The following is a 144,179-nucleotide window of genomic DNA, read 5'->3' as shown; positions in this document are numbered from 1 at the left end:
CATTCCAACCATCCTCATTCTATCGCTATTTTCATCTTTATTTAATTCCTCCTTTATCTCTTCCCCATACTCAATTTAATACTTCACCCTATACCATATGCTTGTTCTAAATAATTTTAATTCCAAATTCCAACACTAATATATTTTTCCAAATTTACTTAAAAATCTACATATAATTCAAACCTTTTTCCCACTTGGAAAACACTTAATTATATTTTATTTTAGCTTTATCCTTATTTTCACCTTAAAAAATTTTACATCATTGACACTGCGTTGGGACTACCTTGTCCATACTGTAAGAGAATGTGCCAATTTTATTCTTTGTTTTTTGGCTTAATTTTCACCTCTCTTCCACTGTTAAGGACAAGTATAGAAATGCTGTTCCTGATACATGATCAGGTGTAGTCCTCTAATGAAATACCTGACCATGTATCAATATTTACTTCAGCTGACATCAGATTTTGCATTTTTGCTATCCCTGTTTTTGACCTATAACTAAATTTGCCCACCCATATCTGATGACAGCTCTACCACCTTTTATTTTTTATTTTATTTGTTTAATCATTTTACTTTAGTTCCCACACCTCTAATTGGCTTTGCAATTCAGCCCATAATTGTCTTAATTCATCATAACTTTTAAGATATTAACATTCTTTCGCATTTTACAAACCTTCAATACTTCTTTTTTCTACTATCTTTACCCTTCTAGTTCTTGGAACTTTGTGTAATTTTCACCTCCATTTATGCAAACTTTATCAGACTTATCTATTCTTACATACTTATAATATATATAATTTATTTATAAGAATTATTTATGAGTAATGTAACAGTATATACTATTAATAATTAATGGTTTATTGAACAGGGACACTGCCAAAAGTTAGGCAGAATGAAGCAAATGACCATAATAGATACATATGTTTGTAGGTAGCGAGGAATAGGTAAAGGCCTATAAGAATTGAAATTGTAACTACAGAGAATGAGGAAGGGACAGAAGTTAGGAGTAAATTAAAAGTACTAAATGCTGTGTATCCCATGACTTCAATACCTTTTTCGAGTGCCAGCCACTGAAATCAGAGGAATGGACAGCAAGAAGTAAGGCCTCTGTTTCTGACATGAAATATACGCAGCATGTGGTAGATTTTGAAAAGTCAGTATACGAGATGAGGGTTAAAGTTTAAATTATAATTATAAGGCATACGTATATTTCATGGCTGACTCGACAGAGGCAGAATGCAAAGAGAAAAGTTAAAATGAATGAAGTTAACTTACCGAGGCCGTGCTGGTATATGACTGAGAGGAGAGAGAGAGAGAGAGAGAGAGAGAGAGAGAGAGAGTGTATTGCAGTGCAGAATAACGAAAATGTTTCAAATAAATATTTTTTACACTTATTTCAAACATTTACACTAGCAACCCCTTTGTAAGAAACAGGAAAAGGTTAAGTTAAGGAAACAATAAAATTTAAGATTAATAAAATCTAGCTATCACACGTGTTATAGATTTGGAACTAAGTTAGAGAAAATTAATGTATGTGTGTGTGTGTGTGTGTGTGTGTGTGTGTGTGTGTGTGTGTGTGTGTGTGTGTGTGTGTGTGTGTGTGTGTGTGTGTAAAAGAAGCACTGCAGGATCACCTAGACAAAACTTCAGTTATAGCACAGACACAGAATGGTTTTGTTAAGGGGAAGTCTTGTCTGACCAATTTGATTGGATACTATGATGGGGTCACAAAGGAACTCGATGCAGAGAATACCTTTAATATCATATATTTGGATCTTAGAAAGGCTTTTGATACTGTTGCACATGGAAGACTGCTACACAAATCGGAGCAGTGTGGCATTGGAGGCAAATTGCTGCTATGGATAAAGGGATGGTTGAGTGGGAGAAGACAGAGAGTGGTAATCAATGGACACTGCTCTTCGTGGACTAATGTTATTAGTCGAGTCCCTCAGGGTTCAGTGTTGAGTCCATTGTTGTTTACTGTATTTATAAATTATAGTGATGATGGTATATCAGGCTTAATGTCCAAGTTTGCAGACGATACAAAGGTTGACAGGGTTATTAAGGACACTAATCACAGTACGCTGCTGCAACAGGATCTAGAAAAGTTGAGCAGATGGGCTGAGAGGAGGCAAATGAAGTTTAAAATAGACAAATGTGAAGTACTACATATAGGAAGCAGTAACCCCAGAATAACGTATCAACTCTATGTTACTATACTGACAGTGGTAGAGAATGAAAAGAATGTGGGTAATTGTGCAGGTATATATGAAGTTTTCTGAGCGTGCAGACGGTCTGCAAGAGTAGCTCATGGTGTCTTGTCAATGATATACAAGAATTTTTCTAGCAGGGATAAGGAGGTGATTATCCCCTTGTATAAGGTAATGGTCAGGCCAAACCTTGAGTACTGTATACAGGTCTTCAGGCCTCATTTTATGAAGGATGTAGAGCTGTTGGAACGAGTACAGAGAATGGCAACAAGATGAGTGAATGGAACGAAGGGTTGCTCTTACAAAGAAAGGCTTAAGTTTTGCAGATTACAGTGTCTGGAGACTAGGCACCTGCGAGGTGATCTGACTGAGGTGTATAAAGCCTTGAATGGTTTGGGCATGCTCAATGTTGATGGGATTCTTCCTCTTGCTCAGAATGATCACCTGAGAGGGCATAAATTCAAATTGAGGAAAGACAATTGTAGGATAGATGTGCAGAAGTTTGCCTTTAGCCAGCGGGTAGTTTATAGATGGAACAGACTTTCAACTTTTGTTGTGGAAGTTGATAGCCTAAATAAATTTAAGGCTCAGCTGGACAGGTATTTGGAATGAACGGAGGGGTGAAATGGGAGCGTTTTTTTATTTTTTTGGCTGATGTTGCATAAGCTTGCTTTCTTGCATCGTATGCCTCTACTAATGCTAATAAATAAATAAATAAATAAATAAATATATATCATATAATTAATAATAATAACAGAACATCTAAAAAATTATGGAAAAAAAAATAATAAATTATAATAATAATATATAATAATAGATTGTGGATCTGCACAATCCCAGCAACCAAAATGAAATATAATCAAATAGATTAGATAAGTGTATGGGTAGGAGTGCTGACCTGACAGGTGTAGCTACAATGGAAAAAATTAAGTGCCTGAAAAATAAAAGCAGATTACCGAAAAAATTATATAAATAAAATTAAATGAAAATATATAAATGGTACTTAATGCTGTAGGTCCTAAGATTTTAACTACGTCATCAAGGGCCAGCAGCCAAAACCAAAGGAACACAGCCACCCGGAGATAGAGGAGGATGAGTTTCAGTACGGTATATATAATGTATTTAGGAAGGACAGGGAAGACAGAAGGGGGCAGTGGGGTCATGCTTCTTATCAAAAGTAGCTTGAGTGCGATGAAAGCTTTCCCAGATACAGACGTTTCACATGCTAGTATAGAATCCTTATGGTGTGAAATAGTTGGAAACAAAGGTATAATGAGAGTGGGAGTAATCTACAGACTAGGTGATTGTGAAGATTATAAGAGCCTCTAAATGCAAATGGAATGGGCAAGTAAGCATGAATGTCTTATTATGGGTGATTTCAATATGCCTATAATTGATTGGAGTAAATAGGAAGGAAACTCCACATGGGGACAAAATTTTTAAATCAATTAGATAATTGTTATTTGTATCAACATGTCAGGGGAAAGTACTAGGGAAAAGAATACTCTAGACTTCATCATCAACCCATGAACCAGACGACATAATAGGGCCAAAAGTACAGGAACCAGAAGCAGGAAGTGATCACAGAGTTCTATGCTGGATGATGAAGAGAGAGAGGTAGCAGTAGTTAAAGACAAAGGAATGGGTTATAATTTCAGCAAAGGAAATTACGATGCCTGCCTTAAGGTGCTAAATGGTCTCTATTAAATGGGCAGATATCTTACAGCAAGCGAATACAATTGAATTATGGTATACCTTTAAAACATTAATCACAGAAGTCTTGAATGTATATATACCATTAAAAATATACCCCACGAGGAGGATTCCAAGTTGGATGAATAATGAAGTTGTCAAATTACTTGAGCAGAAAAAGACTGCAAATTACTTGAGCAGAAAAGTTAGAGCAAGAAAAAGTACTGAAGCCTATAACAGCTACAAATTGATCTGTAATAATGCCACTGAAGAGGTTAGGCTGGCAAAACTAGATTATGAGAAATCGCTGGCAAAGAGGGAGGATAAGGAATTCTTCACATATATAAATGCAAAGAAGAGAAGGACAAACCAGATCAGACCATTATGTAATGGATGTGGGATAGTATTAGATAATGTAATGAACATGGGATAGTATTAGATACTCCAGCTGAAGTTGCAGATGAACTCAATAGTTATTTTGCATTGATATTTACAGAAGAAAAATCCTTCACGTCAATGAGAAATTCTGGGAATGAAGTTGAAAAAAATGTAATTAATGATGTTGAAATTTCACACGTTTATTTAATGAAAAACTTTTGAGACTACAGGTCAGTAAGGCTCGTGGGGTTGATAGCATTTACCCTATAATCTTAAGGGGAGGGGGCAAATGAGTGCATTGAACCATTGAGGCTAATTATGAGAGTTTTTGATTTTCATAAATGACATAGATGAAGGGATAGGTGGTGCGATGCCTAAATTTGCAGCTGTAAAGATTGTAGAGTAGTTAATGATTGCCATTAAGCAGAGCTTCTTCAAAATGACCTATATAGACTTCAGAGATGGTCATCACTGGACTCGGGAGTGATTCCGTTGGATTGGAAAAGTGCCAATGTATTTCCAATACATAAGGGCAGTTCTAAGAGTGAAGTGGAAAATTACCGGCTGGACAGTCTAACTTCAGTAGTAGGGAAAAATCATGAGACTATGATCAAGGATAAAATTCGGGATCACTTAGATAGAAATGGAATACTGAAGGATACTCAGCATTGTTTTGTAAATGGAAAATCATATTTAACTAATCTGGTTAGCTATTTTGACAGGGTCACTCAAGAGCTGGACTTAGGGAATAACTTCGACATTGTTTATTTGGATTTCAGCAAAGCATTTGACTGAGTTCCACATTTTTTTTCAATTTTCTTCTTATTATTTTGTTTATTATTTTATTTTATGTATTTTTTTTGTTATTTTATTTTTTTTTTTTTTTTTGGCTGGTGCAGCATAAGCCATAGGCTTCTTGCATCATGTGGCCATTACTAATACAGCAATAAGCAAGGCAAAAATGTAATACAGCAATATGATGAATACATGGCAGACAGAAAAAGCGAGCAAACATATAACATCATAGCTGACCCAACAGAGACCAAAAAGAAAAAAGAAATAATAAACAAAACCAAAAAAATACTATAATACTAAAATAAATAAGTAAAATGCAAAATTAAGCTAAAATTAAAACCAACAGATTCCAGTTAAAGAAAAAATTAATAGCAACAGGCTCTACCTGAATTTTAAGAAAGAAAGTGAGCGATTTTTTGCATTTTACTTATTTATTTTAGTATTATAGTATTTTTTGTATTTGGACTTTATTTCTTTTTCTTTTTGGTCTGTCAGGTTGACTATGATGTAAACGTTTGTTCACTTTTTCCATCTGCCACGTTTACATCATAATAGAAACACAGGCCTTGCTTACTGCTGTGTTTCCCTTGGTTTTGGCTGCTGGCCCTTGATGAAGTAGCTAAAATCTTAGGACCTACAGCATTAAGTACCATTTATATACATGTATTTTCATTTAATTTTATTTATATAATTTTTTAGGTAATCTGCTTTTATTTTTCAGACACTTAATTTTTTTTCCGTTGTAGCCACACCTATCAGGTCAGCACTCCTACCCATACGCTAATCTAATCTATTTACCTATATATATATATATATTATTTTTTTTTTATGCAAACCCCAAACACGAGAGGTACAGTCTTGTCTAGATGATCATGCAATGCTTCTCTAACCAGTGACTCCATTATTTTTCCCGGAATAGACGTTAAACTAATAAGTCTATAACTACTTGTGTCACCCTTTGATCCCCCCTTTGTGAACTGGAGATACATTTGCACATCGAGTCCATGGGACCTCCCTTGAGTCCAAGGATGCTCTCATAATCAGCTCCCTGTTAGAGTTATTTAATTGCTTATCAAAGTAGTGTATGTATTTCTGCCTAGACAGAAATACATACACTGTAACAACTCTACATGGCCAGTCATGTGTGTTGTGTAGGTTTGTGTTTGGTGTTGTTTTATGACTAACCACGTAGCAGCCAGACAGCAGAAATTTGCCTGAAAACTTGCTGGCAAAAGGATGCAGATTATCTGCATCAATCATTGATACTCTGCACTGGGCTGACCTCTGGGATCATGAGGTTCCAGAGAGGTTCCATTTAAAAAAAAAAAAAAAAAAAAATGCCGTAGAACCCAGATAAGAAATTCCCTCATAAGAAGTTTTCTCCTATACTAGGTTTGGTTTCTTCATTCCAAATTTCACCTCTACATATTGTAATGTATTATTTTCCTGCGTAAGAAGTTTCCCTGGTAAAAAGTACGTGATAAAGAATACACTGTATTATTATAATAACATTTTCCCATTTAATAGGTTTTTAAATATAGAAATTCTTTATTTTCATATAAAAAAATAAATAAAAATTTGGTAATCGAACAAGTTAGTGAATAGCATCGTTTTAATTTGTAGTAAACCACCAAAGTAGGTGAAATGGCATTTTTTATATCTCATAGTGTGACTGCCTTCACAAGTTGACCTCAATACTGCACTACCTCCAATAAGCAACACTTTGCCATTGGCGAAGACTAATGTTACTTATTCTCAGCAGAGAATGCACTTCACTAGTGCATTCTCTTCTGAGAATAAGTAACAAGAGAATGCACTGGTGAAGTGTTGCCTATTTGAGAATCCATGTTTGAAGGTAGTTCAATCAGGGCAACTTGTTGTGAAGACATTCACAATATGAGATATAAAAAAAGCTACGCCATTTCACCTACTTCAGAAATTTACTATGAACTAAAGTTATATTATGCACCAACTTGTTTGATTTTTAGTGAATTTTCCATAGAAAATTTACTAATCGAACTTTAGTGCTGAAATTCAGAGGCTTAATGGAAGACAGAGGATAATGGAAGTGATATATTGCAATTGTTTTCATCAATATCCATAATTGGATATGTCGACCATGTGTTAAGTTCTGATAGTTGTGAACAGTTTTGAATTACTTAGTGGATTGTTGCTCTGCCTTACTGTAATTTAAACACTTAAGGTATGTTGAAACACCAAAGGCAATGAGTTTAATAAATAGAATGTTAAGCAATTAGAAATCCTCAGATTAAAATTGTTTCCCTTAGGCAGAGTAAAATATTTATTAATTCTGAAATAGTACTTATGTAAATATGTGTATCTTTTCATTTTTATCTGTGTAGTCAATATTTCATACCCTTAGGTCATTTTCCCTTCTAAGATGTTCTAAACCTCCACTCCTTTTGGAAAACTTCTTATCCAGGTTCTACTGCATATAAATAAATAATAAATAAGTAAAAAAAAAAAAAAAAAATAGGAAAATGGGTTAATGAAGAGAGGAATTAGGATTAGATTAAATTACAGTTGTGACAGAGAAGACAACATGTGGGAGGGAATGCAGGATTGGGGTTTGTCTTACTATCTTCACAATGCTGTGTGACAGTTTCTGCTTAACAGAGGCTAGTAGAACGGAGGGTGAGAACTGCAGCACTATAATACTGGATGAAAGGATTAAGCATAAAGCATACACAAGAGTGTTCATGCTTTATGCCATAGTTATCTGGGGCTCCGCGAGGAAATTTTAGATTGTTTGTTATTGTTTGTTATTTGGATTTTAGGAGCATTAGCAACTAAGGCCATATTGCTCCGGGGATATGTGGTGGTCATTCCCTGACCTTTCCGCAGCCTCCGTATTTGGTGTTCGCGGGCTCGAACCCCGGTCTAATCAAGAAGCGTGTGCTATGTGCTGCTGCTCCTGCCCATCGAATCCCGGTCTAATCAAGAAGCGTGTGCTACGTACTGCTGCTCCTGCCCACCTGGCTACGGAGGCACCCAGGAAATTTTAGAATGTTAATATTTTTTCTAAAACTATAAAATTGAATCAGATTACACTGTTCATAAAAGTAAAAAGTAAATTTGGCCTTTTCTGAGTGACCTTAGACTGTCAATGTGTGTGTGTGTGTGTCATATGAAAAGAGCACGCACGTGCTTGGTGCATGTGACCTTGAACCAAAACACCTCATTTTTAGTGTATTTTTTTTTTTTTTTCATTTTTTATCAAGTCTCTGGAATGTTTTTCTTTCTGATGTGGGGCTCTGCATTTCTAAAAAGTTTGGGAACCCCTGCTTTATGCCACAGACAGAAGAGAGGAAGTCTATACATATGGAGTGGGGAAAGTGAATACATTTGACACGCCAATAGTTATTTTTTTTATTATAATAGCATGCAGGTCGACATTTAGAAGCAATGGCAATGGCAATTCTGGTGATGCCATTCCATTCTTTTTTGAGAATTACTTATATCGTACTGCATTATTATAGACCTGTGAGATTTTCTTGAATATGTCAGAGCAGATTCTTAATGAGATTTTTCTAATGATTCTGTAGGCTAGTGCTTTCCAAACTTTTTTTGCAATGACACACTATATACAGTGGCAGACAAAAAAACTGCATCACTTGTGAATTTTGCAAATAATGTGTTTTGCGCTGCATTGTGGGTTGCAGAAGTGTTCAAAATGCATTTGTTAGATGGAATATATCTCTGCGAATGAAATCCAATAAAAAGATTCCACCTGATATACCTAATTGCCATAAATATCTTTCCAAAGGGTAAAATGCGTAATTAATAGAAATATGAGAAATCATACAAATGGCAATCGTGACAACCAAACATACATTTTATTGCATTTACATGTACCAACTGAAATGAAAAGTTAACGTAATAGTATTATGTATTGTAAATCAGCAAAATAAGTCCTCAATATGTTGTTCCTCCTCGAGCTGCAATTACAGCCTTACAATGATCTGGCATAGAGTTAATCTGGATATACGGTTGACCAATTTTGTGGTACCACACCCTTAAAATGCTCTCCTGCAGCTGAATTTTACTTGTTGGCTTCTTCTGAACAATTTTAGACGACTTAATGTACCAGCAATTTTCAATAGGGTTCAAATCTGCACTGTGGCTTTTTCTGCATCAGCCACAAAAATGAATAAAATAAAACAAAAAAAAGCAGAATATTTATACTATTCCCACTCCCACATGGTAACCATCAATTCCACGTTGAACTTAGCCAGACTGACTGTCTCTGCCACAATGCTACAGATGAGTGGGGACATCTTGTTATCTCACATAAACATGCTGATTTATTAACTACTGTTAAATCAAATACATAAACAAGCAAAGAAATATACTATTCCTGATTATCACTGTGTACATTATTACTATTTCATGTTTCTATCCTAAAAAAAAAAAAAAAGCTTCTGATGAAGCATACTTGCTGAATATACTACAGTTAAAAGATTATAGATAAATAGCTAATAATACTTTTTAGAAAGAAAAAATAAAACTAACTTGTTTATAATATCTAGCACATCCTGTGGAGACTGCTCATCTTTGGTAATATCAATATTATTCTTAAACCACTTCAGCTTTTCCACTATGGGGGAGGGGGAGAACAATAATCATTATAAAAATATATTTTTTAACTGAAAATGAGCATTTTAAATGTACATGGTTTTACAATTAAGTTCCAGGACACAGTCATCTTAAAAACCAGATATTAGAATGGGGGAAAAAAAAAAAAAAAAAAATTTTAAAAATATTAAAGGCAATCACAGAGAAGCTTTATACTTGTGAGATTGTTCATAATATCCTCTACACATATATACATAATTAATCATTATCCTTTCAGAGTGATTTCTATTTTCGGAAAGAGAAATTTACGAAATTCTACTTAGTGAATTTCTAATTCTTGTTGCTGATTATCCTTGATAATCAGCAAGGATATGCACATTCTTTATCTTGTTGCTGATTATCAAAGATAATCAGCAACAAGATAAAGAATGTGCAACAAAAATTGGGTTTTTATTATTATTTTTTTTTTTATCTGAGGCTTTACTCAATGAATTATTTTTAACCAAAGTGATGTTGTTCACTTTCTTTGATAGATCTAATGCTATGAAAGACAGCAACCAGTGTCCTACTTAGTATAATAAGTGAATTTATTTATTATACTAAATAGGACACTGAATAAGGGTTTCAAAATTTTGAAAACCAAATTGTGTCCTTGAGAGCATGTTGATTGCATTCCATATTTTCTCTTTGTTTATGAATCACATAAGAAACTGACTTGTATGTAACCTGTTATGATCACATCAAGCAAGGAGAGATCTTGAATGCATTCTGTGCACGCTTCAAGCCTAAGCACACTTTTGTTCATCTGTCAACAGTGCCGAATGAGAATAGTATATATATCCTGTTTGCTCAGATCTTCTGCTAGAATTACTCTGTTAATGTGAAGTCGTTCTAACATCATTCACAGTCATTTTATGATCAGGCACAATCAATGTTCAGCTGTGCATGTGTGTGTGTGTACGCACACGCACGCACGCACGCACAGCTGAACCCTCCCCCACATAATAGCATCCCTCAAATTACACAATTAACAAGTGCCTACATATCGCCACATAAGGAGAAAATGTATCTCAAAATCATTTTCCCCATAACAAAATGTAATAAAGCCAAGTTATATTTTTGATCAGACTGTTTTCACTGATACACTCCATATTAATAGTTTATATGCATTTTTAATTAGAATGTGATTGTAATTATATATAAAATTATTTAATACAGGTTATGTACACACTGTACATATGAAATACAGTACTAGATGATGGTGCAAAAATAATGGCTCTACTTTCAACAAGACTGGATAGAACACAGAGAATTGTCAGAGTGCTTAAAATTCATGAACAAGCAAGGATGAAATAAGTTAAGACCAAATAAACAAAGATAATACAATGATATGAAAACTATACTGATTCCTGAACATGGAAAGATGCAGGCTATCCTGTGAATGTAGAGTCAATCATGTGACAATCGCATGCAGCCTATCTTGTGGTGGTCAGTTTTTTTTTTTTTGTTTTTAAATACCTATGCAGTTTCAAATTGTTTTATATAAATACACATGATACAGTTTGAATGATTTAAAAATTCCTTAAAGTGTTAATGGCAGACCATTTGCAGATTTGCATTACCTCATTCAAAAAATGCTACTAAGAATACATGTGTATATGGTAAATGTGCACCTCAAACTCGTGTAGCTCAAGGAATACCTACATAAAAATAAGTGTGCATAAATTTGAAACAAGAAGCAAGTTCAATAAAAATTAAGTGACCAAAAAATGTACAGGCAACCTACTTCCCAGTTACAATATCAATGGTCTGAATCACCCTGTCAATCAAAGTCTAATTGTCATATTACAGTCTATTACATCTACCTATCAAATATTTATCATCTGTTAACAGTCACCTGAATGGCTATCTTCACAAATCTGAATATGAATATTCCCATTCACCTACTTAGTCAGTTATAATGCCCACCAGCAGTTACTCTGCAAATTGCATAATGTTGTTATAGGCAGTAGGAACCACATTTGCTTTGCAATATAATTCCAAAATCCTCTTGCTAATTTTGACCAACATCCTAGAGAAGATACCATGCTTAGAACTTTATGGAATTGTTTTAATTATACTGCTAGATGTCAGCAATTCCCTTAGGCCAATTCAAAAATTCAAAAGCTCTGTGTCTTAATGAAACAATGAGTGCTTTAAACAAAATATACAAAAAAAAAAAAAAATAAAATAAAAAAATAAATAAAAAGCAAAACAAACTTCTCTCAATAACTAGTATGTTCTAATATGTGTAATAAATATAAAAGCAAAAAGGCATAATACTATAAGAGCTTAAAATTATACTATTAAATATAGGTGTAGATACACCACAGATAGCTCTTAAACAAAAACTACAATCCTAGTGTAAATCGTAGTGCAATTATTTCAACTGTCTCATATTATAATACACCATAGATATCTATGGTGTATAATGAGATGTCTTAATGAAACAATGAGTGCTTTAAACAAAATATACAAAAAAAAAATAAAATAAATAAATAAAAAGCAAAACAAACTTCTCTCAATAACTAGTATGTTCTAATATGTGTAATAAATATAAAAGCTAGTTAGTTAGTTAGTTATTTTGGTTTTTAGGAGCATTAGCAACTAAGGCCATATTGCTCCGGGATATGCGGTGGTCATTCCCTGACCTTTCCGCACCCTCCATATTTGGTGGTGACGGGAAATATAAAAGCAAAAAGGCATAATACTATAAGAGCTTAAAATTATACTATTAAATATAGGTGTAGATACACCACAGATAGCTCTTAAACAAAAACTACAATCCTAGTGTAAATCGTAGTGCAATTATTTCAACTGTCTCATATTATACACCATAGATATCTATGGTGTATAATGAGATACTACGGCGCATAATATGAGATACAATTGAAATGTCTTTACGCTATGATTGTAATTTTCATTTAAGAGCTATCTATGGTGTATCTACACCTATATTTAATAGTTCTAATATGCGTATATGAATTTAAATTATATAACATAAATTATTCATTTTTAATAAATATTTAAGTTCTGAGTAAAAAGTATAAAAAATATCTTAGGAACCCTTTAACTAGTAAGTAATCTGCCTATGCCACATCATTTTAGAAATTCTTTATAATTCAAGCTATACACAGCCAGCTTTTCATATCCCAAAACATGCACTTTGAATCAATTTATTACAAAGAGCACTTTTTCCACTTTTGCCTTCTGCCATATTCTCGTAATCCTTACTCAAATTTGCTTCTTCAAAACTTCTTATCTCTTCAATTGTAAGTAACGTTATAATGTTATAAGTAACGTTTTTAATAAATCTTATTTATTAAAATAAGATTTGACAATTCTAACAATATAGTTAGAGGCCTGTACGGTACGGATTCACTATGGCTCGCGGTGAAGTCATTACCTTAAATGTTCCTGTTGGTCACTACGTGGTCATGTGTCTGCAGGTCACACCTGTCAAAAGGTACTGGTTACTGGTGGGATAGCCACACTTTACATAGCACAGAGCAAAACAGAAGACAGAATAAATAAATGGCAAGTTTAATACTGAATTGTGAAAAACATATTAAATACATACAGTACAAATAGCTTTCGGTTCTTATGGTAACCTTCATCAGTCAAACTGACAGTTTAGGAATGTAGAACATAAGGGCGTGTAGTGCCAGTCATGTATAGTGAACGGCATGATATAATAGTTAACTGTTTGATGTTGAAGCCTGTGATTGTGACATATGCGAACGTTGCCAACATTTGTCACTCATAAAAATGAGTGCTTCAATAATAGACACAACATCCCCTGCTTCTGTTGACTGACGTATTAGAGCATGTGATGTGCAACAACTCCAACCATGCATGGTGCCGGTAATGGCGGGACTGTTCAACAACCACGACATCGCGGTGCGGGTTAATGTCGTGTTGGGTTGACCAGAAGTGTTCAGCAATGACCGAGTGTTCTATGTCCGCTAAGCAGATGGCTCTTTCGTGTTCTGAAAGACATTTGCCGAGCCATCCCATAGTTTCTCCGATGTAGCAGCTAGTGCAATCACAGCAAGAAATGCAGTAGACTAGTCCACTTTGTAGTAAGGTGGGAACAGGTGTTTTCACTCTAGAGATGAGAGAATGCAATTTCCTGCCCAGGAGCTATGCGCACTTTATCCCATGTGATTTCAGATCCTAGAAACCTGCTGTGATAGGTTTAGGTAGCATGGGATAAAGGCACTCGCGGTGGAGTCATTACCTTAAATGTTCCTGTTGGTCACTACGTGGTCATGTGTCTGCAGGTCACACCTGTCAAAAGGTACTGGGTACTGGTGGGATAGCCACACTTTGCAAGATCTGCCTTGACCTCAGTGATCTCTGTGCGCCTCTCATCCACAGAACTAGAGTGGGTCCAGGTATGGGTTAACAAGGTCTGTGCAGTGCCAAGAAGATGGCTGCGTATATATGCTGATGGATAATTGGTAAATTGGCCAGCACACGTTGGTTTGCGGTATACAGTTGTCTTCAAGCACGTGCCCTCATGTCAGACAAGGCTGTCTAAGTATGGTAGGGTATTGTCTGACTCTAGTTCGATGGTGAATTTTATGGAAGGCTACAGAGGACTGAGGTGGTCTAAGAGCCGGTTGCCCGAATCTCAGGGGATAACTACAAACACATCATCCACATAGAGACACCAGAAGGCAATGGGATCTGGTACATTCATAAATACACGACCCTCCATTTCTTCCATCAGGATGTTTGCCATGACTGAACTAACTGGGGAACCCATGGCTGTGTCGTGCACCTGTTGGTAAATGGAGTCGTTGAACATAATTGTGCCACCAGTTAAGCACAGTCTGAGGTGGTGAAGATATCATCTGGTGTTAGTTTGGTCCTGCTGCCAAGGGTCTGGTCACTATCCAAGAGTTTCTTGGCACATGTGATGGCAAGTTCGACTTGATTGGAGGTGAAAAGGGACATTACATAAATGATGCCATGATTTGATCTTCTGAGATGGATAGGGTTTGGATCCGTTCTATAAATTCACCACTGTTGGAAACGGTGTTGGCAGTCTTACCTACTAGGGTAGAAAGAAGCCCCGAGACAAACTTCGCCAACTCATAACTCCATGAGCCACAACAGGAGACAATGAGTCTTAATGGTATACCTTCTTTGTGGACTTTCGGTAGCCCGTAGAATTGTAGAATCTGGCAGCTGGAGGCACGGAGGAGACTACATGTGGATTCTGTTATTTTTTCCTGCTTAAACCAATTGTTGAAGAGGATGTTTACTTTCGACTCCCATCGTACCAAGGCTTTGATGGGAGGAACAGTTAAGGGCTGGTAGACAGAAGTGTCCTGTAGGAGCAACAGGGCTTTCGTCTCATAATCTGTGCGATTCAATACAACTGTTCGACACCCTTTGTCTGCCGGAAGAATGACTATGAATGAATCTTGTTTCAATGCTTTAAGGACAGAGATTTGTTTGTGGTTGAGACTGGAAGAAGCAGGGTGAGCATGATGTAAAACTGCTGCAATTTTCAGGCGAATTGTGTTCGGCACTTCTTCAGGGAAACATGTTAAAGATGCTTCTACACCTAAAACAATATCAGTGTTGTTGTTGGGCTTCATGGAAGAACAGCAAATTTCATACCCAGATTCAACAGATCTACCTGTTCTGTAGATATTGCTTGTCGCTGAAATTCAATACAAATTGCGTGCAATTTGCAGTAGTGGTACTACGTCGATGACGAGAGTCAAGGGACTCACAGAATAAAATTGCGAACTTACGTTTTTGGCATGCACAGTAGCATTCAGATTTTCTGACAGAAAGAATCTGACCGAGAGACGACTCGGCAAATGTCTTTCAGAACACGAAAGAGCCATCCGCTTAGCGGACATAGAACACTCGGCCACTGCCAAGTAATTCTGGTCAACCCGACACGACATTTATCTGCACCACGATGTTGTCGTTGTCGATCGATCCCACTATTACCGGTGCTGTGCCTGGTTGGAGTCGTTACACATCACGTGCTCTAATACTTCAGTGCTCTAATATTTCAGTCAACAGAATAGTGGATGTCTTGTCCACCCTATTATTGAAGCAATCATTCTCGTGAGTGACAGACGTTGGCAACATTTGAATACATCACAACCACAGGCTTCAACATCAAATGGTTAACTATTACATCAGGCAGTTCGCTATATACGACTGGCGCTACACGCCCTTATTTACGTTCCTAAATTGTCAGTTTGACTGATGAAGGTTACCATAATAACCAAAAGCTATTTGTACTGCATGTATTTAATATATGTGTTTTACAATTTAATATTAAACTTGTCATTTATTTGTCTTCTGTTTCACTCTGTGCTACGTAATAACTCACCATAATGAATCCAGAGTGCACAAGCCTCTAACTATCAAACTATTCTTGGCCATCAAATATACGACGTAGTCGTGAAACTGCAAAAGAACTTAATTTTTATTAGCCGTGGTAGACATCTCAGATTTGCCCACAGATGCAAGTCAAACAACGTCCGAAAGGTTTTCTTTACAAACTTCCATTTCCTAACAAATGTATGCGACGTGCCTGTCAGAACATCAGCTACAAGATCCTCAAATATTTGGATCCGCTGCCTTCATCGAGATTTACAAAAATGGTTCAACCAATAAAGCAGCCCTGATGCTTGGAACCAAAAAGTCAGGAACCAAACTTAGAAGTTTGGTTCCTGACTTTATTTACTCAAATATAATCCATACCTTGTGTTCCCAAGCTGTCAGAGAATCTGAACACTACTGTACACGCAAAACTTCGAATAAGTAACGCTTCACCGTTTCAGGGCTATTTGGCCCTTCTTTGATGGGTGGGTAGGTACCCAAGTGATGTAATAATGGCAAAACAGAAGCGTTACTTATTCGAAGTAGTACAATGTCATGGCAACTCGTCATGAAGTTATTCACAATATGAGATGTAACTTAAACGATGCCGTTATTGCAAATTTGCCAATTTATATTTAGCTGTGTATAAATGATGCAATTGCACTAAAATACACATAGTCTAATCTCTTTTGCAGCTTGAGGCTCTAAGCCCTAATGCATTAGAATCTTAACTTATATCATACACCATCAGGCATCTCTCATATTGTGAAGATATACTTCACATCATTACATCACTTGGGTACCTACCATCATTACATCACTTGGGTACCTGCCCACCCACCGAAGAAGGGCCAAATAGCCCCGAAACGGTGCCGGCTGGGTGCTGGTATCCACTGAGAATAAGTAACAATGGTCTTTTCCTTCGGGTGAAGCGTTATTACTTATTCGAAGTAGTGCAATTTCATGGCAACTCGTCGTGAACGTATTCACAATATGAGATGTAACTCAAACAATGCTGCTATTGCAAATTTCCTAATTTATATTTAGCTGTGTATAAATGATGCAATTGCACTAAAATACACACAGACCCATTGTCTCCTGTTGTGGCTCACCAAATTGAGTTGACGTAGTTTGTCTAGGGGACTCCTTTCTCTCCTAGTAAGTAAGACCACCAACACCATTTTCAACAGTGCTGAATTTATATAGAACGGATCCGAACCCTATCCATCTCAGAAGATCAAATCATGGCATCATCTGATGTAGTGTCCCTTTTCACCTCCGTCCCGATCGAACTTGCAATCTCATGTGCCAAGAAACTTTTGGATAGTAACCAGACCCTTGGCAGCAGGACCAAATTAACACCAGATGATATCTCCACCGCCCTCAGACTGTGCTTAACTGGTGCTGCAATTATGTTCAACTACTCCATTTACCAACAGGTGCACAACACAGCCATGGGTTCCCCAGTTAGTTCAGTCATGGCAAACATCCCGATGGAAGAAATGGAGGGTCGTGTATTTACGAATGTACCAGATCCCATTGCCTTTTGGTGTCGCTATGTGGATGAGAGGTGCACCGAGATCACCAAGGTCAAGGCCGATCTTGCGAGGTGTGGCTATCCCACCAGGAACATTCAAGGTAATGACTCCACCGCGAGCATCTTTATCCCATATTACCCAAACCTATTTCTAGGGTCCTGAAATCACGTGGGATAAAGTGCTTACAGCTCCCAGGCAGGAAATTGCGATTCGTCATCTCTAGAGTGAAAACACCGGTTCCCACCGTACTAAAAAGTGGACTAGTCTACTGCATTTCTTGCCGTGACTGCACTAGCTGCTACATCAGAGAAATTAGGAGACGGCTGGGCAAAAGTCTTTCAGAACACTCGGCCATTGCTGAGCACTTCTGGTCAACCCGACACGACATTGAACCACACCGCGATGTCGTGGTTGTTGATCGGTCCAGGCACAGTGCCGCCATTACTGGCACCACGCCTTGTTGAAGTCATTGTACATCACTTGCTCTAATACTTCAGTCAACAGAAGCAGTGGATGTTGTGTCCACCCTATTATTGAAGCAACCATTCTCATGAGTGATAAACACTGGCAACGTTCGCATATATCACAACCAGAGGCTTCAACATCAAAAAGTTAACTATTACATCACGCAGTTCACTATACATGACAGGCACTATACGCCCTTATGTTCTGTGTTCCTAAACTGTCAGTTTGACTGATGAAGGTTACCATAATAACCGAAAGCTATTTGTACTGTATGTATTTAATATATGTTTTTTACAATTTAATATTAAACTTGCCATTTATTTATTCTGTCTTTCGTTTTGCTCTGTGCTATGTAATAACTCACCATAATTCTAACAATGTCTTCCAAAGTCTTGAAAACCTTAGCCTACTTCAAACTAGAAGATTCTGAAAATGTTCATAAAACCCCTTTTTTAGTATGTTGTGGAAAGCACACTAGAAAGGGGGTGGGGTTTCCTAGGAAAACTCCTAGAAAATTCTGAAAATGTTCAAAAAATCTATACGTGTAAATAGAATTCTTATATAATCCATTAAGTTTTTTCTGATGTTGAAAGAACTAAAAGGATCCGTATAATATGATAGTGATGGCAATAATTTTCCCCTTCAAAATTTGCATATCCTTGTGACCTATATATAAACTCTCTCATATTCCCCATCAAGTGATTATTATCTACAAGTTATCTACAAGACAATCTTCTTTTATTTATCCTAAGATGTCTAAGTACTCAACTGGTAAACTCTGCCAAATGTTATATTCCAAATTGCTGGTTGCACATTTATTTAATACAATTTTCAAAAAATTAATGGTAAAAATTTAACAACAGGATATATTTCTACTGAAACTTATTATTTCATAATTATAGATTTAACTTACGTTTAGCATGCTGTTTCATATTTAATTCATCTTTTCTCCTAAAAAAATATACATTCTTTAATAAATGTATTATTGCATATGATATAAAAATGATGTTACAGTTATTAATTCATACATTAACAATGATGTATAGCAATAACATCAGTTTATTAGCCTCTGTACTTACAATTTATAAGTACAGAAGCCAATTCCATAGGTAAGCATTTTTTTCAAATGCATAAATTATTTAACATTGAAATATTAATTAAACAATAAATAAAAATGTCCAAAATAATAAAATATTAAACATCAATACAATAATTAAATGTTACAAATAATAAAGTTCAGTATCTTAAAGTAGTGGAGAATGTACAAGTATATAGACATGAACACATCTAATTAAAATGAAGCCAAACTGAAGAATTAGTCAATTTCAAGCAAAATGAGAAATTACCAAAGAGAAAAGATCTGATGTAAGGAAGGAAAGAGATTAAGCAGTTAAACTGCTAAAGATCATCTGCAGGAGTGAGATTCTTTAGTGACTATCTCAGAGGTTAAGGTATATATAAATAATATTTGCACACTAAGTTTATGAAGATTACAAACTTCAATTAGAAACTGTTTCATACAGTGCCATTGTCAATCAGCCTGTCAAGCATAATGAAACATATAGCAATCACTATAATTAAGATAAACTTGAACAGAACCACCTAACTTTGGCTTTTAGGTTCATATTATGAAATTCAGTAAGTACACTTGTTTTAGGTTGGTAGGTAATTAAAAAAAAAAAGAATAATAAATAAATAATAACATAGTTCAGGACCACTGGCCATGACTAGGTATCACATAAAGAGCTACAATATGGTACAAGAATGTATCCTTTCCACTGTGCTAATCTCCATTCACAATGGAGATTAGCAAACTGTGCCACTTTTGGCACAGTTTTTAAGTAAGGAAGTGTGTGTCTTAGAGGGGAATGGGCATTCTGCGTGTAATCAGACAGTCTAAAATGCTGATGGATCCAACATCTTTCTATTTCAGAAGATAAAGAAGTCCAGTTGGCAGCCTCCCTAAAATCCACTCACACACATCTTCTCGATGGTTGGTAAGCCCTGTTAAGTCACTTAGGTGGCAACGAACGTGTAGAGTGGGTCTCTTCAAGATGCCTGGTCAGCATGAAGAGGAAAATACCAAATCATCCAGCACATGACAGCATGACGAAACAAATGGCACTCAGTCCCTACTGGCTTTCACTCCCCCTTTTAAGCCAGTGAGAGGATCGCAGTGGAAGCACAGGGTGCCAAGAATCTCTGGGTACAAGGAGGCTGCATGCACGGAAACTGAACTTGGCCTGTTACAACGCAAGATCGTTCATTGGTGAAGATAGGATATTAGAGCTGGAAAAGGAATTAGAAAACGTGAATTGGAATATCATCGGTTTTGCTGAAACATGAAGAAATTAATTAAGTTTATCAAGCGGAAATCTGCTGTACACCAATGGAAACAGTGAAAGGAGCAAAAGTGGAGTTGGTTTTCTTTTCTTTTTTTTTTTTTATGGAAACCCCAAACACGAAAGGTATCAAAACCTATAGTACTTAGTACCATGCATAGGTTGAAGGAGAAGTATGGGGGGAGGGGGTGCCGGAAACTTTGCTCTAGAGACTAAACATGGGTTTCACCACTTCAAGCCTCCAATAAGCAAAGGAGTGGTATTTCACCGGTTGATGAAAGTCATCTACCACCTTTTGGAATTCAAAAGTACATCAACCAAGGATGTCAAGACTACTACTCAGAATTTATAAGTGGTACAAGATTTATTTTAATGATTTATGCACCAACATCGAGCCATGACGATGAAGAGGTTGAAGAAATGTACACTGAAGTTGAGTCTTCTAGATGAGCAGAAAACCCACTACACTATCATTATGGGGGACTTCAATGCTAAGGTTGGAAAGAGACAAAACAGCACAGAAAGGGGAACTATAGGAAATTTTGGAATTGGTGAAAGAAATGAAAGAGGTGAAAGACTTGTGGAATTTGCAGAATCTAGAGGAATGTCAGTAATGAACATTTTTTTCAAGAAAAGAGTGAAGAGAAAGTGAACATGGAATAGCCCAAATGAATTAACCAATGAAATCGACTTCATCCTCACTAACAGAAGATATATTGTGAATGATATTATTGTCCCGAACAAGGTAAATGTTGGAAGTGATCACAGAATAGTAAGATGCACACTTGATATAGATGTAAGAAAAGAAAGGAAAAAATTGATTCGAGTAAATAATACGGTAAATTGATTCGAGTAAATAATAATAAATAATAGAAAAAGAGAAAAAGCAGTATGTATGGAACTTAAGAACAAGTCTGAGCTTGTGCAGAATGTTCAGGACCAAGATATCGATGAGGAATACTACAAATTTCTGAAAGTGATAAAACCCAAGAAATCTAAAAAGAAATTCAAAGAAGAAAAAATTAGTCAAGAAACAGTTGTCATGATGAACTGAAGACAACAAATGAAGAGCGAGATAAACACTGACAAGGATAAAATTGAGTATACTGAATTATGCAAAGCCATTAGAAAGAGACTCAGAGAGGACATAAGATTTAACACAAGAAAAGTAGAACAAGTATTAAGGGAAAACAAAGGACTTAAATCAGCAGCCATGAGCAAGAACACAGAAAGACAAATGATACTGAAACCGAAGAATGTGATGATGTACTTATAAATAGCAGAGAAGGCATAATTCAAATAGCAATACTATAGAGAATTATACAAGGAGCAAGGGAATTATGCCAGGAGTGGGGAAGATGGATCACAAATTAGTAACACATTTTTTTTTACGACATACCAGATATCCTTCCTGATGAGGTAGAGAACATGGATTGAAGAAAATGAAGAATTGGAAAGCCCCAGGGAAAATTGAAATTATTGTAGAGTTGTTAAAATTTGGAGGAAGAGAAATGACACAGAAATTGGCAAGACTCTTCAAAAATGCATTAGAAAAGGTGTGATGCTTAAGGAGTGGAATAATGCAACCATAAATTTGCTGCATAAGAAAGGAGATAAATCAGAAATTGGAAATTATAGACCAATTAGCTTGTTATCTCACATCTATAAGTTGTTCACAAGGGTGATTACTAACAGATTATAAAGAATACTTGATGAGAATCAACTGAAAGAGCAAGCTGGCTTTAGGATAGGATTCTCAACGATGGATCACCTTGACGTAATATTACAGCTAATGGAGAAAGCAAGTGAATATAAAACACCATTATGCCTGGCATTTGTAGATTATAAAAAGGCATTTGACTCCATACAGCATAAGGCAACTGGAAAGACAAGGCATAGATACCACATATATTATGACTTTGAAGAAAATATAGAACGCTACGTCCTTTATTAGACTTGACAAAGACAGTAGCAAATTTAAAATTGGGAAAGGAGTCTAGCAAGGAGACAATATCTCCAAAGTTGTTTACTGCTGCCCTTGAGGAAGATTACTGGTTGCAGAAAGGAGTCAATGTGAACGGAGAGTACCTAAACCATTTACGATTTGCAGATGACATTGGGGTCATGTCATAAGCCACGATCCCAAAGAATTAGAGGAAAATCTTAATCAGTTATGCAGAGTTAGTAAGGATTTCGGACTAAAGATGAATATGGCTAAAACAAAAGTAACGATGAATGATTATGCCACAGAAAAGGTTATAATGACTGAAACAGCAGTAATTGAAAAGGTGGAGTCATATACTTATATGGGACAAGTCATTAGCTGTAATAATGATAAATGGCTGGAAGTCAAGAGAAAAATAAATTTTGGATGGATAGCATTCAGTAAATATAGTCACTACTGAGGAACAATATCCCAATTTGTTTGAAATGTAAAATTTCTTTCCATTTGGGTGCCTTTCTCATGGTGGGGAGTAAACCAATGTATACTCCCCACCATGCCGTATGGAAGTGAAACTTGGGTACTTACCAAAAGAATGGAAGAGAAGCTGAGAACTACACAGCAAAAAATGGAATGAATTATATTAGGAATCAGACTATCAGTTAAGAAGAGAAACACATGGATTAGGCAGCACCCAAAGTAAAGGACATTCTTATCAAAATTAAAGAACTAAAATGGTCTTGGGCAGAACACATAGCTTGAAGACATGATGACAGATGGACTAAGAAAACAACAGAATGGTGCCTAAGGGGTGCTAGAAAAAAATCTGGAAGACAACGATGGAGATGGATAGATGAAATTCGTGAGTTTGTGGATAGTAAATGGATGGCCATTGCACAAAACAGAGGGAACTGGAAAGTTGCTGGAGAGGCCTTCATCCTGCAGTGGATTGAAAATGGCTGATGATGTTGAAAAAAATTATTTGAAGGTCGCTGTTTGAAATTATGGTTGTCATTTGCAAGAGATAAAGTTAACATTCGAAACATATATTAGTTTTATTGAAAAAGATAATATTTCAGCTACAGAAGTATCTATGAATATTGAAAATCTTATTCAGGAAATAAGATTTCCTTGCTTATTCGGCATTTCCTTGCTTATTCAGCAAGGAAATAAAAATTTTATAATAACAGATGTTAGGAATAAACTAAAAATGTTAATAGATGGAGGTGAAATTAGTGAGATCAAGTTTCTTGGTGTAGTTAAGAACTTATATGAAACCAAGCTTAGAATATGTAAACAAGTGGAAATGCAGCTTGGGAAATACTGAAAAATTTAAATGGGTATTACTGAGAAAGGCACCCGAATGGAAAGAAATATGGACAGTTTCAATGAGGAGCTTATTACACGAACAGGAGCAGGAAAAAACTCTGCATATTTGATTAGTGGGCACTAATAAAAACTATAGTTGTCAGGCACTTGGACTCGTGGAATAAAGAAAACATTTCTGTAAATGATAGCTGGGTTCAAATATTTTCAGAAATGAGTAAACATGTCTAGCGTTCCAGGATTTTAGTAATGTTGCGGAATTTGTTCTTTGCCTGCCTGGAAATACAGTTTCCACGGAGAGGATATTTTCCATAATGAACAGCATGCGGTTGAAGGAGAAATCCAGATTAAATGTTGAAACCTTGAAAGCCATGTTAAATATAAAGCAAAATTGTAATATGGAGTGTGATAAGTTTTATGACAAGGTCTTAAAAAGACCAAAATTTGTCATGCAAAATACATTTATCTAAAAAATATTCTTGGTATGAACTCGATGATGTGCAGTCCCCCTCCACATTGACCTAATAACATTTTGTTAAATATTTTTTTTTCTACTCTTTCTGAACATTTCTTCTCTTTGTCCTGCTTTGGCCTCAAGGAATTATGGTCAGCCTAATTTATAAGATAAATTTGTTACTAAAGAAAAATGCAATACAACTTACCTCTCTAATTTAGCATAATGGCACTGTTTCCTGGTTAATTGAGCAGCTTTACGACTATTTGGGTGTAGTGTAATTTTCTTATGCTTTTGGGTGGCAACTTTTGGCTATCAAGATATTAACCAAACAGTACTAATTTAATCCCATATTCAATTTTCATCAATATTACATTTAATTATACAGAAATATAGTAAAAACAATCTAAATGTTGCTTCCAAAAAAATTAATATACATGATTTAACGTACTGCAAAACACACTTTTAAAAAGATACTAATGATTCTCAAGTGAAAATCAGATTAAAACCTTATATCATGTTGCAAGGAAGTCAATCATAATTTAGCTGATTAAATGTATATGAAATGTAGATGGTACTTCATTGAAAAAAAAAAAAAAAAAATCTGGCTAACAAATATGAATTCTGTGAAATCGACAATATAGAAATTACTACAGAGGGCAGAAAACCTTTTGGGCCTGAAGGAAAGTAAGGTCTCTAGGAAAATAGCATATATCGAGCTATTTTGAAGAATAGCGACAAATAAATTCCAGCCACTAAGGTTAATGCCGTGGGCTTCTCTGGACTCTAAGATGATACTCTTGGGTTAGAGAAGTAACAATATATTGCCAATCTATACAAGTAGTTCTAAGAATGAGGCAGATAACTATAAACTGGTTGGTGACAGAGAAAAACCAATGAGATGATTTTTCATAGGTGATTTTTAATAAAATGGAACATACTGAGATCTTAAGGAACATCCTTAGATAAATTAAATAATGGCTATATGACAGGAGAACATGAAACAAAAAAGGTCATCATGAATGGTTACTCTTCAAACTGTGATAGGGTTAAGAGTGGGGTCCCTTGGAAATTGGCAATGGGACTACTGTTTCTGAATTTTCTCTCTCCCTGATATTACATGGCAACAGAAGGGCGACTGTGGCACAACTCACCAGTAATCGAAAGGAAGACTGGTGACGGGAGTAATGTGTCACAACACACAGTACATCAAAGCCTGCTGAAAATGGGGCTGTGTAGCCACAGGCCACTCCAAGTGCCCATGCTAACCACGGTTCATCGGCGACAGCGCCTACAATGGGCACGTGAGCATCGAAACTGGACCTTGAATGATTGGAAGAAAGTTGCCTGGTCTGATGAATCACATTTCCTGTTGCACCATGTGGACAGCCGGGTACGTGCGCGTCATTTACCTGGGGAAGTGATGGCACCTGGTTGGTTGCACCATGGAATGAAACCAAGCCGGTAGCAGTGGTGTCTGCTGAGACACCCTGGGTCCAGTCATCCATGTGCTGGGCACTCTGACTTCTACCACCTACCTAAACATCATTGCTGACCAGGTACACCGTTTCACGCCCCAGGGGCTCACATCTGGTGAGTATGGGCTTGGCACACCGAGGGTCCTGAGTTGGATATCATCATTCTTCTCTTTCTTGGTGATTCCTTTCTACTTCTCTCTCTCTCTCACAGGGTAACTCAGGAATTTTTTTTTGGCTGGTGCAGCATAAGCCTCAGGCTTCCTTGCACAATATGGCTAATAATAATAATAATAATAATAATAATAATAATAATATGGCAACGGTATTTCCCCTCTGGCAGTGCCATCTTTCAGCAGGATAATGCACCATGCCACACCACCCGGATTGTTCAAGACTGGTTCGCAGAACATGAGGACTGCTTCCAGGTATTGCCTTTGCCTCCAAATTCTCCAGACTTCAATCCCATCGAGCATCTGTGGTTTGTGTTGGAACAGTAACTCTGATCTGCGGCGTCTCAACCACGGATCTTAGAGGAGCTAAAGGATCTGCTGGTTACGTGTTGGTACCAGATACCACAAGACATTTAGAAATCTTATAGCATCCATTCCTTGCCGGGTATGAGCTGTTTTGGCTGGATGTGGAGGACCAACATCATATTAGGTAGGTGGTCATAATGTTTCGACTCATCGGTTTATAATAAACAGCCTGCTGTTTATTAGATATTTTTGAATTAATGGAATTTCTGAAGTAAATTTAGAAAATACTCTGACCATTGCTAAAACAAATATCAATCCAGATATTAATTCACTGATAAAAATAAACCATATAAAATCTCATTAAATATTATAAAAATAAAATATTGCAATTTTTGTTACTGGAATTGTATTTGTATTTTGTTACTATAATTGTGTTTTTGTAATTTTATCTTTAATTTGTGTTTCGATTTTCTTATTAATAAAATTAATTATATGTATGCATAGGTATAAATATTACAATAAATAACATAAAACTTTTTGTGACAATTTTTTCATTATACACAATTTTAAGAATCCTAAATATCGCGGAGAGCTAAAAGAAATTTGGCCTGCATGTACCTAACAGACATTTTATTTGGCCTGGCATATTTAAAGGTTGCCCACCCTTGTTATAGAGCATCAGCCAATAAAAACCTCTACTGACCTCATCCATCCATCCTCTCCAAGAATGTCTAGTTCTTCCTTGAATTTATTAAAACTAACCACTTCCACAACAGCGTGTTCCACCAATCAAATACCTGCTGGCTGAAGACAAGCTTCCACACATCTATTCTCAATTTGAATATATGTCCCCTCTGTTTGTAGTCTCAGTAAAGGAACAATGCCATCAACACAGCTTACTCAATCAATTCAAGGCCACAAAACCTCAATCAGATCTCCTCGCAGGTGCATAGTCACTAGATGCTGCAATTTGCAGAACTGAAGCCTTTCTTGGTAAGGGCACCCTTTCATTCCCTTCTCTGCACTAGCACATCCCTTTCTACAGTGAGGCCTCCAGACCTGTAAACAGCACTCAAGATGCAGTTTAACAATGGCCTTATCCCTGCTAGCAAAGTTCCTATATATCATGGACAAAAACCCATAACCTGACCTGGTAGCCTGTCTGCACACAGCTCAGAGAACTTCATATCTAACTGCCTGATTACTCCCAGCTCTTTTTCAATCTCCACCATGCTGAGTGTAGTACTACACAGTTGGTAGATTACTCGGGGATTATTGCTACCCATAATATGCAGTACCTTCCATTTGTCAATGTTAAACTTCAGGTGCCATTTCCCAGAGCATTGGCCTAATTTTTCTAGATCTTGTTGCAGTAGCTTATCTTGATTACAGTCATTATCACCCCACCAACCTTTATATCATCTGTAAACTTAGATGATAAGCCTGATATACCTTCATCAATATCATTAATAAATATAGAAAAACAATGGACCCAGCTCAGAATCACGGGGAACTCCTTTAATAACATTAGTCCACAAAGAGCAGTGTCTGTTGATAATCATTCTATGTCTTCTCCCACTCAACGAGAATTGATTCTATGCACAGGGAGTGCATAGAATCAATTCTGTTCCATTTTCATTTTTGTGTGGAATAGAAATTTACATAGCAGTAACTTGTCCCTAATGCCACATTGCTCCAGTTTGTACAGCAGTCTTTTTTTATGTGCAACAGTACCAATAGTCTTTGAAATTAAAGTATAAAACATCAAAATTATTTTTTGCATGCACTTTCTTTGTTACTGCATCATAGTATCCAATCAGACTGGTCAGACAAGTCTGCCCCTTAATAAATCCATGCTGTGATTACAATATAACTGCATACCTGTCTAGATGGTCTGCATTACTTCTGTAATCAGTGACTCCATTATTTTCTCTGGGACAGACATTAAGCTAACAGGTGTGTAATTACTCGTCACCATTTGATTCCCCTTTGTGAATTGTGGATGCATTTTCAAGTCTCCAGTCTACAGGGAACTCCCTGAATCCAAGGATGCTCTCATAATTATGGTTAAAGGTTTGCTTGCCTCCTTTGCTGGCCCCCTTAATACAGCTGGATAGATCCCACCACTCCAGTTGCCTTTTTTATGTTTAGCTTTAACAATTTCTCTTCTACTTTCTTTCAGTTATCACAAAATCATTTAGCATACCATTACAGTTTGATAAACTTCTGGCATCCCCTTCCCTAAAGAATTCTTCATGTGAATGAAGATACAAAATACCTATTCAGTTTGTAAGCAACCTGAACACAGTCACCAACAGTTAAACCAATTGACATCAAGGGGTCCAATGTGATTCAAACCCCCTTCCTTCTACTATGGAAGCCGACAATAGGTGTACGGCTTCCATACAATGGGTGTATAGAAGCCGACAATAGATATAAGCAGGTCTGTAACCAAGTCACAAAGTAGGTTAGACAAGAAAAGGCAGATTATGAGAAATCTTGGGGAAAGGATGCAAAGAAAAACAGCAAAGAGTTCTTTACCTATGTAAACTCTAGAAAGAAGAGGATGAATCAGATGGGTCCACCAGATATCGATGGTTCAACTATTGATGATCCTGCTCAGGTGGCTAACAAACTAAATGAGTATTCTGCATCTACATTCACACATGAGAAGTTATTCAGGAAGGGGAATGCCAGAGGTGAACTAAACTCTGGCAGTAAGCCAGATGATTTTGTAATAACTGGAAAGTGGAGGAGAAATTGTTGAAGATAAACATAAGAAAGGCACCTGGGGTGGATGGGATCTATCCAGTTATATTAAAGGAGGCAGCAAAGGAAGTAAGCAAGCCATAATCATGAGAGCTTCCTTGGACTCAGGGGAGGTACCCATGGACTGGAGATGTACAAACGTGACCCCAATTCACAAAGGAGGATCAAAGGGCAACACAAGTAATTATAGACCTGTTAGTTTAACTTCTGTTCCAGGGAAATTAATGGAGGCACTGGTTAAAGAAGCATTGCAGGATCATCTAGACAAGACTTCAGTTATAGCTCGGACACAGCATGGGTTTGTTAAGGGGAAGTCTTGTCTGACAAATTTGAATGGATACTATGATGTGGTCACAAAGCAACTGGATCCAGGGAATAACTTTGATATCATATATTTGGATCTTAGAAAGGCTTTTGATACTGTTGCACAAATTGGAGCAGCGTGGCATTAGAGACAGACTGCTGCTATGGATAAAGGGATGGTTGAGTGGGAGGGGAGAGAGGGGGGGGAGAGAGAGAGAGAGAGAGAGAGAGAGAGAGAGAGAGAGAGAGAGAGAGAGAGAGAGAGAGAGAGATAATCAATGGGCACTGCTCTTCGTGGACTAATGTTATTAGTGGAGTCCCTCAGGGTTCAATGTTGAGTTCATTGTTGTTTTCTGTATTTATAAATGATACTGATGATGGTATATCAGGTTTAATGTCCAAGTTTGAAGACAATGCGAAGGTTGGCAGAGTTGTTAATGACAGTATGCTGCTGCAACAGGATCTAGAAAAGTTGAGTAGATGGGCTGAGAGTTGGCAAATGAAGTTTAACATTGACAAATGTAAAGTACTACATATGGGAAGCAGTAACCCCAGAGTAACGTATCAACTCTGTGGTACTACACTGAAAGTGGTAGAGAATGAAAAGAACCTGGGGATAATTGTGCAGGCAGATATGAAGTTTTCTGAGCAGTGCAGACGGTCTGCAAGAGTAGCTCATACTGTTTTGTTAATGATATACAGGAATTTTTCTAGCAGGGATAAGGAGGTGATTATCCCCTTGTATAAGGCAATGGTCAGTACTGTATACAGGTCTGGAGGCCTAATTTAAAAAGGATGTAGAGCTGTTGGAACGAGTACAGAGAAGGAGAAAAAGATTAGTTAATGGAACAAAGGGTTGCTCTTATGACAAAAGGCTTTAGTTTTGCAGATAAGTGTTTGGAGACTAGGCAACTTTTCTTTTTTTTCTTTTTGTAGTTGTTGCCTCATCAGCTTCTATGGCCATAGTGCACCTCCTAAAGTTTTTGCATTTACTCTGATCCAAGCCCATGGCGAGATTGGAACCCGCGATGTTTGGGTTGCCAGGCAGACACTTTACCCACCCAGCTAGCCCGGTTGGCACTAGGCACCTGCGAGATGATATGATTGAGGTGTACAAAGCCTTGAATGGTTTGTGCATGCTCAATGCTCAATGCTGATGGATTCTTCCTCTTGCTCAGAATAATCACCTGAGATCATAAATTCAAATTGAGGAAAGACAGTTGTAGGATAGATGTGCAGAAGTTTGCCTTTAGCCAGCATGTAGTTCATTGGTGGAACAGACTTCCATCTTTTGTTCTGGAAGTTGATAGCCTAAATAAATTTAAGGCTGAGCTGGACAGGTATTTGGAACGAATGGAGGGGTGAAATCGGAGTTTTTTTTGTTTGTTTTTTTTTGGCTAATGCTGTATAAGCTTGCTTGCTTTCTTATATCGTGTGCCTCTACTAATGCTAGATGCAAAATGTAATTTTGATATCATATACTTGGATTTCGGGAAAGCTTTTGACACTGTTGCACAAGGAAAATTACTGTACAAATTGGAGCAGTATGGTATTAAGGGTAGTTGCTACAATGAATAAAAGGGTGGTTGAGTGGGAGAAGACAGAGTGGTAATCAATAGACATTGCTCTTCGTGGACTAATGTTATTAGTGGAGTCCCACAGGGTTCGGTGTTGGGCCCACTGTTGTTTTGTATATTTATCAATGATATTGATGAAGGTATATTAGGCTTAGTGTCTACGTTTGCAGATGATAAAAAGGTTGGCAATAACAGTGTGCTACTGCAACAGGATCTAGAAAATTCGGACAGATGGGCTGAAAAGTGGCAACTGAAGTTTAACATTGACAAATGCAACATACTGCATATGGGAAGAAGTAACCCCAGAGGGATGTACCAACTGTGTGGTACTACACTTAGGGTGGTAGAAAATGAAAAAGATCCGAGAGTAATTGTGCAGTCAGATATGAAGTTCTCTGAGCAATGCAGACAGGCTGCCAGAGCAGGTCATGGGGGTATTGTCAATGATATACAGGAATTTTGCTAGCAGGGAAAAGGAGGCAATTATCCTTTTGTATAAGGCTTGAGTACTGCGTATAGGTCTCGAGGTCTCATTTTAAGAAGGATGTAGAGTTGCTTGAGTTTGTACAGAGAAGGGCAACGAGATTATTGAGGGGAGCAAACGGGCCCTCTTACCAGCAAAGGCTTAAGTTCTGCAAATTGCAGCAGCTAGAGACTAGATACCTACAAACTGATCTGACTGAAGTGTATAAGGTTGTTCCCAACTTTAAATAGTTTGAGAATGCCCAGTTCTGATGGGATTTTCCACTTACTCAGATTATGAACATGAGGGGACATAAATTCAAACTGAGGAAAGACAATTATAGAATAAATGTGCGGAAATTTGCATTTAGCCAGCGGGTGGTTAATTGCTGGAACAAACTTCGATCCGTTTTTGTTGTGGAAGTTGATAGCTTAAATAAATTCAAGGAGGAACTAGACAAACGTTTAGATGGAATGGATATGTGAAATTTTTTTTTTTTTGGCTGATGCTACATAAGCTCATATGCTTGCTTTCTTGCATCATATGCCTCTATTACTACTACAAACTTCCATCTGTCATAGTGTAGATTGAAAACTTAAAAAAGTTCAAGGCAGAACTAGACAAACATTGAGTGAATGGATGGGAGAAATGGGAAGGGTTTTTTTTTTTTTTTTTGGCTGATGCTAAATAAGCTTGCTTTCTTGCATCATATGCCTCTACCAATGCTAATACTAGATAGCATAGGAGTTGGCAGTTAACTGATTTCTCCTTACTTTTTATAAATGGTAGAAGTAAGTGCGTTGGGACATTAACTGGATAGGAGGGATTTGTCACTCTTTTTAGGAAGTGAGAATACTTTCAAGTAGAAGGGAAAATATCTTTGTAATAAGATAGCAAAAAAGGTTACACAGAAAAGGAGTAAGTTCAGGAGCACAGGTTTTGAGAACAAGTGGAGAAATTCCACCGGGACCTGCAGCTTTCTTATCAACAAGAGAGTTCACAATCCTTCACACATCCTTTTGATGGAAGGACACAGGAGGCACTGAATGCAGTAATCTGGAAATGGAAGATGATTTACCATGACCATCAATACACGAGTTGGAACTAAAGTAAGATGCTATCAGGTCAGCTTTATTTTTAGCTGAAGTGGCAATAGAAGCATCTAGTTTTGACAAAGGCTGGAAAATGTTGCAGCCAACAGCTTTGGCAAGAGACCAGAATACTAGAGTACCATTTGGACAAGAAGCAAGTTTTCTACTCTTAGCCTGTTCAAAATCTAGTTTGGACTGATTAATAACAGTGTTACAATTGTTGTGAACATGGTACAGGCAGAAAATGAACCTGGAGGTTTGTATATAAGCCAAATGGAATATGCAACATTCTTTTCTTGAACAGCCTGAGCACATTTACTGGAAAACTCGGGTTTGGATAAAATACAAGATTTTAAGATGGAGTGTGGATTAAAGGATTTCATCCTTACAAGAATAATTTCACTGACACATGCAGAGCAAATGTTGACATCAGAATATTTGAAATAGTAATCCGCACAAGGGAAAAAAAAAAAAAAAAAATCTAGCAGATAATGCCATTTTGCATTCTTAAAATGCCAAACAACACAAGGTTACAAATGGCCACAAGAGAAAGGCTCCATTGCAGAAGAGATCATCAAGTTGTGAGGTGCCTAGAGGGCCACTCACCTCGTCCATGTACTTCATTGGAAGCCAGTTGTGAACATTAAATTCACAAAGGAAAATTATAGTGAGTGAGTGAGTGAGTGAGTGAGTGAGTGAGTGAGTGAGTGTGTGAGTGAGTGTGTGAGTGTGTGAGTGAGTGTGTGAGTGTGTGTGAGTGTGTGAGTGTGTGTGTGTGTGTGTGTGTGTGTGTGTGTGTGCGCGCGCCGTCGCGCGCTACTATCAGCTTCAACTTCTCGAAAATCTGCTACCAATTCCTTAAATGCCGATCTTCAGGTAATTCTCCAGTGGGGCAAAGACAACTTAGTTGATTTCAACCCTTCTAAAACTCACAAAAAGGATTCTTCTGCTCCTATGCTTATCTTTAGTGACACTCTGATTTCTAGGCAAAATGATATATCTCTTTTGGGGATTACTCTGACTTCTAATCTCTCTTGGCACAAGCACATTACAAATATTGCTTCCTCTGCATCTAAAGAACTTGGTTTTCTCTTTTTCTGAATGGAACAAAGGGTTGCTCTTACGAAGAAAGGCTTAAGTTTTGCAAATTACAGTGTCTGGAGACTAGGCACCGGCGAGGTGATCTGATAGAGGTGTATAAAGCCTTGAATGGTTTGAGCATGCTCAATGCTGATGGGATGCTTCCCCTTGCTCAGAATAATTACCTGAGAGGGCATAAATTCAAATTGAGGAAAGACAGATGTAGGATAGATGTGTGGAAATTTGCCTTTAGCCAGCGGGTAGTTGGTTGGTTGGTGGAAAAGACTTCCATCCCTTGTTGTGGAAGTTGATAGCCTAAATAAATTTAAGGCTCGGCTGGACAGGTATTTTGAACGAACGGAGGGGTGAAATGGAAGTTTTTTTTTTTTTTTTTTTTGGCTGATGCTGCATAAGCTTGCTTTCTTGCATCATATGCCTTTACTAATGCTAATGCTATCTCCAATATAAGGGCATTGTGAAAAAGGCATGTTTTATGCTCAGGATTATGTTGTGTAAGTGCTCTAGGCAAATATAGGTATTTCAAGGTTTTATATGGTTGTGATTATTGATAATTGATATTGGTATCTGATTGATAATTGATTAGAGGAGAAATATTCTGTAAGGGTGAAAGGATGATTTCAGAGAGTGCATAATCTGAGATTGTTAGAGGGAGGGTGTTGTGTGAGTACAAAAAAAGAAAAATAAATAGATCTGAAGAAAATTTTAGATTAGATGAGAAATGCATGATAAAAATGTATAAAGGAGAAGGATGTTGTATTGATCTTGTAGTTAATTTTAATTAAAAGTACAGTTGTACAGATTTAAAAAGGAAGGTGGAGATACCAATTTTTTTTCTTTAAATGAGGTAATATCGTGTAAATAAACCTTTGTTATGTTTAGAAATTTAGAAAAGTGCTTCATTATTCTAAGAGTAATATACACTGCCCTCAAAGAAAAAACTTGCACTAAGTCCAAACCTGTACAAGGAGAATAAATATATCCTCAGTGCCTAGAATCTTCTGTGACAAAAAGTATAAATAAAGCAGTCAGGTAGATTGTGAACTTTGGAAGGGTGAGGAACCAGTTGCTCTTGTATCACAAAAAAAATTTATACACAACTACCTAAATTGGTTTCCAAAGTATGGGGTACAGCATTATGTAAGTATATAGCTGTATAAATAAATAGTGAAGAAAACCCCGGTTCCCAGCAAATAATTCAGACAATTGAAATGGGTAGTGGCTGAATCAATTGATAACTGGGATTCTGTCTGGAAAAGCAAATCGGGTTTGGGAACTGTAAGTGGAAACAGACATCATTGATTATTAAAACTGAGACCATGTATATTTGTGAAATGAATGAGAATGTGTCTGAGAGGTTTAGATCTTTTCACTGATAAGTTTGTTCTATTATTTTGGCAAATCATGATGTTTCATCATGATTTGCCAAAATAATAGAATAATAGAAAGTAATAAGAAAAGGTTAGGAGGATATTAGCATTAGCATTAGTAGAGGCATTTGATGCAAGAAAGCAAGCTTATGCAGCATCAGCCATAAAAAAAAAATAATAAAATAATAATAAATAAATAAATAAAAAATAACCACTTCCACTTCACCACTCTGTTCGTTCGAAATACCTGTCCAGCTGAGCCTTAAACTTATTTAGGCTATCAACTTCCACGACAAGGGATGGAAGTCTATTCCACCAACCAACCACCCACCCGCTGGCTAAAGGCAAATTTCCTCACGTCTATCCTACATCTGTCTTTCCTCAATTTGAATTTATGCCCTCTCAGGTGATTATTCTGAGCAAGAGGAAGAATCCCATCAGCATTGAGCATGCTCAAACCATTCAAGGCTTTATGCACCTCTATCAGATCACCTCGCTGGTGCCTAGTCCCCAGACACTGTAATTTGCAAAACTTAAGCCTTTCTTCGTAAGAGCACCCCTTTGTTCCATTCATTAATCTTGTTGCCCTTCTCTGTACTCGTTCCAGCATCTCTACATCCTTCTTGAAATGAGGCCTCCAGATCTGTATACAGTACTCCAGGTGTGGCCTGACCATTGCCTTATACAAGGGAATAATCACCTCCTTATCCCTGCTAGAAAAATTCCTATATATCATCGACAATACACCATGAGCTACTCTTGCAGCCCATCTGCACTGCTCAGAAAACTTCATATCTGCCTGCACAACCACCCCCAGGTCCCTTTCATTCTCTACCACTGTCAGTGTAGTACCACAGAGTTGATACGTTGCTCTGGGGTTGCTGTTTCCCATATGTAGTTCTTTACATTTGTCAATGTTAAACTTCATTTGCCACCTCTCAGCCCATCTGCTCAACCTTTCCAGATCCTGTTGCAGTAGCATAGTGTCAGTAGTGTCCTTGACAACCCTGCCAACCTTCGTATCGTCTGCAAACTTGGACATTAAGCTTAATATACCATCATCAATATCATTTATAAATACAGAAAACAATAATGGACCCAATACTGAACCCTGAGCGACTCCACTAATAACATTAGTCCACGATGAGCAGTGTCCATTGATTACCACTCTCTGTCTTCTCCCCCCTCAACCACCCCTTTATCCATAGCAGCAATTTGCCTCCAATGCCACACTGCTCCAATTTGTGCAGCAGTCTTCCATGTGCAACAGTATCAAAAGCCTTTCTAAGATCCAAGTATATAATATCAAAGTTATTCCCTGCATCCAGTTCTTTTGTGACTGCATCATAGTATCCAATCAAATTGGTCAGGCAAGACTTCCCCTTAACAAAACCATGCTGTGTCTGAGCTATAACTGAAGTCTTGTCTAGATGATCCTGCAGTGCTTCTTTAACCAGTGCCTCCATTAATTTTCCAGGAACAGAAGTTAAACTAACAGGTCTATAATTACTTGTGTCGCCCTTTGATCCTCCTTTGTGAATTGGGGTCACATTTGCACATCTCCAGTCCATGGGTACTTCCCCTGAGTATACTACATGAAGTTTTTGGATATGGCGTAAACATGGCAAGAATATACTCAGCTCCTTGAAATAATGTTGCCTGAAAAATGCCCCTGCATACACACTACTTGGACTCCTTCCAGTCATTATCTCGCAGAGTAAAGGCAGTGGAATTATACACCAGCTGATCTGGAAGTCTCCTAGAGAGTTACCAATAACTTTGATCTGGTGGACTATTTAGCAGCTGGCCTGCGAAAACTGTTTTAGAGCTGTACCCTTGAAATGCAAGGAAGATTGGATCTTGCCATGATATCCATCACAACATCATCAATCATACTGCATGATGGAAGATACGGGGGGGGGGGGGGGTTGCCAGAGCCAAGGACCAATTTCCACATACTTATACTATATGGCTATCACTATTTCAGTGAAGTCCAGTCATTCTGCAACAATCAATCAAATCCTCTCCTTGCACCTTCACATGGGACTGTTTAGTAAAACTGAGTATACTGTGTGCATGGTGTGAAACACTGCACCTAGTGTACTGGATTGAACCAATGTGAACCTCAAATCTTCTTATCAATGTAAGAAGGGTTTATGTGTGCTATCGACATCACACAAGGGAACCCTGCTTCTCTGTCAGGCAATATTAGATTGTATCTGACTCATCATCTGATGCAATACTTCTACTTTGCTTAGTGAAAACAAAGTGACATAATCCATGTTTTGTCCCATTTTTGGGAAAAAAACTCAGGCAACAGCATGTAGTATGAAGGTTGCTTCATGTAGTAAAAGAGCAAGAAATCAACTTGCATACACCAAAATTAAAAAAACAATGAAACCAAAAGAAAAAGGTCATTGGTGGGCAATTTCTCTTCCTACGAAACATACCCATACATATAGCACAAAACTGCAGCACAGTACTGGCAGAAATTTTCAGTGACAAGGTAAAGATGGAAGTGGCTACATCCAGAAACCAGTTCTCAGGGGTTGCAAAATTATATTATCAACAGAATCTTTCTGAATAGTAAAGACAAATCTTAAATTAATATGATATTACTGGGTTCTTCTCAGGTAGTGGGAAGGAGCAGCATTTTTCTTGTTTGCATCTGGGTGCTAAGTAATCTTTATAAAGCCCTGGCTGACTATTCTACATTTTGCCATCACTGAAAACAGCAATTATAATACAGAATTGTTCAATTTCTTGAATTTAATGCTCTACTTTTTCTATTTTTTTTTTTTGTCAAAGTGCATTATAATTTAACAGCTGTCTCTACAAATCACACTTCATTACACAAACTGCATTAAAATACTTCATGTAATTGTTATTTAAAACAAATACAAAAGTACTAAAATTATAGATCCAAAAAAAAATTATAATAATAACAAATAAATAAAATTCTGTAAATTAAACACATACCATCTTGTTACATATACAACTTTCTTCTTAAAATAAATTCCTTGGTTGCTTTAGCTGTCACTTTGCTTGGTAGCTGTAAGGCTCTGGTAGTATCTACGAGGTAATTAGCAAAAATTACTGGAAACTGAAATCAAAAGTAATAAAAATAACTTATTACATGGTTTACGAAAATAATCAACTATCGGTTCACAAACTTAGGCACAGGCAGTATTTTGTGAACTGCCCTATTACAGGTCTTTCAGCCTAAAATATTAAGGGGGGGGGGAGCTGCAGATTCAAAAAATAATAATTTTTGATTACTCTCCAAATCTAGTTCACAAAATACTGCCTGTGCCCAAGAATATCAGTAACACGGAGTAGTAATATATGATGCAACACTGATCGATCAGTTAACTCCGTGAATGTTACATATACTGTACATGTTTTTTCTTAAAATAATGTCCTTGCTTGCTTTAGCTGTGACTTTGCTTAGTACCTGCAAGGCTCTCGTGGTATCTACGAAGTAATTATTACAAATTTGTAGAAACGAAGTCAAAATAACTGGACAAGTGCATAATCTATACTCACCACCACACACAAGTAACACTTTAGTCAAGTCCCCACCACAGAATGAACCATGAAAACAAATTAGGGGACAAAAAAAGTATATCAACAGATTTATAAAATAAGTAAGTGGGTGTTTTGTCTGTTTGTTTTTTTAATTTATTTTATAAGAATTTTTAATAAATCGGTTTTTCAAAATTTGTTTTTAATATGCTGCTTTCCTTATAAAATAAATATAATACAAAGATAAACTGGGACGAGAGTTTAAATCATCGAATGGTAACGTATCTTCTCTATGATTAAAATTTTGTTGAAATGGAGGAGTATCGTCATATGAACCGTGTGGAAAATACCTGAATATGAATCCTGTCTATGATAGAGAACTTTTTGTAGGTCTTTTTATGAACATAGCTGAGTTAGTCGATCCCAGGAGAGGGAATCACGGTTTTTTTCTCAGAGAAACTCCGGTTTTTCGTCCAGCAAACAGAAAGTCGATCAAGCGCAATTTACAGACAATAAACCCCAGGGGCTCACATCTGGTGAGTATCGGCTGGGCACACCCAGGATCCTCAGCTGGATATCATCATTCTTCTCTTTCTTGGTGATTCCTTTCAACTTTTCTCTCTCTCTCTCTCTCTCTCTCTTTCGGGGTTATTCAGAATTTTTTTTTTTTTTTTTTTTTTTTGGCTAGTGCAGTATAAGTCTCAGGCTTCCTTGCCCCATATGGCTAATAATAATAATAATAATAATAATAATATCTACTGCGCAAGAGAGCCTTATTATTATTATTATTATTATTATTATTATTATTAATAACTACCAAATACGGAGGATGCGGTAGGTCAGGGAATGACCACCACATATCCCCAGCCCGGATAAAGGGTGAGGGTTGGCGTCAGGAAGGGCATCCGGCAGTAAAACTTTTATGGCAAAACAGTAAAAACGCTGACCTCATATATATAATGGGAAAAAGGCGAGGACAAAAAAAATATATATTATTATTAGCTATATTGTGCAAAAAAGCCTGAGGCTTATTCTGCAACAGCCAAAAAAGAAAAAAAAAAATTCCCTAGTTACCCTGAGAGAGAGAGAGAGAGAGTGAGAGGAATAAGAGTCAGAAGTAGAAGGAAATCACCAAGAAAAAGAAGAATGATGATATCCAGCTCAGGACCCTGGATGTGGCAAGTCCATACTCACCAGATGTGAGCCCATTGGGTTAATGCACCTAAAACCCCACAGCAACAACAATAGCAATCTGAGTTGGAGTCCCGTCAATGATGAGAGGAACTTTTATGGGCCTTTTTCACAACGTGGCAGAGTTAGTTCGTCTCGGGAGAAAGAGTCGCATTTCTCCCCGACACTGTGGTTTTTTTGTCCATAATACAGCAAATCCACCATAGAAAACATACAATTTACAGACTTACTGTACACTGAGTAATCATTGAATTATATCCACCTACTTAATACTTCACAGGTCCTCCTTTTGCCCTCAATACAGTAGCTACACTACATGGTATTGATTCTCTAGGGGTTCTCTTACGAAGAAAGGCTTAAGTTTTGCAAATTACAGTGTCTGGAAACTAGGCACCAGCGGGGTGATCTGATAGAGGTGTACAAAGCCTTGAATGGTTTGAGCATGCTCAATGCTGATGGGATTCTTCCTCTAGCTCAGAAAAATCACCTGAGAGGGCATAAATTCAAATTGAGGAAAGACAGATGTAGGATAGATGTGCGGAAATTTGCCTTTAGCCAGCGGGTGGTTGGTGGGTGGAACAGACTTCCATCCCTTGTCGTGGAAGTTGATAGCCTAAATAAGTTTAAGGCTCAGCTGGACAGGTATTTCGAACGAACAGAGGGGTGAAGTGGAAGTGGTTATTTTTATTTATTTATGTTACTTTTTTTTTTTTTTTGGCTGATGCTGCATAAGCTTGCTTTCTTGCATCAAATGCCTCTACTAATGCTAATGCTAATGCTAATTCAACAAGATGTCGGAAGCTTGCGGGAGGTATAGCAAACCAAGATGTGTGTAATGCGATCCGATCAGCAATGCAGGTATGGAGGTGATTGGTGTATCCAGACGCCTGCTATACCTTTCCATAGTGCCCCACAAGGGCCCTATGTGATCGATATTCTGGAAATCAGAACTGTGTTCCTCAAACCATTCCTGCACAACAAGTGTCCGATGGCTCGGCGCATTGTCATCATGGAAGTCACCATCGCCATTCGGGTAAAAAAAGTGTAACATAACAGGGTGTACACAGTCAGCAAGCAGTTGACGATAGCAGAGACCACTGATACGTTCTTCCACATACACTAGGGGTCCAAGTCCCTGCCAGTGAAAAATGCCCCACACCATACAACCGCCTCCACCCGCCTGCACTTTTGATACCATGCATGATAGATCAAGTGTCATATTGTTGACGCCAAATCCATACACGACCATCCACTGTATGGAGCAAATAACGCGACACATCCGACCAACACACCATCTTCCAGTCTTCTAACGTCCAACTTGCATGAACTTTGCACCAGGTAAGTCTTTTACGGCGATGAACCCTTGGTTAGGAGAGGATGCCGTAGGAGTCGACTGCTGGTATAGCCCATACGAGTGACGTGCAACGCATGGTCATGCCAGATATTGTTCCGGGTTGGACCATGTTGTATTAGATAATCAACTCTTCAACAGTGCTGCGCCTCTACTAGTCGTCGCACCCGGCGCTCACCTCTAACATCAACCATTCGCTGACATTTGCAGTTTTGCCTTCGGGTCGTTGTTTGACCACTTTGACGCCAGTCCTGGTACACTCCAACTATGGCGGCTCTCGAACACCCTACCAGTTAAGCCGTTTGGGAAATCGAGGCATCAGCGCGTCGAGCCCACAATCTGCCCTTTATCAAAGTCCGATAAATCCTTTCTTTTACCCATCACACTCGGAATTTTACTACCTATTGAACTATTGACACTATATCTATGCTATGTAGGTCGACGAATGCCACACTCCGTACCTCACGTGGTCAATGGGTCGCATTCAGTTGGCATTAGTAAAGACACATGATGCAAGAAAGCAAGCTTATATAGCATCAGCCAAAAAATTTTCTAATTCCACCTATCCGCTGCCTCCAAATGTTTGTCTAGTTCCGCCTTGAATCTATTTAAGCCATCAACTTCTTCAACGACAGATGGAAGTTTTTTCCAGCAATCAACTACAGACTGGCTAAAGGCAAACTTCTGCACATCTATCCTACAACTGTCTTTCTTCAGTTTAAAATTATGCCCTCTCAGGCGATCATTTTGAGCAAGAGGAAGAATAGGGTGGTTGGTTGGTGGAACAGACTTCCATCCCTTGTGGTGGAGGTTGATAGCCTAAATAAGTTTAAGGCTCAGCTGGACAGGTATTTTGAACGAACAGAGGGGTGAAGTGGTAGTGGGTTTTTTTTTTTTTTTTTTTTTGGCTGATGCTGCATAGGCTTGCTTTCTTGCATCGGATGCCTCTACTAATGCTAATGCTAATACCATCAGCATTGAGCATGCACAAACCATTCACGGCTTTATACACCTCAATCAGACCACCTCGCAGGTGCCTAGTCTCCAAACACTGTAAATTTCAAAACTTAAGCCTTTCTTCGTAAGAGCAACCCTTTGTTCCATTCACTAATCTTGTTGCCCTTCTCTGTACTCGTTCCAACAGCTCTACATCCTTCTTAAAATGAGGCCTCCAGACCTGTATACAGTACTCAAGGGTGTGGTCTGACCATAGCAATATATACAAGGGAGACAATCACCTCCTTATCCCTGCTAGAAAAATTACTGTATATCATTGAAAAGACACCATGAGCTATTCTTGCAGCCCGTCTGCATTGCTCAGAGAACTTCATATCTGCCTGCACAATATCCCCCAGGTCCTTTCCTTTTCATTCTCTACCACTGTCAGTGTAGTACCACACAGTTGATACGTTACTCTGGAGTTACTGCTTCCCATATGCAGTACTTTACATTTGTCAATGTTCAACTTCAGTTGCAACCTCTCAGCCCATCTGCTCAACTTTTCTAGATCCTGTTGTAGCAGTGTACTGTTATTAGTGTCATTAGCAACCCAGCCAACCTTCCTACCGTCTGTAAACTTGGACATTAAGCCTGATATACAATCATCATTAATAAAGATCATTATTAAATAAATATCATAAATAAATACAGAAAACAACAATGGACAGAACCCCAAACCCTGCGGGACTACACTAATAACACTGGTCCACAAAGAGACCATTGATTACCCCTCTCTGTCTTCTTCCACTTAACCATCCATTTATCCATTGCAGCAATTTGCCTCCAATGCCACACTGCTCCAATTTGTACAACAGTCTTGCATGTGCAACGTATCAAAACCGTTTCTAAGATCCAAATATATGATATCAAAGTTATTCCCTGCATCCAGTTCCTTTGTGACCACATCATAGAATCCAATCAAATTGGACAGACAAGACTTCTCCTTAACGAAACAATGCTCTGTCCGAGCTATAACTGAAATCTTGTCTAGATGATTCTGCAGTGCTTCTTTACCAGTGCCTACATTAATTTCCCTGGAACAGAAGAAAAACTAACAGGTCTGTAATTACTTGTGTCGCCCTTTGGCCCTCCTTTGTGAATTAGGGTTACATTTGCACAACTCTAATTCATGGGTACCTTCCCTGAGTAAAAGTTAAGTAAGCTACACATTTTTCACAGTTTCAGAAACATTTATCTTAAATTGGTGACATTAATTCCATATGTAAATTTTCACATTGTACATAAAATTCCAATAAAAAGCAGTCATCACGGAAATGTCACACTCCTCGAAATACGCCTAAATAATATTTTTCCATTTATTACTAGTATACATTTACTGTATAGTGAATTTTATAATAGTGGGTCGACACGAAATTTATGAACTTATATACAGTACTTCAGTTGCCACCGCTCAGCCCTCAACTTTTCTAGACCCAGTTGAAGTAGTGTACAGCAATTCGACCCTAAAAAATTTGGTATCGTCCGCAAACTTGAACTTTAAGCCCAACATACCTTCATCAATATCATTGATAACTATACAAAAAACAAAATAAAAAATAAAAATTATTATACTAGGGTCCCCTGTATACGATTACATCCACCCATATATTTATTTTGTTAACAAGTTGCGTGTGTTCCTGGTCGATTTGCCTGTTTGCTGGACGAAAAAAATCCCAATTTCTAGGAGAAAAAACTTTGCTCTCTACGCCTGACGCCGACTAACCCTGACCTGGAGTAAAAAAAGTCATATAAAAGTGGAACTTAAAAACTGTATATTGATATCCGATTTTTGCAGTCTGGTGTTTACCCTTTTGCTTTGAAATTTGTTCATATCCATCCAGTTCCTAAAAAGGCTGACAAATCCTTTCCATCAGTAGCGTAACCAGGGTGGGTTCAGCAGGCACATTGTTCCGCATAAAAAGAAAATTAACAGGTAGGTTAGAATTAGGCAATTGGTGCCTTTTTTGTGAATGTACCTGCTGACAAAAAATCCTGGCTGCGCCACTGCCTTCCACCGATTTATTGTTTCACTGCGCTTCTATTCTTTACAAACTAATGGAGAAATCTATTAATATCTAGTATATGTTTTTTCTCCAAACAACGGTGAGCGAGCAGCAAGGTAAGACACTCCTGAGATATGCAGTCTGATCTTGTCAAAAAAAAAAAAAAAAAAAAAAAAAAAATCGTTCCATGGGATCTCGTATATATTCATACCATAGGACTCACTGGAATTCGATAGGCGGGGGAGTGGTGCGGCTTATGGACCGGAAAATATCGCAAATGTGTAAAATGGCCAGGAATCAGTTGAGTGCTATGTTTGTGCAGTGTATAATGTTTACTTCTTTCTGACTAGTTAGCTACCAGGAAGAAAACTGGTCAGAAAGAACAGTTAGCAACTAAAAAGAAGTAATCACTTGAAAGTCAGTTCAATGTAGTTAAGTCCTAGTATCGTCAACTCCATGAGAATATGGGTCACAACTATACGCGTCTTGCTCTTAAAGGACTAAATCCTGCACCAATAGTATGTAGGTTAAAAGAATGGGCTACGGTTATACACATTCGAAAGTATAGGAGACTTAGTCATTCAACAAGATAGCACTCTGTTCACAGTATAGCCCAGCGTGGTGTGACGATGGCTTCTGGCAAAGTTCCAAAAAGTTATCTATTTTATAGTAAAATAAGCTGGATGAAAAATATTATATTAGCATTGGCCTTTGAATTAGCATTAGCAGAGGCATACGATTCAAGAAAGCAAACTTATGCACCCTCAGCCAAAAAAAAAAAGAAAAAAAAAGCATGCCATTTCACCCCTCCGTTCGTTCCAAATGCCTCTTCAGCTCAGCCTTAAATTTATTTAGGCTATCAACTTCCACAATAAAAAGATGGAAGTCTGTTCCATCAATCAACTACCCGCTGGCTAAAGGCAAATTTCCGGACATCTATCCTACATTTGTCTTTCCCCAATTTGAATTTATGCCCTCTCAGGTGATTATTCTGAGCAACAGGCAGAATCCCATCAACATTCAGCTTGCTCAATCCATTCGAGGCCTTATATCCCTCAATCAGATCACCTCACAGATGCCTACTCTCCAGCCAATACAATTTGCAGAATTTAAGCCTTTCTTGGTAACAACAACACTTTGTTCCACTCGCCAATTCCGTTGCCCTTCTCTGTACTCGTTCCAACAGTTCTACATCCTTCTTAAAATAAGGCCTCCAGACCTATATACAGTACTCTATGTGTGGCCTGACCATTGCCTTACACAAGGGGATAATCACCTCCTTATCCGTACTAGAAAAATTCCTGTATATCATTGAGAAGACACGATGAGCTATTCTTGCAGACCGTCTGCACTGCTCAGAAAACTTCATATCTGCCTGCACAATCACCCCCAGGTCCTTTTCATTCTCTATCACTGTCAGTGTAGTACGACAGAGTTGATACGTTACTCTAGATTTACTGCTTCCCATATGCAGTACTTTTGTATTTGTCAATATTAAACTTTAGTTGACACCTCTCAGCCCATCTGGTCAACTTTTCTAGATCCTATTTTAGCAGTGTACTATCATTAGTGTCATTAACAAACCTGTCAACCTTTGTAACATCTGCAAACGTCGACATTAATCCTAACATACCTTCATTAATACCATTGAAAAATAGACAAAACAAGAGTGGGCCCAACGCCGAACCCTGTGGGGCTCCAATAATAACGTTAGTCCAAGAAGAGCAGTGTCCATTGATTACCACTCTCTGTCTTTTCCCACTCAACCACCCTTTTATCCATTGTAGCAACTTACCCTTCATGCCATAATGCCATACCTCTTCAATTTGTACAGCAGTCTTCCATTTGCAATAGTATCAAAAGCTTTCCTGAAATCCAAGTAGATGTATATGATAACAAAATTATTTTTGGCATTCAGTTCTTTCTGACCACATCATAGTATAAATCAAATTGATCAGACAAGACCTCCCTTTAACAAACCCATGTACTGTGTTAACTATTACTGCAGTATTGTCTCGATGATCCTGCAATGCTTCTTTAATCAGTGATTCCATTATTTTTCCCGGAACAGAAGTTAAACCAACATGTCTATAGTTACTTGTCTCGCCTTTTGAACCCCCTTTAGGAATGGGTGATACATTTGCACACTTGCAGTCCATGGGGATCTCCGTTGGGTCTAAGGAAACTCCCATAATTATGGCTAGAGGTTTGCTTCGTCCTTTAATATAACTGGATAGATCCCATCTACCCCAGGTGCCTTTTTTATGTTTACTTCAACAATTTCTCCTTCACTTTGCTCTCATTTATTACAAAATCCCTTAGCTCCGCGTTAGAGTTTGATAAACGTCTTGCTCCTCTCACTGAATTAATCCTCGTTTATGAATGTAGTTGCAAAATACTCATTCAGTTTATCAGCTAACTGAGCATGATCATCAATAGTCAGCCCATCAATGACACAAGGAACATTAATAGGCTTTTTTTACTCCGTGGCTGAGTTATTCGGTCTCAAGGTTAGATAGCAAGGTTTCCCTCCAGAAACTGGGGTTTTTCGTCCATCAAACCAGACAAATCGACCATAGAACAGACGCAATTAACAGACGTAAGACACGCTGCACAGCAGATGAATTTAATTGTTCATGTGTCCTAAAAAAATAATAAATAAAATAATAATAATAGTCAACCCATCTATGTTAAGTGGTCCAATCCGATTCTTCCCTTTCCTTCTAGAGTTTACATAAGTAAAGAAATCTTTGCTGTTTTTCTTTGCATCCTTTGCCAAAGATTTCTCGTAATCTGCCTTCGCCTGCCTAACCTCCTTTGTGACTTGATTATAGATTGGGTTTTTTTTGCCATTGGTTTCTGTGTCACCTGATACTTTATATGCATCCCATACATTTTTTCTTCTCTGCCACGAGCGACATTAATTCATCTGACATCCATTTAGGCCTAAACCTTGAACAGCATTTCTTAGTTGGAATGAAAAGCTTAGTAGCCTCCAAAATATGTCCCTGAAATCTTTCCATTTTGAATTCACCGTTGATATCATCAGTTGATCCTAATGTATAGAATTTAAACTGTCTGAGACCCTCTCATCACGTTTACGAAAGCAAAAGCCCTTTCCTGATGGTAATATCTTTAAGTAAATCCCACATCAGTACGCTGTGATCACTGTCACCTAGTGATTCCTTTATCTGCAAATTATTAATGCATGAATAATCACTGCTGATAGTCAGATCACGAGTGTTTCTCCCTCTGATTGCCCCTCGAACATTTCACTGTAGAAAACAGTCATCCAATAAATTTACAAACGTCTTGCTAGTGTGCAAGTGACCAAATCACAAGTTTCAGTCAATATCTGGAAAGTTAAAACCCCCTATTTTAAGACATTTTGATTTATTGTCCCTCTGTATTCTCTGCACAATTGTTCATTCTACTGATTAGTTTCTTAGGCCTATTGCACACACCTTCTCTAATTTTTCCTTTCCCAGTGCCTATGTCACACCAAACAGACTCAACATTGCATTGTCCATCAACATCAATTGAATGCACTTGCTTAGATTTTATGTGTTTCTTAACTAACGGCATAACTCCTCCTCCCTTCCACTCCTGTCTAGCCTTTTTCTACACATTGTACTCCCCAAATTCAATTCTGCACTGCTGCTATCTGTGTTACACCCAGGGACTCACATCTGGTGAGTATTGACTTGGCACACACAGGGTCCTGAGCTGGATATCATCATTCTTCTCTTTCTTGGTGATTTCCTTCTCTCTCTCTCTCTCTCTCTCTCTCTCTCTCTCTCTCTCTCTCTCTCTCTCTCTCTCTCTCTCAAGGAACTCGTGAATTTTTTTGGCTGGTGTAGCATAAGCCACAGGCTTCCTTGCACCATATAGCTAATAATAATAATAATGTCTCTGATATCCCAACAGTATCTGCCTTTGATGTCTTGACTAGCACTTCAATCTCATCATATTTATTAACTATACTCCTAGCATTGGTTTAACTGGAAGTAAACATGCACCTTAGTAAATAAGGCTAAACTTTTTAAAAATGCACGTGGTATGAGTGGTTATTTAGAGAGAAATATTTGGTCTACCTTAAAGTATTTTTCTCCCTAGATGGGGCTGGTTTCGACTGAAATCTTGTGGAGCGAAAGGCACCCACTTGTGGATTTCAAAGTACATATCATACTCCGTTGAACTTTCGCATTATATCTGTTGGCAGCTGTAGGATAGCGACGCGTAGTTTCAGTGTAGTTTAGGCTTTTTTTTTTTTTTAACTGTGTTGGTGTCGGAACCGAACGTGCTTTATCCTTTATTTTCAGTAATTTTTAAAGTTTACGATGTCAGAGAAAACAGAAATGAAAATTCTCACGTTGGATGAAGTAGCGAAGCACTGTAATAAGACATCAGCGTGGGTTTTAATACATGGAAATGTATATGATGTTACAAAATTTCTGGAAGAGGTTGGTACATCTTTATATAGTATGAGAGGCTCTCTCTATCTGTAGCATAGCATTGTATAGTACAGTATTATAATTAATATATACTTTATATTTATCCTCCTTTTTCCCTATCATTACTGTTATTTTTGCTAGGTGTAAATAGCTTTACCTCCTGAACCCAGCCGTTATTTCGTAATGACTCGGTGGCCTTGAGGCTGTTTATCTTTTATCTCATAGCAAATAATGGTCTTTTGATGGCATAACACTGCTCCATCACGTGTTGCGTAATAAGAACATTGAATTTCGATCGTATGAAAGATGAAGTGTTGATATCCTATTATTATTATTTTTAAAATTTTACTGCATTTAACTGCACTGTACATCTCGTGTGCTTATATTGTTTTACCCGTATAATAGTGAAAGATTGAAGGATACCAAACAGAATTTCCTCATTAACCCCAGGGGCACACATCTGGTGAGTATGGGTTGGCACACCCAGGGCCCTGAGCTGGATATCATCATTCTTCTCTTTCTTGGTGATTCCCTTCCCTCCCTCCCCCCCCTCTCTCTCACTCTCTCTCTCTCTCTAGGTAACTCAGGAATTTTTTTTTTTTTTTTTTTTTGGCTGGTGCAGCAAAAGCCTCAGACTTTTTTGCACCATATAGCTAATAAAAAAATAATAAAATAATAATAATTACTAGAAAATATTATACCATTACTATCATATATATATCATAACCAGACAGTATTAACACAAATTCTGTAGTTCTCTCACTAATACTGAATTACAGCAGTTTTGTGGAATGTATTAGAATATAATTAGTCGAAATTTTCTTGCTTATACAAAATCAACTCCCGTGGCTTACATCTGGTGAGTATGGGCTTGGCACACCCAGGGTCCTGAGCTGAATATCATCATTCTTCTCTTTCTTGGTGATTCTCTTCTACTTTTGACTCTCTCACTCACTCTCTCACTCTCAGGTGGCCTTGAGGCTGTTTATTTTATTTTATTATTTTTTTTTTTTCTCTGGCACAGCATAAGCTTCACTCTGCATTGCACCATATAGCTAATAATAACAAAATGATGTTATATGCTTGCAGAAAGGAGAAAAGGGTTATATCTTTGTAACAGATTTAAGAAGAGCATATCTAGTAGATGAGAACTGTGAATGTAACATCTAGTTATAGTGGGATATAAACATTGGGAAGACAATAGTGGAGGCATGTTGTAAAACTCATGGCTGAGTATGATGATCATCAGTACAGACAAGTCAAATGAGCTACAGAACTGAATCATGTAGCAGCAGCAGTACATTTAAATGTCTGATTTGTATTTCAACATGAGTAAAACAATAAATATTCTTGATCTGTTTATTTCTAAGGATTCATCATTCATTAATCCTTGATTATCATGTAGGTTCGTGCAAATGCATCATTTTAACATATCTATCTACAAAAGTAGTTTAATTAATTGCATTGGCATCGTTTTGGTTATATCTCATATTGTGAATGCCTTTACAACGAGTTGCCATGGTATTGTACTACCTCGAATAAATAATAATACTTCACCAGTGGAGAAGACTTATTTATTCTCGGCAGATACTACCACCCAGATGGCACCGTTTCAAAGCTTGTTGGCTTCTCTTCGGTGGGCGGGCAGGTACCCTGGTGTTGCAATATTATAACCAAAACAATGCCAATGTAATTAATTAATTACATTGGCATCGTTTTGGTTATCTCATATTGTGAATGCCTTCACAACGGGTTGCCATGGTATTGTACTACCTCGAATAAATAACACTTCACCAGTGGAGAAGACTTGTTATTTATTCTTGGCGGATACCACCACCCAGACGGCACCATTTCAAAGCTTGTTGGCTTCTCTTCGGTGGGTGGGCAGATACCCTGGTGTTGCAATAGTGACAACCCAGTTATGAAGTATAACTCGGTTTTCACTATTGCAACACCTCGAATAAATAACACTTCCCCACTGGTTAAGTGTTATTTATTCGAGGTAGTACAATACCATGGCAACTCGTGAAGACATTCACAATATGAGATATAACCAAAACAATGCCAATGTAATTAATCAATTAAATTAATTAATTCAACTACTTTGGTAGATAGCTATGTTAAAATGATGCATTTGCTAACCTACATGATTGTCATTCTACCTTGTAGCATGAGGCCTTTGCCATTAAACACAATAGTGTTTAAAAACACAAGAGTAGGAGACCAGCGGAATTACTTAACAAGTACAGGTCACTGTTGAAAAAAAGCCGTGAATTAGGGTTGAATTTGAAAGTGTCTGCAATTCTGCCCAGACACGACAGGAGGGAGTATATGATGAGAGCCTTGTCGATCAATTCGGCCCTGGAAAGATTGTGCAAGGCTTAAGGGGTAGAATTTTTTTCAGCCTGGACTGTACTTGTTAACAGGAGAGATTGCTTCTACAGGGATGGGATACACTTAAATAGAAAGGGGGCAAGAATATTTGCTAATGCTATCGAGGCAGTGTTAGGTGGGTCGGAAAACTGCTAGCTTCGGGGCAATACAAGGATTCATAGATTAACAATAGCCACTGACAGAGGTGAAAGGGATTCTTGCACTGCTTCTATTGGAATGAGCAGAATCCTGGAAAACAAGATGCAGGATATTTCAGAGACTGCTGGGAATCATTGGAGTACAAGTAAACACATGGGTTTTCTTAGGGTAGCTAAGAAAAAGAACAGGTGCATGTATACTTGCGTGTACACCAATGCTAGGAGTTTAGTAAATATTTTTGATGAATTTGAGGTATTGCTCAAAGCATCAAAGGCGGATATTGTTGGGATATTAGAGACGTGGTGTCACACAGATATAAGGAATACGTGACTGGAATTTTGGCAAATACAGCATATACAGAAAGGATAGACAGAATAGGAAGGGAGGAGGGGTTATGCTATTAATTAAGAAACACATAAAATCCAAGGAAGTGAAGCCAGTCGACATCACTGGACAGTGCAGTGTTGAGTCAGTTTGGTGTGATATAAGCATTGGGAGATCAAAATTGAGAGTAGGAGTGTACTATAGGCCTAATGACTCTGATGAGTATAATAATAAATTGTACAGGAAAATAGTGGGCCAGTAAATCAGAGAGTCTTATAATGGGGGATTTTAATTTCCCAGATATTGACTGGAATTTGTGGGTTGATCACTCACACACTAGCAAGGCTTTTGTGGATTTATTGGATGATTGTTTTCTACATCAGTATGTTCGGGAGGCAACTAGAGGGAGTAATATTCTTGATCTGATTATCAGTATTGATTCTTCATGCATTAAGAATTTGCAGATAAAGAAACCACTAAGTGACAGTGATCACAGTGTGCTGAAGTGGGATTTACTCAAACAGGTAACTACCATCAGGGGTAAAGGGAAGGGTTTTTGCTTTCGTAAAAGCGACTACGATGGTCTGAGACAGTATTTAAATTCTATACGGTGGAAGAAACTGATGATGTTACCAACAGCAAATTCAAAATGGGAAGCATTCAAAGAATTTATCTTGGAAGCTACTAGGCTTTACATACCAACTAAGAAATATTGTTCAAGGCCTAAATGGATGTCAGATGAACTAATGAGACATATGGCAGAGAAGAAAAATGCATGGGATACATATAAATTAATGGGTGGCATGGAAGCCTATGATAGATATAAGCTGGTCTGTAACCAAGTCACAAAGGAGATTAGGCAGGGAAAGGCAGATTATGAGAAATCCTTGGCAAAGGATGCAAAGAAAAACAGAAAAGAGTTCTTTACCTATGTAAACTCTAGAAGGAAAGGGATGAATCAGATTGGTCCACTGGATATTGATGGTTCAACTGTTGATGATCCTGCTCAGGTGGCTAACAAACTAAAGTATTTTGCATCTCATTCACACATGAGGAGTTATTCAGGAAGGGGAATGTCAGAGGTGAAGTAAACTCTGGCAGTGAGCTAGATCATTTTGTAATAACTGAGAGGAAAGTGGAGGAGAAATTGTTGAGCATAAACATAAAAAAGGCACCCGAGGTGGATGGGATCTATCCAGTTATATTAAAGGAGGCACCAAAGGAAGTAAGCAAACCCTTAGTCATAATTATGAGAGTTTCTTTGGACTCAGGGGAGGTACCCATAAACTGGAGTTGTGCGAATGTAACCTTAATTCACAAAGGAGGATCAAAGGCTGACACAAGTAATTATAGACCTGTGAGTTTAACTTCTGTTCCAGGAAAATTAATGGAGGCACTATTTAAAGAACCACTGCAGAATCATCTAGACAAGACTTCAGTTATAGCTCGGATACAGCATGGTTTTGTTAAAGAAAGTCTTGCCTGACCAATTTGATTGGATATTATGATGCAGTCACAAAAGAACTGGATGCAGGGAATAACTTTGATATTATATATTTGGATCTTAGAAAGGCTTTTGATACTGTTGCACATGTAAGACTGCTGTACAAATTGGAGCAGTGTGGCATTGGAGGCAAATTGATGCTGTGGATAAAGGGATGGTTGAGGGGGAGAAGACAGAGAGTGGTAATCAATGGACACTGCTCATCATGGACTAATGTTATTAGCTGAATCACTCAGGGTTCAGTGTTGGGTCCATTGTTGTTTTCTGTATTTATAAATTATATTAATGATGGTATATCAAGCTTAATGTCCAAGTTTGCAGATGATACAAAGGTTGGCAGGGTTGTTAATTAGCATATGAACTAATGAGACATGTGGCAGAGAAGAAAAATGCATGGGATACATACAAATTAATGGGTGACATGGAAGCCTATGATAGATATAAGTTGGTCTGTAACCAAGTCACAAAGGAGATTAGGCAGGCAAAGGCAGACTATGAAAAATCCTTGGCAAAGGATGCAAAGAAAAACAGAAAAGAGTTCTTTACATACTTGAACTCGAAAAGGAAAGAGATGAATCAGATTGGTCCACTGGATATTGATGGTTCAACAGTTGAGGATCCTGCTCAGGTGGCTAACAATCTAAACGAGTATTTTGCATCTACATTCACGCATGAGGAGTTATTCAGGAAGGAGAATGATGTAGGTAAAGTAAACATTGGCAGTGAGCTGGATGATTTTGTAATAACTGAGAGGAAAGTGGAGGAGAGATTGTTGAGGATAAACATAAAAAAGGCACCTGGGGTGGATGGGATCTATCCAGTTATATTAAAGGAGGCAGCAAAGGAAGTAAGCAAACCCTTAGCCATAATTATGAGAGCTTCCTTGGACTCAGGGGAGGTACCTATGGACTGGAGAAGTGCAAATGTGACCCCAATTCACAAAGGAGGTTCAAAGGCTGACACAAGTAATTATAGACCTGTTAGTTTAACTTCTGTTCCAGGTAAATTAATGGAGGCACTGGTTAAAGAAGCACTGCAGGATCATCTAGACAAGAATTCAGTTATAGCTCAGACGCAGCATGGTTTTGTTAAGGGCAGGTCTTGCCTGACCAATTTGATTGGATACTATGATGTAGTCACAAAAGAACTGGATGCAGGGAATAACTTTGATATTATATATTTGGATCTTAGAAAGGCTTTTGATACTGTTGCACATGGAAGACTGCTGCACAAATTGGAGCAGTGTGGCATTGGAGGCAAATTGCTGCTATGGATAAGGGGATGGTTGAGTGGCAGAAGACAGAGAGTGGTAATCAATGGACACTGCTCAACGTGGACTAATGTTATTAGTGGAGTTCCTCAAGGTTCAGTGTTGGGTCCGTTGTTGTTTTCGGTGTTTATGAATGATATTGATGATGGGATATCAAGTTTAATATCCAAGTTTGCAGATGATACAAAGGTTGGCAGGGTCGTTAAGGACAATACTGACGCTATGCTGCTGCAACAGGATCTGGACAGGTTGAACAGATGGGCTGAGAGGTGGCAAATGAGGTTTAACATCGACAAATGTAAAGTGCTGCATATGGGAAACAGTAACCCCAGAGCAACGTATCAACTCTGCGGTACTACACTGACAGTGGTGGAGAATGAAAAGGACCTGGGGGTAATTGTGCAGGCAGATATGAAGTTCTCTGAGCAGTGCAGACGAGCTGCAAGAGTAGCTCATGGTGTCTTGTCAATGATATACAGGAATTTTTCTAGCAGGGATAAGGAGGTGATTATTCCCTTGTATAAGGCAATGGTAAGGCCACATCTTGAGTACTGTATACAGGTCTGGAGGCCTCATTTCAAGAAGGATGTAGAGCTGCTGGAACGGGTACAGAGAAGGGCAACAAGATTAGTAAATGGAACAAAGGGTTGCTCTTACGAAGAAAGGCTTAAGTTTTGCAAATTACAGAGTCTGGAGACTAGGCACAGGCGAGGTGATCTGATAGAGGTGTATAAGGCTTTGAATGGTTTGAGCATGCTCAATGCCAATGGGATTCTTCATCTTTCTCAGAATAATCACCTCAGAGGGCATAAATTCAAATTGAGGAAGGACGGATGTCGGATAGATGTGCGGAAATTTGCCTTTGGCCAGCGGGTGGTTGGTTGGTGGAACCGACTTCCATCACTGGTTGTTGAAGTTGATAGCCTAAACAAATTTAAAGCTCAACTGGACAGGTATTTCGAACGAACGGAGGGGTGAAATGGGAGTGGGTTTTTTTTTTTTTTTTTTTTGTTTTTTTTGGCTGATGCTGAATAAGCTTGCTTTCTTGCATCATATGCCTCTGCTAATGCTAATGCTAATTAGTAATGGCCGCATGGTGCAAGAAAGCCTATGGCTTATGCTGCACTAGCCAAAGAGAAAAAAAAAAAAAAACGAATAAAACAATGATAAAAAAAAAAATAATAAATAAATAATAATAATAATTAATAAAAGAAAAGGAAATTAAACCTATCATCCTATGCGCTTCCCTGACCCGAAGGTACTATCCAGATGACCTTTGAATTTCCCCAAACTGTCAGCCTCTACCACCCGTGTAGGCAACTTATTCCAGTAATTTATAACCTGCTGGCTAAAATAAAACTTCCTGCAGACCAATTTAAACATTTACCCCCGTAACTTGAATTTATGTCCCCTAGTTCTAGCATCATTTATAATCTTGAAAATTTTGTCCTCATTCATTTTACTGATGGCTGTCAGAGCCTTAAACACCTCAATCAAATCTCTTCTAAGGTGTCTAGTTTCCAAATTCTGCAACCGACATATTCGAAGTCTTTTTTCATAAGGACGCCCTTTTGCCAGTCTCACCAGGCAAGTTACCCATCTTTGCACCCTTTCAAGAAGCTTGATGTCTTTCTTGATGGAACAAAGGGTTGCTCTTACGAAGAAAGGCTTAAGTTTTGCAAATTAAGGACACTACTGACAGTATGCTGCTGCAACAGGATCTGGAAAGTTTGAGCAGATGGGCTGAGAGGTGGCAAATGAAGTTTAATATTGAAAAATGTAAAGTACTATATATGGGAAACAGTAACCCCAGAGGCAACGTATCAACTCTGATACTACACTGACAGATAATAAAAAGGACCTGGGGGTAATTATGCAGGCAGATATGAAGTTTTCTGAGCAGTGCAGACGAGCTGCAAGAGTTGCATGGTGTTTTGTCAATGATATACAGGAATTTTTCTAGCAGGGATAAGGAGGTGATTATTCACTTGTATAAGGGAATGGTCAGGCCACACCTTGAGTACTGTATACGCGTCTGGAGGCCTCATTTCAAAAAGGATGTAGAGCTGCTGGAATGAGTATAGAGAAGGGCAACAAGATTAGTGAATGGAACAAAGGGTTGCTCTTACGAAGAAAGGCTTAAGTTTTGCAAATTACAGTGTTTGGAGACTAGGCACCGGCGAGGTGATCTGATAGAGGTGTATAAAGCCTTGAATGGTTTGAGCATGCTCAATGCCGATGGGATTCTTCCTCTTGCTCAGAATAATCACCTGAGAGGGCATAAATTCAAATTGAGAAAAGACAGATGTAGGATAGATGTGAGGAAAATTTGCCTTTAGCCAGCGGTTAGTTGGTTTGTGGAACAGACTTCCATCCATTGTTGTGGAAGTTGATAGCCTAAATAAATTTAAGACTCAGCTGGACAGGTATTTCGAACGAACGGAGTGGTGAAATGGGAGCGTTTTTTTTTTTTTTTTTTTTTGTTTTTTTTTTGGCTGATGCTGCATAAGCTTGCTTTCTTGCATCATATGCCTCTATTAATGCTAATGCCAACACTTTATAGTCATTAATCCTTGTTAATGAGTGATTAATCTTTGCCCTTAAATGGAACACAGTGACTTTTGTAACATCTTGTAGACACCATCTTTTTTTTTATTTTAAAATTCAATTCTTTCTTTTTTTTTTAAATTATCTTATTAATTAGGATCTACACTTATTAATTAGGATCTACACAGTTAATCCCATTGCATCAAGTATCTTGAGCTGTATCATTTTTTTTTCACTTGTTCTTTTATTATGTTCCCATCTTTCCATTGCTTGCCCAATTTTTAATCTCACAAAATGGGAACTGGCTATGTGGGGGAAACCTTTAGAAAAATACATATAAATCTGGTATGCTCCATTGTACAGAGGTTCTTCCCTTTTTCATCCAACCACTCATCAGGGACATTTACTTTTTAATCACACACACACACACACACACACACACACACACACACACACACACACACACACACACACAAGACAGAGTGGTAATTGCTCTTCATGGACTAATGTTATTAGTGGGGTCCCACAGGGTTTGGTGTTCGGCCTATTGTTGTTTTCTGTATTTATCAACGATATTGATGAAGGCTTATCAGGCTTAATATCCAAGTTAGCAGATGATACAAAGGTTGGCAGGGTGGTTAATGACAGTATGTCACTGCAATGGGATCAAGAAAAGTTGGGCAGATGGGCTGAGAAATGGCAGTTGAATTTTAACATTGATAAATGCAAAGTACTGCATATGGGTAGCAGTAACCCCAGAGTAATGTATCAACTGTGTGGTACTACACTCAAGGTAGTGGAAAATGAAAAATATCTAGGGGTAATTGTGCATTCAGATATGAAGTTCTCTAGTTCTCTGAGCAATGCAGACAGGATAGCTTGTAGGGTTTTGTCAGTGATGTATAGTTGAACTTTTATTGTCCGTCACCCTATTTACCATCAGTCTCTGTTAACTGTCACTTAACCCCACTACACCATAATGCTTTGTGATATTGGTGCCATGTCACTCAGCCTTTCTTTACAACCCACTGTATGCAGTTGTACTTTAACTTTTGTTTCATATTTTAATAATTTTTATTTAGTAAACCCTTTGGAATGACAGAGAAATGTAAGAGAGTAGTGTTTGGATTATCACAAAAAATTGAAATAATCAACAGTCTAAGAAAAGGTGAAAGTGCTACAAGTATAGCATCGGTTTGTGGAATAGGAAGAACAACAGTAAATGATATAAAGTGTGATGCAGACAAAATTGAAAACCATGTGTTGAATATGGAAATCACTGACGGTAATGTTAGAAGTCATAAAACAATGAAGCTTGCTAACAATGAACAATTGGATGCAATGTTTCAACGGTTTGTTCAAAAACGTAGCCAAGGAATTCCATTGTCCAGACCTATAATAATGAAAAAGCCATTGAAATCAATAAAAAACTAGTTGGAGATCCTTCATCAAGGCTAGCATCGGATGGTTGGACAAATTTAAGTTTCGCCATGGTATTCGACAGTTGTCGATCCAGAGTGACAAGCTAAGTGTAGATAGCGCAACAATTATCGCGACAACAAGATAGCACAACTGTTTATCATGAAAAACTACAGAAAGGAAATTAGCATTAGCATTAGTAGAGGCATTTGATGCAAGAAAGCAAGCTTATGCAGCATCAGCCAAAAAAAAAAAAAAAAAGTAACATAAATACTTCCACTTCCACTTCACCCCTCTGTTCGTTCGAAATACCTGTCCAGCTGAGCCTTAAACTTATTTAGGCTATCAACTTCCACGACAAGGGATGGAAGTCTGTTCCACCCACCAACCACCCGCTGGCTAAAGGCAAATTTCTGCACATCTATCCTACATCTGTCTTTCCTCAATTTGAATTTATGCCCTCTCAGGTGATTTTTCTGAGCTAGAGGAAGAATCCCATCAGCATTGAGCATGCTCAAACCATTCAAGGCTTTGTACACCTCTATCAGATCACCCCGCTGGTGCCTAGTTTCCAGACACTGTAATTTGCAAAACTTAAGCCTTTCTTCGTAAGAGAACCCCTTTGTCCCATTCACCAATCTAGTTGCCCTTCTCTGTACTCGTTCCAGCAGCTCTACATCCTTCCTGAAATGAGGTCTCCAGGCCTGTATACAGTACTCTAGGTGTGGCCTGACCATTGCCTTATACAAGGGAATAATCACCTCCTTATCCCTGCTAGAAAAATTCCTATATATCATTGACAATACACCATGAGCTACTCTTGCAGCTCGTCTGCACTGCTCAGAGAACTTCATATCTGCCTGCACCACCACGCCCAGGTCCCTTTCATTCTCTACCACTGTCAGTGTAGTACCACAGAGTTGATACGCTGCTCTGGGGTTGCTGTTTCCCATATGTAGTACTTTACATTTGTCAATGTTAAACTTCATTTGCCACCTCGAAGCCCATCTGCTCAACCTTTCCAAATCCTGTTGCAGCAGCATAGTGTCAGTAGTGTCCTTGACAACCCTGCCAACCTTCGTATCGTCTGCAAACTTGGACATTAAGCCTGATATACCATCATCAATATCATTTATAAATACAGAAAACAATAAAGGCCCCAATACTGAACCCTGAGGGACTCCACTAATAACATTAGTCCACGATGAGCAGTGTCCATTGATTACCACTCTGTCTTCTGCCCCTCAACCACCCCTTTATCCATAGCAGCAACTTGCCTCCAATGCCACACTGCTCCAATTTGTGCAGCAGTCTTCCATGTGCAACAGTATCAAAAGCCTTTCTAAGATCCAAGTATATAATATCAAAGTTATTCCCTGCATCCAGTTCTTTTGTGACTGCATCATAGTATCCAATCAAATTGGTCAGGCAAGACTTCCCCTTAACAAAACCATGCTGTGTCCTAGCTATAACTGAAGTCTTGTCTAGATGATCCTGCAGTGCTTCTTTCACCAGTGCCTCCATTAATTTTCCGGGAACAGAAGTTAAACTCACAGGTCTATAATTACTTGTGTCAGCCTTTGATCCCCCTTTGTGAATTGGGGTCACATTTGCACATCTCCAGTCAATGGGTACCTCCCCTGAGTCCAAGGAAGCTCTCATAATTATGGCTAAGGGTTTGCTTACCTCCTTTGCTGCCTCCTTTAATATAACTGGATAGATCCCATCCACCCCAGGTGCCTTTCTTGTGTTTATCTTCAACAATTTCTCCTCCACTTTGCTCTCAGTTATTACAAGATTCTCTAGCTTACTGCTAGAATTGAATACACCTCTGGCATTCCCCTCGCTGAATAACTCCTCATGTGCGAATGTCGATGCAAAATATTCATTTAGTTTGTTAGCTACCCGAGCAGGGTCATCAACAGTTGACCCATCGATCTCAAGTGGACCAATCTGATTCATCCCCTTCTGTCTAGAGTTTACATAAGTAAAGAACTCTTTGCTGTTTTTCTTCGCATCCCTTGCCAAGGATCTCTCGTAATCTGCCTTCGCCTGCCTAACCTCCTTTGTAACTTGGTTACAGATCAACTTGTATCTATCATAGGCATCCGTGTCACGTGTTAATTTGTATGTATCCCATGCATTTTTCTTCTCTGCCATATGCCTCATTAGTTCATCTGACAACCATTTAGGCCTAAACCTTGAACAATATTTCTTAGTTGGTATGTAAAGCCTAGTAGCTTCCACAATAAGTTCTTTGAATGCTTCCCATTTTGAATTTGCTGTTGGCAATATCATCAGTTGATCCCACTGTATAGAATTTAAATACTGTCTCAGTCCATTGTAGTCGCCTTTACGAAAGCAATACCCCTTCCCTTTACCCCTAATGGTAGTTACCTCTTTGAGTAACTCCCACTTCAGCACACTGTGATCACTGCCACCAAGTGGTTCATTTATCTGCAGATTCTTAATGCATGAAGAATCACTACTGATAATCAAATCAAGAGTATTACTCCCTCTAGTTGCCTCCCGAACATGCTGATGTAGAAAACAATCATCCAATAAATCCACAAAAGCCTTGCTACTGTGTGAGTGACCAGCCCCCAAATTCCAGTCAATATCTGGGAAATTAAAATCCCCCATTATAAGACTCTCTGATTTACTGGCCCACTCTATTTCTCCGAACAGTTTCTTATTATACTCATCAGAGTCATTAGGCCTATAGCACACTCCTACTCTCAATTTTGATCTCCCAATGCTTATGTCACACCAAACTGACTCGACACTGCACTGTCCAGCGATGTCGACTGGCTTCACTTCCTTGGATTTTATGTGTTTTTTAACTAATAGCATAACCCCTCCTCCCTTCCTATCCTGTCTATCCTTTCTGTAGACATTGTACTCCCCAAATTCCAGTTCTGCATTTCTTATATCTGTGTGACACCACGTCTCTGAAATCCCCACAATATCTGCCTTTGATGTTTTGAGCAATACCTCAAATTCATCAAATTTATTTACCAAACTCCTAGCATTGGTGTACACACAAGTATACATGCACCTGTTCTTTTTCTTAGCTACCCTAACACAACCCATGTGTTTACTTGTACCCCAATGATTCCCAGCAGTCTCTGAAATATCCTGCATCTTATTTTCCAGGCTGCGGCTCATTCCAATAGAAGCAGTGCAAGAATCACTTTCACCTCTGCCAGTGGCTACTGTTAATCTATTAGTCCTTGTATCCCCCCCAATCTAGCAGTTTTCCGACCCACCTAACATTGCCTCGATAGCATCAGCAAACATTCTTGCACCCTTTCTATTTAAGTGTATCCCATCCCTGTAGAAGCAGTCTCTCCTGTTAACAAGTACAGACCAGGCTGAAAAAAATTCTACCCCTTGAGCCCTGCACAATCTTTCCAGGGCCGAATTGATTGACAGGGCTCTCATCATATACTCCCTCCTATCGTGTCTGGGCAGAATTGCAGACACTTTCAATTTCAACCCTAATTCACGGCTTTTTTTCATCAGTGACCTGTACTTGTCAAGTAATTCCGCCGGTCTCCTACTCTTAATGTCATTAGTGCCAACGTGTACAACTATATCACCTTTTGTGCCCTTAAAAGATGATATCCGCTCTACAACGTCATCAACTTTTGCCCCTGGCAGACATACCCTGGTCCTATTCCACCTATCCTTTTTACAAAGCATGTTTCCCGTTTCCCTGACAATAGAGTCACCAACAACTACTAGTTCCTTTGGGACCAGCGCATTCTGCCTTGGGGGTTGCCGCTGTGTTCCGCGATGACCAAGTGCAAGCTCTGGCATTGGTGTGGGCAGCTGAGAGCTTGATGGGCCCCTCACTTGTAATCCTTCGAGGGCATCCACCCTATCCTTAAGCTGAAATAGCTGATTGAAGTTTGGTTAAAGACCGAACTGCTGTGAGACTGGCCTTAATTCGAAGGCACTACCTCAAAAGACACTAGCCTCAGTGACTGACCATATGGCACCGGGATATAAGATGCAAAAAGATCACATCACTATAATGATATGTGCTAATGCCAGCAGTAGTCATAAATTGTCTTTGGTTGTTATAGGAAAACCAAAAAAGCCTAGATCATTTAAAAATATTAATTTAATGCTTTGCCAGTTAAATATTTCTCACAAAACAATGCATGGATGAGCCAAGATATATTTCATGATTGGTTTCATAAAATATTTGTACCATGTGTATGATCGCATTTAGCATCAAAAGGTTTACCACAATATGCAGTGCTATTGATGGAAATGTGCCTACTCATCCCATACACATATGTGATTTAAAAAGCGATAATGGAAAAATATCATGCCACTTTCTGCCAACAAACACAATATCTCTCATTCAACTGATGGACCAAGGCGTGATTGAGAGTATGAAATGTCGTTATCGCAAAATGTTCGTTCAAAAACTTGTTTCGGCAGAAAATAAATGAGATGTGATAGAGTTTTGGAAAAGCCACAATTAAAAAAGACTACTACAATTATGAAAGATGTAATTTTCAATTTCGTTGATGCCTGGAATAATGTTCCAGTTCAACAATATAAAGAAGCTGGAATAAGTTGTGGCCAGACAAGTGATACAGAAACCATTCCAAAAGAAACTGAAATTTTGCAGTTATGCTTGAATGTTCTTATGTTCTTATGTTTGAATGTTCCTGGTTTTAAAAATATTTCAATGGAGGAAGTAAATGATTGGGTGGATGTGGACGTCGAATGCGAAATTTTAGAAGACAACGAAATTGTGCAAAGAGTGATGACAATTTCGGATGATTCTGAAACTGAAGAAGAAGAAAAAGCTGCTGGTGATGGAACAACAAACATAATTAGCCACTGTGAAGCTGAATCTATGTTGTCAAAGTTCATTGAGTGGTTGAGGTACAAGAAGAAGCAGATGCTACACAAGTGTTACTTTTGCATAAAATTTGTAACATTGTCTCCAAAAAGGTTCAAGGGATAATGAAACAAAAGAAATTGACTGACTTTTTTTAGAAAAGAAATTTAATTGTTAATATTTTATTTTAAATTTCTTTAATGACATTAGAACAATGTTGTATGTATGTAATATTGTTTTCTTTTAAATTTTTTATGACATTATTAGTCAAAAAATATTGAAATAGTCAAAATAGTAAGTCAGACTATTAAAAATAGGTATGTGTGTTGATTTTTTGATGACCCGGTAAAAAATAAATAATAATTAAAGTTTAATTAAATTTCATTAGGATATGTATTATGTAATAAAATAAACAAGTTAGATGACCCGGTCTGTTATATGTATAATATTTTTAATGTACCTATTTGATTATCCATCATGGTCTCGGTCCCATACCCTGGCGAACAATCGAAGTTCTACTGTACAGTTCCTGAAATGTATTTATAATATAAATTAGATTCGCCCTGGATCTTATTCACCACCATCACCTTGGAAGCAATCCTCTTGAGAGCATAGACACTGATCCCAGTGCTTCTCCCATGATTTGAATGCACCCTGAAAGTCCTTCTTCGTCATAGTGTTCAGCACTGCCTGCGATTCGGTTTGGATATCCTGTATGCTGTCAAATCTTCAACCCTTCATCTTGATTTTCATTCTTGGGAAGAGGAAGTCGCAGGGGGAGTAAGTCTCGCGAATAAGGGGGATGGAGGATGATTGTCATGTTCTTGGATGCCAAAAACTGCACCACAGGGAGAGTTGCGTGAGCCGGCATGTTGTCACAATGAAGCACCCAGTTCTTTGCGCACCACTTCTCTGGATGTTTCCTCCTGACAGCTTCCCTTAAACACCTCTGGATGTCGCAGTAAAACTTTGCGTTGACGGTCTGGCCAGGAGAGATGAATTCCTTATGGATAATTCTGCCAATATCCAAAAAACAGATCAGCACGGAATTCACATTGCTCCTCACTTGTCGGGCTTTCTTCAATTGGGGCAAAGATGGGTTCTTCCCCTGGGATGATTGTTGCTTGGTTTCTGGGTCATACCCATATACCCAACTCTCGCCACCAGTGACAGCCGTAGAAAAGAAGTTTTGATCACTCCTGGCCCATTCTTGAAGATCTCTGCTAACTTCCATGCGATGCTACTTTTGGTCTTCACTTAGTAACTGTGGCACGAACTTGGTCTCAATCCTTCTCATGTTCCACTCGTCTGACAAAATCTGCTGACACATGCCTACGATAGTCCTACAATGCCACAAATATTGTGGATGGTTTGTCTGCGGTCTTCACGGATCACCGCCCCAACTTTTGCGACATTTTCCGGGGTGATGCTCAATGATGGAAGCCCAGAGCGATCGTCATCATAAACAACATTCGACCATTTTTAAAACGGTTAAACCAGTAGTAGGTCTGCATCTGGCCTAAAGCATTGTCACCAAAAGCTTATTTCAACTTCTTATGAGTTTCTCCTGCTGTATCATTAAGAAGGAAACAAAAATTGATGCAAGCACATTGCTCTCTCACGAATAAGGGAGATGGAGAATGATCAGCCATCACAACAATCGCAAACTACACGAAACCCACTGCCAAAGAACTGCTCATAAAAATTCAGTGACTATATCCAACCTGATGCCACGTGGCACACTGATTCACAAAGGATGCATGTGTTACCTAGTGCCACAAGTCCGTACTAGACGTAGTTCCCGCGCAACATTCAGATTTCAGGAATATTTGGGTAGCATCTAGTATAAGGCAATGGTCAGGCCACATCTTGAGTACTGCGTATAGGTCTGGAGGCCTCATTTTAGGAAGGATGTGAAGCTGCTGGAACAGGTACAGAGAAGGGCATGAGATTGTTGAGGGGATAAAGGGGTGCCCTTACTAAGAAAGGCTTTAGTTCTGCAAATTGCACTGTCTGGAGACTAGGCACCTGCAAGGTGATATGATTTACCTGTTTAAAACTTTGAATGGATTGAGCAAGCTCAGTCGAGCTTCCTCTTGCTCAGACCACACACATCTTCTTCCAGTCACATAGTTCTCTGAGGAGCTGTTGTGGCCACCAACAAATTCGTCCAGCTGCATCGATCATGTGCTATATGAGCAGCATCGCGAAGTGTCATGTCCAGAAGTTCACTGATCCCATCCTTTCATCTAGTTGCAGGTCTTCCTCTGCACCTCTTCTCCTCGGTTTTTCCTTCCATTATATTCTTCAACAGAAAGTTTTCCCTTCTTACTATATGACCAAAAAACTTGAGTTTTCTTTTGTTGATGCTATGAAGAAGAATTTTAGGCCTGCCAGTTTTATTTAATACCCACTGATTTGTTCTTCGATCCAAGTAAGAAATACGCAGTATTCTCCTGTAACGCTACATTTCACATGCCTCAATTTTCTTCTTGTCAACTCTTTTCAGATTCCATCCTTCACATCCATAAGTGGCAACTAGAAAAATTAACGAATCAGTGATTCTCAGTTTCATCTTGAGGAGCAGATCATGATCTCTCTATAATTTTATCAGATCAGTGACCAACATTTTAGCAATTGACTGTTGTCTCTTTACATCGTTTGAGTAGTCACTATTTTTATTTATTCTTGACCCAAGTAATCAAATTCATCAATTTCTTCGATAGCTTGCCCCCTTAACCTTCACTTGACTGGATTCAAGATTACACACATTCAGAAACTATCCTTTTTTCTTACTTGCTTCACATACTCTCCTCAGAGTTTCTTTAAGATGATCCTTAGAATTACAAATTAGCACAGTATCATCTGCATAACGAAGGTTGTTTATCTTCAGTCCTCCAATTTTGATGTCAGTCTCTAAATCTTCCAAAGCTTCACGAATGATATCTTTGGCATAAAGATTAAAAAGGTGAGGTGACAAAATACTCTACATCCTTCCTAAAATGAGGCTTCCAGACCTGTACACAGTTCTCTAGGTATGCACCTCTGTAGCCAGGTGGGAAGGAGCAGCAGTGCGTAGCACACGCTTCTTGATTAGACCGGGGTTTGAGCCCGTCACCACCAAATACGGAGGATGTGGAAAGGTCGGGGAAGGACCACCGCATATCCCGGAGCAATATGGCCTTAGTTGCTAATGCTCCTAAAAACCAAAACAACAACAACAAAATACAGCCCTGCGTGACACTGTTACCTATTGTGAAAAAGTTCCTTCCTGTTCCTGGTACAGTAGGCCTTAATCAGCTGAATTATGTGGATTGGGAAACCCATAATAGTCATCGTTTCCCAAAGTTTCTCATGTTGAACACAATCAAATGCTTTTGCATAATCTAAAAAACACAAAACGACTGGAACATTGAATTCTTTGCATTTTTCAATAATCAGTCATAGGCTTAAGGTCTGATCTCTGGTTCCTCTACCCCTTCTGAAACCTGCTTGCTCTTTTGGCATTTCTTCTTCAAGTTTTCTTGAGATTCTTTTTCAATATGATTTTAAGAGGAATCTTGCTAGTGTGAGAAATTGGGCTAATAGTCCTGTAATTTGAGCAAATTTTCAGATCTCCTTGTTTTGGTAAGGAGATGAAAATCGATTTCTTCCAATCTGATGGCCGGTGTCCCGTTTCCCAAATTTTTACAATCATTTTATGAAAAAACTCGGTGCCCTTCAAACCTGTAGCTTTAATCAATTCCGCTGGGATTTCATCAATTCCAGGTGACTTGCCACACGTTAGTTCTCTGATGGTTTTTTCGACTTCTTCCTTCAGTGGAACTGGTTCATGATCACACTCTTGAAAAAGGGATGGCAGATAATTAGTGCCAGGAGGTGCTCGGAAGAGCTGCTCAGTATTCTTTCCACCTTCCTTTGATTGTGTTCTCCTCTGTTAAAATTTCCCCTTTGGAGTCCTTAATTACATTAAGTTTTAGTTGGAACTTTTGTCTTAAGGACTTAATTACATCATCCATCTTTTTAGTGTTGTTTCGTTTGTTGTGGTATTCAATTTCTCTACACTTTCTATTGATATAATCCTATTTGTCCCGGCTTAAACAGCGCTTGATGACTTTGCTCAGTTCCTGATACTCTTCGTTTCCTTGTACACCCTGGGCTTTTGTAGTTCTCTGTTCAATAAGTTTAAAAGTGTCTTCTGTAATCCAAGGCTTCCTGATCTTTGACCTTTCTGTAATGTGTCTATTTGCTGAATCCTTAATAATGCTTTTTGTATTTTCCCATTCCTCAGGCAGCATATCGTCATCTAGTTCTAATAGAGCATGAAAATAGAATGGGAAGTAAGTGTGGAAGTCTTATTATGGGTGATTTTAATTTGCCTCTAATTGATTGGAGCAAATGGGAAGAAAACCACATGGGGGACAAAATTTTTAAATCAACTAGATGATTTTTATTTGTACCAACATATCAGGGAAAGTACTAGGGAAAAGAATATTCTAGACCTAATCATCACCCATGAACCAAATGACAGAATAGGGCTGACAATACAGGAACCAATAGCAGAAGAGTAACCAGTAGCACGGAGTTCTATGGTGGATGATGAAGAGAGAGGTAGCAGTAGTTAAAGACAGAGGAATGGGTTATAATTTCAGAAAAGGAAATTACAATGCCTTAAGGTGCTGCATGGCCTCTGTTATAGATACTTCTATACATATTCCTTGGGCACTGTTCTGAATTGGCATCTGTAATCCCCCTCACTCTCTTCCAAACACACTATAACTAGTCAGCACCCATTCGCTCTCTGTCCCCAAATTCACAGAACCAACTTTTCCTTTTTCTCATTATCCATTGTTTCAGGAAACAGAAGTGCATCTACTTTTGTTTTCTGGAACAACCTTTCTTCGTATATATTTTCCAAAAATTACTCCCTCAGGTGAGAGGAGGACCTCTCAGCAATGCTCAGTTTTCATATTAGCATCACTGGGTTCCAACACCCACCAGGCCCTACAACATCTTCACCAACAGCATATGACATTAGCATTAGTAAAGGCACATGATGCAAAAAAGCAAGCTTATATAGCATCAGCCAAAAAAAAAAAAAAAAAAAAACCTTCTTATTTCACCCATTCACTCACTCCAAATGTTTGTCTAGTTCTGCCTTGAATCTATTTAAGCTATCAACTTCTACAACAACAGATGGAAGTTTGTTCCAGCAATCAGCCACATACTGGCTAAGGCACATCTATCCTACATCTGTCTTTCCTCAATTTGAATTTATTCCCTCTCAGGTGATTATTCTGAGCGAGATGAAGAATCCCATCAGCACTGAGCATGCTCAAACCATTCAAGGCTTTATACATCTCAATTAGATCATCTCACAGGTACCTAGTCTCTAGACACTGTAATTTGCAAAACTTAAGCCTTTCTTTGTAAGAGCAACCCTTTGTTCCATTCACTAATCTTGTTGCCCTTCTCTGTACTCGTTCCAGCAGCTCTACATCCTTCTTAAAATGAGGCCTCTAGACCTGTATACAGTACTCAAGGTGTGGCCTGACCATTGCCTTATACAAGGGGAGATAATCACCTTCTTATCCCTGCCATGTGGACATGTGTTTTTGTAATGGGCGGCACCTATAATGTCAGTTCATCTCCGCCTCGTATCTCTGTGAAGAACAGTACCACTGTAGAAGGGCCAGAAATAAGTAGTGTATGTTTGTGTGTATTCTGTGTGTGTTCTGTTGTTGTGTCTGAGTGCTTGGCTACCCAGAATCATCAGTCACCTGGACAGATGATTCTGGGTACTCGTCCACACCATGGGAAGGTGGGCCAGTCTCAGTGGAGCTCGCACTGTCTCAATTTGAGACTGACCCACCTGATGTTGGCAAAAGATGGGCCAGATTCCTCTGGGGGGCCCACTCCAGAGGAGAGAAAAAAAAAAAAAAAAAGAATTTCCCCGTGGTGTTAAAAAAAAAAAAAATATATATATATATATATATATATATATATATATATATATATATATATATATATATATATACATATAATGATAGCTACATAGCCATATCTATTTATTTTTATTACTTTTGCCTAACTTTTACCTCACATAATATATATATATACATATATATATAAAATAAATAAAAAAATATATATATATACATATAAAAAAATAAATAAATAAAAAAAAAATATATATATATACATATAAAAAAAAATAAATAAAAAAATAAATAAATAAAAAAAAATAATAATAAATAAATAATAATAATAAAAATTAATAATAAATAAAATAATAATAATAATAAAAAAAATGTAGGCAATGTTGCTTAGGCAATGTTGCTGCCTATTGAGCAGCTCCACCAGACAAAGGAGTAGAATTATTCTTAGCCGTATAACTAATTCTTCTTCTTGTGAAAACATCAGATGCAAACTGCTGAAGAGCAACATAAGAATTCTTGTCTCCCACCAGCAAAGTTTCATGCCCATGAGAGAGTGTAGAAACTGATGAACGAAGAACATCTCTAAAGTCATTATACAGCGGACATTCAAATAAAATGTGGCTCCAATTTTCATTTTCCCCGCATTGACAAGCTTCCGTTCTAGAAAGACCAAAATGACATAGTTTTTCGTTAAGAGATCCATGTCCTGTTAAGAGGAAGGATGTATATAAGTCTAAAGAGAACCAAGCAGGTTTCTGCTTTACACAAAAGGTCACCACAGGGAAAAAAGTCCTAGTAACAGATCCGACAGATGACATATCCCAGCGTGTCTGCCACAGATTTATCATTTCATTCCACAAACGATTATGTTCTTGCTTAATATCTGAATTAATATTCAGAACCAAACCCATAAATTCAGTTGATAGTTGGTTTTTTAACCTATAACAAAGACCTCTGTAAGCTACGTGAAGGTCCAATGGCAATACACCTGCAAGAACCTGCAGTGCAGAAGTTGAAACAGTTAGACAAGCTCTTAACATACATAATAATATTGTGTGTTGCATAGTAGCCAACTTCAATCAAAATTTAACAGTTCTAAGCCTGTGAAACCATACACCTGCAGCATAAGTAGCCATAGGAAGGAATACGGCGTTATAATAGATTCTCATGGTACGTCTAGAAAGTCCCCAGTCTGAACGAGAAATTTTTACAATAGCACCAGTGAATCTTCTGATCTTTGTTGTTACATTATTTAAATGAGAGACAAAATTAAGCTTTGAGTCGATTGTAATCCCAAGTAATTTAGTTTCAGAGACAAGTGGAATCCTGTTATTATTAATCTTCACTAAAGGGGGTCGTTGAGGGTTTAAATGTGATCCAAAGATCATCATTTTAGTCTTGGATGAACTTATTGTCAATTTATTATCCACTGTCCATTGGAATAAATTTTGTAAGACATTATTGGCATTACTTTCGATAGCAGATCTAGATGAACCATGAATTAAGATAGTAAGATCGTCGGCATAAGCGATGATTTTGGTACCACTGAAACTATGGGAAATCTAATCCTGCAATACCATATTCCATATAAGAGGCCCTAGGATAGACCCCTGGGGACACCCTCGTGAAACTTCTCTAGGCACCTCCTGAAATTTAGATTTCACTAAAATGTGACGATTACTGAAATAGCTTGTGAATAGGTGGTATAGTTGCTGAGAGCATCCAGCTGATCGTAACCGTTCGAGAGCACTCTGCCGCCCTAGAGAGTCAAAAGGGCCCTCGAAATCAACAAAGGTAGCTAACGTGTACTTTGATGTTGAACTCTCAATGCTGCCAGCAAATTCAACAAGTGCATCTTCACAGGACTTCCCTACACAGAACCCGTATTGATTAGAGGACACCATATTTTTCGCCTGAGGAAGATCAGTAACATGCAGAGTCATTAGACGTTCTAGAAACTTCCCAAGATTTGGCAAAAGTGCAATAGGCCTATAAGATCTAGGATTTAATGCTGGTTTATCTGGTTTTTTAATCAGTTTTAAAAGCGCAATTTTCCACATATCAGGAAAGAGACCTTCTTGGAGACATTTGTTAAAAAGTAAAAGCAGTACTTGTGGACGCAATTTTAAAAATCGCAAAATAAATGTATTTTCAACCAGGTCTATCCCTGGACATTTCTTAATATTAATCTTTTTAGCAACAGCGGTTAACTCATCAATGGTAAATTCTTCTGTCTGAATATTGGTGGTATAAAGCGAATTTGCAACTCGAATATTTGAATGTACAACAGAATCAGTAATTATATCATCCACTGGGAATAGTCTGTCAAGAATAACATTAACTGTATTCATCCAATCAGTGGTCTCCAGGAAATCTTCTTTCACAGTGCCGTATACATCTAAAGAGTGAATCTTATTACGAGTTATCTTATAAATAAGACCCCAAGGATTATCATTACCAGCACTGTGAACAAACTCCTTCCATGTTTCCCGCTTATGTGTGGCAATAGCCTTTACATAACGTTGTTTGAGTGAAATATATTGAGAGTAAAAATAAGCTACTTCATCAGAGTGCCAATCCCTACGTCGACGCTGATATTTTCGACGGGCTTGATGTACCTTTTTCCTTAAAGAAGACAATTCTTAGGTCCACCAGGAACAGATCTTTAATCTAATCTTTTTCTTGCTGGCCGATTTGTATGAGGCCTTAAGTAATGACTGGCGTAATAAGGAAGCAATTCCAGCAGCCGTAAAAGAGTGAAGAGACGAAAAGTCTTGTTCAGGGAAATCTGCAGAAATGGAGGAGTCAAATAATTCCCAGTTTATATGATTTATGGAAAATCTGACTAAAGCTGGCTGTAGTAGAAATTGATCTCCAGGTTTAGAAAAATCAGTAACAACAAAAAATAGAACCCGATGATCACTTGTTGTCCAATCAGTAATCACCACCCAATCACGAACAACTGCTTTAAAATGAAAATTAGTTAATGTCACATCAATATTTGATTCTCCAACAGAGCTGTAAAAAGTTGTTACTACTTGAGGTAGGTTTATTACATTTAAGCTGTTATTAATAATAAATTCCTCCAACATATGACCACGACGATCGCTTCCATTACTGAACCAGAGTGGAGATTTAGCATTTACGTCAGAAGTTATTATGACATTCTGTGGACCCAAGAAATTTAAAGTTGTTTCTAGATAATTCAAGGATAAATTAAAATCTTCTGAGGGAGGACAATATAGAGAAATTAAATAAAAATTCAAATACGTAACCAAAATACAAGTAGCCATTCTATTGCATAAACCATTGATTATAGTGATATCAAGCTGATTATTTAACACCACAATACATGTTTTAAGTTCCTTAGAGACCAGTTGAATTATACGGGCAGTGAGTGGAAATCCCGTTACCTTTGGAGTATATCCAGGTTGCACTTTAACAGTATAAGGCTCTTGAATTGCAATAATATCAATAGCATTTTGCTCAGCAGACACTCGAATTTTGTCCGATACTGCTCTAGAACGCTGACCGTTAATCTGCATAATCCTAATACCAGCAAGCAAAGACGCAGGAGAATCAGCAAGAACATCATTATCTCCAATAACAGCTCCACCTCCGGGAATAAAACTTTTATTATAACTATTATTCATTGGCATCTTATCCCTGCCAGAAAAATTCCTGTATATCATTGACAAGACACCAAGAGCTACTCCTGCAGACCATCTGCACTGCTCAGAAAACTTCATATCTGCCTGCACAATTACTCCCAGGTCCTTTTCATTCTCTACCACTGTCAGTGTAGTACTACACAGTTGATACGTTACTCTGGGGTTACTGCTTCCCATATGCAGTAATTTACATTTGTCAATGTTAAACTTCAGTTGCCACATGTCAGCCCATCTGCTCAACTAGAAACATGGCTAGAAAAGTGAAGGGAAGATTTAGACGAATAATTGACAAATAATATGAAGCAGCCCAATGAAATTCCTAGTAAGAAAGCTGGCTTTCAGATGCTTCTGCCTATTTCTCTCTCTCTCTGTTTGGGTTTTAGATTGCCATCACTAGGTTCTGGTGTGTTTGCCATGCACTGGGCATGCAGGAAAGTGTTAGCCTGGCAGTTTATGGGTCTAGCTTTAATATACCAAAGTGGTGTATTGAAGTTTTGTGAACCTGGACAGCTGACTGGGCTAGCCGGGCGGGTAGTGCTTGCATAGCAACCCAAAGGTTGCGGGTTCGAATCCCGCCTCGGGCTTGGATCACAGTACTGCAAAAAACCTTGGGAGGTGCATTATGGCCACAGAAGCCGATGCACCAACAACTACCAAAAAAAAAAAAAAAAAAAGGAACCTGGACCACCCTGGCCCTTTCAGGATCATTTGGCTGGTAAGTCAACTTATTAGAATCAACTGCTCTCCAGTAGAGGTCCTCTCCTTTGGTCCTAGACAGGGGCAAGACCTGTTGGGTGATTTTTTTTTTTTTTTTTTATTATGAAAACCCCAAACACAAAAGGTATCTAAACCTACTACTATAGTACTTTGTGCCATGCATAGGTTGAAGGGGAAGGAGGGAGAGGGTGCTGTAAACTTTGCTCTGGAGACTAAACATGGGTTTCACATGGGTCTCCAATTTGTTTATTGGGAAATCCTCCAATAAGCAAATTGGAGGCATTGCATTGGTAGATGAGTCATCTACCACCCAGTATTAGTGTTACATTATATTAGTAGTGGTACTGGTTAGTATTAGCACTGGTAGTACTGTGCATGAGTTGGATATTGGGTGGATGCCAGAAACATTGCTCTGAAGACTAAACATGAGTTTCAAATTTCCAATATGCAAAGGGGTGGTATTGCATCAGTTGGCGAGAGTCATATACTACTTAGTGTTAGTATTAGTAATCATTAGTATTATACTTCTATTATATTATTAGTGTTATATTATTATTAATAGTAGTACTGGTTAGTACAGGTGACTCCCACCGAGCATGGGGGGTTACATTCTGACCAACGTCCGTGCACAGCGATTCCGTGTTCTGGTGGGGTACTGTTGTTATGGAAAAATGGGGGTTAGGTTCTGAAACCTTTTATGTAAGAAATTAAAACCATAATCTGTGTTACAAATAGTACAATTTATTTTTAAAAGAAATTAACAATTTCACTTAATAATTTAAGATGTATTCCAACTAAAAACATCATAAAATATATGGAAGTAATATTTTTCTATGCTAATATTTGCTGGAATAGGGGGTTTCAAAAATGAATGGTGAGACTGACTTCCTCCATAATCTGTCATCTCTCATTACGTTGATCCGGTGCCTCCATAGCCAGGTGGGCAGGAGTAGCAGTGCGTAGCACACGCTTCTTGATTAGACTGTTGACCGCCAAATACGGAGGATGCGGAAAGGTCAGGGATTGACCACCACATATCCCTGGAGCAATATGGCCTTAGTTGCTAATGCTCCTAAAAACCAAATAACAAACAAACAACAAATATTACGTTGATCCAACTGACAGCAAGTTCGTGCCCCTAACTTAAATGTAAAGGGCCTCTATATTGAAAGAAAACTAAACCCCAAAATTTTAAAAACTAAATTATGAACAACAGAAACTTAATCGGGTATACGCTTCCATTATGGAATCAAAATGAATTTAAGAAAAACTGCATGCTGAAAAAAAGTAAAACAATGAAATAAAACTTTTAATTGACCATGACTTACCAACACATAAAGAAACGTGCAGAAGATGAACATGCTTTTGAAGTTAAATTACTTACAAAATCCATAATTTTTGTCTGTAGCTGGTTTCTCATGTCAACATAAGAAACCATAATATTGTCAATTCCACTCTTAATTTTCGTATTGCTATTAAAGTTGAATTCCAGTCGAATTCCTGGAGAACGTAATGCAGGACCTTCCTGCATTATCTTCTCCAGGAATTCGACTGCTTTTAGTATCTCTGATATACCCTTGTTTGTTAGTTCAGGTTTCTTCTGCTCTTCATTTTCTTCTTCACAGATATCTTTATTGAAGTCAAGTAATTCTTCTTACTCCTCATTTTTTAATTCCTCCTGATGGGAATGAATATGTTCTAAAATTTCTTCCCGCCCTATGTCACTAAATCCCTCACCTTCAGTAATGTTTGAAAGTTGAATAATTTTCTCAACTTTTGTCTGAATAATATTGAAAGTTTTGTGAGTCACTTCCTGTTTCAGGGAGTAGTTTCTTCCAACAGTTCTTCAAAGTTGACTTCTTCATTTTAGTTCATGACTGTTTGATTATTCCAATACCTGTTAGTATTGTGAATTCAGCCCAACATTGGTGCAGGATTTTATCCAGAAATTTTAAAATTTCATCAACAAGATTTGGCAAGCTTCTCCTTAGATAATAAGATTTAAAAGTCTTATATAAGGTCCAGGGGCTGTAAAATTGATGTTGTATTTGGAAGAAGAAACACAAGTTTTACATTTGGATTGCAATTAAGAAGTGACACTGGGTGGGAACATTGTCTAAGATAAGAAGTACCTTGAATGATAAATTCTTATTTTTCAGATATCCTTCAGCTTCAGATACGAAACAGTGCTCCAACCAGTTACTAAACAGTGAGCCAGTCATCCCTGCTTTTCTATTCGATTTCCAGTAAACGGGAAGAGAGGATTTATTTTTGCCTTTCAAAGCCCTTTGGTTTTCTGAACGATACACTAATAAAGGCTTGCATTTATAATCACCAGAAGCATTACTATAAAAAAATAGGAGAGCGATTCTGTCTTTTGACACTTTCAATCCAGGTGCAACCCGTTCTTCTTTGGATAAATATGTCCTGTCAGGCATTTTTTTCCAATAGTCCAGTTTCACCACAGTTAAAAATCTGATCTACCATGTATCCTCCCTTCTTCTATTACATTTTTCAATTCTGGTAAAAAAATTTTCCACTGCCTCCAAATTGGCAGAAGCAAACTCACCAACAACTTTAATATTGTGCAGATTTGCTCTTTTTTTTTTTTTTAAATCTGTCGAACCATCCCTTTGATGCACCGTTTGCACTAGCAATGCCAGACTTTGTTATGATAAATAGGGGCTCACATCTGGTGAGTATGGGCTTGGCACACCCAGGGTCCTGAGCTGGATATCATTATTTTTCTCTTTCTTGGTGATTCCCTTCTACTTCTAACTGTTGCGTGCTCTCTCTCTCTCTCTCTCTCTCTCTCTCTCTCTCTCTCTCTCTCTCTCTCTCTCTCTCTCTCTCTCTCTCTCTCTCTCTCTCTGGGTAATTCAGAATTTTTTTTTTTTGGCTGGTGCAGCATAAGCCTCAGGCTTCCTTGTAACATATGGCTAATAATAATAATATGTTTGGCCTTGTTCCTGATCATATTAGAATTAAGAGGCACATTTCTATTCCTTTAGTAGTGCCTCCGTAGCCAGGTGGACAGGAGCAGTAGTGCTTAGCACATGCTTCTTGATTAGACCGGGGTTCAAGCCCACGACTACCAAATGCAGAAGGTCAGGGAATGACCACTGCATATCCCCAGCCCGGATAAAGGGTGAGGGTTGGCATCAGGAAGGGCATTCGGCCGTTAAAATTGCATGCCAAAACAATAAAAACGCTGACCCCATATATAATGGGGTCAGTGTTTTTATTTATTCTGTCATTTCATGAGAAAAAGATTATTTTGGGGAAATTCATAAAAAAAAAAAAAAAAATAATGGGAAAAAAGTGAGGACAAAAAAAAAAAAAAAAAAATTCTATTCCTTTAGTCTTCAATCCAAACATTCAAAATGTTCCATTTTTTTTCAATAACCATATTACGTCGACTAATAAAAGTTTATTTGCGCTTGCAGAGTTTGTTGCCAACCTAATGCTTGCCTTAATTTTGTCCTCACACTTTTTAATTGTTCGTATCGATGATTCATTGCACTCATATTCTTTTAGCTAAGATATACATGTTCTTCCTTGCTCTATTTTCCCCAAAATAATCTTTTTCTCATGAAATATAATTCACTCAATGACAAAACACACAACGAAGTCACTTTTCACTTGCACGGAAATTCACACTGACATTGTCACTAGAAAAGACTCAAGCTGACTAAGGGGTCATTCAGGTATTGCTTTACGCTGTTTCTGGGAACTGCTGAGTTGAAAGGTACATAATGAAGAATATATTGTAATAAAAAAGTAGATACAATGTAGAGAGGCTAAATGTTGACTGATTGCAAAACTGCAAAGTGCCACTAAACAGCTCTCTTTGATAACAAAGTCGCTTAGAATGAAATCAGTGATGCTATAAATTCAATCGCTCTAAAGCAACTACATACTGTGTAATAAGGTAGCACGGCTGAGTCAGATACATCATGCTACTATGAACCTTGGTCAGTGTACGGCATGATCTATGTCACATGGACTTCTACTGCTTGAGTGTGAAGCCATTGCTCACCAGGAATTACCTGTACCAGTACTAGCAGTACTGTGCATGGGTTGAAGGAGATAAAAATAGGATGGGGGATGTTGGAAACTTTGCTCTGTAGACTACATGGATTTCACCATTTCAGGCCTCCAGTAAACAAAGTGGTGGTATTGCACTGGTTACTAATGCTAACTGGTACCACTACTATTAGTACCAATAGTACCATGCACAGGTTGAAGGAGATGAGGGGAAGGAATGCTGGAAACTTTGCTCTGGAGACTAAACATGGGTTTCACCACTTCAAGCCTCCAATAAACAAAGTGGTGGTATTGCACTAGTTGATGAGAGTTGTATTTGGTATATTCTGAGTAATTCTGATATTCCAATTGCTTTCACACTGCTACTCTACTGGGAGATTTTAATGGATGTAATACTCTGTGGGATAGTGCAGAAATTAATGCATAAAGTCATTGTTGAACATATGCTTGGTGATAATGATCTTAACTTAATATAAATTCAGGGCAGTAACCTCAGACTACAGAAAAATTTACCAATATATAAGTTAGTGAAGCTAATTCTTAAAATAATAAATATCATTTGGCATCTCTCATATTTTAGACTTAATTTTGCAACTCGGTATCAGTTGTTATACCATCAGGATGTTGTTATACCCACTCGGCCTCCCACCCACCAATGAAGGGCCAAATAGCCCTAAAATTAGTCTAGGTGGTAGTCGGAGCAATATGACCGTAGTTGCTAATGCTCCTAAAAACCAAATAACAATAACAACAACAATAGGTGGTAGTATCCACTGAGAATAAGTAATAATAGTCTTCTCAATTAGGGAGGTGTTACTTATTCGAAGTATAACTGAATAGGCAACTCACTGTGAAGGCATTCACAATATTATTATTATTATTATTATTATTAGCCATATAGTGCAAGGAAGCATGAGACCAGGAAAAAAAAAAAATTCCGAGTTACCCTGAGAGAGAGAAGTAGAAAGGAATCACCAAGAAAGATGATATCCAGCAGCTCAGGACCTGGGGTGTACCAAGCCCATACTCACCAGATGTGAGTCCCTGGGGTCAATATGAGATTTAATGAAACAATACCACTATAATAATTTAATTAAGTTAATTTACTGTGTATAGACATGATGCAATTGCACTTCTTGTGTGTCTGTAAATTTTCTCGCAATTTTGACTTTTGCCCTGAATTTATATTAAGTATTAAACTACTAAATACCATTTGGCATCTCTCATGTTGTGGCCTTAATTTCACAACTGGGTTGTTAGTTGTTATACCATCAGGGTACCTACTACCCACCAGTGAGTAGGTAGGCCAAATAGCCCTGAAACAGCCATCAGAGTCATAGTAGCCACTAAGAATAAGTAACAGTAGTCTTCTCTACTGGCCAAGTATTACTTAAAAGTACTTATACTTATTCAAAGTATAAGCACTTTGAATAAGTAATACTGAGTAGGCAACTTGTAAATGCATTCACAATATGAGATGTAATGAAACAATACCACTATATTAACTTCAGTTAATTTACTGTTTTTTTTTTTTTTTTTTTTTTTTTTGATTTGGTAGTTGTTGGCGCATCGGCGTCTGTGGCCATATTGCACCTCCCAAGGTTTTTGCAGTACTTTGATCCAAGCCCGAGGCGGGAATCGAACCCGCGACCTTTGGGTTGCCGGGCAGGTACTTTACTCACTCAGCTAGCCAGGTCGGCTTAATTTACTGTGTATAGGCATGATGCAATTGCACTAACTTATGTCTGACCTTACCTTATTAAATGTGGGAATCAACACCTATTTCAATATGCCCACCCATATGTTCTCTGCCATAGAACCCTCCATTTTCTTCCCTTCCCAGCTATCCTGTTTTCACAGGAGGTGGAACATAATCCTTACAGAAGTGATCACTTTCTTGTGATATTTTTTCCTTTCATTTTTCCTTTCCCAGTGCTTATGTCACACCAAACAGACTCAACATTGCATTGTCCACTCACATCAGTTGGATGCACTTCATTAGATTTTATGTGTTTCTTAACTAACAGCATAACCCCTCCTCCCTTCTCATATGTAGTACTTTGCAAATGTAAAGTACTACATATGGGAAGGAAAGGGGTTTTTTTTTTGGTTTTTTTTTTGCTGATGCTGTATAAGCTTGCCTTCTTGCATCATGTGCCTTTGCTAATGCTAATATCTACCATATTGGGTGGGCAACCCTGCCATCCATCTAGAATTCCACAGTGTAAGTTTGATCAGCCAATTTGTGACACATTCACACAACAGAATTTGATCCTGTTACAGTTCCGCAGAAATCAAAGATGTGGTGACGTATGCCACAGAGTGTATTATCCATGCAGAACAATTGCAGTCCCAAAAACATTTTCCTGATTTCCATGCTCTCCAAAGCTGTAGCAGAACCAAGAATCCAAAGCAACAAGAAAGGCACAAAATTGGCCTTGGAGAATATTTCAACACTACCTCACCACCAAACATCTTATAGCCTTTAAATTTGCCAGTGCCAAGGTGCAACTAATATGTCATTAGAGCCAAAAAGCTTGGTTTGAAGTTGTAAAGTAAAAGGACTGGTAGACAAGTTGTCTGATCACCCAGTTAACTATGCAGGTGAAGACTGAATTTAGGGGATTTTGGAAATGGATTAGTGTTTAGTTGCAGTATGCCTGGATTATGGGAATTACATGAGTGGGAGAAGATATATGTTAAAAATCAATTGAGGGAACATGCAAATGTAGTCAGGAAAGCAGAGTATGGACAACCCACTAGAGTCAAAATGTTTTAGAATAGATATCAAAATGTCTCCCTGTAATGTGACTGTCATTGACAGATTGCATAGATTTTGTTGCTTTAAATGGGTTGAGAATCTGCATGTTCAGTCAGTGTGATGTATAGTGTTAATTGGAATAAGGGTCTGCCGTATTCATCCTGTCTTTGTGTCTGATGCACTTAATGGGATTGATATTGGTACCTTCCCAACTGCTCTTCACTTGCATATGATTCAAGAATGAATCCTTTGTACATTTAAGTCCTGCTCAATGACAGCTCACAATCTGTCCTTATTTAAATGTGCTGAGCTTGTCTCACCATGTCATTTCTACTTTTTATAGTTTCATTTCCTTGTGGTACTATACTGCTCTCACATGCATTATCTGATTGAAATGAAATTATTTTTTAGACTCTCAATATGGTTAGTTATATATGACACTACTGATATATTAATTTAGGCAGAGCAATGCCATATTTGCAAGCTTATCTTGAAAAAGAATATAAATTCAACACCTAAAAAATGTGCTGAGTAATCTCTTATTTTTTAACAAATTCAACACCTTATATATCAAGGAGTGATATATAAGGTTTATTATCTTGTAAAATCATGGTTTCAGAAAGAAAACATACATTGTAATAAATATGTAATAAATATGAAAGAGAAATATAATAAATGCTCATTTCTGAATGTCAAAACAACAGCATCAGAACATTGGTAAGTAATTACAATGTTTTGATTAACAAATTAGCTACCGTTAACGGTTTTTATAAGAAGATTTTGTTTTAATTTATCATTAAAAGACACCCAATTCACAATCTCTGTTAGATTCCAAAGTTTAGAACTAGCATTTTCAACAAAAGTACTTTCTCATGTGATTCAGCTCTGAAGAAATGTCATCATATCATTTAGTTTTATCATACAATACTTGATCACAGAAATCCATGTACTTTATATGCTTATCTGCAGATATACCTGTAAATTCTTTTGTCATTGCAGCAATATCAGTGATAAGCAATTTACTCAGTTTTGTTTCCTCATCTCCCAGATTTACCATCAGTGCACATCTCTTCTGTTTTCATTAATCACTTTACTCTGACAGTTTTATACAGCCCTATTTTATATATACAGTAAGACCTCAATTTAACTGACCATGGGGTTAGACCTGTCTGCTAAATCCAATTGTTTGTTAAACTCAAAAGAAGTACATATAGTCTCAGCAGTTTCTAGGATTTATGAAAACATGTTTACTATAAAATAAAAAACAATGTTATAATAATAATGTATTTTACTGCATTTATTGTGTGGGCAGGAAAGTTTTTTTTTTATTGTGTTTAGCATAAAAGTCTTCCAAACAAATTCCTATCTTATGGATTGCCATCTATTCTTTGCAGTTGGATATCCAGTTTTCTCTCTGACAGCCTGCTGTGGGTGATGATAGATGACTCTATCTTCAAACTTCTTAACTAATACCATTGTCCCATAAGGTTCAGTTCTTCCTCTCACTCATTTTCTTTTGTATATCAATGGCCTTCCACTGACTAAATCCTATAGCGAGCACTACCTTCCACGTTTCAGTTTGAAAAACCTTGCCCCCTGCATAAACACCTTGAATATCTACTACCAGTTCCTCATGGGGTCTTGTCAATGGTATATATGAACTTTGCTAGTAAGGATAAGGATATATATACCTTATAACTGTTAATTTTTTTAAAAAGAAATGTGAAAGAATACTTTATTGTAATTTCCTAAAAATGAACTTAAAAACAAAAAGAATCTAAAACGTTCATCCTTTTTTGCCAGATATGGTGCTTTTGTATTTTTGGACACAAAGTGACATTTCAAAGGGCACTGATTTTATTATAACTAAAGGCAAGGAGCAGAATAAAGAATTAAAATGCTTGTATTGGCAGGGTTGTTAATGACAGTAATGGCAGTAATTCCATCTGTCGTTGTGGAAGTTGATAGGTTAAATAAATTTAAGGAGGAACTGGACAGGCATTTGGAGGGAATGGTGCGATTTTTTTTTTTTTTTGGCTGATGCTGCATAAGCTCATACACTTGCTTTCTTGCATCACATGCCACTACTACTATTGTACAATGTGGGGAACTAATTTTATTGAAAGTAATATAATTACATTGACATTCTTTAAATAAAAAGCATTTTCTTTACTAATTATATTTTTATGATAAAATTTTTTACTCTTTTAAACCAACTTTCATATAAAACAGTGTTTCTCAACCTTTTTTTAATTATCATCCCTAAAGGGCTTTTTTAGACAATTTTTTTTCTAATGAAATCGCCTACCCCCCCCATGAAATTTTAAACAAGCAAATACTGTATACTTTTTTTTTATTCAATGGGTGCTTCTTAGTTAAAAGTTCAATGTTCGATATGATATTAATAAGTTTAATTCTAATGTCTCCTCTTGAACATAGTCAGTTCTGCTATAACGCGGTACATGTGTTCCTAAAAATCTCTGCATTATGATATTTCGTGCATTAAAAACAACAGGACTTATGGGAAAAATAGGGATGGGAGCAGATCACTCAAAAAAATGTTCAGTCTGATAAGTAAAACATTAAAAAAAAAAATTAGAAACCTAATAAAATTGCTAACACAGGTTTAAACATCTTCAATTTCTAATAAATAAATATTTCAGTAAATATAGCACTTTACCTCGACAAGATATGAAGTTTGTTTGATTGATATTTCTGTTCGCTGACATTTTCTTTTCTTTTTTTTGTGGGGGGGAGAGATTGTAAAATTTAAAAGAGTAAAAAAGATAAGCAATCAATAGCAATGAACACAGGACACACAAATTGCACAAGTGAGACAAGTTTACAAAGCTTTAAAAATAGGAATGAAGAGAAGATTCTGAAAATTTATTTGTTTTTTATGATTGAAGATTTCATGGAAGGGGAAGTACATTTCACCTAATAATGTAAAAACCAATGGAATTCCAGCTATTGGTATTATCACAAATGCAATAAGATTGAGTTTACTACCTGTTTATAATTAGATTGCACTAACTGAAAATCCCAATAAAACTACAGTAAACGGGAAATATATCTCTCACACACATTTGACGCTTGACATTTTTTAAGCTTCATAAACTTGTGACCTGCACTACATTCATATCATGAATGTAGTGCAGGTCACTACATTCAGCTTGGTGCTGGGTTTTGCATTCACCTGGTGTTACTTGCAGACGAAGTCGCACATGAGCCAATGCGAACATTGCATTATACTCGCATTGTTTCCTAATATATCAATTGCATTATACTCGCATTGTTCCCTAATATATCAATTGCCTTGGAGCAAATTTGCATTGCAAAAATGTGCGTTATAGCAGAACTGACTATGTCAATTCTGTTTCTTTCCTTTGTTAATATTTTATTTACTGAACTAAAACCTTTCAACCCTATAAGATGTTGGAAAACAAAGAAATACTTTGGCCATTTCAAACTACATTGTTGGATAAAGAAGTTAAGTTGTTTTTGATCCCCACAACTCAGCCATTTCACTTTTTTCAAATTTATATTTGCATTCTTCATTACATTTTAATTCGGTGAGTTCTTGAATTTCTTCACTAGCAGACCTGCCATTGCATCCAATTGGATCTAACATCCATGGCTTCACTTCAAAAGAAAATAAATCTGAAAATCAATTTTTCATTTCACCTTCTAAAGAACACAAACTATCTGAATAATTCTTAAGATCATTCTCAGTGAGAGACTCATTGATTTCAGCTAATTTGTTTTCTCATTAAATTGCTTTCAAATATTTCCAGTTTTTCAGTGAAGGCTTTTAATATATGTTTGCAGTCTATCATAATTAATTTCCCTTGAAGTTGAAGCGATGCTTCATTAATTTTTCAAAAAATCCAAGCCATATAGTATAGGTTGTTTTTGTGTTTACTGATCTCCTTTGCTTTCTGAAAAAACAAAATTTAATTACCATAATTAATTTCCCTTGAAGTTGACGTGATACTTAATTAAGTTTTGATGTTTTTGAAAAATCCAAGCCACATAGTAATGTTGTTTTATCTTTGCTGATCTCCTTTGCTAAATCCGTGTCTCCCCTTCACTTTCTAAAAACTAATTATCATATCAAAAAGGTTTACAAATCTTGTTAGACAGTTTCCTTTAGAAAGCCATTTCACTTCTGTATGTAAAAGAAGCCTCACTGTGATGGCATGTTTGCATTATCAAGGTACCTGCCCACCCACTGATGATAGGCCAACAGCTTTGAAACAGTGACTATCTTGGTGGTGGTGGTATGCAATGAGAATAAATATTTGTAGTCTTCTCTACTAGAGAAGCTTTACTTATTCGAAGTAGGGCAATACCTGGTATTGGCAGGTACAATGCAGTGTATTACACTGGTATCTCGTTGTGAAGGTAGCCACAGTATGAGATACAGTTAAAAACGATGCCTTCACACTACGTACATAGTTTAATTTATGGGTACGCTATGGTGCATGTACACTGATATTATATAGTAAAAGAAACCTCACACACTGGTATTCATTATCAACACATTTTGTGAAAATTTTCTGAAAAGGCAATCATGTTTGCTATGTGACTTTATTTTATTTACGGTTTTAATAACTATACTGAGAGAGAGATTGATTGATAAAGAAGTGGACTAATATTTTTTGCAACCAGATGATGTCGGTGTACAATGCAGTGTATTGCAAGAACTTCGGGACATGCTTCCTTTAGGTAGGCTATAAAAACCTTTGTCTTTCAACCATGGAAGTAGCACCATCAGTGGCCTAGGATACCAAATTTTCCGATGGTACTTGTTTTTCCATCAAATCATGTTTTTACAGCAGCAAAAATGGATGCTCCAGTACAGTCAGTTTCTAAACAACATCTCTTCTTGCAATTTACAATCATAATTGAAATAACAAACATATGCCATTAGAAGGGTCTTATTGTCAATAACTGGATTCATCAATCTGAATAGAAAATTTTCTCATTTTAGTTTGTTAATTAGCTGCTCTTCAATGTTAACTGACATCTCATCATCTTTGAATTGAATTGAATCGTTGCTCAATGGCAATGCTTTTAAAATACTGAAAGGATTTTGATGCATTACTGTTGAAATTACAGTCTCTGATGCTGGCTGTATAACAGTCTCAGCAACTGTATGAGCACTACCAGTTTTTGCAATGATTTCTACAATTTTATAAGATGCAGTCATTCCATCGTCATTTATTTGTATGTTCTTAAATAAGGAAGTAACAGACATTGCTCAAAATTCTGTTTTAAATTTTTAAAATATTTGATATATTTTAAGTGATCTAAAAGTCTTGATGGTTTCATAGCCTCATTTGAAAAAGAACTATTATACATAGGACACATAGGCTGTCTTGAGTCGAATGGGCTTTCAATAAAACCACAAGCCAGATACATATTCATTCAGATACTGTCGACACTTTTTCTTTTTGGCACCTGATATGATTGATGATAGGTTAACGAAATGTAAACTATTTTTATTTAACTCCCATAGCCCATGTCAGGTACAAAAGCACTGTAGATCAAAAATAAACAACTTTCTCAAGGAAACAAAAATTCAATACTAATTGTTGCTTATAAAGTAGAAACAATAGACAAACATTTCCTCATCCCGTCCATGCCTCATATATTGATCGCCAAAACAAAATAAATAAATAAATCATGCTCGCCATGCCACTACTGTTGGAAAGGTGCAAATGCCAAGGATTGCAGAGGCATTACCTCTGAAAGCATTTAGGCATTTAATGTCTATGAAAAGCATAGCAAAGGTGGTTGAATTGAATCGTGCCCACTATCTTCCTTTTATCAAAATTTCTTACTCTCCTAATATAATATACCTATATGTTAAAAATCAGTTGTCTTGCAGGAAAAGAAAATCCAATGAGAGAAATTAAATATTAAGAAATAAGATGTTGTCGGGTAGGGTTGAACTTTGGAGGGCCACAAACCATTGTAATACCCATGATTTTTGCCCTCCCCTCCAAAAAAAAAAAAAAACAGTAGGCAGAAGGATGAACACTACATTATCTGGCAGCAATACCAAGACTGCAGCTCTCAAAATATTGTTAGTCTACCTTGAGCAAACAGAACACCTGGCAGTAGCCAAATGACCCACCTCTCACTTTAATCCTCACATATGGGAAAAAGTTAATATTCGGTTTGTAAATGATAACAATATTTAAGTAAGGATAAGCAGATATACATAGAAATTTTACATGTGATATTCCTAACCAGAACTCATATTTTTATCTATAGTTTAAATACTTTTATAATTTAAATGCTAATGTAGAGCTGAAGTTTAACCGCTATAGATGACATGATTAATCGTTAAACCAATCTAATATTTGGCAGACCATCGTTCATCGAACACCCCACGCTATCTGTACTTAAACTTGTTCTGTGTGTTGTTGCTTTGACCTTGCAGTGAATTTCTTCAATTGCCGATTTGAAGAACTGGTTTATTCATATACGAATTACCCATAGGTTGTGAATTGGTCAGCTGGCCAGGAATGAATAATCTGCTAATGCTGATCCATAACTGGTTTTATATATTCTGGACTTGACTTTTTTTAAATTATTTTTCTGAGTTTTTAATGTTTTGTGGTACGTATGTATATGTACACACACACACATTAAAATCGACCTACATCCCACCAGTTGCTGATCGCCACAAATTTAATCTCGTCATCGCGGATAGCTTATGAGGAAGCAATTACGGTATAACCATATATTATCGTTGTAGATGTTGGTGTATTGTGTATATTAAATTTTTTGAAGTTCATTATTGTTGGCATAAAGTTAGCAATGAAGCACATAAATGATGAAATGCAATTAACAGAGAATATTATAGGTGAAGAAATTACATATATTTAAATGTAATTCAGAATAACATTTTTTTTAATGGACAATTCAATTTAGGCATGCCCAATTATTAACGGAATGCTGTAATCAGGCATTTTATCTGACAGTGCGTTTATTTATTCCGTAGTGTGGGGTAATTTTGCATAAATATGAAATTTAAGTCGGTTATATATATTGCTGGTTAGTAGACGAATGCCGATAATGAGATCTTTTTCATTTGTTTGCAATCTCTTCACTTTTTTAGTAATTAAGCTTAATGCAAAAAAAATTAAAATCTTGCTTTCTTGACCGGACGTTAATGCAATTCTCCAAATAGGTAACGAAAAAAAAAACTAAGCTGGATTAAATAAACCTAAGAATATAAATCTTAAGGTAGGAAATATGTCTTTCATATGGCCTTGTTTAAAAAATCGTAAAAGTGAACGAATCGTTGATGTGAGACACTTTTTTTCAAGTGTCAGCTCCCCATCCCATTCGGGATTCTTAAATAGGTTACGAGATCATAGTGAAAGTGCTGGTGCATATCTAACGAGGCTGACCTCAAAATTTACTGGTAACAAAATTACTTTTCCATGATGCAACTACTCGTGTTGATAACGAAAGTTATCTTACGTTCCAATAACCTCCAATAGCTCTATATAAGCTTGTTTTCCTTGCATCATATGCCGTTGCTAATGCTAACTTAGGGTGGTATATTACTTAGCTCCAATTTAAAATTATTCGTAGTAATTTGAAATAAAATTATATAAATTTTGAAAACTATATAAAATTTGAAATATAAAACTCATAAGATAAAAAAAAAAAAAAACTATATCATAAAATAATTAAAAAAAAAAAACTAATAGCATGACATATTTCTCAGTCACTAATATCTAGTGAGTATGGGCTTGACATACCCAGGGTCCTGAGCTGGATATCGTAATTTTTCTCTTTCTTGGTGATTCCCTTCTACTTCTGACTCTCTCTGTCTGTCTCAGGGTAATTCATGTAATTTTTTTTTTTTTGGCTGGTGGAGCATAATCCTCACGCTTCCTTGCACCATATAGCTAATAATAATAATAAAGTATATAGCAAATTATGGATTGATTGGTTATTCAATGCCTAAAACTGACTTCATATGAGAATTAATAAAATTAAGCACAACTTATTCACGATTTTTTTTAAAATGCATAAGTCGTAGATTAAAGAAGGCATTTGAGTTAGATAAATCTAAGAAACTTAATTCTTTCACTTGGTTAATGTGCAAATGCAGTTAATCAAGTTAAAGGAAATTGATGCATAATTGAATGTGCAGCATTACATGGGTAACCATAGATATTTGCAGGAAAACAAAAACTGAAGTATAAGGGATCCAAAAATATTTACTTTGAAATAAATTGAGTTTAAGTTATCTGTTCTTCCTTGAGTGAACTATCTGTCACCCCCTTCCCATACACCCCTTGTGCAGCATAGTGGTTGTAACTGGAATAGAAACTAACCATTCATTCCCTTCCCAAACATAAAAAAATTTTATTTGTAAAGAATACATTCTTTATATTTGTGTCGACATTATATTCAATTATCTAGTTGTCAAGAGTTGAAATCAGTTACATTCTTAGTATAAACAGTTTTCATGCCAGCCATATATTGAACTTGGAACTAAAAATAAAAGCATCTTTGAAATGATAGATCAGTTTATGCTTTTCCAGAAAACTATTATCTTTTAATGAGTGCTAAATGGGTATATAACAATGTACCCATTTAGCACTCATAAAAAGATTTCAGTTTTCTTGAAAATAATGCAGGTTAAAATAATGCATCATTCAACAAAAGATGTTGAATGATGCATTATTTTAACCAAATTTTTTTTTATGTTGAATACTGGAACATATCTAATAAATGGGAAAATACAGGCTGATTCAAAAAGAATTGAACACTCAAAAATTTCTTATTCAGTAACTAGATTATATATAAACATGTAGTCAAAACCAGTTTGTAAAGGAATTATCACAGTTATTTCTATAATCTTACAAAAGCTCAATATGCACCTGTGTCACATGGTGCAAATCCAAGAACCTTTGTAACATATCACCATCGATGGTTGAAATGGCAGCCACAATGCATTCCTTCATTTCCTTAAGGCTGCAAGGTAGAGGTGGCACAAACATGAGGTTCTTGACTTATCCCCACAAGAAGTCGCATCGTGTGATATCTGGGTGGTCACTTTTCCAGAGGCAGGTTATACGTGTTCAATTATTTTTTAATCACACAGTGCCAACCGGGATAGCTGGGTGGGCAAAGTGCCTGCCTGCCAACCCAAAGGTCGCGGGTTCGAATCCTGCCTCGGGCTTGGATCAGAGTACAAAATGCAAAAACCTTGGGAGATGCAATATGGCCACAGAAGCTGATGCGCCAACAACTAACAAAAAATTAAAAAAATAATCACGAAGTAGATAGACTTATAAAATGGTGGCTTTAATTTAAGTGATAATGATCTTAATTTTACTTCCAGACAGCTTGCCAGTATTTTCAAGTGAAGTACTACTTTGTTAGATATGAAATCACTGAACACCAAAAACAGGACATTTCATTGAAATGTCCTTTCAGAAAGTTAGACTCAATTTATATGCTGGTACAATGTATTAATGTTAGTATTGGCAATATGATGCAAGGAAGCAAGGCTTATAAAAAAATTATTATGAAAATTGAGGAAAAAATAATGAAAAAATTCATTCCCCCATTACATCCAATAATTTATTTGCATTACTCACCTTGCAACACTAGGTTGAAGTTTATTCCATCAATTGATTACTCTTCAGCAGAATGCAAATTTCTGCACATCTTTATAAGTGTGCTTACAACCTTGAATTACTAGTATTAAAGTTTAATTGCCATTTATTAGATCAGCTGTATAATTTGTGTTTTTATAGCAGTGTTCCCTGTTCCAATTAAAATTTATTGTCCACTTGTGTGCTTCATCTCAGAAAGAGTAAAGATTCCATCAGCATTCAGTTTACTTAGCACTTCTAAAGCCAATACACTTCAGTTAGGTCACCCCACAGATCCCTAGTTTCCAGGGCTGCAGTTTACAGAACCCCAGTCTTTCTTGGTAAGAATAACTGTTTTTTGTCCCCGACTAATCTGTTGCTTGTCTCTGTAAGCATCAGCCATTGTCAATCCATTTTTAGGGAAATGGACCATAATCTGCCACACTAGTCCAGTGCCGGTTGGCAGATTGACCGTATTTAGCAGTCAGGGGTTTGAATCCCAGTCTACTCAAAGAGCGTGTGCTACTACATTCCTACTCCTGATCCAACACTATACTAAATAGGTGGTCATAATTCATTGATCACTCAGTTTGTATCTAATGCTACACTTATGCACAATATGTTCATCTAGGGCTGTACCAAAAGTCTTCCTAAAATCCAAGTAAATTATATCAAAGTTATTTCCTGTATATAGTTCCTTTATGATTACCTCATAATGCCTAACCAGATTAGTCAGTAAGATCTTTCCCTTAAGAAAACAGTGTTGTGACTGTCTTATAATATCATGACTACTGAGGTGATTCAGTACTGTACTTAAACATGGTTCCTTAATTTATTATGACAGAATTCAGACTTAGTGATTAAAAAAACTATCCCTACATGATGTTACTCAGATTACATATTATACATATCTATAGTTGCTGAGATCCTGGAATCTCTCTCTCTCTCTCTCTCTCTCTCTCTCTCTCTCTCTCTCTCTCTCTCTCTGAACCACTGCTCTGCAACATTTTTACTTATAGTAAATTTATTTAATTCTTCTCCATCATTAGCTAATGCTAATTCCAGGTACCTAGTCTGCAAATTGTAGCTTCTGGGGACTAGGCACCTGCATGACGATCTGATTGAGGTGTATAAGGCCTTGAATGGATTGAGCATGGAGAGCGGAAGTTTGCCTTTAGCCTGCGGTAGTTGATTGCTGGAACAAACTGCCATCTGTTGTTGTGGAAGTTGGTAGCTTAAATGAATTCAAGGCAGAACTAGACAAACATTTGGAATGAATGGATCAGTGAAATGGGAAGGGTGCTTTTTTTTCTTCTTTTTTTTTTTTGGCTGATGCTGTTATAAGCTTGCTTTTTTGCATTATGTGCCTCTACTAATGCTAATGATCATTCAATTTAATGAGCCATTCAGATCACACAATCCCACTAGAGTGGCTTGATTTTGACTTCATGAAAAGATGATAATCAAAGATCACTTGGGAGCATATTCTGGTGAGCATAGCAATGAAAAATGTTAACAGGTACAAAACGTTTCTCTTCCGAGTTATAGCGTGGTTTCTTTTTTCATACAGCATCCCATTCACAATAAAAATAGTTGTCGGGCCATCCGAAATCTCCCCTCCACTGAAAGGCCCTCCATCCACCTCGGTAAGCTTATCGCAGTAGACATCAAAACCTTCATTCACTATGCAACTTTATGGGTTTCTCATAAATCCCACTGTCTTCCACTACCCACATATGTCACCCAGTACACCATCTGGACCTTTAGCACTTGTCTTTATAGGCGCCTCCGTAGCCAGGTGGGAAGGAGCAGCAGTGCATAGCACACGCTTCTTGATTAGACCGGGGTTCGAGCCCGTCGCCACCAAATATGAAGGATGCGGAAAGGTCAGGGAATGACCACCGCATATCCCGGAGCAATATGGCCTTAGTTGCTAATGCTCCTAAAAACCAAACAACAAACAAACTTGTCTTTATGCTTACCACTGCCTCTTTTAACCTCTAGAGTTAAAACTTGCTCAGTCAAACTCTATACTGTGCTACCTCATCGAATTATTTTTGTTTTGCCTCAGCCAGTGATTGCTGGAAGTAATTTTTCCATTTATTTATTTCCTTCCTTTTTACCAGGATTCTTTTTGGTATTCGTCATTAATATAATTATTGTGTTCCAAATCTAAAGTTTTCTTTTTTCTTGTCTTTGCAAGTGTATATATCTGCTTTGTCCTTTCCTGCATAATCCACTTAATATACAAGTCATCGTATCCTTTATACTTTTCTTCGCTCACTACTTTCTTCTTAGCTCTCTTATATCTCTTCAATATCTTTCCTATATCTCCCTCGATCTCTGCCAATTCTTTAAAACACCGCTTCTCACTGATCCACTTTGCACTTCCCCATCACAGGAAGAGTGACTGTCTCTTTGTGTGTGTCTTTGATCTTTGTTGTTTGTACCCCCTGCTGTTTCTTAAGCTACCGATTAGGGTGTGTGTGTGTGAGAGAGAGAGAGAGAGAGAGAGAGAGAAAAGAATAATAGTATTAAGAAGCTAAGTAATCATAGAGGGTGGAGAGTAACAATACGAAAGGAAGATAACGTTGATTGTGGACACTGCATTAACAAAACATACCCTACAGCCATAATGTGCTGTTGTTATTTGGTTTTTAGGAGCATTAGCAACTAAGGCCATATTGCTCCGGGAATATGCGGTGGTCATTCCCCGACCTTTCTTCATTCTCTGTATTTGGTGGTCACGGGCTCGAACCCCGGTCTAATCAGAAGTGTGTGCTGCTGCTCCGGGCTATGGAGGCGCCCCATAATGTGTGTGTGTGTGTGTGTGTGTGTGTGTGTGTGTGTGTGTGTGTGTGTGTGTGTAGAAAGTGTGAAGAATATTTTTGTTTAATCCTATTGAATCTATGGTATACACCAGAAGTGAATTCGATGAAATGGATAAGGAATGTAGCAATATATGGTATAACGAGGTGACCAGTTAAGATATGAAAAAAAGAGACAGATAGTTGTCAAGAAATTAAAATAATAAATGAAAAGGCGACCAAAATAAGACTACATTGCAGCATTTTTCACAATTTCAGTGTCTTTGTCAGAGGCCATCCACCGAAATTATGGAAAAGACGGCAATGTTCTTGCTTCTATTTCCGACATGTTCTGTATGCTATGGTGCACTTGTGCTGTAGACATGTGTTAAGAACGAAATTTGAAATTTTGCGGCAAGAATAAGGTCTAATTTTATACCTTAGACCTTAATAAGACTGCAATATAGTCTTATTTTGGTTGTCTTTTTATTTTAATTTCTTGAAACTATCTGTCTCTCTTTTTCATATCTTACCTGGTCACCTCATCCTACCATATATATCGCTACATTCCTTATCCGTTTCATCCAATTCACTTCTGGTGTATACCATAGATTCAATAGGATTAAACAAAAATCTTCTTTACACTTTCTGCATACTATATCCAGTAAAAACTCGTTTATATGAAGCACATACCATTTCCCTGTAAAAGGATAGGCTTTTCTATGTAAATATATTCGTTTATTACAAAACTCGGTTAATATGTATTACAAAGTTTTTTTTCACCCTGTGAGAAATAAATATTGTCATTTTGTATGCTTAAAACAAATATTGGCAGAGTGATCTGATTATTGCCCTCGGACACCTGGCTCCCTACTTCACGAAGAATGGCACTGACTTGTTAGAAATTAGTTTTGTGTAAACAAAAGCAGTTTATGGTAGCTACAATGTCAAGTGCATGCTGTAAAACATCTTTCTGAAGGATTGAATTGTTAAATTAACAAAAGAATAAAAAGTTTTTCTAAGTTGTTTACATGCACTCCCTCTCTCTCCACGGGAATAAAGTTAATTGCAATTGTTACCCCAGTTCAGAGTCTTTTGCTATTGTATACAGCAATCTATTTTTTGATAGATTGCTGTATGCAGCAATATACAGATATACTGAATTGCTGAAAAAGACATCTGAGCTGATGTCTTTTTCAGAACTTGTCTTTAAATTAATTTAAAATTTGTTTATATTAAATCTTATCTAGCAATGTTATGGCGACAAAACGTAGACAGACAGAATTAATCCTGGAAATTAAACTAAAAATTATATAAGAGACTGATAGAATGGAAAGAAGCAAAACAGACATTGCAAAGGAATACAACATCCCTTTACCTACTTTATCTATGCTGACTGGGCTAGCCAGGTGGGTAAAATGCCTGCCTGGCAACCCAAAGGTTGTGGGTGTGAATCCCGCCTTGGGCTTGGATCAGAGTAAAATGCAAAAACTTTGGGAGGTGCATTATGAACACAGAAGCCGATGCACCAACAACTAATAAAAAAAAAAAAAAAAAAAAAAAACCCTTTATCTACAATACTGAAAAACAGAAAAAAACTTGAAGAAGTGCATGACACTGGAGCAGCGATGAAAAACAAGAGATGAATTCTTGGTGCAAAACACGAGGAGCTTGAAACAAAACTTTGAGTGGTACCAACAAATGCATGCATCTAATTTGCCAATATCAGGTTCGATTTTGCAAGAAAAGGCAAAATATCTAGCCCAGCAATGTGGGATTAGCGACTTCAAATGCAGCAGTGGCTGGCTCCAAAGATTTAAAGACAGGAATAACTTGGTTTCGCAAAATGTTTGCGGTGAGTCTGGATTAGTCAACAAAGAAAAGGCTACAGACTGGTTGTGTTCTGTTCCTTGAAAAATATGAGACAAAGGATATTTTTAATCTCGACAAGACAGGTTTATTTTATAATTTGCTGCCAAACAAAACATTTCCTGTTTGAGCAGTGTCGCCGTGACCCTGTGTGCCCGCTAGTAAGCGAAATCAAATTTGCCACCCCAAAATATTTCGATTAAAAAATAAAACAAGGCGTAAATAATTATTAATTTATTGAAAAAGAATAAAAGAACTACAACATATCTTGCAGATAATATAATGAAACAACAAACAAAAATAACCAAATCATTCTGAAATTCTGGAAATAAACTTTCAATTCTAAATCGCAATCTTACTCTATCACGATAATAAAATAAAAGGAAAATTAGGTTTAAAAAAATTAAGCAAATTTATGTTCTCTTGCTTTAAGAGATGCGAATTTATTATTTCATTTATGTTTATTTGTTCCGAAAGATTATTTTCTATTGAAATTATTTCCAAATTAGAGAGTCGTTGTTGAGACATTGGCGATCGTAAATATTTTCGATTAATTTTAATTTTGAAAAACTCCGTTCACCTACGACAACGGAAACTGGTAAACTTAAAAGCATTAGTAGTGGCATATGATGCAAGAAGGAAAGCTTTTACAGCATCAGCCAAAAAAAAAAAAAAACCCACTTCCCATTCACCTCTTAATCTGCTCCAAAAGTTGGTCCAGTTTTCCTTGAATTTATTTAAGCTATCTACTTCCACAACCACAGATGGTAGTCGGTTCCGGCAATCAACCACTCGCTGGTTAAAGGCAAATTTCTGTATATCTATTCTACACCTGTCTCTCCTCAATTTGAATTTATTCCCTCTTAATTAAATGTGTAATCTGAGCAAGAGGAAGAATTCATCAGCATTCAGCTTGCTCAAACTATTTAAAGCCTTAAACACCTTAATCAGATCACCTAGCAGGAGCCTGGTCTCCAGGCACTGCAATTTGAACAACTTAAGCCTTTTTTGGGCACCTCTTTGTTGCCCTCATTTGCATAAATTCTTATTGCGACTGATACATTTCAAAAATGTATCATTTCAACATCAATATCACTCATTACGACTAATGTCACTTAATTTTATAAGTAAATATTTGCAATGATTTAATAAATCAACTGACCATTTTTTTAATTCAGAAATATAAAATATTTCTACATGTTCTTTCATATTTCTAAACCTTTCAAGTTAACGAGAAAATTTATGTCCATTTTGAAAGAAAAAATAATAATTTTGCAATTATGTTGCAGATCCTGAATCCTCTACTTTCATAATCGAAATGATGTCTTTTCAATATTTTCCTTACAGTGCTTACTTCTGAAAACTGAAGAGTCAATGCCAATGATAGTAGCCATATTATTAGCCAAATTTAGAATTTTTTGGAATGGTTCCTCATTTCCATTTTCTTTAAAATATTTCCTGATTTCCCATTGGTAGGGGTGTAAGGCAAGGATGTTCCATGTCCCCCGTGCTATTTAATTCATATGTAGAACCTTTAAAAGAGCTCAAAGGAGGTGTAAAAGTAGGAGGGGGAGAAGATAAAGATATTTATTAGCATATTTTTTTAATTGCTAATAATGAGGAAGAATTACAGAACTTCCTGGATATTTTGAACAGCACAATAAAGGAGTACAATATGAAAATTAAGAGCAATAACACCACGGTAATGTTAATTTCAAAGTGGCCAAGATGAGGAAATCAGTATAACATTAGATGTTAGATGGAATAATATTTAGTAATAGAAAAGAACTATCAAGAAGAAATTAAGAAAGCAAATGGTGAAAACATTAATATGGACTGTTGTACTATATAGCTCCTAGACACGGACACTGGGAAAGAGATTAGCCTAGAAGCTTTCGAGATGTGGGTGTGGAGGAGAGAAAAGGGTGAACAGAGTAATGAGATTTTGAGGAAATTAGAAAAGAGAACGTTAGTAAAAGAACCAAGAAGACAAAATAACTTTATATGGTCCTTGAGGTTGGTCACAGACATGCCAGATATGCCAGACAAGCTGTTCTTGCTACCTGGGAGTCTAAAACGCTGATGGAACTGATATTCGGGTGACACTCAAGTCAAAGTGGACCCAATTTCGGCGAAGTCCGGACGGTCTATGACAGCCAAATCCTCTGCTTGCACCTTCACGATGGTGGGACTGTTAGTAATCCTGGGTATAACCTTCATGCACAAGTACATGGTGGGTGACCATCCAGGTGTGAACCAACGTAAGCAGGGGTTGAGGTGTGGCGCCCACACCACATGGAGGAATGCTGCCCCTCTATGTTACCAGGCAGTACTAGGTGGTAGATGACTCTCATCAACCGGTGAAATACCACCACTTTGCTTATTGGAGGCTTGAAGTGGTGGAACCCATGTTTAGTCTCTAGAGCTAAGTTCCGGCCAACCCTTCCCTATCTCTTCCGTCATGCAGTATGATTGATGATTTTTGAGGTTATGATGAACGTCGCGGCGAGATCCAATATTCCTTACATTTTGAGGGTACAGCTCTAAAACTGCGTTCGCAGGCCGGCCGCTAGTTAGTACACCGGACTGAACCTATTGGTAACTCTCTAGGAAGCTTCCGGATCAGCTAGTGTATAATCTTGCTACCTCTACTCTGCCAGATAGTGACTGGAAGGAGTCCGAGTAGTGTGTATGCGGGGAGCATTGTCGAGGCCACGTTATGTCAAGGATCTGGGTATATTCTTACCACATGTACGCCATATCCAAAAATTTCATTACTTCATACAGCATGTCCCACCCACTTTTTCTTACTATTGAATACACCATGAATTGTCAAAATAATAGAGCAAGCTTATCTGCGAAAAGATCTAAACCTCCCAAGGACTTCCTAATTCATTTCACAAATATACGTGGTCTCAATTCTAATCTCAACGATGTCCATTTCCACTTGCAGTCTTCCAAACCCCATGTACTTTTTCTGACTGAATCTCAGTTATCAGTTCATTCAACTACTGCTCATCTCAGATGTCCAAATTATTTGCTGTATGATTCCTTTCGCCTCAAAGGTGGTACTTGTGCATATGTCCGTTCTGATATTTCCTGTCAAAGACTTGGCAATTTGGAATCTCCTCTCTTTGATCTTCTCTGGCTTAAAATCTCTCTACCTCATTGTGTAAAATTCATCTGTTGTCTCTATCGTTCTCCCAACTCCACTAATCACTTGGAGCTCTTTGACTTCCTCTCTTTGCAATTTGACTTTCTCCAGTCCAACTTTCCTAACAGTGAGGTAATTTTCCTTGGTGATTTTAACGTTCACAACTCCAGCTGGCTTCCGTTTTTCCTTCTTTTCCTTGGTCTGATTACTGTTTCAAAACTTCTGATGTCAACGTTTGCTCAGATCGTGTCAGTGAAATTATTCTTGCAGGAATGGAATCCTTTATCCCACACTCCACTTTAAAATCTCGTCCTTTATCTAAACCTTGGTTTTCCAATAAATGTGCTAAGGCTGTCCAAGAGAAGAATGTTGCATATCGTAATTGGCTTGTTTCTAATTCTTCAGTTTCATTTTCTGCCTACACCAAAGCTCGCAACAATTGTAAAGCAGTTATTAATCAGTCCAAACTAGAGTTTGAGCAGGCTAAGAGTAGAAAACTTGCTTCTTGGTAGCCTAATGGTAGCCGAGCATTCTGGTCTCTTGCCAAAGCTATTCGCAACTTTTGCCCATCTCTGCTCCCACCTCTGTCCAAACCAGATGGTTCTGTTGTCACTTCAGCCAAGGATAAAGCTGACCTGCTAGCATCCCATTTTTCTTCGAGCTCATGTATTAATGATCTTGGTAAAACACCTCCCACCATTCCTAACACGCTCCATTCAATGCCACCTGTGGTCTTCCGTCAAAAGGATATCAGAAGGATGTTGATGAATCTTGATGCTAAAAAAGCTCCAGGTCCTGATGGTATTTCTCCACTTGTTCTCAAAACCTGTGCTCCTGAACTTACTCCTATTCTTTGCCACCTTTTTTCACTTTCTTATTCCAAAGGTGTTTTTCCTTCTGCTTGGAAATTTGCTCATATCCAGCCAGTTCCTAAAAAGGGTGACAAATCCCTCCCATCCAATTATCGTCCCATTGCAATTACTTCTACTCTTTCTAAAGTAATGGAGAAATCAATTACCCGCCAACTCTTAAACTACCCAGAAACCTTCCGTCTGATCGACGATCGCCAGTATGGATTCCGTCAGTGTCGATACTCTGGTGATATTCTGGCTTATGTTACCCATTTATGGACTAATTCAATGGAAAGGTTCGGTGAAACACAAGTAGTTGCTCTTGACATCTCAAAGGCTTTTGATCGTGTTTGTCATAAAGGTCTTCTAAACAAGCTTCCATCTTATGGTTTGCCAACTGTTTTTAGTAATTGGTTATCCAGTTTTCTCTCTAATCGCTCACTGAGAGTGATGGTAGATGGCTCTCTGTCTTCTAACTTCTCCACTAATGCCGGTGTCCCCCAAGGTTCAGTTCTTTCCCCCACTCTTTTCCTCTTGTATATTAATGACCTTCTTCCATTGACTGGAAATCCTATCCATAGTTTTGCCGATGATAGCACATTGCATTCAACTTTCCATTTTGAGAAACCTTGTCCAGCTCAATCAGCTTCAAGTTCTCGAAAATCTGCTGCCAATTCCTTAAATGCCGATCTTCAGGTAATTCTCCAGTGGGGCAAAGACAACTTAGTTGATTTCAACCCTTCTAAAACTCAATCTTGTCTTATATCTCGTAAAAAGGATTCTTCTGCTCCTATGCTTATCTTTAGTGACACTCCGATTTCTAGGCAAAATGATATATCTCTTTTGGGGATTACCCTGACTTCTAATCTCTCTTGGCACAAGCACATTACAAATATTGCTTCCTCTGCATCTAAAAAACTTGGTTTTCTCTTTAGCTCTCGGCGTTACTTTTCTCCCAAACAGCTGCTCACTCTGTATAAATCGCAAATCCGCCCTGCCATGGAATATTGTTCCCACATCTGGGGTGGTGCCCCCAAAACCTCTCTCAGGCTTCTTGATTCCATTCAGAAGAGGGCAGTTAGGTTAATTAATGATTCATCTCTAACAGAGTCTCTCCATTCGCTTTCTCACAGATGCACTGTTTCTGCTGCATGCCTCTTCTACAGATACTTCCATGGGTACTGTTCTTCTGAATTGGCTTCTATAATTCCCGCTCTCTCTTTCAAAACAGTCCGAACACGTGCCGCCACCAGCCAACATCCATTTGCTGTCCAACTTCAAACCCACAGAACCAACTTTTCATCTTCCTCATTTATTCATTCAACTGCCATTTTCTGGAACAACCTTCCTTCATACGTATTTCCTGAAAATTACAATCTACAGAAGTTCAAGTCCAATATCAACAAATATCTTCTTTCGTCTTCTCAACCTCCAGCCCAAGCACGGTACTAAGTAATATAGGTTATAATACCTCTCGTGTTTGGGGTTCTCATAAAAAAAAAAAAAAAAAAAAAATATGGTATGTTTTGTGAAGAGAAAGTATGTTGAGGAAAGTAATTGAGGAGTAGACATGTGGGAAGAGAACTGTTTGGAGAAGGATAATTGGAATGATGGATTGGATGGTAAGAGGAAATTATGCAGGAATTAAAAGGATAGCACATATGTTTATGCGTAAGTGCCTGTTGTTTTTACTATATCCTTCTGACTGACTGTCCACACTTGACTTGACTTGACTCCCACTGGATAGATTTTCAAGATATTTTATGTTTAGTTCTTTTAAAGATTTGTTGAGCCATCCCAAATATCATTAATATTGGGTAAATAGAATTCTGGCAATTACTCTTTCTTTTTCTGTACAGTTTGTATGCATAAAATAATTATGGATTAGATGTGATTTTAATGTAATGTTGTTTAGCTTTAGTCATTCTGACTAAATTAATTAATTAGTTAATTAATGAAAAGATAACTATATTTGATTTTCACTTATTAATCACAGAAAAAGAAAAAAAAATCAATTAATTTAAGGAAAAAAATCAGATGCCTGAAATGCAATGCACTGCCTACCTTACTTGACTTGTTTTATATATTTAGCCATTTGTATCCACATTTCATTAGCATCTTCATTACAGTTCCAATTTCCTTTTTTCCAGTACCTTCTCCCTGAAAATATCTTCTTTTTCCTACTTAATTTCCATCATTATTATTATTACTTATTTCCAGATCTTGCCCTTTATCATGCTGTAAAGTGTTTATTATTGCAAGGTCATGTGTACTTTCCATCTTCAGAATTGCCTCATTTCATTTCTTTCACCATATCCCTGGCCTCTATGTATCATTTCATGCTTTTTTTCTCTTTCTTCCTCACTCATCCCTGCCATTCAAATCTCCCTCAGCGAAAATATCTCCTTTCTCTGCTGTGTTCTGCCTATTTCGTTCATTAAATCCCAAAACTCTCATTTACTTCTTGCACCCATTCCTACTTATAAGCACTTATAATATTAACAACTTCCTTTTCCAGTACTGGTTTAACCACCATTTATCTTTTCCTCTTAACTTCTACCATTTTCTTCTTCATTTCTTTATTTGCTGCAACATCCACCCCCCCCCCCCATTTTTTGTATTATACCAATCGGTATATCACAACTTATGTCCATCTCTGATTCCTCTGCTCTTTTCTCCCTTCCACTTAGTCTCCTGTAAACTTGTTGTATCCACTTTTATCCTTTCAGTGTATCTGCCATTTCAAGGTATCTGCCTACTCTCTGTCATTGTTCGCACCTTCTATGTTGTCAGTCTTATTCTCTGGACTGCTCCTTTACTTGCACTCATCTAGTGTAGTGGCATTACCCTCAGTTTCTTGTTGCAACAACTGGCTGTCACTTCTGAGGAACATCCTAACATTACCATGATGCTACTTGGGATTACTCATAGATTTGATATAAGTTTTCCAGTTTGATTCCATCTGGGCTTGGCACATTCATGGATTTTATGAGACTTAATTTTACAATATGTAGGATATTATTGGTAAGAGAAAAAAAATTAATGAAAAAATTCATTAATGGTCAATTATAAACATTTATAAAGGGAAAGTATGTCCACCATACATGTACATGTGTTATGAAATAAAGTACAGGGTATATTTTAAGCCAAGACCTCAAATCGTTTGATAAAATTTATATCATATTTAAATATTTCTTAAATAATTTCAGTCAATACAGTTAAAAGAATGTATATAATTAAATATTTTGTTCCTTGATGGTTTGTTTACTTTTCCAGCATCCAGGAGGAGAAGAAGTTTTACTAGAACAGGGAGGTATGTGAGCAAGCTTTCCATATTTTATTTTGTAATGTTTGTGTTTTGTGCACAGTGCTTGAATTGAGCTAGTATGAACCAGAATGTGTTGTAGCTGTTAAAACATTCCAAAATAGTTTATGATTTGGTAAGACATGTAATGTGCTTGAATTTTTAATCAGCTATACTGATTACAAGTTCTAGCACATTGCACAAGTAAAAATGTTAGAACTGGTGTATAACAATGACATTAAGAGTAGGAGATCTGCAGATTTACTTAACAAGTACAGGTCAATGTTGCAAAAAAAAAAAAGTCGTGAGTTAGGGTTAAATTTGAAAGTGTCTGCAATTCTGGCAAGACACGATAGGAGGGAATACGTGATGAGAGCCTTGTAAATCAATTCAGCCCTGGACAGAATGTGCAAGGCCCAAGGGGATAGAATTTTTTTTCAGCCTGGTCTGTGCTTGTTAACAGGAGAGACTGCTCCTACAGAGATGGGATACACTTAAATAGGAAGTGTGCAAGAATATTTGCTGATGCTATTGAGGCAGTGTTAGGTGGGTTGGAAAACTGCTAGCTTGGGGAGATTCACAGACTAAAAGGTTAAAAGTAGCTGCAGGCAGAGGTGAAGGTGATTCTTGCACTACTTCTATTAGAATAAGCAGTGGCCTGGACGAAGGGGTGCTGGGGGTTTCAGGGACTGATAGCTGTCATCGTGAAACAGGTAAGTATATGGGATGTGTTAGGGTAACTAAGAATAAGAATAGATGCATGTATACCAATGCTAGAAGTATAGTAAATAAATTTGATGAATTTGAAGTGTTGATCAAGATATCAAAGGCAGATATTGTTGGGATAGCAGAGACGTGGTGTCACACAGATATTAGGAATGCAGAATTGGAATTTGGGGTGTACAATGTGTACAGAAAGGATAAACAGGATAGGAAGGGAGGAGGTGTTATCCTGTTAATTAAGAAAAACATAAAATCAAAGAAGTGCATCCAGTTGGTATAGATGAACAGTGCTGTTGAGTCAGTTTGGTGTGACATAAGCACTGCGAAAGCAAAAATAGAGTAGGAGTGTGTTATAGGCCTAATGACTCGAATAAGTACAATGAACAATTGTACAGAGAAATAGTGGGCTAGTAAATTAGAATGTCTTATAATGGGGATTTTAACTTCCCAGATATTGAATGGAATTTGTGGGTTGATCACTCGCACACTAGTAAGACTTGTGGATTTATTGGATGATTGTTTTCTGCAGCAGCACGTTTGAGAGGCCACCAGAAAGGGTAATACTCTTGATCTGGTTATCAGCAGTGATCATTCATATGAAACTTTTAGTAGCTTCCATGATTAATTCCTTGAATGCTTCCCACTAAGAATTTGCAGATAAACGAACCACTAGGTGGCAGTGATCATAGTGTACTGATGTGGGATTTACTTAAAGATATAATTACCATCAGAGGTAAAGGAAAGGCTTTTTGCTTCCATAAAGGTGACTACAGTGGTCTCAGAAAGTTTTTAAATTCTGTATAGTGGGATCAACTGATGATGTTACCAACAGCAAATTCTTAGTGGGAAGCATTCAAGGAATTAATCATGGAAGCTACTAAAAGTTTCATACTTATTAAGAAATATTGTTCAAGGTTTAGGCCTAAATGGTTGTCAAATGAACTAAAGAGACTCGTGGCAGAGAAGAAAAATTCATAGGATGCATATAAATTATCAGGCAACACAGAAGCCTATGGCAGATATAAGCTAGTCTGTAATCAAGTCACAAAGGAGGTTAGGCAGGCAAAGGCAGATTACAAGAAGTCATTGGCAAAGGATGCTAAGAAAAACACCAAGGATTTCTTTTCTTATATAAACTCTAAAAGGAAAGAGATGAATCTGATTGGTCCACTTGATATCGATGGTTCAACTGTTGATGATCGTGCTCAGATAGCAATCAAACTGAATGAGTATTTTGCATCTGCATTCGCACATGAGGAGTTATTAACTTGTAGCAGGCACTTAATGATTTTGTAATAACTGAGAGCAAAGTGGAGGAGAAATTGTTGAAGTTAAACATAAGAAAGGCACCTGGGGTGGATGGCATCTATCCAGTCATATTAAAGGAGGTGGTAAAGGAAGTAAGCAAACCCTTATCCATAATTATGAGAGCATCCTTGGATTCAGGGGAGGCCCCATGGACTGGAGATGTGAAATTGTATCCCCAATTCACAAAGGGGGGATCGAAGGGTGACACGAGTAATTACAGACCTATTAGTTTGACTTCTGTTCTAAGGAAAATAATGGAGTCACTTGTTAAAGATGCATTGCAGAATCATCTAGACAAGACTGCAGCAATAATTCAGACACAGCATGGGTTTTTTAAGGGAAAGTCTTGTCTGACAAATTTGATTGGATATTATGATGTGGTTACAAAGGAACTGGATGCAAAAAATTGTTTTGATATCATATACTTGAATTTCAGGAATGCTTTTGACACTGTTGTGCATGGAAGACTACTGTACAAATTGGAGTAGAATGGTATTAAGGGTAAGTTGCTACAATGGATAAAAGAATGGTTGAGTGGGAGAAGACAGAGGGTGGTAATCAATGGGTGCTGCTCTTTGTGGAGTAATGTTATTAGTGGAGTCCCACAGGGTTCGGTGTTGGGTCCACTGTTGTTTTGTATATTTATCAATGATATTGATGAAGGTATATCAGGCTTAGTGTCGAAGTTTGCAGATGATACGAAGGTTGGCAGGTTGGTAATGACAGTAATGGCAGTGTGCTACTGCCACAGGATCTAGAAAATTTGGGCAGATGGGCTGAGAAGTGGCAACTGATGTTTAACATTGGCAAATGCAAAGTACTGCATATTTATAGAAGTAATCCCAGAGAATGTACCAACTGTGTGGTACTACAGTTAAGGTGGTAGAAAACGAAAAAGACCTTGGAGTAATTGTGCAGTCAGATATGAAATTTTCTGAGCAATGCAGACATGCTGCCAGGTCATGGGGTTTTGTCAATGATATACAGTAATACCCCGACTTACGCGAACTCGGAGTTACGCAGTTCTTGATTTTTTCGTTTGGTGTATATCTAAAATTAGCTTACCAGTGATTTGGAAGTCAAATCATAAAGCTTGGATGACAGCTTCGTTTTTGAGGACTGGTTTGTTCACCACTTCATACCCGAAGTCGAATGTTATTGCAAGTCTAAACAGATTCCATTTAAAGTGATGCTTCTTATTGACAATGCACCCGGTCACCCTCCTGCCACCCTAATTAATTTCGACCCATGTGTGAAAGTTGTGTTTTTGCCTCCAAACACAACCAGGCAATGGACCAGGGAGTCATCAAAACATTCAAGGCTTACTACACGAGGCGTTCGTTTGCACGTCTGAATGAAGCTATGAGACAAAATAGTGAGATATCTGTTAAAGACTTTTGGAAACAATTCAATGTTTTAGATGCCGTAAGAATCATTGATGAATCCTGGGATGAAATTCACAAAAAAAACATTGAATGGCATCTGGAAGAAACCTTGTTCATTTTTTTTCAAAAACGAGATGAAAAAAATGCCAGAAACTGATCATGTCACTCATGTGATAGAAGAAGTTGTTAATCTTGCCAGGCAATTAGATTTGGAAGTCAATGGTGATGATGTCAACGAGCTGTTGGATTCACATAGTCAGGAGCTGACAGTGAATGAGCTCATAGAGATGCTTGAGCAAAACGTCACTGAAGTATCCGACACTTCAGACCCAGTTCCACCAGAAAAGCACATGACAATTGCAAGTTTGACAGAAGGTCTCAGCTCAATTGAAAAGGGCTTAGAAATTTTAGAACACATAGACTCCAACGAAGAACGCATTATAGCTACAAAGCAAGGAATAAAAAAATTAACTTGCTGTGAAGAAATTCTGCATGAAAAAAAGAAGGCGCTGTGTCGTTAGAAGAATTTGTTAGATTTTATGAAGCCATCGACATCGAAATAACTTTTTTACGTAACTCATTTATTTTTTTAATACATATTTTGTATTAATATGTAAAAATAACTGCAATTTTATTAAATATTTTTCTTCTAAACTAGTGTTTTTGTTAGTCCTTGGTCCCAATTAAACAAAACTTATATGTATTTGTATGCAAAGTTGTACCCCGACTTACGCGAATTCGACCTAAGCGATTTTCGTCGGACCCACCTATCGCGTAACTTCGGGGTATTACTGTACAAGAATTTTGCTAGCAGGGAAAAGGAGGCGATTCTGTATAAAGCAATGGTCAGGCCACGCCTTGAGTGCTGCATACAGGTCTGGAGGCCTCATTTTAGGAAAGATGTAGATTTGCTTGAGCATATACAGAGAAGGGCAACAAGATTGGTGAGGAGAATGAAGGGTTCCTCTTACCAAGAGAGGCTTAAGTTCTGCAAATTGCAGCGGCTGGAGACTAGGCACCTGAGAGGTGATCTGATTGAGGTGTATAAGGCCTTGAATGGGTTGAGCATGCTGAATTTTGATGGAATTCTTCTACTTGTTCAGATTACAAACCTAAGGGGCCATAAATTGAAATTGAGGAAAGACAGGTGTAGAATCGTATTGTTTTGTAAATTTTTATTTGGCTGATACTGCATAAGCTCATACACTAGCTTTCTTGCATCTACATGACACTACTACTGTAACATTTTTCATGTGCTGTTTTACTTTTATAGACAAGCATATAGTAAATATGAAATTGAGTTTTAAATCAAATTTAAATTACATGTTTTGTAATAGAAGGTGAGTTATATAAAACAGTTATACATTTATTGCAATATAATAATTATTCATTAAATAAGCAGTGTACATAAATAATCATAGTTAACCATGTGCTAGGTTTAAGGATAAGCTTTTTGGGGGGAAGAAACTTTTTAAATTTTGTTTCTGTTCTGTTTTGATGAAAAACCCCGGTTCTAGTGGATAAAACCTTTTAACCCTTGCCTGAGACCGACTGACTTGACCATGCTTTGAAAATAGCCATTCAAAATTCCTCCTTTGAGATGGGATTTGAATCTGCACTTTTCCATGCAGTGTAAAAGGATGTTGATTGTTTCAGATCAAAAATTTATGTTAATATTTTCTAAGGCTTAAGCATCAGACTTCTGAATTATGCACACAAAATTTTGTAAAATCGTCAAAAAATAATTCAGTATTGTTAATTTTTTTTTGCAATCACCTATATTTTCAGGATGCAACTGAAAAATTCATATTCTATATTAAAAACATATTTTGAATTAATTTTTGACAATTAAAACTTCTCTTAGACATGTCAGTGAGTGAATACAAATATGAGAACTATGCACTTCAACGAAAGCACACAGTTTCTAAATCTGCGATCAAGCTGTTGACGCATATCAACAGTTTGATTCCAGACAATGCATCAATGTCACAAAGCCAGAGAACTTTATTGATTGGAGGAAAATATGCAGCAGTAAAGTGAACTTTCTGTTAATAATTGCACATGGCATATATCAATCAACACATACATATATAGTTAGGTTAATTGTGAATTTTTTCTAATTGTGCAATAATTAACAGGATGCTAAGAAAAACAGCAAGGACTTCTTTATTTATATAAACTCTAAAAGGAAGGGGATGAATCAATTTGGTCCACTTGAAATCGATGGTTTGACTGTTGATGATCCAGCTCAGAGAGCTGATAATCTGAATGAGTATTTTGCATCTACATTCATACATGGAGTTATGAAGAGGAAAATGCCAGAAGTTTATCAAACTGTAACAGGGTGTTTAATGATTTTGTAATAACTGAGAGCAAAGTGGAGGAGAAATTGTTCAAGTTGAACATAAGAAGGGCACCTGGGCTGGATGGGATCTATCCAGTTATATAAAAGGAACCATAATTATGAGAGCATCCTTGGGCTAGGGGGAAGTCCCCACGGAGTGGAGATGTCCAAATGTATCCCCAATTCACAAAGGGGGATCTAAGGGTGACATGAATAATTACAGACCAGTTAGTTTAACTTCTGTTCAGGGTAAAATAATGGAGTCACTGGTTAAAGATGCATTGCAGAATAATCTAGACGAGACTGTAGCAATAATTCAGGCACAGCATGGGTTTGTTAAGGGAAAGTCTTCTCTGAGAAATTTGATTGGATACTACGATGTGGTTATAAAGGAACTAGATGCAAAATAAAAATTGTACCAGGTACATAATGAGTTGCTGCCACTCTACTCTGAGACTGATAGTGTCACTGATAATGTCACAGCAGCAGCCGTTAAAAACGTCTTTACTGCAGGAACTCATTTACTGGTACAGTAAAATAAATAAAAAAAAGTATTGTTGTATTATTTTTATTGAAAAAATAATTTCAGTACAATGAAATACAATGAATGGAATTTTTCATTGTACTAGTGTACAATGAAATAACTTGTATAAAATATATTATAATAACACTAAAATTATTGGTCTATGGTAACTGAAATAAGATATATAATTTTGACCCTCAAAAAATGATTTTAATTCCCGAGCGAATACTCCATCGATTGTCATTCCATTACGTGTAGTATTTACTAAAGTATTTGACTTAATATCTAAATTGAAGACATCTTTCATAAATTTACAAAACTTCTTTCCAGCCTCAGAATTTATTTCTAGATTGAAATCACTAGCAAGAACTATAAGTGTATGATCCAGTGGCTCTTCCAATAATTTTACACCTTCAGTGGAATACGGCATTCTTGTTTATGAATTTTTGAATTATATCTAGCGACATCCCTAGAGTGATGTATATGGCAACGATGAAAATAGATTCACTATTGAATTTTCACAAAGATCCACAGATGTCTGCAATTTCATATGATACCGCTGTTGCATTGCTGCTATTATGTTGTGCAAAGATATGTGGTGTACTGATGATAGTTCAACCTTCACATTGATATATCGCAACACCACCACTACGAACATCCGACCTTTTAAATTGAGTCACATGTTGGAATGGTTTAAGTAATATATGTTCATCACTATCCAACCACGTTTCACTTAATATCTTGGATTTCTGTAAATTGTGTCCATTTCGATATCTCGAACATGGGGGCCTGTAAACTTTGTACGTTCATTGACGATATAGATATACCACTTTGTATGAAATCTTGCTGTTCATCCTGTAGAGACGGTAGCTTATTATATTTCAAGCAGTCTAGTTCAGCATGAAGTTCTATATTACTAGTAGCTTTGCTGTGGTGAAGTCTGAAATTGTCCTGGGGATTTGTTATATATATGAGGTCACTCAGTAACGCCACATATACAAGTTGTTGTAATGATCTTTCTCATAATTATATACAACTTTGTCGAAGATCCCGCCTTGAGATTTATGTATAGTCAAAAACCAAGCACATATTAAAGCAAATTGTGTATGTCTACATGTTAATTTTCTATTCTTGAATGGAATTGTAGTTGATCATTTTATAATAGGTACAGATTGACTTGTCTAGTTAAATGTTTATCTTTCACATATTGTTTATAATGAGATTGAAGGTCATGTCCTATTTTTGACTCAGGAAATTTCATCCATACTCGTTTAACTGTTTTGTCATCCTCAGATTCAAAATATACTAAAGTACCGATTGCACCGTTTACCAATCCATCAGCCACATCTATATTTGTAGTAATCATGTGCAGTTTCCTTTCAATAATGGTAGAATGTATGGAAGTCCTGCAGTTTCAGTCACTGACATTTTATAAATTTTATTTCAAATCCCTTGGAATCCCTTGTAGACATAAATTAGTAGCATCTTCTTTGGTGACAAATCTCGATTCTATAATTTTAAGTTCATCTGGTAATAACGCTTCTCCATTGCCTATTTTTGTAAGAATTTTAGAAAATGTGCTATTGGACTATTAAACATCATCATCAGCCATTTTCAATCCACTGCAAGATGAAGGCCTCTCCAGCAACTTTCCAGTTCCTTCTGTTTTGAGCATGGCCATCCATTTATTATCCACAAACTCATGAATTTCATCTATCCATCTCCGCCTTTGTCTTCCAGGTTTTCTTCTAGCTCCTCTTGGATACCATTCTGTTATTTTCTTAGTCCATCTGTCATCATGTCTTCGAGCTATGTGTCCTGCCCAAGACCATTTTAGTTCTTTAGTTTTGATAAAAATGTCCTTTACTTGAGTTTGCTGCCTAATCCATGTGTTTCTCTTATCTAACAGTCTGATTCCCAATATAATTCGTTCCATTCTTCGCTGTGTAGTTCTCAGCTTCTCTTCCATTCTTTTGGTGAGTGCCCAGTTTCACTTCCATAAGTCATGGTGGGGAGTATACATTGGTTCATTATTTTACGTTTCAGACAAACTGGGATATTGCTCTTCAGTATGTGACTATATTTCCTGAATGCTATCCATCCAAAATTTATTCTTCTCTTGACTTCCAGCCATTTATTATTATTACAGCTAATAACTTGTCTCAGATAAGTATATGACTCCACCTTTTCAATTACTGCTCCTTCAATCATTATTTCCCTTTCCGTGGCATACTTGTTCATCATTACTTTTGTTTTAGCCATATTCATCTTTAGTCCAAAACCCCCCTTACTAACCGTGCATAACTGTTTAAGATTTTCCTCTAATTCTTTGGGATTGTGTAAATGGTTTAGGTACTCTTCGTTCACATTGACTCCTTTCTGCGACCAATCTAATCTTCTGAAAGCTTCCTCAAGGGCAGCAGTAAACAGCTTCAGAGATATTGTGTCTCCTTGTCAAACTCCTTTCTCAATTTTAAATTTCCTACTGTCTTTGTCTAGTCTGATAAAGGAGGTAGCACTCTCATATATTTTCTTCAAAATCATAATATATGGGGTATCTATGCCTTGTCTTTGCAGTGCCCGAAACATTGCCTTATGCTGTATGGAGTTAAATACCTTTTCATAATCCACAAATGCCAAGCATAATGATGTTTTATATTCATTTGCTTTCTCCATTAGCTGTGATATTACGTGAAGGTGATCCATAGTTGAGAATCCTGTCCTAAAGCCAGCTTGCTCTTTCGGTTGATTCTCATCAAGTATTCTTTCTAATCTGCTAGTAATCCATCGCTATTCTTCAGTTTCAGTATCATTTGTCTTTCTGTATTACTGCTCATGGCTGCTGATTTAAATCCTTTGTTTTCCCTTAATGCTTGTTCTACTTTTCTTTTAAATCAAGTTAATTCTTTTGTTAAATCTTCTTATGTCCTCTCTGAGTCTCTTTCCAATAGCTTTGCATAACTCAGTATACTCAATTTTCTCCCTGTCAGTGTTTTTTCTTGTTTTTCATTTGTCGTCTTCGGTTCATCATGACAAGTGTTTCTTGACTAATTTTTTCTTCTTTGGATTTCTTTTTCCCTATAGGTTTCTTGGGCTTTATCACTTTCAGAAAGTTGTAATATTCTTCGTCGGTATCTTGGTCCTGAGCAGTCTGCAGAAGCTCAAACTTGTTCTTAAGTTCCAGTACATACTGCTTTTTCTCCTCTTCTGTTATCTCAAAGACCTTTGTATTATTTACTCGAGTAAGTTTTTTCCTTTCCTTTCCTACATCTATATCAAGTGTACATCTTACCATTCTGTGATCACTTCCAACATTTACCTTATTCAGGACGGTAACATCATTCACAATATATCTTCTGTTAGTGAGGATGAAGTCGATTTCATAAGTAGTTAATCCATTTGGACTCTTCCATGTCCACTTTCTGTTCACCCTTTTCTTGAAAAAAGTGTTCATTACTGACAGTCCTTGAGATTCTGCAAATTCCACAAGTCTTTCACCTCTTTCATTTCTTTCACCAATTCCAAAATTCCTATTCCCCTTTCTGCACTGTTTTGTCTTTTTCCAACCCTAGCATTGAAGTCCCCCATAATAATAGCGTAGTGGGTTTTCTGCTCATCTAGAAGACTCAATTTCGGTGTACATTTCTTCAACCCCTTCATGATCATGGCTCGATGTTGGTGCATAAATCATTATAATCTTTAGCTTGTACCTCTTAGAAATCTTGAGTATTAGTCTTGACACCCTTGGTGATGTACTTGTACTAATTCATGAAATTGTAGTGAATACCATAATTCTGGAGTAGTCTCTAATGACTTGTTTATAAATTCTTTCGATTCCAATATAGAATGAGTAATGCCAGCTGTTATTCCTACTGATTTAAATGCAATTTGCAAATTTTCTGTGGTATGTATTCGCATAATTTTCATTGCCATACGTAGCAAATGTTGGGGAGTTACTCCACAGAGATCAGATCTACAAATTTCACTCGATGCCATCATAAAGGGAGTAATTTTCAATCCATTTTAAATTTTTGTGCATGTCCCAAATATATAGCTGGAAAAGAAAGTTCTTCTGCGTGTATATCAAATATGAAACTTGTTGGAGATGACTTCTGACCCAGTGTTATACATAAATATTTATCTTCAGACCATAATAATGTTTGTTGTTGAATTAACAATAGTTCTTCATCATTGTTGACAGCTTCGACAATTTCTTCTGAATGTTCCTGTTCACTGTCATCATTTGTCCCCAAGAAATCATCACTCACTTTTATGCCATAGATTTTATGCAAAGGTGAATTTATCAAATGCCGTAACTGTATTTTCACTATTTTCTTCTGCACACATCCTTGCAGATATGATGATTTATGTATGAGTCTTCATTTTATATGTATATTAATAGCATAATTGTCATCTAATTCTGTAGGCAATTGATGAACCATCGTATTTACGTTAACTGGTACATTTATTACTTGTCCAATTCCCATATTGTCCATGTTCATAACGTAAATGGCGAATTTGCATAAAGGATAATTGTGGTGATATCAAATGCTTAGTTACAACATCCAGTGGAGGCAAATGAGTAGGATATGTTGGATAAGTCCATTTGATGTGGCCATCATTGGTATCTGTCCCTCTTTTCCCCTCGACGTGGGCACCTGTACGTGGTGAGGGGACCTCCCAGTGACGCTGCTGGACTTCCAGACTAGCATCACTGGGATCCAACGCCCACAGCCCAGGTTCCAGGCTTACATCAATGGAATCCGGCGTGTTTGCCGTGCGCTGCGACCCGTGGAAATTCGGAAAGGGGGATCCTGGTGGTTGAGGGGCCCAGCTTCAATACACCACTTTGGCCCCTGCTTCGACAAGACGGGTGGTCCTGGAAGGCCCGGCTAGGATCAATCGGCTAGTAGGCTCGCCTGCGAGGGTCAACCGTGTCAATGCCACGCCCCTACCCTCATGGTCCGAGGGACAGGATTCAGGCTGGCGGCGGTGCGGGTATAGTGTCTGGGTAGCCCTGGCGTCCCACTCCCGAGTGCATTTATTGCATGCCGGTAGTGGGCGTCCCTTTGGGCTCTGTGGTGGGTGGGGAGCCCGGGCACTGAACAAATAAAAAAACTCTATGAATCCTGATAAGCTCATTTCTTCAGGGGCCCCAACCCGGTCCCTATCCGCAAACATAGACGAAGACCCAGAAAGTACTATTAGTACAAAGAGGCAGCGAACAGAAGTACCATCAGGGCCTGTTCCAAGGTTCCTAATTATGCACTCAACCGGTGAAAAACCGATTGGTAAAATGTCGCCCTTTTTTATTCATAAAGGGTTAGATGGTTTAGCAGGTTCTCCCAAATCAGTTAAGAGGCTCCGTTCTGGAGACCTCTTAATTGAAACTAAAAATGACAGGCAATCCAAACATCTACTCCGAACAACATCAATCGGAGGAATACCTATAACAGTGACACCACACAGATCACTCAATTCATCGAGAGGTGTCATTTCGGAGTGGGACCTTCTCGACGTAACCGAGGAGGAAATCTGCTCCGAATTAAAACCCCAGGGAGTTATTGCCGTCAAGAGAATTACTGCGCGACGGGATGGAAAAATAGTTAAAACCAGGAGTGTTATCCTGACTTTTAACTCTCCTAAACCTCCTGATGAGATAAAAGCTGGATACATCAACTGTTCAGTGCGTCCATACATTCCGAACCCTTTGCGGTGTTTTAAATGCCAGAAGTATGGACATTCTCAAATGGCCTGCCGTGGAGTCCTTGCATGCGCTCGATGCGGTGCAAAGGACCACGAAACAGCAGCATGTTCAGCCACAAAACCCACCTGTATTAACTGTGAGGGCGAACACCCAGCCTACTCACGAGCATGCCAGAGGTGGAAAGAAGAAAAAGAAATTCAACGGCTGAAGGCAGAGCTAAATATATCATACCAGGAGGCAAGGAAATCGGTCAAACCCCTGAATATCAACAAACCTACCTACGCCCAGAAGGTAGCAGGGAGATGTTCCGTCGGAACTCAGACGGACATGACCATTCCTCCAAAGGAGTCTTTCACTCCCATCGTGCGGTATCTCTTAACTTCTCAAAAACCTGCACAAAAGGACCAATCAGCTGCCACTCCTATATCGGTACCTCCTGATGCTCCACAAGTAACAAAGATAATTATGAAAGAAAAGAATAAGAAAGGGGAAGTCCCCCCTTTCATCAATATCATTGCTAAATATACAAAACAAGAGAGGACCCAACACCGAACCCTGTGGGACTCCACTAATAACATTAGTCCACGAAGAGCAGCACCCATTGATTACCACCCTCTGTCTTCTCCCACTTAACCATCCTTTTATCCATTGTAGCAACTTACCCTTAATACCATTCTGCTCCAATTTGTACAGTAGTCTTCCATGCGCAACAGTGTCAAAAGCTTTCCTGAAATCCAAGTATATGATATCAAAATTATTTTTTGCATCCAGTTCCTTTGTGACCACATCATAATAACCAATCAAATTTGTCAGACAAGACTTTCCCTTAACAAACCCATGCTGTGTCTGAATTATTGCTGCAGTCTTGTCTAGATGATCCTGCAATGCATCTTTAACCAGTGACTCCATTATTTTACCTGGAACAGAAGTTAAACTAACTGGTCTGTTAGTTTTAGATTCCTGATTAAGTATCAGGCACAGTAGAACTCTGTGGTTGAATTTGATTATGATTCGGAATAGTTTGAATTTCTAATTTCCTTTTCTTCCGTTCACAATGTTCCTTCATTATTTCAGCTTGAGTTTTTTTGGGTGCAGTTTGAGAACTCCCAGGTATAACGAAACACTCTTATTGAATTTCATCTGGATTCACATTTCTGTCCAACTTCCCTTTCTTTCATGATATTCCTTCAAATGCTTGTCTGTAGATTTTGTCACAGTCACTCTTGTATTAATCATTAGCTGATATATATTGTATTAATCATTAGCTGATATATATGGTATAATGTAGCGCATCACTACTCAATTGTACTTGTTATGTCACTGCAACTTGTTGTACACCACGCAACAAGTACAACACATGCGCATAGGGTTTCATGACACTGTTGCACATGGAAGATTACTGTACAAATTGGAGCAGTATGGTATTAAGGGTAAGTTGCTACAATGGATAAAAGGGTGGTTGAGTGGGAGAAGACAGAGAGTGGCAATCAAATGATGCTGCTTTTTGTGGACTAATGTTATTAGTGGAGTCCCACAGGGTTCCGTGTTGGGCCCACTGTTGTTTTGTATATTTATCGATGATATTGATGAAGGTATATCAGGCTTAGTGTCGAAGTTTGCACATGATAAAAAGGTTAGCAGGGTTGTAGTGGAACTGGACAAACTTTTAAAGGGAATGGTTGTGTGAAATTTTTTTTTTTTTTGGCTAATGCTACATAAACTCATATGCTTGCTTTCTTGCATCACATGCCTCTATTACTACTACAACATTTCTAGAATTTTCTGCAGAGAGAATTTAAAGAAAACTTTTCAACAACAGCTATTAGGAGTTTCTGCTGTCTGGATGAAGTTCAAACTGCTGAAATATTGTTGGGGCTAAATCACTCCTTTGTGACTCAGAATTAATAATTAAAATCCCCAAATTTTGTCTATAGCAACTGGCATTTTTTGAAACTGTCTGTGGTTGAAGCTTTAAATTAAACAAAATTGATACTTTGATGACATTAGACATGAAACCTGTCCTCAGCAACTTAGCACACAGATTCTTCTCATGTATGTTGCAAGAATATCATTATTCAGTTATTTCCAGTTCTTGTCACGTCGTCTTTCAATTAATCACTAAACCTTCTAATGTTCTCACCATGGTCAGAACTCCATAAACCGACCAAATAATGTTTAAATGTTCATTGGCACTATGTAGAGCACTTAAATCCATTCCTTTACTGTAATTTAGAGTATGAATTAAGCAAAACAGACTCAAAATTATTACACAGTTTGTTAAATATCTGCTGTTCCTTGTCATCAGAATTTATTAGCCTTGGATCTGTTAGGCATGCAGTAAAAGGTAAGTACACAACAATGTAGTACTCCTAAATTTTAAACTTTAATTAATTGCTTGTTGACATTATTAAATTATTTTTAGTTAATAATATGAATTGTAAATTTTAAATTGAGTGTAGTGTCTAAAGATCATACCCAAATTCAGAATCTTTTTCAGAGGTCACTGGAAAAATTTTTTTAAGCAGTAAGAATTATATAATTTATACATTTTTTTTTTTTTGTATAAATTATATAATTGTGCGAAATAATAAGTTTACCTCTATATAATACATAGAACACTTCCGTGTTATGTTCTACATATTATATTGAGGTAAACTTCTCTTATTATTTTACAAATATTGATATCAATGTAGAATGTATTGAGCATTACAGCTCTTGTTCATACTATATAATTCATACATGCATTAATGATGACAGTAGACATGAAAAGGTGAAAGGAGTAAAACAAATACATTGAAACTGATTTCACTAAAGAAAAAAAATGTACCCTATAATGTTTCTTTTCAGGCAAGGATGCTTCAGAGGCATTTGAAGATATTGGACACTCAACGGATGCTAGGGATCTCATGAAACAATACAAGATTGGAGAACTTTGTGAAGCAAGTTTTTTTTATTTTTTAAACTTTCTCACAGATTTATCATTGATTTATCTTAATAAAAAATGTCATTGATTTATCTTCAGAGAAATTGAATAAATTAATAATAATAATCTATTTATTATTAAGTGTTGGGATAAATAGACAGTAGCAGTGAAATAACATTTTAAAAAGGGAGAAAGAGCACACAAGAAGGCTTTTTAAACGGGGTATTCCCTATGGTTAGATGATAATACAGAGTTTTACACTTTAATTGCATTAAAGTTAAACGTCTGGTTATTAAAGTTGCAAATTTGACATTATTTTTGAAATGCTGGACACAAACTAAAAAATACTGGATTTTTTTATTGAAGGCTAATTAATGTGCGCCTGGTACTAAACTTGGTTCACGTTATTCAGTAATGATTTCACTACATTTTTTTTTACCATAAATTGCAAACATTAAAAAGTTATAAACTCATATCTCTAAAACAAAGCAAGCACACTTAGCTGCTGCCAAATGGTGAGCACAGTTACCATCAAGATTATTACTATATTTAATGCCACTCATATACCACGTGAAATTAATAATATAGTTTATTAAGCTATTTGCCTAAACTACTCTACATTTCAGGCATCTTGCCGATACCCATCATCAGACCATGCTGTTAGGGGAACAGAAAATAAAAATAGAAAGGGGTACAAATTTGAATATATTACAATATTACAATTACAAATATATGATTCTAAAGTATTAAGTTTGAATTACTGTTACAATAGAAACTAGATATTAAATTAGGTAAATACAAAGAAATTAAATTCTTACCTGCTGACAGACTCCTATTGCTGATGCTCCCAGAAACCTGATGTTTATTTGTTGCTAGGTAAGAATTTAATCTTCTTGTATTTACCTAGTAAAGTAAAGTAAACTGCAGCCATTATCAACCCACTAAAGGATGGAAGCCTCCTCAACAATTCATGTTGAGGGAAATGGACCGCAGTCTGTCATGCTGGTGTAGTGCGGGTTGGCAGGTCGACCGCATTTAGCATTCAGGGGCTTGAACCCCAGTCTACTCAAAGAGCATGTGCCGCTGCACTTCTGCTGCTAACTACGCGGCTACAGAGGCTTTTATTACAGTAATTCAAACTTAATACTTTAGAATTGTGTAATTGTAATATTGGTAATTCATCAGCACTTTGAAAAGTGCTGGTATAACAAAATTGAAATAAAATAACAAAATCAAATGTGCCCCATGGGGGGCACATTTGATTGTTTTTACGAAGCAGTTTTTTAATAAAATATGGACAAACCATCCCACTAATCCAGGTACACAATGTATTTTATTTCAGTCTTTGAAATTAAATGTATTAATTTATGAAAGTATGTAAACTCATCTAAAGTTTGTCAGATCTGTTTATTTGTACATGTTCTGGAAGATGGGAGTAGATGTAGGAAATGTTTTAAGGGGGCTCAAGGCATAAAACTTTGGTAACCTCTGGGTTTTACTCAGAAGAATTGAAGCATTGAGCAGTATATAAGTGCCTTTTAATAATCTTATTTGGTTCCTTCTTACACCAAGCAGCAGAAGCATAATGTAAGAAGAGACAGATAAGCATTCATATAACATTCCCAAAGATCACCTTTGATTCCTCAATCCACTGGTGCATTATAACCTGAGTCATTTTTGTGCCATAAACAAACCAATCCCTAATCCACTTTATGTTTCTGAGACTGGCATATAGCAACTTAATCATGTTCTTTAGCTATTTTACATATTCTGTAAAAAAAAAAAAAAATTGCCTTTTTAAATAATTCCAAATACCTGACTTTGATTACATACTTCAGGGAAGCCTTCTGATACCTTACTACAAGCAATCTATTCATGTTCTATCTGCACTTGAGCAGCATATATGTACTGTATTTGTACTTTAGTCTGTACCATGCTTATAGTCTAGTTAAAACTGCTGATGCACTATTTTACAATTATGATAGCTTAAATTTTTCATATAATAGTATGACTAAATCATCAGCATAAGCCATTAAGTTATTTTTCTCTATATTAAAAAACTTACTCATCAAGAACTGAGCGAAGATCTGCTTTCGATTTATCATATATGTTTGGCAAATTTTGTTTTTGTAACATGTAACATGTTACAAAATACAGCAAATACGTGTTGCATTTTGTAACATGTATTTGCCGTAGATGTTACTATTACTAAAGTTTCTTTTTAATGCACAATACAAATTTCTGGGACAGCAGCTCTTGTGTGTCTTAAAATGTTTCCCTGCCATAGGGAATCAAAAGCTCCTTTGATGTCTATGAACACAGTATTACAGGTCAAGTGGCACCAGGGATCTCCCTTAACTCCACAATGTCCTTAAACGATCAAAGGAAAGGCCAATTCAGATATTCATTAACATCCCTCCTAACCTTATATGTAACATCTTCAGCTGCCCTTCCTTTCTGAAAGCCATATTGCATTTCAGAAATCAAACCAGCATCATCATATCTCATTAAAAAGTGCAGTACCACTAAATGTCCCTAAATCTTGTCTAAAATAGGCAAAAAAAAAGCAGTAGGCGACCACTGTGAACCTGGATCATATAAGGATCTCTCAGGATCCTTCAAAATAATTTTTAAAATAATTGTAAGTTTTCCTTATTTTCTAAATAAGGAATAGATATTTTACATTATTCAGAGTGAAAATTTAATCTTTGCATTTCAAAAATTGTGATTTTTAACTAGTCACCATGGTTTAAATTCTTGTTCAAAAGTTTCTTGAATTAAGTGACTTGGAAGTGCCTAATGACTTCCTGATATTCAAGTTAGCTTCTTCCTCAACCTGTAGTTTTAAGCTGCATAGTAACAAGATAATTCTTAAAAGGTATTGGGAAACCAACTCTGTAAAGCACATTGTAAATAAATATTGCATCTGGCTTAAGTAATAATTATAGGTTGAGGAACCTTGTCTGTCCTGTGGTAACTGATGCATTCCAAGTAGGAATGCAGCCCAGATTGGAGCTGCTATATGAATTTCAGGTGGTAATGATCCTAGCCATGTTATCCTGGCTGGCTGTCTCCACAGTAGAATGGCATTGGTGAGATGTGGCTGTATCAGGGTCGAGAACACTTTAAGGGGAATAACCCAGAGCTCTGAATGGCCAAGAACTACCAGTGATGCTATCCTGTTTTTGATGGTAATAAAATTTTTATCCCAGGTTAGTTTATCATGTCAGATTCCCAATAATTTGGTGTCACTGACCACTTTCTTTTTAACCCAGCAGTAGCGGTGGTGATATCTCTAATCATGAAAAATACAGTGGTGCAGTTTAGAGCAAAAGCTCAAGCTGTGTGAAATTACACGACGACTAATATATAGTTAGTGCTATTTATCATCGGATTTGTTTTTTTATACAGCATCATTTTATTTCATGTTGTATTGTGAATTCCTTTACAAGTTTCTATGTTTATGCACCTCGAATAAGGAGCATATTTTGTAATTTCTGTATCTTGGTACTTTTTTTTTTTGGGTTAATTTTATGAACTGGCATTTTCATTTTGGAATTGTAATGATATAGATGGTTAATTGCAAGTTATAACCCCTCCTCCCGAAGCCTAGGATATCTGTAATCTTCAAGACTTCCTTTTGATGTCCAAAGGATATTATTCATTATCTGATTATCTGAGAGGTTGTTATGCATCTATCAGATACTACATCTAATCATTTTGCTAATATGATTTCATTTTCAGTGATGTATACTAACTGTCTTCCTGGTCCAGGTTGGTCATTAATATCAGAATCACCATTTTTGAAACATTCTGCCATCTATGGACATCACTTTTGTGAATTATGTCCTGCTTAGAAACTTGGAGCAGTATTCTATGGATTTGAACAATCACCATTTAGATATCCATTGCCGATAGTGATACTTTGATCAGTTATATTGTTTACCTGAGGAAAGATAAGCTGTAGTTTAAGATATTTATTAATAACTAGAATATATATACTAAAAATAGTTACTTTTATAAGACTATTATGAAAAAAGACTATTATTGTATTTGTAATAAAGGTTATTTTCTATATTTTTGTTTTTAGAACACACACACACACACACACACACACACACACACACACACACACACACACACACACACACACACACTGCATTATATATCTTTAGCATTATTTATCATTGTGCATTATTTGTTGACTGTCCTTTGTTACATATCACTAAAACAATTATTTAATAATTTATATTGAAAAGTTTGTTGTATTCCACTTTTACTTATATTTAAACTTACCTTTTTGTTTTAGGAAGATAAGAAGAAAACAGCTGAAACAGCAGTAAGTACTGAACAATAATTCTTTATGATATTTTTAAATTTAAATGCTTAGCTCAGAACAGTTTCCTTGAAGTATCACTAGTCAGTGAAGCTGTTTTTGATGATAGAATTTAACATTTTAGTTGTCATATGGGATTGCAGTTAAGCCTGTAGTTAAGATAGCCCTTTCCATATAAAATCATTGTCGAGTTGAGACCAACCATACCCACCTTGTAAAGCACACCATGAAGTTTGGATTAGTGGCGATAAAATATATTTACATGAAGTGACAATGCTGAAAGCTTAGGGTTGAAAGATCATAATGACATTTTCGTGTTCTTTGGTACTTGTTCGTTCTTTCAAAGAAAGTGATTCACTTTCTTTAAAAGAATGTTTAATTATTTCAAAGAAATTTTCTTTTATGGTTTCCATGTATTCAGAGGTCTTATATTGAGGCAGATCATGGGAGGAAAGAGAGATTTGTTTGTCACTTGATCTACTTCCCTTACTTTTGATTAACTAATTATGTGGCCTTGACACATAAAGATAGCTCTGTAGTTGTAAAGAACAAAGTACAGTCTTCATCACAAAAAGGTTGGAGGTAAACTGCTTGGCTTGATTTACATGGTTCAGTGTAGTATGCTCTGAACATTGCTAATTGTTGGATAATAAACACATAAACATTAAAGAAAGTGCATAAGGAATGTTGGGAGAGGTGACTGATATGACACACAAAAAAAGTGCTGAAGAAAAGAGAAGTGGAAAGTGAAGGTTGTGACTACTTGTGATGCATCCTGTGTAAGTCGGGAGAGTTGCATTAGCTGTTTGATGCCATATTGTTGCTCTGAAATTTTGTGTTGCGAGTCTAGTAGACACATCTTCATGTGCTTATTAGTGGACCTGATTCTGCAGGGTGATTGACTAATCTATTGCATGTGAATATTTGTCACGTTTAAGAGCTTATTCTTGTTGATTTTCTGTCAACTTGTACAACAATTAATGTCCAATATTACAGCAACTTCTCAGTGATGTGCAATTTTTAGGAACTGGCTGGATACAATTAAATTCCTATTCAGAAAGAAAATACCAATAGAATAAGTGTAAAATGATAAAACAGAATTAACTCCAGTGCACCAGTTTTAAGAATCACTTTCAAGTGGAGGAATACTATCAGGACCTGGAGACTCCTTGGCATCAAGGTTGTTCAGGATTCTTCTATATTTGCTGTTGGAAAGAGAGAGGCAGTGACTGGTTATTTCATTAGGTAGGAGGAAGTTACCAAGATCAACAACACAAGAATTAGAGAAAAAGCCAGATTCGTCATTAAGTGAAGATGCAATACTGCCATTAGGATGTAACAGAGCTGGAAGTAAGGATGGACAGAAGTAGCAGCCAGTAGATTTGGCAAGAGACTAGATGGCCCGAGTATTATTTGGTCCAGCAAGTTGCCTACTTTGTCTGTTTAAGTTTGGATTTATTAATAATTTCTTTAGAGTTGTTGCAAGCTTTAATACTAACAGAAAATGAAGCCAGCAATTTGGATACAAGCCCAGTATATTCTTATATGTCATATGTAATATGTTGTATTCTTATCGTGAATAGCATTAGAATATTTTTTGGAAAAACATGGTTTAGATAAGGAATGAAAGCTTAAAGTAGAATCAGTAGTAAAGGATATCAAATCCACAAGAATAATTCCAGAAAATATTAGGGTCAGAAAGCATAAAATGGTAGTCCAACTAAGGAAAAGATTATCCCATTATCCAAAAATTGTGCAGATTATCCCATTTTTTTCATTCTTGTAATGTCAAATAACAAGAGAGGCTTTACTTCACAAGGGACTATCACAAAGTTTTGACCTGAGATTCTTTTTTTTTTTTTTTCAAATAGATTTGTTTCATTAGTTTGACAATTTGTGATGTATTTATGTAGATGGGAAAAGGTTTGGGGGACATGTAGGACACTTTTAGATATAGTATATGCCCAACTCCTTAACACTGCACAGCCTTCATCTCCCATATCTTCATGGATAGCCCAGTAGTTATAATCACTGCCCTCCCACACTGAGTGGAAAAAGCCTGAGTTTGATCTCACTGATGATGTGAGGAATTTCATAATGTTGCTGAATTACATGGGGGGCAAGAAAAAATGTTTCTGGGGGGGGGATCATGCAGCCCTCTCCTGAGAAGGTGAGGGTTGCATGATCTCCCCCCCCCCAGAAACACATTGTTCATCTAACAAACAGCAAATCAACCAAGAATCAATCTGACACCTCTTAGCCTTAGCTCTCCCCATCTATCTCACTCATCACTCACTAAAATATTAGGGGTGGGGCTGTAGAATATGTTCATAATTCTTTCATTCCAAATAAGTCACCATCAAAAGAGAGTATAGAGTTAAATGTGCTACAAATAGTATGGAAACTCATTGGCAAGCATCTTTTCTTGAAGTGTCTCATGTTACAAATTTGGCAAGCTCTCAAAACCAAATAATAAAGACACCAATAGCATTAGTAGAGGCATATGATGCAAGAAAGCAAGCTTATTCAGCATCAGCCAAAAAAAAAAAAAAAAAACACACACCACTCCCATTTCACCCCTCCGTTCGTTCGAAATACCTGTCCAGTTGAGCTTTAAATTTGTTTAGGCTATCAACTTCAACAACAAGTGATGGAAGTCGGTTCCACCAACCACCCACCCGCTGGCCAAAGGCAAATTTCCGCACATCTATCCGACATCCGTCCTTCCTCAGTTTGAATTTATGCCCTCTGATGTGATTATTCTGAGCAAGATGAAGAATCCCATTGGCATTGAGCATGCTCAAACCATTCAAAGCCTTATACACCTCTATCAGATCACCTCGCCGGTGCCTAGTCTCCAGACTCTGTAATTTGCAAAACTTAAGCCTTTCTTCATAAGAGCAACCCTTTGTTCCATTCACTAATCTTGTTGCCCTTCTCTGTACCCGTTCCAGCAGCTCTACATCCTTCTTGAAATGAGGCCTCCAGACCTGTATACAGTACTCAAGATGTGGCCTAACCATTGCCTTATACAAGGGAATAATCACCTCCTTATCCCTGCTAGAAAAATTCCTGTATATCATTGACAAGACACCATGAACCACTCTTGCCGCCCGTCTGCACTGCTCAGAGAACTTCATATATGCCTGCACAATTACCCCCAGGTCCTTTTCATTCTCCACCACTGTCAGTGTAGTACTGCAGAGTTGATACGTTGCTCTGGGGTTACTGTTTCCCATATGTAGTACTTTACATTTGTCAATGTTAAACTTCATTTGCCACCTCTCAGCCCATCTGTTCAACCTTTCCAGATCCTGTTGCAGCAGCATAGCATCAGTAGTGTCCTTAACAACCCTGCCAACCTTTGTATCATCTGCAAACTTGGACATTAAACTTGATATCCCATCATCAATATCATTCATAAACACCGAAAACAACAACGGACCCAATACTGAACCTGAGGAACTCCACTAATAACATTAGTCCACGTTGAGCAGTGTCCATTGATTACCACTCTCTGTCTTCTGCCACTCAACCATCCCCTTATCCATAGCAGCAATTTGCCTCCAATGCCACACTGCTCCAATTTGTGCAGCAGTCTTCCATGTGCAACAGTATCAAAAGCCTTTCTAAGATCCAAATATATAATATCAAAGTTATTCCTTGCATCCAGTTCTTTTGTGACTACATCATAGTATCCAATCAAATTGGTCAGGCAAGACTTGCCCTTAACAAAACCATGCTGCGTCTGAGCTATAACTGAATTCTTGTCTAGATGATCCTGCAGTGCTTCTTTAATCAGTGCCTCCATTAATTTACCTGGGACAGAAGTTAAACTAACAGGTCTATAATTACTTGTGTCAGCCTTTGATCCTCCTTTGTGAATTGGGGTTACATTTGCGCATCTCCAGTCTATGGGTACCTCCCCTGAGTCCAAAGAAGCTCTCATAATTATGGCTAGGGGTTTGCTTACTTCCTTTGCTGTCTCCTTTAATATAACTGGATAGATCCCATCCACCCCAGGTGCCTTTTTTATGTTTATCCTCAACAATCTCTCCTCCACTTTCCTCTCAGTTATTACAAAATCATCCAGCTCACTGCCAATGTTTACTTTACCTACATCATTCTCCTTCCTGAATAACTCCTCATGCGTGAATGTAGATGCAAAATACTCCTGAGCAGGATCCTCAACTGTTGAACCATCAATATCCAGTGGACCAATCTGATTCATCCCTTTCCTTCTTGAGTTTAAATATGTAAAGAACTCTTTTCTGTTTTTCTTTGCATCCTTTGCCAAGGATTTTTCGTAGTCTGCCTTTGCCTGCCTAATCTCCTTTGTGACTTGGTTACAGACCAACTTATATCTATCATAGGCTTCCATGTCACCCATTAATTTGTATGTATCCCATGCATTTTTCTTCTCTGCCACATGTCTCATTAGTTCATCTGACAACCATTTAGGCCTAAACCTTGAACAATATTTCTTAGTTGGTATGTAAAGCCTGGTAGCCTCCAAAATTAGTTCCTTGAATGCTTCCCATTTTGAGTTTGCTGTTGGTAACATCATCAGTTGGTCCCACTGTATAGAATTTAAATACTGTCTCAGACCATCATAGTCGCCTTTACGAAAACAAAAACCCTTCCCTTTACCTCTGATGGTAGTTACCTCCTTGAGTAAATCCCACTTCAACACACTGTGATCACTGCCACCTAGTGGTTCATTTATCTGCAGATTCTTAATACATGAAGAATCACTACTGATAATCAGATCAAGGGTATTGCTCCCTCTTGTTGCCTCACGAACATGCTGATATAGAAAACAATCATCCAATAAATCCACAAAAGCCTTGCTAGTGTGCGAGTGACCAACCCACAAATTCCAGTCAATATCTGGGAAATTAAAATCCCCCATTATAAGACTCTCTGATTTACTGGCCCACTCTATTTCCCTGTACAATATCTTATTATACTCATCAGAGTCATTAGGCCTATAGCACACTCCTACTCTCAATTTTGATTTCCCTATGCTTATGTCACACCAAACTGACTCGACACTGCCCTGTCCATCGATGTCGACTGGCTTCACTTCCTTGGACTTTGTGTTTCTTAACTAATAGCATAACCCCTCCTCCCCTCCTGTCCTGTCTATCCTTTCTATACACATTGTATTCCCCAAATTCCAGTTCCGCATTACTTATATCTGTGTGACACCACGTCTCTGATATCCCAACAATATCTGCCTTTGATGTTTTGAGCAGTACCTCAAATTCATCAAATTTATTTACCAAACTCCTAGCATTGGTGTACACGCAGGTATACATGCACCTGTTTTTATTCTTAGCTACCCTAACACAACCCATGTGTTTACTTGTACCGCAATGACTCCCAGCAGTCTCTGAAATATCCTGCATCTTGTTTTTCAGGCTTCTGCTCATTTCAATAGAAGCAGTGCAAGAATCACTTCCACCTCTGCCAGTGGCTACTGTTAATCTATTAGTCCTTGTATCCCCCCCCAACTAGCAGTTTTCCGACCCACCTAACACTGCCTCGACAGCATCAGCAAATATTCTTGCACCCTTTCTATTTAAGTGTATCCCATCCCTGTAGAAGCAATCTCTCCTGTTAACAAGCTGACTGGGCTAGCCGAGTGGGTAAAGTACCTGCCCGGCAACCCAAAGGTCGCGGGTTCGATTCCCGCCTCGGGCTTGGATCAAAGTACTGCAAAAACCTTGGGAGGTGCAATATGGCCACAGAAGCCGATGCGCCAACAACTACCAAATCAAATCAATCAAATCAATCCTGTTAACAAGTACAGTCCAGGGTGAAAAAAATTCTACCCCTTGAGCCTTGCACAATCCCTCCAGGGCCGAATTGATCGACAAGGCTCTCATCATATACTCCCTCCTATCGTGTCTGGGCAGAATTGCAGACACTTTCAAATTCAACCCTAATTCATGGCTTTTTTTCAACAGTGACCTGTACTTGCTAAGTAATTCCGCCGGTCTCCTACTCTTAATATCATTAGTCCCAACGTGTACAACTATATCACCTTTTGTGCCCTTAAAAGATGATATCCGCTCTACAACGTCGTCAACCTTTGCTCCTGGCAGACATACCCTGGTCCTATTCCACCTATCCTTTTTACAAAGCATGTTCCCCGTTTCCCTGACAATAGAGTCACCATCAACTACTAGTTCCTGTGGGACCAGTGCATTCTGCCTAGGGGGCTGCCTCTGTGTTGCCTGATGACCAAGTGCAAGCTCTGGCGTTGATGTGGGCAGCTGAGAGCTTGATGGGCCCCTCAATTTATTTCCTTCGAGGGCATCCACCCTGTCCTTCAAGCTCTCATAAAGGCCCATAACAACGCTGAGTTGTCGCCTGATTTCTTTGCACTCCTTACATCGTGCACACACAAAGACATCCCCCTTGGCAGTATCATGTCCCGTACCCGACTGCTCCGCAAACATCAAGCAAACAGTGCATTTTGAAAGACTGTGATTCAGAGGGCAACTGCCCCCCTCAGTTCTCCCCTGAACCACAGCACTCCCATTAGCTTGAGCCTTTTGCTTTGCTGCTCTGGTCAGAGTCATGATTCCGATTTAATTCAATAAAATTTCAAAACAAAAATTAAATCCTTAAGTTATATCCCAAAACAGGTATGTTATATATACAAATTTGTATATATATATTTTTTTTCGGTATCTAGTGTTTTCTACGAGTTCCCTTTATACAACTTCCGTATTTAACCCCAGGGGTTCACACCTGGTGAGTATGGGCTTGGCACACTCAGGGTCCTGAGCTGGATATCATCATTCTTCTCTTTCTTGGTGATTCCCTTCTACTTTTCTTTCTTTCTCTTTCTCTCTCTCTCTCTCTCTCTCTCTCTCTCTCTCTCTCTCTCTCTCTCTCTCTCTCTCTCTCTCTCTCTCTCTCTCTCTCACACACACAGGGTAACTTGGGAATTTTTTTTTTTTTTTTTTTTTGGCTGGTGCAATATAAGCCTCAGGCTTCCTTGCACCATATAGCTAATAATAATAATAATATAATAATAAAAGTATCACGTGTACCACTATAGTTATGTATTAATTATTTGTTACGATTAAGTCGTTATATATATATAGAGTTAAAAATACAATTTAATTGACAATATTATATTATGCACTATACTAAGCTTATGCTATTGTGTAAAAATGGCGGGAATTCTCGAACGGTACTTCTATGGACTCGTAAGTATTGATTAGCTTCCAAATCTCGCTATCTCAATTTAGAATAAACTAAGGATCCTGACTAGGTCTATAATCTACTTATAGAAGATAATTTGATATAACAATTGGTTAATAAATCGACTAAATTTGGTTAAAAAAAAAAAGACCTCTCGTTCAATTTGTAACAAGTGGATTTGATACCATTACCGATACTAAGTAATACCTACAAAATCTCTGTATAAGTTAAACTTTAAACTAAGTATCGTAACTAGGAATATAAAGCTACTCTAGAAAATAAGTTAATATGACAATTTAAGCTAATAAATCAGAAAATAAATCAGGAAAAACTTCTCTGTTCTAAGAGCTTCTTCAAGGAGCAACGTCCGCACAGGCTAACCTCGCACCCAGACCCAAATGTGCTACAAATAGTATGGAAACTCATTGGCAAGCATCTTTTCTTGAAGTGTCTCATGTTACAAATTTGGCAAGCTCTCAAAACCAAATAATATGCTTATAACTTCCAGAAGTGACTAGAAAAAAATGAAAGTTCCCTCAAAAAGCTCATTTTTAATGACGAACTGTGTTTTTATACCTGTGGCAAAGTAAACTGTCAGATTCGGGTTGGGGGGGCATCCTATAATCATCATCTAACATATCAAAGACAGCTTGATGGCCAATGTTTTTTTTATGCTATTTTAAAACAAAGATTGTACAGGCTATTCTTCACAGAAAAGTTTTCACAGTGCTATCATATCTTTATTAGAACATATACTTATTGGCTAAAATTGGAAACCTTTTGCAGCTGTCATAAAATGGAAGTTGCCATATGGTATAATCACAAGTTGCTTGGTATCACATAATTACTGTGTGCTTCCCTGGGGCTTCTTAGTCAATCCAATCATGGTGAAGACAGGTGATCTTTCCAATTTTCAGAAAGATATTATTGCTGTAGCACATTTAGCAGGAGCCACAATTGGAAAAAAACAATCATCTCAAAAGTATACAGTGAGTGCAGGACAAATGGAGAATGCAGCTCTAAGAGGAAGAAATTCAGCAAAAAAAGTCAGTACTCCAAGAATGAGACTGCAGGAATTTGAAGTGAATTGTATGTCAGAATAGAAGCTCCAGTGTACAGAAAATGTTTAAAAAATTCATTTAGGCAAAGGCCCATTTCTGACCAAACTATGCAGTGGGAGTTGAAAAATCTGGGAATTTGGTAGTCTTGTACCTATATGAAAGCCACTTCTTTCTGTAAAAATCAAAGTATTCAACTGTCATGGTGCCACCAATACCAACGTTGACTGGTTAAAGATTGGAAAATGATCCCATGGTTTTTGACTTGCACTTTTTTTTTTGCACTATTGGTAGGGTGAAAGTGGTATGAACCTCACACGGCAATGCATCCAGACTGTCTTGAATTAAACTTCCAAGTTGCTGGAGTTGGTATCATAGTAATAGTATTCGCTATATAATACAAGGAAGCCACAGACTTTTACTGCACTGGCAAAAAAAAAAACAAAAAAACACTAAGTAGTTTTTTTTGGGGGGAGGGGTTCTGGGTTCGCTCATACCATTAGAAGGTCATATTACCTCTAATGAATATCTTTTTGTCATATTGGACCAACTTTATCCTGCATTGCTTCATCTTTACCCAGATTGTGCGATGGATTCTTTCAAAATGAGAGGACAACTACCCACTGTGCAAAAGGTTTCTGAGTGGTTTGAGGAATATTCTCTACATCTACCCTGGCCACCCAATTCTTAATATCTGAATTCAGTTGACAATTTTTGTGATATGTTGGAAAGGGCAATTTGGCTTTGCAGCGCTCTGCCAACTTCAATACAGTAGTTGATAAATATCTCGATGGAAGAATGGTCAGATCGTCTCTAGATCCATTGTAGCATGAATTGCACATCTAGTGGAATCCATGCCACATGTACAGGTGAGAGAGTGTAAAATGAGAACACAACTATCCATTGTGCAAAAATGTTTACCTGAATGGTTTGAGGAAAATTCCCAACATCTAACCTGGCCACCTAGTTCTGAATACCTGAATCCAATTGAGAATTTCTGTGATATGTTGGGAAGGGCAATTTGTCTTTGCAGCTCTCTGCTAACTGCAATACAGCAACTGGTAAATGTCCTGATGGAAGAATGGTCAGATAATCTCTAGATCTATTGTAGCACCTATTGGAATCCATGCCACAACATGTACAGGAAAATTCTTAGATGTCCCTACTAGATATTGAATAAAGGCTTGATTTCTAATATTTTGTCCAGTGAGTATGATTGTATATTGAGAGGAGGACCTCTGTGACATTCTCCTCTCCCATAACCAGGCAATTAATAAACATTGGATTAAATAGCATTGCACCATAACATAGTGAAAGATACCTTGACCTTACTATCTTAGATTTTTTTGTGGAGTTATATAAGATATTTTGTTCATGTTACCTTTACTGAAAGATGTCTGTGGTTGCCTTTCTACAACTATCACTGCTAGTCATTTTGAGTGCAGCATATAAACAGTGCAAGAGCCTTGGAATACAGTCATTTTTAAGAGTACAAAACAACCTATGTTGATTCTTCATTGAACACAGTTATACAGTGACTTCAAATGGCTTGGAAGATTAAATATAGGAAACCTACAACTATTATTACATTTTTAGACTTTGTGCAGTGATTTTTATTATTTTTTTTCTATTAATGCAGTACACTTTCTACAGGCATGTTTTTTGAATTGGGTACAGGTGTCAAGTGTTTTATCTTCACATTTAGTTGCCTGGCATGTACATCATTTTTCTTTCTTTGGAATATTTTGGTGCTTTCAGTTTTTTGACACTGCCAGATACTTTGTTCTTGCATATGAATACCTCTCTCTGCTAGTTGCAGTATAAAATTCTTTTTCTTCATCTTTTTTCCTGCCATTTCATTGTAAATTATACTGCCAATTTATGGCAGCAAGATGTATAAAACATCTGAATGGCCAGAACGTTTTCAGAATATTTGCTAGCTATTTGATTCATGAAATCAACTGTGTATTTTGACTGTTTCGATTTTTTTTCTTTCAGTCACTATCAGTGGAAACAGATAGCTGTGTAGTACATAGCAAAAGGATGTTCTTATTTGTTTTACAGTTATGATCCATCATCCTTCAAAATGACCATTTTATATAATTGACCCTTACTTTTCTTAGCAAAATTTGGAAGTTCCTTTCTGAAATGTTTTCTTGTTTCTGCTGTAGTAGTATTATTTATTATTATTAGCTGCTAATTGTTTAGCTAACTTCAGACCAGTAAAAAAAAATTCTGTTATATTTCTACTTTTTGTGTTGTAAAGCTCTAAAATCTGTAGTACCACATTTTCAGAAAGTGGTTAATCTTTTTGGGGACATTTCACTTTTACATAAATATGGAAAGCCATTCAAAAGGTACTTAGAAGTAGATGTAGATCCTTTACCTGCTTTAGGAATATCAAGAACTGCAGGTAGCTAAAGTTATTGGTTGCACCAACAACTTTACTTCCACTTCTGAATCTGTGCTACATTCTTTAATTTGAAGTTGATATGATATTCAGCATTTTCTATCAGAAACAATATTCCAAATTATTTTTGCAATTGCATCTGGCAATGCCTCTAATTTTTGCATGTAGTTCAGTGCTTCCTTAGGTGTAAGTCCTTTGTTTGAAAACATTTATTAGAATCACTTGGTAATATAATAAGACGGTGATAAAACTCAAATCACTGATTTGAAAACTTGAGTATTTTTATGTAATTTCTGCACTTACACATCAAAATCTTTTAAAACCATTTACACATTATCAAAACCACTTTTACTGTTTTATTAAAATTCATGAAATTATAGTTATCTAGGAAGAGAATTTAAAACTGGACCAGCTGAAAAATCAAGTTTTGGCAGGAAGTTAAGCATTGTGTGGATGTTTGTAGAGTAGTAGTAGAGGCATGTGATGCAAGAAAGCAAGTGTATGAGCTTATGTAGCATCAGCCAAAACAAAAAAAAAAAAAAAAAACAATTTATTTATTTAAGCTATCAACTTCCACAATGACAGATGGAAGTTTGTTCCAGCAATCAACCACCCTCTGGCTAAATGCAAATTTCTGCAACTGTCTTTCCTTAATTTGAATTTATGTTCCTCAGGTGCATAATCTGAGCAAGAGGAAGAATCCCATCAGCATTGAGCTTGCTCAAACCATTCAAGGCCTTATACACCTCAATCAGATCACCTTGCAGGTGCCTAGTCTCCAGACACTGCAATTTGCAGTACTTTCTTGGTAAGAGCAACCTTTGTTCCTCTCACCAATCTCATTGCCCTTCACTGCACTCTGTCCAGCAGCTCTACATTATTCCTAAAATGGGGTCTCCAGACCTGTATGCAGTACTCAAGGCATGGCTTGACCATTGCCTTATTATTATTATTGTTTAGCCGTATGATGCAAGGAAGCCTGAGGCTTATGCTGCACCAGCCAAAAATATTTCCTGAGCTACCCTGAGAGAGAGAGAGAGAGAGAGAGAGAGAGAGAGAGAGAGAGAGAGAGAGAGAGAGAGAGAGAGAGAGAGAGAGAGAGAGAAGTAGAAAGGAATCACCAAGAAAGAGAAGGATGTTGATATCCAGCTGGGTTTGCCAAGCCCATACTCACCAGATGTGAGCCCCTGGGAATCTTATACAAAGGGATAATCACCTCCTTTTTGTCTACTAGCAAAATTCCTATATATCATTGACAATATCCCATTACCTGCTTTGGCAGCCTGTCTGCACTGCTCAGAAAATTTCATATCTGACTACACAAGTACTCCTAGGTCTTTTTCATTTTCTGCCAACCTAAGTGTGGTACCACACAGTTGGTATGTTTCTCTGAGGTTACTTCTATCCATATGCCCATGAGTGACCTATAGAACCCATGTTGAATGCCTGTAAAATTGATTTTCTCTGCCATCTTTTGTATTGCATGTTGCATTACTAGGTATATTTTCGTTACAATAAATTTTCAAATTTTCAAACTCTTGTGTGTATTGATCTAGTAATAAGTAATGACATAATGCCATTGAGTAGTGATTTGTTTATTGCAGTCATCCATAGTCATCAGTAGGCCTCCGTAGCCGAGTGGGCAGGAGCAGGAGTGCAGTAGCACACGCTCTTTGAGTAGACCAGGGTTCAAGCCCCTGACTGCTGAATACGGTCGATCTGCCAACCCGCACTGGACCAGCGTGGTAGATTATGGTCTATCTCCCTCAACATGAATTGTTGAGGAGGCTTCCACCCTGCAGTGGGTTGATAATGGCTGCACTTTACTTTTATGCTAAACAGGACATTTCTATACTTGTTTAAATGATTTATATATACAGAGTGATCACTGAATTATGACACCACTATGAAAACTGAATGCGACCCGTTAACCATGTGAGGTACGAGAGTGCACAGTTAGTCGACCTACGTAGCATAGATAAGGTGTCAGTAGTTGAGTAGGTAGTAAAATTCCGAGTGTGATGGGTAAAAGGAAGGATTTATCGGACTTTGATAAAGGACAGATTGTGGGAGCTCGACGAGCTGGTGCCTCGATTTCCCAAGCAGCTGAACTGGTGGGGTGTTTGAGAGCCACCGTTGTTGAAGTACCAGAACTGGTGTCAAAATGGTCAAACTACCTGACGGCAAAACTTGGCTACCCAGTACAACATGGGCCAACCCGGAACAATATCTGCCATGACCATATGTCACACATATGGGCTATACTAGCAGACGACGCCTACGGCATCCTCTCCTAACCAAGGTTCATCCGTGTAAAAGACTCGCCTGGTGCAAAGAGTATGCAAGTTGGACATTAGAAGACTGGAAAAAGGTGTGCTGGTTGGATGGGCCACGTTATTTACTCCACGCCGTGGATGGTTGTGTATAGATTTGGCACCAACAACATCCGAACTCCCTTGATATCAATCCCATAGATCACTTGCGGGACACTATGGAAAGGCTTATCGGGCGTCTGGATACACCAGTCACCTCTATACCTGCATTGCTAGCCACATTACACACACACACACAGCTTGGTTGGCCATACCTCCCGAACACTTCCGACATCTTGTTGAATCAATGCCATGTCGGATAGCTGCTGTACTGAGGGCAAAAGGAGGACCTATGAAGTATTAGGTAGGTGGGCATAATTCAGTGATCAAGCAGTGTATTTTTCTAAACTTTTCAGCCGAAGAATAGAATTTGTTTAAATAAATCATAATCAGTTCTTTCTAATATCCAGAGTTTTGAATGAATTATATATATATGTTTATTTTTGAACTTATGTGTTTAATTACTTTCGATAGCTGTCATTTGTTAAAGCAGGGCTTTTGTTTGTTTGTTTTAGGAGAAGATTCATTGGCCATCATCATCATCTGATGATAGGTATTTGTGTTTAATATTTTTCTTTGCAATTATTGAACTTTTTTTTTTTTTTTTAAATCAAATCTTATTTTAACTAATTTTATAGTTTATTGCCCCATTTTCTCAAGCGGTAATAAGTTTCATTTTTAGATGCATGTAACATATGTACAAGTGCCTGTCGTCTTTACCATGTCCATCTATCTGAACACGTGACAACTCTACTCACAGTAGATGGAGTTTCATGAAATTTTATGTTTAACAGTTTTTAGAATGATTTTGTCGAACCATCCCAAATTTCATTAAAATCATACCACTTGAAAACCAGCAATTATTATTTATTTTTTCCCATACAATTTGTATGAAAAAAATTAATTCATAAATTAAATTGTAGTTTTAATGCAGTATTGTTAGCTTTAGACTGTCAGTGCCCATTCCATGTGTATTATTATGTAAGACTCATGATGTGTTATCCCTTGCAAAGAAGTACATAGAGAGAGAGAGAGAGAGAGATAAGACTTAAATAAGTTAGTTAACAATGTTCGCTGCCTTTACACATATAAGCGTAAAATGACCATAAAGGCACTTGAAATTAACAAATTTCATGTGCCTTTATGGTCATTAACAAATTTCATAAGCACATGAAATTAACAAAAACTACTCAGTATTGGCACACTGATTGAACACTTTGCAGTAACACTTAGTTTTGTTTATAGATTTGGCACACAGGTTTATTTGTGCTTGGGTTGATGTTAGTTTATGTACATGAATAATCTTTTTATAGAATTTTAAGATTTGTTCGGATTTACATCTTAGCATAAAAGTAAGTGTTTGCTTTTAGAAATGAATTACATACTTTTAATTTTCAACATTCCAAAAGTTATGGCACATTGAACAGGTTCCACATTTATGTACAGAAAATGTGTTAATGTACAATGTGCATTATATTTCAGGCATGTTTTTTTTTTTTTTTTTCCCTCTGTGATTAATAAAAGTGAAAAATAGATATAGTTAAAGTAGATATAACAGCTTGGCATCTTTTCCTCATGCCCTCATGCACAACACATTGACCAACATAACCACCTTTACCAGTTTTTAATGAAAACTTCAAAATCAATAAAATATACTGAATAAAATTAATAAAATGTACCCATTGTGCCCTCTCCATGTGAATTCTTCCTGCTACATGTTTTGTTGCTAGTTGGGCTAACCTAAATTGAGAAGTTGTAGATATTTCGAACATGTTAAACCAAAAACACATAAACGAAAAGTGCATAAAGAAATGACACAGTGGGTGTGTGTGTTTAAAAATGTGCATTTGTTTGCTAATGAAATAAACATCTATGAGTTGTGATTTCTCTTTTGACATTTAAAAGAGAAATTTTGCAAATCTTTGTATTTTATATTTTTGGGGAAATTACCTTTTCTCTCTCTCCTTCCCCCCCCCCCTCCTAATATCATTAAGATGTTCCATGATTTTTTTTAATTTGAATATCCTATTATTTGAGCACATTCAAGACAACTTTTAGAACACCATAACATTCGACTAAAATACATTTTTTAGAACACCATAATTCAATAGAAATTCCTCAGTATTCAACAAAAACAGGAATAAGCACTGATCAGCATGATTACTCATTTTCAAGGACAAAATTATCTGAGATCCTGTCAAATAACTAATGTTTTCATACTACACATAGCCTCTAAAGTATCATCTCTCTCTCTCTCTCTCTCTCTCTCTCTCTCTCTCTCTCTCTCTCTCTCTCTCTCTCTCTCTCTCTCTCTCTCTCTCTTTGGCATGGTATGGAATCTATGCCATGGCATGATTCCATTCTATGGCATGGAATCTACTAAATATCATAATTCTTCAGGCATGAAGTACTCGAACCAACCCTGAAATGGTGTCTTCATCAGTTCCATTTTATTACTGGGATTTTGGTGGGAAACAATAGCTTTGACCACAATTTTTTTTTAACCTGATTTCAGCCTAGACTGTTCATAAGCCACACGAGCACATTTATTTATATTATTTCTCTTTCAATCATTTCATGCTGGTTTTGGTTATATGGCAAGGCATGCCATCCTGTTGGAAGGTGTTACTCATCTTGTGTACTACTAACTAGTATATGAATTATTGATCAGCAAGAGCAGAATTTTTGTTTGAGAATCCTGGATTGTGTTCCCTCCCCACCCATTTAGTGTGCTGTTGATAATTTGCAATTGTCCAACATTGCCCTTTGATGTACTACTTCAAACCACAAAATATTAACTGAATACTTAATTGTCATAGTTCTGCATTTAGATAATAAGTCTTTTGCAGGTTAATCAAAATGCACATCTGACATTCATTTGCTGAGAAATATTGAAATATGTCTTGTTACGCTAAACCACTCTTTCCACTCGTCTAAGACCTATGCTTCTTAATCCAATTTATATGTTGAAATCTCTTATTTTTCACTGAGAAGGCTTTGTATACGATATTTTGCCTTAAACCCATTATTACATATTTTCATTTAATTGTTCTATCAGTAATGTTCACTCAAGATGTTTCTAACATTTCTCTTGTCTTTAGTTCTGCAATTTTGTAGGACACCCAACAATTTCTTTGACCCTGAGGTGCTATTTTAAGTTTCAACCCACTCTTGGAGCAGTTTTGCCACAGATAATAATTTTGTATTATAGAAGTTTCACACTTTCAAACAGCCAATTCTATTAATTGCCTTTGATGCCATTTTGTAAACTTACATTAAATTATTAACTATATAATATCAGTGTAAATACACCATAGTTTACCCATAAATTTGACTAAATAAGTAGTGTAAAGTCATCGTTTGATTATATCTCATATTGTGGCTACCTTCACAATGAGATACCAGGTATTGCACTACTTCAAATAAATGACTACTGTTATTTATTCTCAATGGGCACCACCACCCAGACATGTTTCGGAGCTTGTTGGCTCACTCATCAATGGGTGGATAGGTACCCTGATAATGCAGACATGCCATCACGGTTGTGAAGTTAATTCCGCAATATGAGATGCCAAGTGGTGAAGATAATGATAATATTTTGAAGACTAAATGCACAAGGCATAATATGTTATGGGTTGAAATTGCCAGCAAGCTCCGAAATGCATCTGGTTGGTGGTTGCCCATTGAGAATAAATAACAGTAGTCTCCTCTACTAGAGAAGCATTATTTATTTGAAGTAGTGCAATATCTGGTATCTCGTTGTGAAGGTAGCCACAATATAAGATATAATCAAGCAATGCATTTACACTACTTACATAGTTGATTTATGGGTAAACTATGGTGTATTTACACTGATATTATATAGTTAATTTCAACCCATAACATATTATGCCTTGCACATTTAGTCTTCAAAATTAAATTATTAACATATTTTATGAATAACCTTACACTACAGTAGCATATGGCTAATCATAAAATAATACATTACATAAATGCAAACAAACAATATCTGATTGGATACTAGGAGGGGCATGACACAAGAAAGCAGTGATCGTGTGGCTGTGAAAGTTATAACCATTCAAATACATACTTGAAATAGAATCAGAATATTGCAAATTGACATGTATTGACCCAAAATTGTGTATATTTCTTTTTTTTTTTTCTTTTTTTTTTTTTGTAATAAAGCTGTGAATACCAATCTTGAGTATATATTTGACCCTACAAATATCTTTCAGATATAAAAGTTAAAAAAAACTAAAAAGTCAAAAGTATGTTTAAATTTGGGATAAAAACAGAAGATTCCCAAAAAGAATTTTTGGGAACCTTCTGTTTTTCTGAGAATTTTTTTGTATTTATGCTTGTATCTGGTAAAGAAATAAAAGATTAGAAATTACAAAAATTGAGGACTTTATTCTGAACACAGGTTACCTCTTCAGAGAAGAAGTAACTACAAACAATTTAAGTTCCTTGAAGTGACATTATGCAAATAGTTACAAAGCACTATCACACACTGTATTCAAAATAAAGTCCTTAGTCTTAGTGTTTGTTTTATTTCTTTGAGTGCCTTTCATAAACCATGTTGCATATGTAAATTTTCAGACACATAATATTATTATTATGTTATTTATTTATTTTAAATTTCTCTTATAGCTCTTGGAAAAGCTGGGTCATTCCAATCAGTGTAGCTCTTATAGCTTCAGTATTATACCGTTTGTATCTGAGTTACCGTGTATAGAAGCATACTACAGATGTTTCTGGCTGGGAATCACCCAAGAGATAACAAATGGACTAAAGAACTTTGAAAATAACTCATACATGAACTGCTAGCTACTATCAATCATGGTGTATGATTGATACTTCTGTGGTTCTGTTTATCTAGCTCCTGATCCTTTAGCCTGTTTGATATCTTTTCTTATACCCGTGGAAAATTCCAGCATTGTATTAATGTCATCTCTGAGATGGCTGATGGAATTACGATAAACAGAAAATCAATAATTTCTTAAAAAATTTAGCTAGAGAATAATGGGAACAAATATTATATGCACTATGTGACATAAGCATTATTTTTCATTAATAATGTGAAAACTGTCTGTCTTGTAAACAATTCATAAATAAAGTATTAGTTGCTGTGATTAAATGCATACCAGTTTCCCTTGTTTCTCTAACCCATATAGATGTCTTTATATTTCCATACAAAGCCTACTTGCTTGTAGCAGAAAAGTTTAACTCTTTAGTAGATTATTAATAGAAGTTTTCCATACTTGTTGGTGATGATAAATATATTAATATATTTCAGGTTTTTCTTTCTGTTTTTATGTTTAGTTTCAAACAAAAAACAGAGTACTTGACCTTGGATCTTTAGTTATAAATTTATTTGAAAATTAAAAGTAGGTGTATGTGTGTAGAGAATGCTCATATACCTCAATTATTTAATATTTTGGATGTATGTGTGTAATGATTAAGAAAATTTATTGAGATTGAAATATTTCACTTAAGAGTCATACAAAAATATGCTTTTATGTTAACCTTTTTGGAGTAAGTTTCTCGAAAATGTCTGGGCCCTCTGTGGAGAGAGTTTCTTTACGAAATTTTGAAAATTTGTAAAAATTTAATTTTTACATAAATGCTTTTAAATATTAATTTATTCTTATTTTGACTTGATTGCCCTATATTAGAATGAAATTATTTGAGAAATCAAATCGGAATGCTTAAAAAATCATAAAATAATTCATTGAAAACTCATTGTCACTTCTTTTTTGTTATAATGCTACCACCTGCCATTTATTTATCACTTGATTCAGATGCATAAACTTCTGCATCTGATTCCAAAGAATTTTTCCTTTTGTAAAATTATATAACAATGGCTGACACTTGTAATTTCCTTTGCCAATTTTAAAATATATTTTCATGATAACAGATGGCAGCAGTTACTGCAAGATTTTTAATGTACTTAAAACAACATCAAAAAAGTGTCTGTGCTCCTAAAAAGGTTAATTGATATGTGAATATCTGCTGGCATGTAATCTTTTTAAAATTAAAAAATATCTTATATTGTGCTTCCTCTACAGCCCAGATAAAATTATTGTAAACTTGAGAGGTATAAGATTAGAACTTTGAGTTGCTCAATGAAACACTCATTTATGAAATTGTAATATGTTATAAAGAAATTGGTGCGTGCACTATTTTTTATTTAATTTTTTTTTTTTTTTTGCCCTCTTTCTAAAGGACTAAAGGTATTTCTAAACTTAATCTTGATGATAATATACCTGGATTGAACCAGAACAAAAAAAAGGATACACACATTATATCCAACATGGAAAAAATAAAAATATTTCATTTATTTGGATGAAAAAAATTGCACTTTTCCCCTTTTATCTTTGACTTTCTCATCCATAATACATTTATTCAAAATGTGGCATCAAGAATAGTACTGAAGAGTGCAAAACATTTGAGCCATCTCATTTAGCAGTAATAGTGTCAGACAACTTAAGTTGTATCCATGGTTTTTATCTGAAAAAAATTTCCAGAATTACCCACTGAACAGTTCTATTCTAGTGCAGAACGATAATCATATGATTGTACTAGTTGACTGCTATTGATTATTCAAAATTCTGTCACTGTCTGTATTTTTGGCTTCCTAAAAAGTTATTCTCTTATTTTTTTTGCTTGTGTTCAACTGGTAAAGCAATTAAAAAGTTGCATTTGGAGAGATTTTATTTTATTTATTTCGTATGATGTGATCAATACACAAAGGAACCAGTTTTTTCTTGCTTCCTTCGTGTATCGTGGCCGGGATATCCAACCAACTGGTTGGTTCGGCAGCATCATGATATCCAGCCCAAGGCGGGAATCGAACTCGCGACCTTTGGGTTTCCTGGCAGGCACTTTACCTACCCGACTAGCCCTTTTGGAGAGATGTTACAATATTACAGTGCCAACTCTTTGCTGTTTACTTCCAACTGGTAAGGGGTTGGGAATCGCTTTCTTGCTTATTTTCGGTGGGTTCCATTCGTTTTACGTAGCCCTAATATATACTGACATATTTTGAAATTCTTAACAGTCACTTACCTGAATATGTATGAATAGGAATTAATGTCAAGATATTTTTTGGAAACATATCAGCATATAATTTTTTTTTTTTTTTTAATTCAAAAACTTCTTTATTTGATTTTATTGACATAATAAATCAACATAATAAATCAACAGTAAATGCCAAGAAAATTTTTTTAAAAAAATTAGATTTTTTGCTTCATGAATTCAGTAATAGCTATATACATAATAATAGTTATTTAACATGTCTTATCTTTTATTATGATTGTATAATTACCATTACCTAATTCTAAAAGTACTCTGAATATAATGATGAATCACAACTTCTCAACATGAGTATTTAATAACACCTTATACCATATGAAATGAAGTTCATTTATTGGTAATGGAGGCACCAACAATTGGAGAAACATGTTTTATGCTGTAGACCTTGCTCCGGATATGCAGATACAATGAAAGTCTGTTATAACAATCTTTTTTTTTTTTTTTTTTTTTTTTAAATCAGAAAATATACTTCTAACAGAGATACTGGTAGACAGTATAAACAATCTGTCTTATACTCACTTCCAAACAATGCATTATTATAATAATCATTATTGCAGTCAAACAATAGGATAAAAAAAAAAAAAAAAAAGTTTTTTTTTTTTTTTTTTTTTTTTTTTTTCCTACCTTGCATATAAATGCAGTGAGCAACTATACCAGACCTGATTCAGTAGCTCAGTTTCTTCCTCTTATTTTTGCTGAAAATGAAAATGACAGTTCTGATTTTATCCTTATGACGACAACAGCTCATATCTCCTACCAGTTTCACTTATGCTAACATTACTGTTCTGTTTCTTTTCCATTCCAATAAGCCTTCTTTTAAAATATAACTTATATTTTTCCATAAAACAGTAACTTGGATAGAATTTTGAAAAGTATTTACTTTTTAAAGGGGCAGACTCGCTCTGCAACAAACATGACCATAATTACAATTAAACATTGGCTACTGATCTATAAAAGTGAAAACAGAAAGGCAAATTGCATCTTTTCAGATTTCACAAACTGTTTCCAAAAAATTAGGATACCATGCTTATCCTAATAAACATAGTTTATTAGGATAAACATGGTATTATTTTTTAATCAATTTTATATTTTTATAAGCTCAATTCCAATTAATTATTAAATTCTTTATTCCTTTTATCTTAGCATATTTTGAAACGACACAATGCGGATGATTTGATACTGAATTCTCAATGCAGCCATATGAAAACTACTCCGTCAATTTCATAACCAAACCCAAACTTTAAAGAAAAACACTTTTAGCCTACTTTCTAAAAGTGGAAAGCAGGCATGAGATCACATCTGGTGAGACCCCACCCTCTCCAAAATAACATTTTTGTCAAATCCATACATAAACTTACATTATATGTAAGATGGTGCTATGGTACCATGACAGGGATTTTTGCATTTTGAATGGCCATCTGAAACAAGGTGGCTTCTCAAAGTATAAACATCTATTTAAAATTCTTGTTTGTAGTCCATTCCACCAAATTTATAGTAAATTTGGGGATAAAGTGCAAGAAAATTTTTCAGTGTCATTTATCAATCAGGAACTGAATTAAATTTTAAATGATGCCATTCAGTAATGAAAAATGCAAAAATAAAATAAGAATGTCTCTTAACTCCACCAGAGAAATCACTGAATATCACTGAGCAAAGTAATAATTATAAGAAATCTTTCCTCCTCACTTATCCCCTCTTATAATGATAATTAGATAAAATATCAAAATTCAATTTGTGCTCTTTGTTTTAAATATACAGCAAAATTAAATAAACTCAATTTAAATATCACCGATTAAAAAATTTAGTAACACAGAAGAACAGCACAGCACTATTTTTATCCAAGTGCTTCCTTACTGATAAAGTTGTATCTTATTACTGTGATGGGATACAGGTTTACTTTTTTTTTTTTTTATGAACTACCACATTTATCCAAAACTAATGGGATAATTTTTTTTATTACTTAAAATTCAAATTTGCAAAAGCTGAAAATATCACCTGCTGTTTTTGCAACTGGAAACACTAGGCTTGCTAACATGAGAAAGATTGGAGCTGATCATATTTAAAGAAGCATTAGAAGGTGCACTATATTAAAATCTGTGGGCAAAAATTGGTGTAAATATCATGAGTGAAGTTCCATGATACTATAGTCTAAGGAAGTACTTAAATTCCCATTTAGGGAAGATTGTATAGGAAGAAGTTTCTAAGAATTCGTAGATGTCCATACAAATGGAGTGCAATGATTTTTCAACTTAATATTGGAATTATTCAAGCAAACTGTGGAGTGATTAATAAAAGTACTTGTATTAATCAGTGATTAATGAATACAGTAAGTCTAGTATGGATGACCTGAAATTAGTTGCTGTCCACTATAACAAGCATTAGTAAAGGCATATGATGCAAGAAAAAAAGCTTATATAGCATCTGCCAAAAAAAAAAATATATATATCTTCTAATTTCACCCATTCACTCGCTCCAAATGTTTGTCTAGTTCTGATTGAATCTATTTAAGCTATCAACTTCTACGACAGAATGGAAGTTTATTCCAGCAATCAACTACATGCTGGCTAAGGGAAACTTTGCACATCTAACCTGAGGCGCCTCCGTAGCCAGGTGGGAAGGAGCAGCAGTGCGTAGCACATGCTTCTTGATTAGACCGGGGTTCGAGCCCGTCACCACCAAATACGGAGTATGCGGAAAGGTCAAGGAATGACCACCGCATATCCCGGAGCAATATGGCCTTAGTTGCTAATGCTCCTAAAAACCAAATAACAAACAACAAACAGCACATCTATCCTACAACTGTCTTTCCTCAATTTGAATTTTTGCCCTCTCAGGCGATTATTCTGAACAGGAGGAGTCCTATCAGCATTGAGCATGCGTAAACCATTCAAGGCTTTAGACACCTCAATCAGATCACCTTGCAGGTGCCTTAAGTTTCGCCAAATTAGTCTCCAAACACTAATTTGCAAAACTTAAGCTTTTCTTCGTAAGAGCAACCTTTTGTTCCATTCACTAATCTTGTTGCCCTTCTTTACACTCGCTCCAGCAGCTCTACATCCGTCCTAAAATGAGGCCTCCATACCTGTATACAGTACTCAAGGTGTGGCCTGACCTTTGCCTTATGGCGCCTCTATAGCCAGGTGGGAAGGAGCAGCAGTACGTAGCACACGCTTCTTGATTAGACCGGGGTTCGAGCCCATCACCACCAAATACGGAGGATGTGGAAAGATCAGGGAATGACCACCGCATATCCTGGAGCAATATGGCCTTAGTTGCT

The 144,179-nt window shown here is 37.0% G+C and overlaps 2 protein-coding genes across 2 annotated transcripts in view; one reads left to right on the top strand and one right to left on the bottom strand.

Moving 5' to 3' along the window:
• The window catches only part of LOC150078671 (translation machinery-associated protein 16), a 77,344-nt gene extending 39,418 nt beyond the window's left edge, over positions 1-37,926 (bottom strand). Inside the window, exons 1-4 of the mRNA XM_090382227.1 lie at positions 37,739-37,926; positions 24,343-24,446; positions 18,984-19,021; positions 9,606-9,690 (exon numbers count right to left, since the gene is read on the bottom strand). Coding sequence (XP_090238353.1) covers positions 9,606-9,690; positions 18,984-19,021; positions 24,343-24,446; positions 37,739-37,741 — 230 coding nt within the window. The 5' untranslated portion in view covers positions 37,742-37,926. The remainder of the gene's footprint in view (positions 1-9,605; positions 9,691-18,983; positions 19,022-24,342; positions 24,447-37,738) is intronic.
• A 10,140-nt stretch (positions 37,927-48,066) lies between these two features.
• On the top strand, positions 48,067-138,813 carry Cyt-b5 (Cytochrome b5). Its single transcript, XM_090382224.1, has 6 exons — positions 48,067-48,291; positions 101,470-101,506; positions 116,335-116,426; positions 120,720-120,749; positions 134,323-134,360; positions 138,458-138,813. The coding sequence occupies exons 1-6, from the start codon at positions 48,169-48,171 to the stop codon at positions 138,540-138,542; spliced, it is 405 nt and encodes a 134-aa protein (XP_090238350.1). The 5' UTR covers positions 48,067-48,168; the 3' UTR covers positions 138,543-138,813.
• Positions 138,814-144,179: the final 5,366 nt, after the last annotated feature.

This window comes from Mastigoproctus giganteus, chromosome 10, assembly GCF_048544385.1.
Source record: "Mastigoproctus giganteus isolate SK-2022 chromosome 10, ASM4854438v1, whole genome shotgun sequence".
NCBI classification, from domain to species: Eukaryota; Metazoa; Arthropoda; class Arachnida; order Uropygi; family Thelyphonidae; genus Mastigoproctus; species Mastigoproctus giganteus.
This window is presented reverse-complemented; position numbering and strand designations above follow the sequence as displayed.

What these genes read in the sequence shown, in the direction of transcription:
- Cyt-b5 (XM_090382224.1), top strand. Translation starts at nt 48,169, where the DNA reads ATGTCAGAGAAAACAGAAATGAAAATTCTCACGTTGGATGAAGTAGCG. An exon ending in AGATTGGAGAACTTTGTGAA is followed by an intron (nt 116,427 to 120,719) that starts GCAAGTTTTTTT and finishes TTTTTGTTTTAG; the next exon opens with GAAGATAAGAAGAAAACAGC. An exon ending in TCATCATCATCTGATGATAG is followed by an intron (nt 134,361 to 138,457) that starts GTATTTGTGTTT and finishes TTTCTCTTATAG; the next exon opens with CTCTTGGAAAAGCTGGGTCA.